This window comes from Cinclus cinclus, chromosome 9, assembly GCF_963662255.1.
Source record: "Cinclus cinclus chromosome 9, bCinCin1.1, whole genome shotgun sequence".
In the NCBI taxonomy this organism is placed as follows: Eukaryota; Metazoa; Chordata; class Aves; order Passeriformes; family Cinclidae; genus Cinclus; species Cinclus cinclus.
Genome location: NC_085054.1, coordinates 12,591,396 through 12,735,574, shown reverse-complemented (window position 1 = coordinate 12,735,574; position 144,179 = coordinate 12,591,396). Strand labels below are relative to the sequence as shown.

Sequence of the window (144,179 nt, the reverse complement as noted above, 5' to 3'; positions counted from 1 at the left end):
TTATCATATGTTACAAGACTTCCATTCTTTTTGCTCTTTCTGGGTTTTGGAGCGGGGGGGGGAAAGGAGTTTGATTGATTGATTGATTGATTGATTGACTGATTGTGTTTTTTGTATTCAAGATGTTAGCTTCTTTTTACCATTTGAAGTATAGAAACTAGGTACTTAAGACACGTCATTTGTGAAGAAATGAGTTAGCTTCTTATAAAATCCATGGTTTATAGTAAAACTTTTGTGTACTAATGATTATCTTTGTGCAAATATGCTAGGATTCAATGCTTTCTTGCTATTGCACCTCTTCCTGAAGAAGTTCCTGTCAGCATATACCCACAAATCTGACTTCACACTGAAGTCACCAACTTGTATCATGATGTGCATAGAAAGGTATCTGCAAATAACAAAAAAATTCTCTAAATGTCAGCATATAAAATGATAAGACAAAATGCTGCACTGAAGAGAAATTAGAAACTGACATGTAGATTTCTCTCTACAGAATAATTAATATTTAATAGATGAAACTATTGATGAGTGTAAAAGAAGTGTTTTCAAAAGCAGCTTAATCAGTCACCAAGAGATTGCACATAGCAGGCAAACTAATCACACAATGAATTTACACCTTCACCATATATCTTGTGAATCATTCTTGCTTGGACACTGATATACAGCACTGTGCTGATGGAATCTTTTGAGTAGTCTTCACTGGTGCAGGGCAAAAAGTCTTGAGCAAATCACAAAGCCTGATTTGATGATTTGCTGAAGGTTTCTCTGCTAGTACCAAAAGTACAGGTCAGATGATAGATAGCAATGATGGAGGAACTTGGTAAAAAATGCTTATTTTTGAGCAGGTCAGAAGATCAATGGCAAATAATGAACAGAATGTGCAGAATGTTTTCATTCTCTTGTGAATAAACCACAGAGCTTCCTTTCAAATTGTGCCCAGGTAAAGAAGTTGTCATCGTTGATACTGGTATACTGGGTATAGGCAAAGAGAGCAGAAAATGTAATAAGCTTCAAAACAGAGTATGGCACAAAACAGGGACTATACCCATCTGCTGCTGTTTATTACATTAAAGAGTTGGAAAAAAAAAGAAACCAGAGGAAGTGAAGAGGAATGGAGAACTTTTGTTTTACTTGTGAGGAAGTGGAATATATGCACATTTCTGTACACTAGAAATGTTCAGGATATATATATACTGGAAACCATAAAGCCATCAAGTCTGTGTTTGATCTGCAAGCAAACAGAAACCTAATTAGAGTCAGGTAATTCTTGGCTATTCTAATTGGAAGAAACATTTTAATGAGACAGTTAGAAACTATCATGGAAACAAATGGCACTAGATTGTACAAGGATCTGATAAACAGTGATGCTCTAAGCCAAGGTTCCTCTTTGGAGTGGCTGCAAATTTAAAAAAGGGCAAAGCAAAGGGCCAGCAAAGCATGAGAGAGTCATGTGCTAGACCTTAGAAGGGAGTCAAAGCATCTCCCTTGGGGAGCAAGAGTAACTGGAAAGTCAGACAGAGAAACTATTTAGCAAACTGTTGGTTGTTTATTCATAAAGTATGTTCTGGAAAAGGCTTTGTATTACCTGACCAGAAAGCAAAACAAAGAACTTCAAAACATTCTCAACCATTAATTAACTTCTTCATGTAATCATACAAGGTCTCAATAAACTGTCTGTCTGCTTGGGTCAGAGAGCAATAATAAAGCCTTTTGGTACGAACTACCTTGTTTTGAGAAGTTCAGAATACCAGTTCAAAGATTTTAAAAGAAAATTTTAATTTAAGACATTATCAATCTTGGTAATGTGAAACTCTCTATAAAGCACCTTAGCAAGTCCAAGGCTATCTTAGCTCTCATGAAAAATCACACAGATTGCTGCCAAAAGGAAAGAAAATAAACTGAGATTACAGGTATCTCTCTATCCATCTGTGGCTGGTGAAAAAGAGAAATGCAGAAAAGGAGACAACATAGACCAGGGTTGGTCATCTCTTCAGCAGAAGGTAAAATGTAACTCATTTAAAACCAAAATAAAACCTACTCTCTCTCCTTGCTAGCTCTGTTTTGTTAATATTAGGCCAAATCCCAAAATTAAATCAACTTGCTTCTACACCAGGCAAGTGACTGACTGAAAAATTTCAGGAGTTGAATCCATAGTTCAAAGAGCAAGTTATACCCAAGCTGATGCCCACCGAATAGTAGTAGTTTAGTTTATAGCCCTTGCCATCAATATTCCATGGAAAAGACTCAGTGTGAAAGCCAGCTGTCACGTGGAAATATTTTCAAAATAATTTTTGCAGGAATAAGTATGTCAGGAAGAAAATCAAGAGTCCAAATCTATTTATGAAAAGGCAATAAGAAAGACTTAAGAAAATTTATTGTCTAGATCACACCATCCTGTCTTTTTAGAAATTATACATTTGGAAATACCTCGTTCCTATTCTTTGGGCCGGAATACAGGTCTGTAGTTCATGAGATTATCCACCTTGCCTTTTCAGAAGATGGGCATAATATTTGTGTTTTTGCTAGTCACCAGGAATTTTCCTTAATAACCACAACTATTTAAAAGATTTTTTAGAGACACCTTACACTGAGGAAAACCAACCAACTGCCTTAGCAATACCAGATAAATTCTATGGTCTTAACACATGCTCAGTTTCTCAAGCTGATTCTGATTCACTTGTCTGTTGTGGACAATAACTTTCTCCCATGAACTTTGCTGCTGGGAACAGAGATCTGTGAGGCCTGAGAGCAGACCTTGCCTACAAAGACAGAAACAAAGGCATCCTCGGTGTCAGCCTACATCCTCAGTATTAGATTGTCTGCCCCATTCATCAAGGGGAACCATTGTCTGAGGTCTTCCATCTGCTACCAGCGTACCCACACAAGTTTGTTCAGCTTTTTTTGCTGCCCAGTTTCAGCTCTAGCTCTAGCTCTAGCTTTAGTCTTCCTAATTCCATCCTTGCATGCCCAAGCAATGCTTCCATATTCCTTTTTTATAGCCTGTCCATGTTCATGCCTACTGTACTCCATCTCTTTGTGCCTGAGTTGCCAAGAGGAAATTGTGAGAATGTGAATGGTAATTAAGTGACATTACAAATGACCAAGAGACAGTCCAAGTTTCAAGACTGTATTGATGCAAAATCTGATTAATCTGAGAATACCTTCCACAGATAAAATTTAAGTACTCTGCATTATTCCTTACACTTTAATAACTCTGGGTTTCCTCTAGTAGTTTGCTGCTGTCTCACTGGCCTAAGACAAAGTCTTGAAATCCATTATATAAGACAATTATTGGGAAAACAACAGACCTGAAATTTTGTGAGCAATCAAGAAGCACCATCTGTAATATTCTGTTAAAAGCATATTATAAGAAAAAAAAACTTTGAGGTAGTATGTCTAGTGGTTTGATATTCAAAAACATATGATGAACCCAAATGCCAAACTAGGTATTTAAAGCATCATGCTGTTTTATGACACACACACAAAAATAATGAAATTTAAGGTCATAAGAGGACAGCACTTTTAATAATTTCCAAAAACACCTTTTCTATTTAACAGCATTTCGAATCTTTTAGTGCTTTTGTACTTTCCAGCAGCCTATTTATATCCTTTCTATTATTCATGTAGACATTAGCTGAGACATGCTTACTAACAATGTATGCCTGCCTGCTCATCCTCAAGGATAAGCAAGAAAAAAAATTTAAAATTATAGGGAAATGGGACCTGAAGCACAGAGGAAAAATCCAAAAAGAACTGGATAAGCTTAAGGTAAATGTCATGTTTTCTAAATTAATCCCCCCCAAACCCCAAGTCAGTTTTTTTGCTAGAAGCCCTTTACTCAACCTTAGCCAAGCTAGTTGTTAGGCTTATTTTTAACATTACCCTACCACTAAACACACTTAGATGTCAAAATGAAATAGGGGTAGAGATAAGGAAGATAAAGAAATCTGATAAAATAAGTAAATTTGGGAAAATAAATAAATTTGGTAATACATTAATTGTATATTCATTACCCTTGCTGCCAGGCCAACATTTGTAGGGCTCTCAAATACGAAAAAACATAAATAGTTGTTTGCTTTGAAATAAATTCACTTTGAAAACTTACCATTTTAAACAAGAACAACAATTTGGTTCAAACCCCCATCTAGTACATTCTAAATGCTGAGTGGATTTAAAGGTTCAGTCTGAGCATTACACTGGATATTATGAAGGCAGTGAGATCAGACAGTGAAAAATTTGCACTACAAAGAAAAGACAAAGATGGCCAGAGAAGTAATGAGCACGATGCAGGCTAGAACCCAAGTCCTCTCTTTACTTTCTATCACTTCTAGAATCTGCTTCAACATATTCTCTTCTATTTTCCACAGTTCAGTGTCCTTTGTTATTTCAATTGTCAAGAGCAAGAGAGCATCTTAGCAAATAGAATTTGCCTTGTTACAACTGCAGCTACTCGTTAGAAAGAACTTAAAGCTGACAGCAATCACAGCTCGTTCAGGTTGCTGGTTGAAAAATGAGAGAAGTTGCAGTGGCTATACCATTGAAAGGCTGGGGGGGAGTCTGAGACACAAGAAGCAGAATAGGAAGGAGTGGCTGAGTTAGAGGGAGTTGGAGTCTGGGCAAAGACAGAGCAAACACTGAGAAACTCTTACAAGACATGCAGAAGCAGCAGAGGATGAAGACAGAAGGATCTAGAAGGAATGGAAGTGATCCTAAGGGGAAAACAGAAATACCAAAGCTTTACCTAGCATAGCCCTGCTTTGTTGTTAAAAAAATCCCTATATAGAACACCTTTCCTAAGATGCTTTGCATATTAATTGGTCACCAAAGGTAGGAATAGCAGTGAAAGCTGTATTTGTAATGTTACAAAATACTACTATTATAGATGAAATAACTGTTGTCTGACACCTCTCTATAATTAACCGTTTTTGTTATACTATATATGCATATTAACCTCTTGTCAACTATTTTTTCCTGTACTGAGATATTATCCTCGCATTTCTTTTAATGTAAAAGTGGCCAAGAGATTCATTATCACTGTTTATTATCATTATTCCTAATGATATTATGAAGTTTTACCCATGGCATTTTACTGCATGTCTGCTCAAGTAGACTGGGATTTGCAGCAAGGTCCTGTTTAGACACTGTATGAACCCAACAGTCATGTTTAATAAGTCTTACGTTCTGTCAGAAAAAGCAGCTTATTACTAATGAGATGTATTATGTTATTTAATACCCAAATAAAACTCTATTTCTCAAGTATGCATGCCTGGGGCACAAATCTGACAAACACTTACCGAAACAAAATGCTGTCCAAAGAGACAGTGATTAATAAAGACCAGTTGGGGGGGGTGTTGTTTCCATGTTCTAAAATACTGGCTTTGATATACTTATTTTTTGGAGTGACTCCAGTATGAGAAAACAGTGTAAGCATGCTAGGGAGAGCTTCAGGGAACTGAGGAATATTCAGTCTCTGCCTACTGGCTGAAATGCTAACATCTTACATGGTATGTTGCTGAAGAAAACAAGAAGAAAGCTTTGCTTAGCTACCAAAGTGATGCCTGGGTGTCTTCAGTTTCTTTAGCTGGAGTAGGAGCATAAATAAGAATTATGTTGAACTAGCATTGCATTTTGCATTTAATTTGTATAACATTTTTAGACAGGCTCCATATTATGGATATGGCCTTTACTCAAAGAGAATTTGTGTCATTCAATTAACACGAATTTTCACAAGCTACACTATGGAACAAAAACCACAATTGCTTTCATTCTCTGCTAGGTTAGTAATGGTGAAACCTAAAACCTGGTAAATACAATGAATGATCTTACCCAGCTTTCTCACACCTTGGAACAGTCACATCTACAGAACTGATTACCTTCAGTGGTTTTGTGATAAACATCGCATTTTCCTTTGCTTCCTTCCACAAAAGTAGAAGTCCCTGCACGGCAGAAATCCCTCATTGATTCAAAGATACCAACAACACCTAAGAATGGATGCATTCCTAGGAGTGCATTCCAAGAAGTGAGTTCTATGCACAGCAGACACCCTGAGTAGTTTATTTCACCTTTCCTACTTCTGCTCCATTTTATTTAAAGCTGACCTAAACACACCTGCCAGTTGTCCAGAAAACATAGTAAAGACCCCACCACAAAGAAGTCAGAATACAGGAGAAATATTTGGGTGAAATACTCAGTGGATATAATTACTGATAATAGTTTTTTTCAGATTACTTCCATGTAAAAGGAAAAACTCCTACAGAAACTAAAAGAAACAGATTATATATTCTATAGCAGTTACCAAAACATTAACAAAGACAGAAAAATTGTATAATCTACTTTAAAATTATATGAATATGCACAATTCTCTCCTATTTAATTCATCTACAGCAAATTCCACTTAAAATTGTACATGAAGGTTTGTAACTGTGGTTTTTTCCTGTTTCCTAGCTGTTTACAAACTATTCAAACATGTTTAGTTATATTTTTAGTTATTTTGAATACTGATGTGGTTTAGGTTTCTTCCTGAGACTGTACTTGTTTTTTGTTTTTTTTAAAGAATGATGAATTTTAACATTCATTTACTTTGTTATCTATAATCAGTATGATTGTATTGACTGATTTAAATATTTTTATTGACATTAAAATAATTTTTTAAATAAAATAATCAAACCATACATATATTTTTAAATGCCTGGCTTTTCTCTTGACACAATGGAAAAGAAACAGAATGATTATGTTTTCATAACACAGTTGTTGTAGTCAAACATTTGGGTTATGATTTACTACACAACACATTGTCTATAAGCGGCTTTATAGTGGAAATGGAGGTTTAATACTCAAGAAAGGGAATAAAATTATTCTTGATCCAGTCTAGTATTGCCCAAAACTAAGAGGGAGCTGACCTTTGGACTTGGGAAAGCAGAATGTGCATTGCATAAACTCTGAGGAAAGAGTAAGCAAGAGGTTGTACCTATCTTGCTGCTTTTCATTGTTCCCAAATGAATGAATATTAATTGAGAAGTGCTGTTACATATTTCATGACATTCTGAGTACACATTCTGAAATCCCATGAGGCCTTGTTTAAATACAAATTAATCCTAAACTACACTTAATTAGCACTGCTATAGTTGATTTTGCTTTTTCTGCTGTAAGGAAGAAGAAAACAATATCTCAGACTACTGCTTTTTTCAAATGTTAAAATATATGATGGAGGTGAAGAAGTGATTTCGGAGCTGAATGACTTCCTGGCAGGAGAGAATCTGACAGGATGGCATTTTACTAATTAAGAAGAGTGCTGGACTAACCAGATGGGAAAAATACATACTGAAACTTTTTTCTTTCATTAGTTCTTTTTTTTTTTTCCCACAATACAATGTAGAAATAATCAAGGACAATGAAGGGCACATGAAGAAGAACTGGCAAGTAAGGAAATTTGTAGCATAAAATAAGCCTACAGAAATCAGATAGCAACCAAATAACCCTGCTTTAATAAGATCAAAAAATTAAGCAGGAATCAGAAGCCACTGAGGTGAGCAAGATATTTCCATGCTTCAGACCCATCTCTAACATAAATGCACAGTGTGATTTCTGACAAGTCAGTCAGGACTTCATCTGCATGGACATTTTAGCTCATAAGTCTAGTATTTAGATATCATCATGATCCTTGAAAAAAATAAATAAAGGAGTTTAAGAGATTACCCATTTCCTTTGGAGAAAGAGGAGGCAACACAAACCACCCTAGTGTTAAGGACAAAGTAAGAAATACACTTCAAAAAATCCCAACATGCTGAATAACAATAAGAAGGCTTTTCTTTGTAAATTAAGCTCAATAAAGTTACCAATGAGCGCAAAAGAATGTAAAAAAAATGGCAGAATCAGAAAAGTCAAAATGGGAATAAATGGCAATGCAGAAAAAAGTATTTATTTCTGTAATACATTTGTAGCAAGAAAAAGACAAAGGAAAGGGAGATCTGCTACTCAGTGGAGAAAAAATGTTATTAGACATGATGTCAAAAATGTTGATACTTTTTTACTTTTCTTCACTAGAAGGGTCAGCCTCAATCAGCTGGCTAAAATAATTAGTCCTAGAGACAAGAAGAGGGAATACAGGGCAGAACAACAACTTAGGAAAAATGCTTTCAAACCAGCTGAGCTCGAAGAAATTCCTTGCAGGATACTTAGGGAACAGAATAAAGACATTTTGGAAAACAATCTTTGAGAAGTTGTGGAGAACAGATGAGCTTCTAAAAGAATGAAAAAGGACAGATGTCATGTTTATCTTTAAGAGCAGAGAACAGAAGAAATCAGGAAATTACATACTGTTCTATCTTTCTTCCTGAGAAAAATACTGGAGAAAATAATTGAACAAGTTTGCTTAAAAGCTGAAGTTTTTGTCCTGTTTTAAGAACATAAAACAGTATGTATTTGTTGAAAATTATGGTGGAAAGTCAGCTGGATCATGTTGTCCAGTTTGTTCATTGTACCTTGTGGAAAATGTGGTTCAACTGAAGAATAATTAGAGATTTAGAAAAAAAAAAATCTGTAAGAAAGAACAGAAGGTCCCTTGGGAGGCTGTGAAATCTTTATCACCAATATAGATCTTCAAAACAGGCAAACATATGTTAGAAATGGTTTAGGTAAAGCTGATGCTGCCTTTGGCAAGGATGGTATCTTCAGAGGGCTGTTCTAGGCACCAGTAAAGTAGAAAATCAGTCAGTAAAGCTGATTGTCAGAAGCAGAAAATTGGGAATGACCTACTGCCTGCTGTGCCAAAAACCAGTAAACATTGTCAAAAGGAGATTAGAACCCAAAGATTGTTGCAGCTAAGAGAGAAATACAGTCTCTGTGATCTGTCCCAGTTAGTCCATGCAAAATCTAATTCTCATCTCCAGGAGATGTGACTAGAAAGGATCCAGAACTACAGAGTATTACCCAGAGACAGCAGCTATACTTAAAACACTGCTTTTCAGCAAGCTCCTCATTCTGTGTAGCAAAGTTATGTACCAGAGGCTGTAGCAGCCTCTGTGAAGCCACTGGTACCATAACCCTAAATTCCTTTTCTGATTCTTGTCTTTAGCTACTCTGCCATCTGTCAACAAAGTTGACAACAAAGGAAGGGACAGGTTGGAAGATACAAATGTGTGAGGGGTGGGACTGATAGAACAATACTTTATCTGTCCATTGCCTTTGAAGAGTTTGGAGAAAAAACTTGAGAACTCTTCCTTAAGTTCCAGGCCATAGTGTAGGTCACATATTTTAAAAGAGAGATTTAGAGACAGCTGTCAGTTTGGCTGTACATGAGAGTATGGACAGAAAGCTAAGGCCAGGTGCCAGGGAAGGAGGTCCTCTGGTACTTCATTTTCTTGCTCCCAACTAACCTGACATGTATGATTTTATCCTTCCTTGCTTCATCCCTCATATTAAGAGCTGCCTTTCTTTAATGTTCTTTTTGCCTGACATCCTTTTGCAATCTAACATGCACTTGTTACTCACTGCTGCAGGAACTGATTTTTCAGTTCTGTGCAGAATTCTCCCATTTGATTTAATATACACAATAAACTGATTGCAGGGTAATTTAAGAGCACTGATAGGTATGTGATGACACTACATCAATGGCTAAAACCTGTTCAAAGAAGAGTATTTTCGAATTATACAAAGGCAGAAAATAATATGAGCAAAATTCCACATTGAACATGTCATTCTAGACCCTTGATGTATATCTAAAGAAGTAAATTGGTAATTAATAAATACAAATTAATGTATAATTGCTTTTATAAGACTGTTTTGAATTATCCCCTTCTAATTCAGATCTGTGCTACAAGCCAAAATTCTCTTATATCTTTTGCTTCCAGAAAGCCAACAATAAGTGGGTACAATGCTAGAAGAGCAGGTGTGTTTTCACTCAGAGGAAGCAGCTACAGATAGGAAAATGTCTTAGCAGCTGATGTATCAGAAGACTGAAGCTGTGCCAGACGAAGTGAGTGTGTGCGTGTGTGTGCGCACATGCGTTTTGCCACTAATTATGCAGAAAGGCCCAAACCCATTGATCATGTGTTTCTCTCCCTACTTCACCGGGAATAAATCTTCAAGTGTGACAGCTCTTCCACAAAGTCAGAGTCATTACCGGTGATGTAATTTCTGTATTAGAACTGACAACACACAATGAATAATACTTTTTCTTCTTTATGTTTTGTACATATATTCCTGTTTACTGCATTATAAAAACAAATATAATTTGCAAGAAGCTGGTCTGAACTTTTATTATTAACTCCTCTTAGCTTCACAGACAATGAGACTTTATTCAACCCAGCACAGTGTCAACACACAATGAGCTACACAGCACATGGCTTCAAGCTTTCTTTGCTTAAATTTGGGAAAGATTTACCACAAAATTCAGAAGGCACAGATGCTGATTTCTCTTTGGCGCATGCAGATACCAAGAAATTTTAGGTAAAACTACTTGAGCAGCCTGACTGCTCAATGACTGCTCAATATTATTTATTTTTTTTATTTAGTTTTGGGTTATGTTTGTTTGTTTTTTGTTTGGGGTTTTGTTTTTTTGGTTTTTATTTACTCAGTTATAGAACTTCACTGCAATGTTACATTTTAAGACTTACAGAAATATTCATCTCAGCATCTTATTTTGTCTTGCCACTCTAATTAGTCAAGCTTAGACCCACCAAACTCTCATAGGAAGACTAGGAGTGAGAATCAAGAAAAGTTCTTTGTTGAAGTCACAAAACCACCTTTTCATTTATAAAAAGATTTAAAAATTAAGACAAGGAGTTAGAACAACTATATCACAAAACAAAGATGACAGAGATGAATAATTTAAAAAAATTCACTATGCAGATAAACAGAACTATTTATTTTCAAATTCTACTACAATATACAATCACATGGTGTTGAAAGAAAGTATATCAATGCCATGTGTCAGGGAAATTATGGATATAGTTTCAGTTGCGCTATCATCTTGTAAAAATACTTAAGGAGGACTAGTGGTTTTGTCAAAAGGTTACACAGGGGAAGAAGGTCACCTTGCTGTGTTTTTACATACACATACCTTCTGTTGAGCCTTGTGAGCAGTTAGAATGATATGCAGGTGATGTGTTGGTCATCATAATTTAACTAGAAACACAGTCAAATTACACACAGCATCCTTAAGAAACCAGATAAAACTGATTATCTTTAATAAGCTTGCCCAAAGGTTCCATCTTTCAAATGGATATTCCGGAAATATTAAGAAATCATTCTGAATGGATTTTCCAAGATCTTTTGGATCTTTTGGAATAGCAATGTTCCCTATACTTCTACAGAATCTGGTCTTTTACAGGAGGTTGTTTAATATAGAGAAATTCCTACACATTTGTATCAGCATGAAGTCATTAACGTAAGAACATATGCCACATTGGTTCAGACCCATCTTCTCTTCAGCAGTGGCTACAAATCAATGCCCCAGGAAGAATGAGAACAGGGCAAGCATATGTAATACTTCCTCAGAGTCTTCTCCCAGCTGCCAGCTATTTTCAGGTCAGAGAACTTCCTGAGATTGATGCTGCCTGTCTCTTTAGTTTCCCTCAGTGAATCTCTCAAGTATTTACTTGTCCAATCTCCCCCTGAACACCAAAATTTTCATATCCTGAACAGTTCTGACAAGAAATTCCATAGGTATATTAACACAGGTGCATTAAAGTAATGACTTGGCATCAACAGCTTTCTCTTCCTTCTCCCTAAACTTTGCAATTCTATGACACTACAGAAACAAAAATAATACTGTGGAATGTGTGGTCTTGCTGTATGACACAGTTCCCCTTTTTGTAGAAGAGGAAAAGAGATTATAAGATTCCAGAAATGAAATGCTTCATTTCAAATACATCTTCCTTGACTTCTTCCACTCTTACTCTATGCTGAAAACCTAAACAGAGGCTTGGGATCAAAAAACAGTCAATAAATACTGCAAAGGTTCTGTTTACCAATCATGTTTTCTTAAATTAATACTGTATATAATGTAGTTCAATACAAATTGGCTGTCAAGATTTAATGAATTTTAATTTAAAGAGAAAATGCTGTTTTGTAATGTAGTTGATATAAAAATCTCTCACTTTTTCACATTGACAGATCTAAGGAATTAATAATTACATGTTTAATTTCCTGAATACGTGCTTCTATGGCAAAAAGGCACTCATGCTAGAACATGAATGTTTCAAGGTGTTTTCCCTACATTGTTCTACAGAACTCAGTTTCAGTAAAACTACTGAAGGGGAAGTGGGGGGAGACACAATTACAATAAAACAGCTCAAGGGTCTGTCTAATACTGTTTCTTTGGAGCTTAACTAACGATCAGTGGATTGGCTATTCTTCTCAAAGAAGTATTACACTGCTATCTTTTACTCCCTCTACATCTAACACAAGTTATATTCTACATAGAGGAATATTTTTTTCCAAAGCTGTTGCTACTTTCTTTTGGTGTCATTATCATCACGGGCTTTTTCTTTTCACAACATATTAGAAAGTATGTATTATATTTGGTACAACAGTTGCTCTGTATGTTAACTGCTCCCACGCATGCAGGGTTGCCTGTTCATGCACCGCTCCCTTTTCATGCAGGGTAACCTTTCTCCAGGATAGAGAGCTTCCAGAAATCATCTACATCACTTAGGGAAATAAGGAATGTGGCACTGGGTCCAAAACCAGTTTTCAGGCTGTTTCTGCTAAAGTCTCTGTTTCAGAGAATGACTGTCTGCACGCAGTTGCATTTAAAGGAAGTTCTTCGGTTGGGTATTTCTCAGTGGAAGTTCCCAGCTAATATTAGTCATAAGAAGCACAAAACCTCATTTCATAATCCTATTGATACTCCTCCAGGCAACATAAAGCTTTTCTATACTGTTACCAAAGAGATGATAAAAGAAAATGCACTTTTTGTTCCTATACTTTGTAAAGAAAGTGAGTAAATTACACGTATCAGCTTCAGCATTCAGATACATTGAAAAAGTATAAGACATTACTTTTATGTTGCTTAAAATGCTCCAAGTCTCCAAATCTGTATGTCTGTATTTTGACTAAATCTCCTTTAGCTTCTGGAACCTAGAAACTAACTTTGTCTGTTACAACCTATAGGCAAATTACATACTAAAGTTTACACAGGTTCATCAACCACTATTCTTGATGTTGGGGGAAAAAAATCAACTTCGCCTTCCTTCACACTGAGGAATGACAACATTTGGTCTAAATTAACCCACACTTCTCATTTTCTGACCAGGAAAAGCATTTATAGATCAAAACATGTTTTTCGTTTTGTTAAAGCAGCAAGAGATTAAAAGAACGGCGAAACATCCCAGAGCAGCAGAGACTCTTTCGGCATCCAGCACACTCCTTTGGGACCAGTCTCTCAGTTCTGGAAAAGGTTTAACATCTGACGTGAGCCACCTAGCGGCTGAACGAATGGCTACATTAACCGCTCGAGAGAAACATTTTAACCTCTTTCTAGTAGAAGTCAATTTGCATTCGTAGACTTAAGAGAATCATAAAAAGGAATCAGGTGAAACCTTGGATGAGCTACAGCCTTTTGCCAGCTGCTCCAGCAGCAGCTTCTCCTGAAAGCAGTGAGTTGCCCCCCAGACCTCAGGGCAGAGTAACAAACGAGCACACTGTGAACACATCAGCACCGACTACGGAAAATTCCTGTTAAGATACCATTTTGGAAGCAATGTGAAACAGTAAACTGCATATAGATGATGCAAGTATTTAAATATGCTGTTTGTTCCACTGAGGGCAAACTTCAATTTTCACTATGAAAAAAGTATCAACTTGCTAATTCCCAGTCACCAAGAAAAAACAAACAATCCAAAAACCCAAACAAAACCCCCTACTAACAACTACAAAAATACCTCCACTCTTCATTTTTTAAGCATAAGTAGTCCAAGGAGGATTTTCTCTGAACACAAAGTGAAATAAAATAGCAAAAACAAGAAGCCCTGAGCCACCACTCCCAAACCCCAGATAAATGGTTTGCAACTGTTTTTAAGATCAGTAGATTTCTAAAGCCCTAAATTATTTTCAAATACACTGATATATGCTTCTTCTTTTCAGATCTCTTGTGAGGACTACATACAAGAAAACAATCCTGCCTTGACAATGACATATAAGTGTGAAATATTAATGTGAGGTAGAAATACAGAAAGCTGTTCCTGGAATAGCAGTAGGGAAGGGAATACAGAGAGAGAAGAGGAAGAAGCAGAGAAACAAAGAAAAAGAAAGCAAGATGAGGAAGAAAAGGAGAAAAAGTAATTTAGTAAATAAATGACTGTAAAGCTGAAAGCATTCTAAAAACTCAGAGATCAAGTTAGCTAGGAAATACAGGCATTGTACTATTTTCATGAGTATTTTTCTTCTTTTTAATTTATTCAAAGGTTGGAGGTCTCTAGGACTATCAAGATGGGTTACTTTAAAGCTTGTAAAATACACCTTATTGTATTGGGGGAGGAAATGTAAACAAAGACACTAAACAGCTAAGATAGACGAAAAATCAGTTTCTCCCATGTTTTACTGTGGAAGAATATTACTGATAAAGCATTCATATATTAATGCATGTGATTTGAAAAAGTCATCTTTGCAGACAGTTGGCAGTTTTGAGTTGCTGAGTTTGAGACCTTTTCAGAAAATTAATTAATTTCATTAATTACTATACATTAAGTATATTCCTAGAATTTAAAAGCATTTTTCCCCCTAAAACAACTAACATGCAATGGTAGTGTTTCAGAGGTGGTATACATGTTATGGCTCTATTTGAATTCAGGTAGCCATAATCTTAGTTGAGGCATGCTTATCATCAGACAACACCCACTTGTACTTTTCTGCACATTATGCCTTTTTAAATATAGCATCAGTTCAATTATATTGCATCTATTAATCTAAATTTAATAAATGCAGGTTATATTTCACCTGAGATATCCATTATAATTTTAAGTGCATAACTACTTGCCAAAACTGACTGAAAATGTAACGTGGAATTAAAAGAGAAATAATAGCCATTTTTGTCTGCACCCTATTTTATTTTTAAGACCCCTGTTGAATGAAACCTTATCTTGGACATCTCAAACATTGTCTCTGGAAAAGGAAATTGAATCCCCCTTTCTTGGAAATGTGCTAAAACAGGAAACTCTCTCTCTGAATCTTAATATTTCATTACGATCTCACTTGAAGTTCTTAAAAATGGCTTAACAGGAAGTATATTTATGGGCTCATTAAGCTATCTGCCTGTAAGTCTCTTTAGGCTTGGTAGAGACCAAAAGAGTTGCTGAAGTCTTTGCAGGAAAGATAAATTATAATAGAAATAACCTTCAAAAGAGTGCAGAAAGCAACACCTGGCTACTTTTACTGTGGCTATGTTTGAGCTCAGACTTCCATGGGCAAGTGCCCAAGGTCCGTAGGTTGTGACAGCTGGAGTGCAAGTTCTGATCTGTGAGCGGGCAAAGTAAAAAGCTCTGCCCTAGAAGAAACACCACAGCTCGGCTGCATGGGTATGTTCACTGGAGCTCAGACACAGCCGAGATTAATTCAAAATGTATAGTCCTTCTCCGCCTCTGGCCCGGTGATGGTATTTTGGGCAAGTATGGAACAAACACCTCATGCTCTCCAATCAGCTTCTATCATCCTACACACCTTGGGGAAAAAAAAGTTGTACTTATACACGCGACCTAAAGAGAGAAGGGTTTGTAACAGTAGCAAAATTAAAACTCCTTTATATTTTTACCCATGGTATTCATTGCCTGCATGAAATAAACGCAGGTGGGGATATGCCTACAACAGACCCTTCAGAGAGGAACTACCCTGAGCATGAAAAGTACATTACAAATGTAACGACCGTCATTTACAAATCACTCAAAGTCACGGAAAGACAGAAATAGGAAAGGACTGTCGGGAGCAGCACAGAGGCTGTTGAGGTGCCTTTTGCAGCCAGACAGAAGAGGCACTGCCCGACAGCCGGAGGCGAGCGGTCAGGCTCCCATCCTTGCGCGGACCGGACGAGGAAGGCGCCGTCCTCGCACGAACCCGGCGGCTCCGGCGGCCTCTGCCCTGCCCCGGCCTGCCCTGCCCTGCCCTGCCCTGCCCCGACTCGGGGCCCCGTCACAGGGCGGGGAGAGGCACGGCAGGAAGTCGGTTCTGGTTCCTGGGTTAAGGCGCCCGGGCAGGAGCGAGCGCCCTGTGCCGGGAGCGGCCGCGGGCTCCGTCAGGCGCTCGTAAGTCTGAGCGGCTTTGGAAAGCACTCGCTGCCGCGGGAGCGGCGGGGCTCGGCCCGGGGCCGGAGTGCGGGCCGGGGGATCCCGAGCCGGGGCTCTCGGGCCGCGCTTCCGTCCCCGCCCCCGGGGGTGCCGCTTCCCGCTCGGCCCGGCTCGGGAGCGGGGCCGGGGGCGCGTCGTTCGCGTGCGGAGGCGCTTCGGGAGCCGGGAATCGGGGGACGGGATCGGCGGGCTCGCTGCCGGGAGGCGATGGCCCGGGCGGCCGAGAGCAGGAGCAGGAAGAGGCGGCTGCCCCCGCGGGAAGCGGCGGCGCGGCGGGGGGAGCGAGCCCCGGCGCTCCGGGAACCGCCGTGCCGAGCCCTGAGCGCACAGGGGCTGCCCAGCTCTAACGCTGGTGTGCCGTGCGGGGCTCCTGCTGTGTTAAGGACGCATCCCGCCGGCGGGCAAAGCAGGAATTGTGTCAAATCAGGAAAAAAAAAAAAAAAAAAAAAAAAGGAAAAAACAAAACACAAAAAAGTTCGATGAGCTGTCTCTCACAAATTATTACCTCAACAGGCTTCCAGTTTCCAAGATGATGGCAGTGTAACTTACAAAATATAACAACCATAAAATCTGTTTTGAAAGCAGAAATATGCAGAGAAGTGCTAGCAGTTGGATGGCACCTGTGTTCTCATCTCTCATGAAACTATGAGAGGTAGGAAAGCGTATTATGAATTAATGTGTATATACACATGATAAGCTAAAACCTTTCATAATTTAAGGTGGTTTTTGAGGCAATAGGAAAACTAGTATGAAAACTGTAGTGAGCTGTGGAGCTGGGACTGCAGCAGAAATATGTTGCTAATCTTTGTGCTTGAGCTTTTTTGTCATTTGACTAAGAAAATGCATATTACTATTTCTTTTTTTCCTGCCACCTATTTCAGCAAAAGGTTTCTGGTTTGAAGCAAGTATTTTAAGATAAGCTGCAGGTTTCATTTGGTGTATTTACTTAGAAGTTTGTCATACAACATTAGCTGTACCCAGTGGTTATCCAGTGTACAACTCTTTACTCAAATATGAAATTCCAGTTGTCATTGCCATAGCTGCAGCAGCACAGCACTCACAGGTATTCACACTTGCAGGATAACCTCTGTAACTAATCTCTCCTCTAATTCTGTCCCTGTTAGAATAAATATAGCATTTTGTAGTGCTGCATCTCTGCTGACTACGTATCGCTGTTAATGACTGTGAAAGTCTTTAGGATGTAATGAATATCCAGAGTGTAAGTTGCTGAAGATCAGGATTGTCAGCTTTGAGCTGAATTATGCTCCAGCTGCCATTTGGATACAGCATAACTAATCATAACTGATTAAAATAACAGGGATATTTGGGTTGGGGTTTTTTGGTTTGTTGGGTTTTGGTTTTTTTTTTTTTTTTAGAGCTGTTGGGAGGTAGTTTTTTCCTCCTCATTGAATGCAGAGAGAAGGGTAAATGACAAGGAACAGTTGGCAAATTCCCTGATAAATATTGATGCCTATGGAGGAGAAGCAGGAAAATGAGCCAGGTTCTCTAACTGCAAGGAGCTCTGGATATGAGACAGATAACATAAGAAGCAGTTATTTATTCCAGCAGCAGGCAATCCAGGGTGTGACTACAGAGTAGTTTAATCCAATCTAAATCTAGACTGCGGCAGTCCTGCCCACGGCTAGTCGCATGTTCCCACTGCCTCCTTGTGCTGGTAGTAGTGCTCCAGCAGCTTTGCAGTGAGCTAGCTCCAGTTTTAATTTCAAGGTTGGTTTTTTTAGGGGGTTTGTTGTTGCTTTTTTGAGGGAGTAGGGAGCTACTTTGGCATACTCAACTATGTAGCATAGAAGTACTGATAGCGGTACCAGTAAGCAGCAAAAATGCATGGCCAGAAATGGGGGAAGGCTGGCCTATCCTTCTCAGTGGCAATGCAGACTTGTGACACTGTTACATAACTGTGACTTCATTCTGTGCTGTTGAACAGAGGAGTTCTGTCTGTCTAGTGATGATTTCTGTCCCTGTGCAGGCTTCCTTGTGTTATAGTGCCATTTGAAGTGGTCTGTGGATCAGACCTGCATTAAAAGTAATGCAGCAAAAATGCATTTAGTATTTAGTTTTAAAGTGGATTGGTTTGCTGATACGGTTTACAGAAAGGTTGCTCATGCTGAAAGAAAGAAAAGGGTAACGTTGAAGAAGAATGTCTAGGGTATGGGGCGAATATAGGACCAATTCTTCTAGTTACAGTGCCATCTTAGGTGTCACTAGTAATGACTTTCATTAACCTTTTCTTACTTCATGGAGTCTGAAGTTTAGGGAGCTACAAGTAAGTTGTTTTCCGTATCAAGTAGAAAATCAGGCTACAGTTCTGCCTGTTGATACGATCAGTCCAGATGACAGCAGCACTCTTTGTTAATATTCCCAGTCACAATGAATAACTAAAAGGCTGGAAATTAGGTATAAGTTTTAAATACTGCTGTTCAAATGGAGGTTTGAGTTTGCATGAATGAAATCAAAACTTCCATTTTTTTGTGGACTGTGAGTCACATGGAGCTGAGCCCTATTCTCTCCATTAGAAGCTGAACATAGTTTCTTAAATTCCATTGCACTCATATCTTTAAGTTATCTCTTATATGTACAGGACATGCCATTTACTAGGTAAGTTGTTAACAGTGGAGGATTTCAGAAGAGTACAAAATCAATACTTATGCAAACTTCACAAGCTTTTGAAGATTGTGAGAACACACTTTCAGTCACTTTCAGCTATAACAATGTCCTCTGCAGTTTAGCTCCTGTCCCTGAAGTCAGATATAATATCTAATTTTATTCACTGAACTACATAGAACAGTCCTTCATTTGAAAAGGAAAGAAAGCCTACCATCTAGTTAAAGGTGTGCCCCAGATATATGCATGAATATTCCATTTAGTGAATATTGGGGGGGGGGGGGGGGGGGGGAAGGAAATGGATGAAGTAGCCTGTGTTACTAACAGTGCTTTGAGACAATATGCACTCTTGGAAATCATAAATTACTGAACTTGTGTTTAGGAAAACAAATCAAGACAAAACAAAGAAAGCCTTTCATGTGAAACAGTGTAGGCCTTTTATGCAAAACTTGTAAACTTGGATTTCAGTAATGTTTGTTATATCAAAGGATCCCTAAAAAATTCCAAGTTGTTAAAGAATTCACTTTGCTGCTAATAAAGTGCAGCCATGCCAGAGGTGAGATACAATTGCTTTTCTTGTAGGAACATATTGGTAAAATAAAATTTGCAGGACAAAAAAGTTTGATGTCCATACAGTACTCTGTTGAACCTTCTAGAAAAGTCAGACCACATTTCTGTATTCAAGCCCTACGATAGGGAAGATATTCAAAAGCAAGGAAACATGAACAAAATCTTCAAGCTGCAATATTCAGAATTTCAAGCAGTGTCCAAGGCAAGTTACCCTCATACTCTTCTTGCTGGGCTTATCCTCATGTGCTTTCTTTATAGTAGTATTTGTGGTTTATGCATAATCCTAGGAGACAGTGAGAAATAATAGTGGCACTGCTTTAAATATGAGGAGAGATGAAATTGCATTTTTTTTTCTTAATGCTGCTGGGTTTTTTATGAGGGACTGTGGGGTGGAGGTTAAGACTTCACTAACTTGTTGTCTACTGTACTTGTATTATGCTAAATTTTGATCTTAGTATCATATGTTGCTATAGAAGCAAATGACCTGTGTTTGCAAAGTTCTTGCAATTGGAGTCTGACATTTAATAGTGTTCTGGTCTTATGTGTTAAAGTTTGCAAGCTGTAGTTTTGGGAGTTGTTACTGAAATTGCACACCAAGTGTAAAAAGTTCATAATATTGCATGGAAAGGTCCAAGTCTTGATAATTTGTAGTGGTTGGTATCACTGATGTTCTCCCTTTTTCCTTCTGATTACTTTTCAGGTCTGTTAACTTGACCATCTTTCCAGTGATGAAACAACATTGGGAATTATGGACAAAAACATTGGAGAGCAGCTTAACAAAGCTTATGAGGCCTATCGACAAGCATGCATGGATAGGGACCATGCTGTGAAAGAACTACAGCAAAAAGTAGGTGTTGGAATCTGAATTCTATCTTTAAAGCCATCCTTCCCATGGAGGATGGTAGTACAAATAGATACCAGTTTCACTTTAGCTATGCACACTTTAGTGCATCTGTTAAAGCTGGAAAATTTACCTAACTTCAGCAAAGTACTTTTTGGGATTCAATTTGCATTCTTAAAAATTAATTTTTATATTATTAATATAAATAGCTTAAAGTAAACAATTTTTGTGCCAAATGTACCTGAAAGTTGCTAGAATAAGTATTCTTTTAAAAATAATAACCTGCACATTTATTCTTTAATGAAGTAACACAAAGTTTCTGGCGGCATTCTGACCAGTAAGAAGCACCTTTGAACTTTTAGTTAGTCTGTTGCAGAAAACACTAGTTCAGTCAAAACTCCTCTAGAACTTCTCAAGTAGGACAGCATATTTCAAAGCTATCAGGTTTGGGCTTTGTCACAGTCATTTTATCATGCATATTCTGCCCAGCAATGGAACCTCTGTTAAGGAAGGCTTGTGTGCTTTTGTTGCTACAGGACATTCTATTACTCAGTAGAACTGGTAGGCTGGGACTTTGTTCAGGGGCCGATGAACCGTATTCCGTGTCAAGTTATGGAGCAGTAGTAAAATTGGAAGCAGGGAAGGATCTAATAGAGAATATTTTGATATCTGGGCCTAATCTTGCCTTCTCCTTGCATGGCAAAAGAAACTAGCCAAGGCATCACAGAACACATTCCAAGTCAGTCATGTGTGCAATCATCCACCGTGCAGTTTGTCTCTATTCATAGTCTTGCAGCAGTGCTGGTGTAAATCTGTAGAGGTTTCTATACATAACAACCATAAGTAGTGTGATTTTTGTGCTGAAATTGCAACTAATTAACAAAAAGCAAGACATTTTATAATGTTTAGGGATCTTTTAAATTCTGTCTCTTAGGATGAACTATTAACTATTTGAAGGAAAGCCAGTTAATACTCCTGAATCATCTAAAAGTACTTGAAAGAATCTTCTGACAAAGAAACAAGGCATTGAGTACAAGATCAGATAGTCCTAAGATCTGTGGAAGAAAGCCAGGGAAGTGTGGGATCATCAGTGTTAAGTGAACTTAATGCTTCCAAGATTGCTCTCTGCATTTTCACTAGTTCAGAAATTTAAAATTTAAAGCTTTTGATAAAGGATTACTACCAGTTTAAATCTTTGTCCTAATCAAACTTTCAGTAGTTGAATTTTATGATTTCAAAAGAGAACAAAAGTATTTTTTCAAGAAGAGTTGATACTAAAATTACTTGGGTTTTTCTGTTTGTGTTGCTTTTTTTTTTTCACCAAACTCCTGTTTTTAATGACCTCTGTACAGTGCTTTACTCTAGTAACTTTCTCTGTTCATTGTGTGGCCTCCACACACTGTTGGATTGTCCACCATGCTGTTGTTAACAGTTTACTACTTAAGTTACCGTTAGGCCACTTGTTTTGCCAGTCTCTAGAGCTGGGAGCCATGTCAAGCACACAGAAGCCAGAGTCATCTCGGCCAGATGGTGTTTGATACAGATGGATGGTTGGTTGTCATGCAGATCTTCTAGTTGGTAACTTGTTGCTGCCATCTGACTCAAGGAATAATTTGTGCACACTGGCTGTCAAAAGCATCTTCTCTTCTGTCTGTTTTAGCTGTCATGTCTGTGCTCTGTACAGAAGTGTTGACAAGACATTGCTGTTGTACATTTTCAATTTGGTTCTCAGTGATTTTTCTGCTTCATGAGGTCTCTTATAGCTGCTGGAGTGTACTGCTCTTTGATCACTTTTCTCTCTTTTTTTTTTTTTAACCACAACAGAAAAATCTTATAGTACAACTACTACCTGGACTTCTAAAACCAATTTTGCTTGCAGATAGTTTTCCTGCCTGCTTTACAAATAAACACAGCGGACAGTAGGAGGGTATAGAATTTAAATGTGGCTGAGATTTCAGGATTAGATAGCACTGTGGATAAACTATGAATAGACGTGAAAAGAATTCTGAGTCTTGTCCCCGATGGTGACAGGTGATGACCTGTTCAGTAATAGACATACTCCTAATTTCAGAAAAATTCAGTGCATTCTCGAAAGTTTTCTTGTTGGGATTTCACAAGTTTTCTTGCTTGTTTTTAGCACTGCTATAACTGCAACATTAGGCATGTGTTAATGAAATAATAGTTTTGAATATTTGCATTTTCCTGCCACCTGGCCATCCATTCAATTAATGGACTATCTAGAAAAATTGCAGTATTATTAGAGGAGTCACTGTGGCCTGTTTATAGCATGACCTGTAGTACAAAGGATGGGGCTTTTTGCTTACCTTCCTCCCCAGCCCCATTATGTAGGTTAGGAAAACTAGTCCACTACATTCAAAGAAATGTACAAAACTGTGTTCATAGGTAGTCAAAATGGTTTACAGAGTATCTGTTGTATGAAATAAACAATGTTGTTTTCCATTTAAAATCTATCTTTTTAAAAGCCTATTTTCATATAATTTGTTAGAAAATACAGGGGGGAAATTACTTTTTCTATAGATAAACTAACTGACAAGCATTCTGAAGAATACTAACATTTTAATTTAAGCCTGATGTATTCTACATCTGTAAATGAAGAATCCTAATTTAAAAGTTACCCTTTACAACTGCCACAGCTGAAAGAGTTATTAAAAACTCAGAGGTTATTTCTTATCATTCCTTTCCTAATCAGTACAGTCCCAAAAAGATGGACTTGTCAAAGGTTTTTACACAGAGGACCGCAACTACAGTTACCTTCAAAAATCAGAGCTGCTTTTTATATGCCAAATAGGAGACCCCCTAGTCAGAATAAGATTAATGCTAATTAAATTATATTTGCAGACAGAAAACTACATGCAGCAAATATGTGAACAGCAGGAAAAGATAGAGCTTCAAAACAGCATTATTGCAAAACTGAAATCACAGTTGGCTGCTCTGAATGCTAATAGAGGTATGTACTCCAGTTTGCATATTATTGCTTTTTATGCTGTGTGGCACTGATGAATAGTTCTGACTTTGTTGCTTCAGTTTTTACAATATACATATTTCAAATGAATATCGTACTTTCCTGTGAATGTGAGAGTTAACACAAATGTGCTGTTTCAAGATCTATTTATAAAATTCAACACTTCTGGGGTCTCTCTTTATTCTCTTCAAGGAATGGTGAGATTTTCTATAGAGGTAGAATCTGCTTACACTGAAGCCAATAAAAGTTCTGAAAATATGTGTTCAAATCATTCACTACCATTTTTTTTAATTGTTACATAATTATTTTTACGCTCACCTGTTAATAAGTTTATCTCAGGTTGTTCTAGATATGAGTGCTATGATTATATGTCTTTTATGTTAGATTAGTCTTGGGATGCTAATCTTACTGGATAACTAGAACTTTATAAGCAGGTAATTCTATTTCAAATCAAATAGTCATTGATGGGTAATTTTTCACTGTTTGTCTGTATTATACAAATAAGAGAAAAGAGTCAAAGTAACCATGTGTTAATCTGCCATGCTCATTAAATATTTATTCACACTAGCCTAACACTCCTGGTTTTCATAAATACTAGCAAAGTGGCTGACTTTTATTTTTAAGAGTACGTGTACATTTCTTTACTGCTGATTTAGTCTTGCATTGTCTCTAAGCACAGAATTTAGCATCTCTTGCTTGTTTAATAGGAAGGCTTGCTCAAAGAACATGAAGAAGTTAATATAAGTAGCTTTTTAAATATTGCTTGTACATGGAAGCTGACTATGAAAAATGCAGTGATAGTTGCTTTTTTTTTTTTTAATTTAAGGCAATGCTCATCCTTACATTCTGATGCATGAAGACACTGAAACATCCAACTTACCTTTCAGCCATCTCTCTGAAAAACTGAACATAGCAAAGCAAAGAGAAAAACTCCTAAAGGTATGTCACCTGTAGTAAGTTCACTTTTGTGCTGTGATTATTCTGTGAGAACCTAAAAGATAAGTGAGATTTTTACTGGTGCCTATGAACTGCACATGAAGTGTGTGTGTGTGTGTTGTGCCACTGCAGCCTGTTTAGGTGAACTAAGCATTATCTTGGGTCCTTCCCAGTGAAATCTCTGTTTGACCATCAAGCTCTCTAGAACAGCTTTGATCACAAAGCAGGAACTGAGTTGCTTATTTATTTCTTAACTTACCAAAACCCAAAAAAGGGCATTTTCTTTCTTAAAAGAGCATTTCACATTGCAAACAGTCTCTGTATTCTTGCAATAAATGGAGAAGCTGCACTTAAAAAGTGATGGAGTGTGAAGTGAATGATCCATTGCTCTGGAGATGCTGATTTGTTTGGGTTTTTTAAATAGCCAGTGTTAAGATGATGTCTCTTCTGCCTCTCCTCACTGAAGTAACATTAAGATTTTTACTACAGCCTATTGAGTGTAACAGGAGTAAGAGTGCAGCATAGCTGGGGAATGCCTTGAATGGATTTTACATACTGAGAAAAGACAGTGACAGAGATGCACAAAGTTGCATTGTTCTTATTGTAAATCATCTCACTGTGGTTTTTGAGAACTGTTTTGTAACATAAAGTCTGTTATTTCTGAATGTGAGTCTCCACAGCTCCATGGCAGAGACTTTGTAAGGGTCGTGGAAAAACCCTTGTGAGAAATCAGACGTTAGAATTAAAAAGAATCAATTTCAGGATTTATTTCCTAAGATACAAACAAATTAATTGTGCTTAATTCACAGAAACACATTTTTGATCAGAAACGTAATTCCATTAGATCCAAAAAGTAATTTAATTGGATTACTGATGTTTGCTTAGTAATCTTGAAGGAATCTTATATGAGACTAAGCCTTTGCAAATGTTTTAAACATACTGTCAGCAAATATTTAAATACAATCCTTTTCTATTTAAAGGAAGTATTTTTATAATTTTTCTACAGCAGAATCTATAATTATAAGATGTGATTTCTTTCCTAATCTTTGCACTTACTTGGATTAAAACACAGCTGAAGGGTTAATTCTTTGATGGAACATCTTTGCATATTTTTGCAGTTTGCTGTCTTGAACTGGATAAAAATTATATCTTACGGTTGCACATGAAGATCTGACCAAGTCAGATACTTCTTTCTGAATGCTTACTAAAGAACAATACTTTTAAGCAACTTGGTTATATAATGAGTTAGGAATGAAAGGAAGCTGTGTTATCTGCTCTTCTTATTGGGAAACACTGAAATAATGTGATCTCTACAGGAGATTATAGGCAATGCATGAGAAGCTGGAATCATTATTTCTGGAGCTATTTTCCTAATGGAATGTAGGTTATTTTCTTTATCTTCATATTTGTTTTGTGTAGCCAGTTACTGCAGTTACCTCTCAGCAACAGGTATTTCTTCTGGATTTTGCTTCTATTCCATGAACATAAATATTTCTGAAATACCTCCATGCAGAATGAACTATGTAAGTCTGTCTGCATAGTGGTGCATTTAAACCCAGGCACATTGCTATTCAAACAAGGTCTTTTTAGGGGGGATGTGTGGAGATTTAAACCCATGCAAAGTTCAGTTGACCCAGGCTATTCTATGTTCCTGTTACTGGGAAAAAGCAAGGAAAGTATGTTTGACTGGACAAAGGCTGCCTTCTGCAGAGGCACATGGATATATTTGCACCATCCTTCCAGTGCAAGAAGGATCCTAATGTTTGGTATTGTGTCCAGTAAACTTGCACTGATCTGGCAAGAGTGATACAAAAATGTCAGCACAGCAGAGGCACACACACTTGTACTAGCTCTGGCTGGTCTTGGCCATGCAGTTCATGGCTATGAGTGAAGATATACAGCAGCGTCTCTACACAAGTTGTCATTTTATTGAATAAAAAAATCCCCACAGTAAGCCAGTGGAATTCTTGCTTCAAGGGAAAATTGGACAACTCCTTGGAAGACACATCTGTTGAGAGTTAATAAATAGATAGAAACCAAGAAGATCTGGGAATTTATTAATGGATATATCATTAATGTCTCCCGTTTTGTTTCTGTACTTTTTTTTCCCCAGATGTCATTTTCTTAAACTGAAAATCCACCATCCTGTCACTGACCCAGCATAGTTTTCTTGTACATAATTCAATAAAGTATTGGCTTTTTCAGGTATTGAAATTTGGAAGTTTGAATATTCTCTTTGAAAGCCTGTATTTTTCTAATCATATTCTGTCTGCATTCTGCTCTAAACCAAATAAATTATTCCTGCAGCCATTGTCCTCTACAGTGTCCTTGAAATTCAGAATCTCTCCCATGGAAGAAGATGCTTGGGTTTATTGATACCTTTTGAAACTGTCATTTGCTAAGTCCGCTGGGATTTTTCAGTGGACTGTATTCTGTCCTGCAGTAAAGTTAATAGAAATCCTGAATTGATTGCAATAGTTGCATGATTAGAGCTTAAGTTTCAGAGGTTTAAAATTAAGGGAGGAACTATCTTTTCTTTGTTTTCTAGTAGGTGGCCATACATGTGTATTTTATATGGTGTTGTCAAGGTCTGATGCCTGTGTGCTATAAAACACTTTAAGATTTTGTTTTTGTTCACATTTGTCTTCACTGAAAGAGGTGAGTGGGCCAGATCATCTTGGTGGTCAGTACCAAACTATATACAAGATTACCAGAATTTTTTAGCCCTCTGCTTGAGAAGACCAAAAGGGCCTATATTGCTGTCTAGTTTTGAGACCCTGGCTAAACTTCATTAAGTAGGAAGTATTGGGATCTAGCTACTGTCTCAGAGCCAAAGCTGCACAACAAACCAAAGACCTTAGAGATGAGATGTTGTCAAGCTTCTGCTTTTTAGAACAGACATCAGAATCCTTGAGAACTCAATGAGACTCGAAGCTAAAGTCAACCCCTGTGACAAGAAAACATGCTTATGATCCCATTTTTCTGTTTCAAGAATCTCAGTATTAAACACTGCCTGGAATTTGTTCGTCAAGAGTGTTTTGTGCCATGAAAAGGAGGAGGAAACTGTGTGTCAGGAAGGAATGATGCAAATGTTATACAAAACTCTTCATCCTGCAATAAATGTTTAGCTTTTCTTTTTTTGTGCAGAACATAAGCAGAGGAATGGCAGATATATAGTAGCCTTCTTTATATTCTAAATTATGAGGCTAAAATTGCTTACATAACTAAGAGCAGCTATTGCAGCAGTCTTGTGGAGTTCCATGCTCCACATGTTCCAATCCATACCAGCTTCACTAGTGTTACTTTATTTCCTATCTTTAATGCAAAGAAAGCTCCACTTGATTTTTGCTGGCTGATAATATGGTGCATTTCGATATTCTTTGCTGCTGGTATAATATATGCAGTAGGATTAGGCCCTAATAAAAGACATAAGAAATTCTGGTATTAATAGCCTTTTCTCCTATTGCTTCATCTGTTTAATCTATCTTTGCCCAATAATAGAGAAGAGTTTGTGGGGAAACTGTTAAAAGTCACAGCTAATACTCCTTGAGACCACTTAAAGTTCATCAGTTGACTTGTGTTTTTCCTTGAAACTACCTGACCATTTGCTTGTTTTAGGAAGCCACTGAAACAGGCCATTATAGCACACTTCAGGGAAAATAAAGGGCCCTGCCTTTGCTGCAGTACAGTCTGCAGGCTGACTGGCTGTGGAGCAGTTCTGCTGGAAAAGAGCTGGGATCTTGTTAGACAGCAAGCTGATCATGAGCCAGCAGCATGTCCTGACAGAAAAGAAGGGCAACAGCTCCCTGTTTTGTATTAACAGGAGCACAGCTAGCACACCCAGGGAAGTGAGTATCTCCCTCTATTCAGCATTCACTGGATTGCATCTAGAATACTACATCAGGCTTAGGGACCTCCAGTACAGTAAAAACATTGACAAACATTGACAAACTCAGTGAGTTCAGCAGAAGCCCCACTGAGGTAACTGGGGGCTGGAGTACATATCCCATGAGAAGATGCAGAAAGTGCTCTTGTCCATCCTGGAGGAAAGGTGGCTTCAGGGAAAGCTAATAGCATTCCAATAGCTACATTCAGGTTATCAGGCAGATGGAGCCAGGCTCGTAATGGTGGTGTACCGCAGAAGGATAAGAGACAATGGGCAGAGGAAACAGGAAAGGTTCAGACTGAACATAGGGGAAAACTTTTCACCATGAGGACAGCCAGGCATGGGAAAAGGTTGCCCAGAGAGTTGTGCAGTCTCAGTCCTTGGGAAATTGAAGACCAGACTGAGTAATCTGATCGGACATTGTAACTGATTCTGATTTGATTAGAAGCTAGAGAACCCTGGAAGTCCCTTCCAATTTCAGTTATTCTCTGATCCTGTAAAGCCTCTGCAAAAGAAAAGATACTGATCTGTTCATAATACAGATGTAACCACTTTGCTTGACAGTTAATACCAGTGTTCTTAAAGGATGCATTGTGTTGCCAAGTACTTAACTGAGCAGGTGTGACCTGCATGACATATTTATAAAATTTATAAAGCTTTTGAAGTTTATCAAGCATTAGCTTTGTAATCTTCAGCCAGTTTATAAGGGTTACCACAACATTGCAAACCACTCTTTGAAACACTTAAAATCATCGAGCTATGAAGGGTTGTATTATTGAAAGATCCCAAAAGGTGTAATTGTTTTCCAGTGTTTTTCTTGGTATCCTGATGGTCCACAGGAAGGATGATTTCCATCAGCATGTACTGATAATGTCTTCACTGTGATATGTTGCATGGCTGTTTGCATGTGGGTTTTTTCTCTTCTTGCTTAAATCTTGTCCTCACTTCCTGCAGATGTAGGAAAAAATTGAGAACTACTGGCCATTACTGCAGTGCCTTCAGTTATCTGAAGGCCTTTGAAAGCTCACATGTGTATTGGAGCTGTAATAATCTCAAAGAGATAAATTAAGAAGTATTGCAGCTCAGTGAATTATTTTACTTTCCTTAAGATACAATAGTTCCTCAAGGGCAAGAGTTATCTTCGATGAAAGCTTTTTCCTAGGTGTTTGGATTTCCAGCAAATAATGATGAAGAAAAACACAGGAGGAGCTGTATCCCCTTACCTTATTTAAATGGGAAATTGAATTTGACCTGTCAGAAATGCAAAGCATAGCCAAGAGTTAGGATTAAGGAGTTTTTTTGGGATTGAAACATACCATTTTTAGACAATGTTTTGAAGTCACTGAGCAGAAAAGGTTTCGTCTGGATCCTTAAGATACCACCCAAGTCTGGAGTTGCAATGAAGCTCTTACTGTAGATTTGCTATTCAAAGTGCAATTGAGGCTATAAACCAATGCCTTCAAAGCTATTTTTCTGCAGGTTTTTCTTTTTTATCCAGCTAGTGTAACTTTTTGAGGCTAAACAATTGTGTCAGCTGTATGTGCACACATCAGTGCTTAGCCAGCTGTTGTCTTGGTAAACCAGCTCTGGACCTATACCTGCATGGCTGTCTTTGTCTAGTAGGGTAGCCCCTACCTACCTCATCTCCAAATGCACAACCTCACCCTATGTAAATTCCATCTGAAAATAAAACAAAAGGTCCTGAGAAAGCACTTAGTTGCTTCTTTCCTCTTCCTCTTACCCTACCTGTCTACTGTTTAACTGCATTTCACTGGCATTCTTCTTTAAGAGTTAACCCTTTGAGCTTACTTCTCTTGCAGTGACAATCATGGGGCTTGGGGACACTTTTTGTGACACTTGATACACTTCCCCAGATTTCATAAACTAACAACTAAAAGGTTTTCATAGCAGCAGTTTTCAACTGTAGGTTGTCTTGAAAATTTTTGCAACTACTATTTGAGCATATTTTACAAAATGTTACTTTCTTCTTTATTCCACAAAAATCCCACATAGTTAAAAGTTCCATGGATTACTACACGGATCATCGAAGTGAGAGCAGCCAGGGCTTTTTATTCCACTAATCTTTATAGGACCGAAATATTTGCAATACAATCCTGGTTATGCATAAAGATTGGAGAATGAGAGGCTGGAGAGCAGCCCTGCAGAAAGAGACATGCAGTTTGGGTTGATGGCAAGTTGACAAGAGTCAGCAGTGTGCCTTGGCAGCCAAAAGGACCAGCTGTGTCCTGGGGGGCATCGGGCACAGCATCGCCAGCCGGGAAAGGGAGGGACTGTCCCGTTCTGCTCTGCAATGGAGTAGCCCCACCTCGAGTACTGTGTGCGGTTTTGAGCACCACAAAAAGAACATCAGAATATTAAAGCATGTCCAGAGAAGGGTGAGCAAGACGGTGAAAAGTTTTGAGAGCGAGAATTCGGAGGAGCAGCTGAGGTCACTTGTTTGTTGAGCCTGGAAAGGAGAAGGCTCAGGGGTGACCTCATTGCAGTTGACAGCGCCCTCAAGGGCAGCAGTGGATGGGGAGGTGCTGCTCTCTCTCTGGTGAGCAGCAACAGGACACGAGGCAACGGAGTGAAGTCCCATCGGGGGAAGCTCAGGATGAACAATAGGAAAGGGTCCTTCACTGAGATGGTTCTTGGTCACTGGAGCAGGCTCTCCAGGGAAGTCGTCATGGCACTGAGCCTCTCAGAATTCCAAGAATGTCTGGACAATGCTCTCAGTTCTGTGGTTTAGGTTTAGGTTTAGGTAGGGAGTTGGACTTGATGTGTATGGGTCCCTTCCAATTGTGTTCTTGGGTTTGCTCATTTTGCAGAATTATCACCATATTCAAAATGGTATAAGACTGAAATTATTTAAATACTATTTATGTATCATATATGCAAAATATTATACATAAAATGTTAATGTAAATTATACAGTAAGAGAACTGAGAAGGTGTCTTTATTTTGTATAAACACTAATATGACTTGCAGAAATTCAGAAGATAGAGTTGTTTTGAAGAGTTACAGCTATGTGTAGTGGAAGAAGGTCTTTACTGTCAATTGAAAATTATTCATGTAATAAACAAGACTGACCCTTACTCATGATGCAAAACCTGCATTTAGCGTATTATAGACTGCTGAATAGTAATATTCCACAAGCCTCAAATGTATTAATTGTACTGGTGTTTCTAAAATTATTTTTTAGGAACAGTTAGACAGTGAGAGCATGAAATTGAAGCAACTTGAGGACAAAAGCAATCAAAAGGAAAGGAAGCTTTTATCTATTATTTCCAATCAAGATGATAAAATAAGAAATCTGGAAAGTAAATTGCAAGAATTAAATGAAGCACAAAAGGCTATACAGATGCCAACGTATAAAAGGGAGGTAAGATAAGAAACTAAGTAGAGATAAAATAAAAAAGACAAACATTTGTAAATTATTACTTCTTTCAAAGATGAAACGTTTGGAATTTGTACTAATTATTTTAATAAACTTATTTTAAATTTCATCCTTCTATAATTACTTGGAAATTGTCAGATTATACAAAGGACATAGGGAACACCATTAAATACATATTGCTTAGTTGGTATGTTATTTTTTTCTGTATGTCTTGAAAATTTTCATATTTGTGAAAACTCCAGATTAGCATTTCTGGTTTATAATTTTCAGTTGTAAGTTTTCACCAAAACCGAGTTGATTTTTTGATCTTTTTGCCACCCTACTTTTGCATTTTGGATGTTACTCTGTCCTTGTGGGGCTAGAGTGCAATCATTGATGTGAATCTAACCATGTATGCATGGAAATTTAAAGTGAACACAGGAAAGCCTAGGAACACAGCAACACGGAACTTGTTGCTATTAGACTTCCTAAGCATTGCTTAGCTTACTGTGGCAAGGACTTGTATCCTGTGTTGCTGGATGTAAGGCAGCTCAAATGCATCTACAGGAGTTGCAGCCACATTTCAGCATTACAGGTAAGACACACCTGTGGTTATAGGCAATGGATCAGCTTATACAGATTTCTAAGCTTACCCATCTTTGAAATCAGCTGATTTGGCAGGCGTGCTCAAGTTCATGTCTGACTTGGAGCACATATGAACTACCCAGGCCATCTGGTAATGTAGCTCTAGTGGAACTGCAGCTTAGTGACTGGGTATGAAAACTTCCCTTAATGCCTGGCAGATGTAAAACTATGTAATACTGGAGTGAACCACATGGTGGTAGTAAAAGTTAATAACTTATTTTAAAAACTGCTAGAACTGGCAGATTAGCTTTCGATGTGTTCATTGAAATTTTCAGTGAATTTTAACAGGTAAAATAGCTGGGTAAGAAGCTTACACAAAAGACAGAATCTTACTTTATACATGACTGAAAACGAGTTACAATCAAGCAATATTCTTAGAACTAGTTCCCTTTCAAGTGAATATGAGCAGAGAAATGCCACACTGAGTTAATAAGTTAACCTAAAAGGAGCTAGGAATTTCACACAGACTGCTCTTGTCATTTTGACAATGCTTTGAGAGCTTTCAACAGGACTAGGAGAAGGACCCCATGACATTTTTATTCATATCAAGGTGAAGTGCAAAATTAATATGCTAACACGCTCAATATTTTCATATTTTACTTCAAGGTGAAAAGTATGAAAGTTGTTCCAGATAAGCCTGAAATATCTCTAGGGATCTCTGGTATTTCACCTGAAAGGTAAATACTTCTGCAGCATTTTTCAAATTAGATTTTGGCTTTTCCGCAATTAAGGCCAGCTATTGCCCTCTCTTCTACACACGGTACCTTAAGAACTGCCTGGGCAGGGAGGTGGGAGGAGGCAGAATCGAAGGTCAAGGAGCTAATGCTGATACTAGAGCTAACAACTATGTGAATCATAGCTGGGGCTTTACAGGTATGGAGGGCTAAGCTGGGAGGGAGAACATTAGCCACTTGGTTCAGCAGGAGGTGAAACTCTGGGAAACAGCTGTGGATGTTAATGCTGGGGCTTGGATAAGCCTTAACTGCCTCGCATTAACTCTTCTGGACAGGAATGTACAGCCATTATGGATTAACTGATGGCAGCACAGCACAGGAGCCTGCTGTGCTGCCAGGAAGGTCTGATAGGCAGCATGAAGAAATAATTCTTGGCCTGATCCATCCTAAATGAGATAGTTTGAAACCAAGTTTATCTGTAAGCTGAAGCCAGCAAGGCCCTGCTATGAACACGGGTCAAAAGCAGTAGATTTCCTCTTTCACCAGTGATTTCAGAAAAATATTGACCCTAATCTTAGGTTTGCATTTTTCATAGGATAGTCAGTAATGCCGCTTGTAACAACTTTGCTGGGGTCAAATAGAAGATCTCTAAGGTGAGGTTAGAGGAGTATTAAGGGAAAGTATCAAATTCTTGCTATCTTCTTATTCTCTTGCCCAGGTATCTGCTTTTGACCACTCCCATACATAAGCTAGGTGAACCACATAGATCTTAAGTCTGGTTTACTACTCTTCTATGATAAGAAAGAGAGGAAATAAGACTGTGAGAAAGACTTGTCTTTTTGATTTATATCTAAAAAAATTAAAAACCCTTACCTGTCTTCTGTCTCCCTGCTCTCACATAGCTTCCTTCCTTTACTGTTTTCTTGGAAAGAGGTATGTGACTGGTAAGATTACTGGTAATCTTACACTAGTACGATTATAGTATTACAAATGTCTAGCAAATTAAGACTGCTCATCTAATCATAGCTATATTTTTAAGTTCTGATTAGAAACTTCAATTTTTTTTTATTTCTTATTTATCAAAATATCTGGAAAATCACATCAGAATGTGTTAACAGTAGCAATTTTAACTACTTCTGTAGATCTTCTTTTCAAATGCAATACAAATGGATATTTGTGTCTTCAAAAAGAGAAACACAACAGAAGTAGGAACACAGTCTGATTGCTATATGAATAAGCAATAAAAAAGGAAAACAATTCACTAGATTAAAGAAAAATCCCTTTTGAGATCTTTTGATGTAGAGATGCAAAAGAGAACAAATCCAAGTTTACTTTTTCATCTTTGAAGCTCATTTTATAAAATTCGTTATATTGTGCTTGAAAATATAAATTACTCAGTGAGTTTATCAAAATGTCACAGTGGAATTTTATGGATGCATCAGTAACTAACAGTGCCTTTGGGCAAATAAACTCACATCAGCATGAACTATTTTTTCTTAGTACAGATAACCAAATATCTGATTCCCATATGATACTCTGGAAAAGATATAATAGAATAAGTCCCTTTGAATAAAAAGAAAAAGTCATATGATACTGTGTGAAACCAGAGAGGATGAGTTCACAAACTCCTCCCCAAAATGCCAGGTAGACAGAGAAGGAAAGAGCCGTAACAAATGTTTGTGTGTTCCTTCTTCTGCAGTCTGAAGTGCACTGGCAGCAAGAGAAAACAATTATTGCTCATAGTGGCAGCGTCTTATTTTCCCCAGAACTGAGGTGGAAGCAGTACCCTTGGGAAAGATAAACTCTTCCACAGAATACCTGAAAGACTGAAAGGGCTGAAAGAGCTGAAAGGCTGGATTTTTGGAGTGGTCCTTGCAGGCTCAGTTCCTATGTTCAAATATATATGTGTATGATATGACTAAACAACTCTTTGACAACATTTCCTTTTTCTTTTTCTGCTTGCTTTTACTGAGAACAAAAATATGTGTACATATGTTGAGGAACAAGATATCCAAGAAAAGTAGCTTATACTATTGTTTTTCTCTGTTTTGTGGGTGTGATTAGATTAAAGGTCACAACAAGCTGAATTGGTTGACTCTTTAATTTACAATTTTCATCTTCCAGAGAGAATCTGGAGACCATTTTCCAGGACATGAAAGAAGAGTGTCATCGAATATGCATGCTAGCCAGAGAACAAACAGACCAACTGAGTATATTTAAGATAAAGCCAGAACCTGAAACTGGTAATATCATACTTAAGCTCTTATTGTGATTCAACTGTTTGAAAGCTTTGCTTTATATTTGAAAATACTGCAAATTACACATACATAGAAGTACTTGCACTGTTTACCATCTGCCTTTTTCAAGTCTGTTCACATGGTGCTCAGTATTTCACCAAGAAAACGCACCGCCAGTTTTGGCATTCTATGACGAATGCTCCAAATCACATGCTATAAAAGACAGTCATCACATCAATGGCTCTTGTAATTGTTTTGTCCCTTGGAGTGAGAGGCAGGCACTTACTACATGTGATATCCCATCATACTGTGTGAATGACAGCATTTGCTTGCTTTTAATTTAGCTGTCAGTTCAAAAGATGTCTGCTATGAATGCCTCTAGCCCCATATCTGTTAGAGGAAAACTGCAGGACTGAGGAGACTCAGAGGACTTATTTTCTAGACTTTCTTGTGCAGACTTTTAAATACTGTTTTCTTATACGGGACACGAGCTTAATCCAACACTTCCTGAAAACAAAGGGAAGGCTTGATTTTTGTTGAAACTGTGAGAGAGCCTGAATGTCCAGTTCTGCTGATGCTTCTCTTTTATACAATGTAACCTACTTATGGGTATTCTCTACTAACCTTCCTTAGTAGTAGGATCAGACTCTTAAGTGATTTCAGTGAACACCTGCCAAATGCACACAGTTGACGCAAAATATGCTGATTTCAGCACTTGATTTTAATTTAGGTCATCCATTACTGAAGTTTTGTTACATGAAGTGCTGACATATATCTTGTTGCTTCAAATTGCTCTGTCTGAACTGTATTGTGATAGTCTAACTGTATGCTAATAAATTCATTATTTGGGGGTGGGAATTTTGGAGGAAGTGTGTTTGGCAACTTACTTTACAATAATGGTTTTGATTTCCCAACAAAGTGCCTAACTCAACTGTGTGAAAAGCCATACATGATGTAAATGATATAGATGATAAAAGAAGTGCTTAAGTCAACTGTGTGTAAAGGTATAGATGACAAAAGCTATATAGTTTTAATGTTTGATTTGTTACTTCTGTGTTCCACTGTCAGAAGGCTGCCATACAATCAGTTTACACTGAAGTTATTCTCTCACCTGGTTAGGAATAACCGTTACCATTTTTATTAATACAGTGCCAAAAATGAAGGGTGAATTCTTGAAACAAAGGGGAAACATGGTCCCATTTCTGAATAGTTAATCAGTTTAAATATTTAACTAATTTGGAAACCAGTGGGAGTTGGATACCTGAATACCTTCTAAAATCATGCTCATGGTGCCTAGCATGTTCTTGGCACTGTGTAAAGTGGTTTGGGTTCCAGCTTCTATTTCTGCCAGAACACTTCAGTAAATATGCAAGTATGTGTTAAGAGCATGGGACAACATAATATTCAATAAAATGAAAATGTTTATAGCCATAAATCAAAGATAAATATAATTACTAGCAGAGAGTTATTTCCTTTTATTTCTGTTCTGATAGTTTTTGGGTCAGAACTAATATTTGTGAAGTAGAAATACACCTCAATCTGATTTTAAAGAGAAAATAAATAGTTTTTAAAAAAGCAGGGAAGGAAACAAAAAATAGCTCAACGCTACATTTTTAATAACTATATTTCAATTGACTATTTAATATTTTCTTCATTCTTTCTTCACAGAAATACAGTTTTCCATGCCGATACAGTGCACTGATAAAACTGATGAACAAGCAGAAGAGCTTTTTAAGCCTCGGGTTATAAAGGATATAAATAGAGGTGCATCATGCATCACATCTATCACACCAAGAGGAGTGGGCCAAGATGAGGACAACAACTCTGTAGAATCACTTTCTAAATTTAATGTCAAGTTTCCACCTACAGACAATGACTCTGCTTTCTTGCAGAGCACTCAGGAAAAACCAACAGTTCCTTGTACTGGTATATCTGAAAACATGCTTCAAGATCATCATTTTAACCTGGAGCACAGAGACCGTGCTGTTAACCTCAGTAAATTGGAACCTAACTCATTTGAAGCTCATGGCATTGATCTCATGACCTCAGCTTTACAAAGCTTAACTACTGTTGACAAAACAAACCCCTCAGATCATGCAAAGATGCCCATAGAAAATATCTGTGACAAATCATGTTTAAAAACAACAGACAGTGGTTTCACATTTGTACCTAAGCACACAAACCACGATGTACCTGAAGTAGTTTTTTCTTTAGAAGCTGCTGGAACAACCATCAGAGGTCCTCATCAGGTATCTTTCTATAAATATTCTACATTTCAAAAAATGGTAATGATTCAGACATACATTTTGCAAAGATCTTTGAGACTGGATTAATATATTATCTGAGAAACCTCATCAGTCTTTTTTAAAGACAACATCTCTTGTAATTTATTCTTCCTAATACTACAGAATGTGTGCCAGATGCCTTTCCAGTGAAACGTCAGGAATATAAGCAGACATAAGCACTGGATGCTTTTACAAATTTCAGTTCATCTAGATATTAATTGCTTCTATATCTATTTCAAAGCTGTCATTAATCCTAAATTGCCCCCTAGATTGCTTTCTTTCTACCCTTGATCTCTGTTGTATAGGGCACACATTTTTTAAAATTGTTTTTCATGTACAGCAGAGAATAAGAATAATGAAGCAATTAAAAAGCTAAACAGATAAATACTTCCACTATGAAAAAACAGCTACTTTTTGTCTCAATCTGAGGTATCAACAACACCATATTCCTCTGCTCTAAGAAACTTAAATTTTTGTCATTGTAGGAAAAAAAAACCATAAATATTTTTTCGAATGAAGGAAAGTTTGCTAAAATACTTTATTCTATGTATGTAATTTGGGCTTAAATTTTAGTTACAGCCTGAAGTCCATGGAAGCTTCTGAAAACAAGGTCCAATAGCTGTAATGCAGAAAATTGTACTGGCATGTTCTGACACTCACGTCTCTGAATACTTTGCTTCTTTTGTGTAACATCCTGTCTCAGCTGAAAGCTGGCAAAATTATGGAGCTTTATAGACTGATGTTGTGTTTGTCGGGTTTTTTATTTCTGTGGCTTTTCTGGTACCTTGTGGAAGGACAGATTTTCAAGAATAAGCAAATAGTGGTAATTAGAAATTCTCTGAGGGTGAAATTCATATATTTTTACTATTTACATGTATTAAATTTTATGTTTTTTCCTAATTACAAGGTACCTGCAGCAGATGAGCTTAATCTCTCCATTTGGTCACTGCAAGACCTGAAAAATCAGCATTTGGAAAGTCTTGTAGGACATGATAGCTTTGATGTTTTCGTTTCCTAAAGTTTACCCAGTCTACTTTAATTTTCTATTGCAAACCACTTTTGAGTGAAAATCTTAAAGCATTGAAAGATTGCTGTGTTGAAAGGTTTTTCAAAAGCTATTTTAAATATCTATTTGTAATGTAGGAGATCTCAGTTCTTTACCAATTTATTAATTACAGTTTTCATTGTATTTTTCTTTGGGTCCTCAGTTGTGACTAAGTTAAACAAATTAGCACATTTATTTTACTGCTAGTAGAATTCCTGTGGAACTGTGAAGAATTCACTCCATTGCTTGTTACTATCCTCTTTTTTTTGCATTCCCTCTCCAGCCTGTTCTTTTACTAGTTAGTGTGTGTATTCATTTTTCAATAGATGGCACCCTGCATTGTACATTACAGCAAGTGAAACAGCTGCTATGTGGTTATAAATTGATAGGGGAGTATGCAGCTTAAAAAGTACAGAAGAGTGTCTGAATAGCAATAAGCCTTTGACCACTGGTATTTCTGCAAAATAAGGAAATTAATTTGGAGCCAGCATTTAGAATGTGAATGGTCTGTTTCGTGGAGGAAAATGTACTAATGCTAGCACTCGGAGAAAAAGAAAGCTAATGGTGAAGTGTTTGTTAATTGAAAGTCATATCTATAATAGCACTGCACTGATTGAAATCTTATTTCTTATTCACAAGTTTGTTTGAAACAAGCCAGTATTAGTTTAGAATCCATTAAACATATATCTGTGTATATCAGTATATTTAAATATCCATCACCTTTATTCAGCTGCTTTCAAAATAGGTTTTTAGGTATTTTTCCCAATTAATTGGACTCAGCTCTAGAGGCTTTTTCTGACTGTAACTTGTACTAAAGATTTGGTCATAGATAATAGATATGTAGATTAAAATTGTAATTTTTTAAAAGTTACTTGTATACATGCCCTTTTCACTGTGTTAACCTTAGCAAAATTTAGGCATAAGCTTGTTCTTAGTATTTTTACCACTTTTCTAGGGGGTGGTTATGCTGCTTACAGCTTCTATCATCCCTTATAAAAATGAAGGAAAAGCCAAGAAGGAGAGAATTATATACCTCTTTTTTTTTTCCTAGTGTAGATAAAACTTTCAAGTATTTACTACATATGTTAACTTATAAAATGGAAAACCCCATAAATGCAATAGATTTGGCAACAGCAAGTTCTTGGAACTGCTCTCAGTTGGTGTAATAAATTTAGCTCTTTCCTTCTATGTGGATACTAAATCTAAAACCTCCGTACTGTTTTCTTAGAATGTAACTTAAAAAAAAAAACGTGACTGAAAAGAGCAGTAGATTAAAATAAACGTGGATATTAGTGAACCTAGGATTTTACACACTGCATTTAGCTGAGACTTTCATATAGATGCACGTTTATTGGTATTTGCAGTTTGAGGGAGTTGTTTCCATCAAAAATACTTCTAAGTATGTTCATGATTTTAAAAGCAAATCAGTAGTCTATTAATCTCAATATTAATGTTTTTGAAATTGAATGTCTGCCTAAATAGATCCCTGTTCTGACAAGGATATTAAGCACAAGCTTAGCACTCAAGGAATGGAAGTTAAGTGCCTCTGTGTGTGGGTTGCTGGATGGGTATCTCCTCCTGTTATGTTTCCAAGATGACAAATAGTTTTTACAATACTATATTTTCAAACTGTGCTTTACATAATATCAGAAACAAATAATTCTAAACACATTTATGTAGTGTGTTTAAGTGTGTTAACTTGTTTAAGTGTGTCAGTGTCTAGATAGATTTAATATGCAATTTACACCAGCAACATACAATAAGTAGACTCTTTGAGCTGAAAAAAGTGGTGTGATTGCACTTAATTGCTAATTAGTCAATTTAATTATATGGATTGCTGACCATAATGAAAGACAGTAAATCTGCTATTGCTATGTGATAAGCTAAACAGTCTTTAAATACAGAATGGGCAGGATATTGACTCCGAAGAAGTTCAGGGTGGTTTAAAAAGAAGGTTTAACCACTGTGAAAGCCAGCTTAGTTGTACAGTGGGTTGCTGTGGGAGAAACAAACAATAGATTTTAACTATTTGTCATGATGAAATTTAAAGAAGACCTGAAAAATAAAAATCCTGGGTATCAGTAGCAAGAAATTTAAAACTTCTAAAGAAATTACTTTGTAAACTATTCTTCCTTGCCTTCCCATGTGTGAGTGAAGCAAGAGGAAAAAACTGAGCCAAAAAAACCCCTGTAGGGCACTCTCTCTTCTAAATTCTATCCCCACACAGAGCTCATACCAGCTTGCTGCCATTCTTTCTACTTTGTAGTCACAACAGGATGCATTTGGTTTTCAATTGGCTCAAAACCTGATTGTCCTGGCCATATAATGTAACTGTTTGATCTTGTGTTGCTAATACTAAAGTTATGAAACTTAAGTTTTAACTTTACTTTGAAAACTGATAGAAGATCTTTTGATTCCTAGTTAGTACAATTCTAAATAGTGTACACTTAGACTCTAGGCTTAAGTGCCTTAAATTTCCAGTGCTGAATAAACAGACTTGCTGCCTTGAAACTAACTGGCTCAGGGACCAAGAGCAATGCAGCTGCTGAACCAAATACAATGTAGTTTATAGAACTGCCTGAATGCATGGACAGATATTCAGATGGTTCCAGTCAGTGAGTTTGATGCTGGTGTGGCAGGAGAAATCCCAAACAAGATTATTGTAACACATTTATACTAAAAGGCAGCCAGAGCAAGTAAGTACCTCGAGCCATGACATGAATGTAGTAATTTTGGAAGTAAACTGAAAACTAGTTATATGTCAATCAGAATGAAAATAAAATATTAGTAATGTTAACTCTGTACAAGAAACATTTTGTTCTAAGGTAAAAATGTATTCTCTCATTTCTGCTAAATGGCTATTGTGTACTATGGCTTCTACAGTAAATACTGAAATGCAAAGCTAAAAAAAAAAGCTTTAGTATGTATCAGAGATATTACAGACTTCTGCTCATAGCAGTATTTATTGTTAACAGATACCAAGGTATTTTAAAATATTTGCAAGGATAGTGTGTTTATAGAACTTTAAAAAAAAAAAATGAAGTCCTATCTTGCTTTTCTTAAACAAGAAATCTCTAGTTAACATCTCTGGCCAGGCAGGTGTAAAGGAATCCTAATTTAAAGAGGCAGGTATTCTTTTTAATATAAATATGAACTACAGCATAATGTAAACCACATTGTAAATCTCAGCAATAATAATTTTCTATTTCTTTTAGCCCATTTGGCAGCCTCAAGACAATGATTTGCTGGCACAAGCATATGCAGACTCTGAACTGAATCAGTGTGGAATATGTGAATTCTGTCGAGAAGTTTTCCCACCATCTCTAACATCTAAGGAAGATTTTCTTCGGCATCTCAATTCCCACTTTAAAGTACAGTCTTAATGTATGAGACTTCAATGGTTCGCTGGTTTTGCGTACATTTGTACATTTTTTTATTCAATACATAAAAGCTTAAGAATTAAGACTTCTTGTAACAAGGATTCATGACTGAAATTGTTTGTCAGATAAGCACATTTTAGTTGTCTTTTGACAAGGCAAAATGAAACTAAGTCAGTACTGTAATTCACATTATTGCTTGTTATGCTTCACTATTAACTTTGAGAGTGATGTCAAATGCTATTTTTTTCCAACTGATCTTTGCCTGAATAGGCCTGAAGTTGTGACTGTATTTATGAATGCAGACTTGCAGGGTTAATGCTTTAATCTAGCTGGCAAAAATTGGTAAAGATAGGATTTTTTTTTTACAATATCCAGTGATGTGATTATGTTCTCCCTGAAGTAGACAGCAGGAGAAGTAGACCCTTATTTTTCATTTATATTATATAATTTCCAAATTTAACTTACAATAGTGAACGTCTTAATTCAGATTCTTCTACAATTATCATAATTGCTGAATCCAGGTGTTCCAGAATTAGGATAGGCTTGTTCACTAGTAACATAAACAAATAGTTGACTTTCCCAGATGAATTTTTTACTAAAGCGAGTAATCAAAAGTAACACATAAATGACCTTTTTGCCAAAATGGAACAGTAGTGATTTTATTAATACCTGTTACATATTATTAAAAACTAATTCTCTTTCTCATGTACCTTTGTAGCATTAATACTTACTAAAAATGTTTTCAGGGAACAGGTTATATTAATATAAAGTATAGAAAAGGTTAAACTTTCCCCAAAATTAACAATACCAAAGATTACTTGCCATCCCTTCTGGTCTGATATGATGGATTGCCCAAGTCTGGTACAGACTAGAAAGGAAAGGGAAAAACCTGATCACCCAAATCTCAGTGACTTTATTTTTAACCTGAATACGCTTAGTGGCTTTCTCAATGCAATTAAAATTTGTGTTCATTTGAAACATTGAAGTCCGATAAAGTTTGCACATTGTCCAGATTTACTGATATAAAATTTAAAAATAGGGGTGTTGCCTAGTATTTTAAATTAATGACAAAGGGTGCTTGCTTTTTGCATTTGAACTGAATATAGAGTTTAGCCCCGACATTGATATTTAGCATTAATATTTTCATAGCAGCAAAGCACAACACTTTTTCTTTTTAAAGATTTGTTTGCAGGTGACAAATTTCTGGAAGAATTAACACCTGCGTAATTTTTAGAAATGGAATTTTCTGCAATTATTTTCTCTATTTTAAAGATGTCATGTTTGTGACGGGCTGTCAACAGAGTGTACTGTAATGAACAGCAGAGTACAGCGCACGTCTGCTACATGACCTGGAGGAAGAGTTTGTTGCTCGGAGCTGGAAGCGCTGCCGGTCCGCAGCGCTCAGGAGGCGGTGTTGGTTCGTGCGGAGTGTGAAGCGCCTCCCCGGAGAGCGCGGCTGGGGGTGGTGCCCGGGAGAGGCACAGGTTGGTTCCAGCCTTGGGAGGAAAGAAGGGGATTCGCACGTCTCCAGCCAGCCCGACGCACGGCACCGACTCGTCCTCTCAACCCTGAAATCCGAGCTCAGAAGCTCGCGTTATTAAGAGACGCACAAACTGCGAATCACCTTTGAAGAAAATAAAGTCATCTGGTTTTTCCCCCCGCCCCCACGCGTGGATGCGTTTTCCCCAGGAGCCCTCGAGCTGGCAGAGCCGGCAGCCCTGCTCCGAGCCCGAGTCCCGGCGCGGGGACGAGGCTCTTTGTTGCTGGAGGCAGCCTGGGGTCCCCCGCAGCCAGGGCACAGCGGGGAGGGCGGCAGCAGGTGGGGGGAACACGGCTGACCGAAGTCTCGTCGACCACCGGAACCCATCAGTCTCCCACCGTGAGGGCTCCTGCCCAGTGCAACGTTTTAGGAAACTCTTTAATCCCGCGTGCGTAAAACTGTTGCTGCCTGAGGGCATCCAGATAGGCTCAGCGATCAGACCACTGCGAGGAGCGCCAGTTTAGTTTTTAAATAAATAAATAATTAATAAATAAATTTCACGCTGACCAGTTGTGAGCGACTCGAAGTGGGAGGCGAGTGCGGTCCCTGAATGGGCCCCCCTGACACAGCTTTCCTGGAGGCGGCTGCTGCTGCCAGCAGGGACATCTGCTTTATTACACTCACCAGAGGAGGCTCAGTATTCCTCCCCTTCCCTCCCTCTTCCACACAACCCGGCAGAGGAGCTTGAATCCAAATGGGAAGTAGAATGTCATTAAAAATAATAAATACGGTGGAAGAAACTCGAGAGGACAGGAAGAGCAGCAAACTCGTCCGCCAGGGCCAGCGGAGCCCTCGCCGCGGCAGCCCCGGGGCTGGAGCGGTTTCAGGGCCCCGTACGAGCTCATGGTCACCCCGCCCCGCGCTGACGGGGCGCGACGCGTGAGCCCCCCGCGCTCACAGCCAGCGCTCGCAAGGAAACAAACTGCTCCTGATTCCTATCGGGAGCTCTCTTGAGTGCAATTCCTGTCGGGAGCTCTCTGAGGGACACTGCCTGCTGCGAGGGCTCCGTGCCGGCGGCCGGGTAGAACACATGTAGCTCCTCTGTCTCTCTGGCTAACTCGACAGCTGCTCGTAGCTCCATTAATTAGACTGTCACTGCCTGTTAGAGGAGAGGAAACCGCTCCTATGACAGATTCCACGAATCCTCTGTTTTTTAAAATCTCGCAGAAATCACCAGAGTATTAACTGAGATTTCTTATTTATCTAGAATCAGAAGAAAAGAAGTTCCCTCTCCCATCTCGTACTCCAATCAGATCTCTCTTGCGACTCGCACGAAACAGTGAATCCGCTCTAAGCGGCTGAGGAAGTTACCTGCCTTCCCCTGCCTACCCGGGAGGAAGAGGGAGCTTCCCGGCCTTGTGAACTTGCTTTTGAAATCCCTTCCCTGTACGGCTGTATCTAACCAGATAGTAGAAATGCAGTCTTTTCTCCATTAACTGAGCGGAGGAGTCGTTCAACAACGATCCTTCCCCATTCGAGATAATACTAATTCAGAGGATGCCCAGGAGAGGCTGTTCCCCTTTGCGAACAAAAGCACTGGAGGATCAAGCCGAGATGCTTCTTCCCCCACCCATGGTTCACTCAGCAGATGAGACTCAGAGGAGGCGATTTCTTCCCCTCCCTGCCGTACATTCCCCTTTCCCCCGCAATCATACAAGGTTAACTCAACAGAGGAGTCTCAATCCAAATGGCAACTGGGATTGCATTAAAAAAAAAAAAGGAAAAAAGAAAAATAAAAAAATAAGGAAGGGGGAGAAAAAATCAGAAATAGGGAAAGAAAAGAGAAAAAGCAGCAGGCTGATTACGAGGTGTCAAAACTGCCAGGAGCAAGAAGGTGATAGCAATCAGGGGTGAGAAGAGTGCGCCATTCGTGCGGGGCAGCTAATTATCCGTCTCATTTGAGAAGAGCAGCATTCGAGGCAGCAGCGTTCGCCTGCTGAACGGTGACAGATTGGCGCGGAGGAGAGGGGAGGTGTTAAAACAATGGAGCCGGGCTTGCGAGCGCTGCTGCATGCTAATCAGCCCGGCCTCCTTCCTTCCTTCCTTCCCTCCGCCTGCCTGCCTGCCGCGATCCCTCCTTCTCGCTGGCCGCGCGGCAAGCCCAGCGCTCCCCGGCCCCTCCGCAGCAGGCGGCACCGCACCCGGCATAGGTGGTAACCCAGAGGGAGCTCCAGCGGGACTGCGCGGCGGGGCTGGCGGCACCCGGGGCACCTGGCGGGCTGCTGGGTATCAGTGGTAGATTTCAGACTCGCCCTTGGCGCCCGGGCTGGCAGGAGCCCGTCAGGGCGCTCCCCTCTAGGGGCAGCGGCGAGGAGCTCTTGGTGCGAGCCCCGCGGGTGCTCCGGGCTGCACAGTGCGAGACAATCTAGTGCCGCATCCCAGACCAGGCCGCCGAGGGCAGGGAAATGCAGAGCTGTGCCAGTTACTGATGGACTCCAGGGGCTCCGCTGCCCTCTCAGCTCTGCACAGGAACTAGAGACCCGAACGCTGGAACTTAGAATAAGCAAGTGGTAGGGCCTCTCTTCCCCACTGCCTTTTGCTTCCCGGATTGCCTGGCCTTGCAAGCCTGAGTGATTCTGCATGTACACAGCGTGTGCCTTGTGAGGAGGTCCTCAAAGGTCTGTCCCTCTCTCAGACCAGGAACAACCATTCCCTTTCACAAACAGTGCAACAGGGTCTGCAGAGACAGCAGAAATGCTTTCTGAGGGATCTCTTCGGCCCTAGCTCTCCCAGGAAGCCCATGCTCCGCAGGGCTCACAGGGCAAACCCCGGGGCTGGAGAATTAACAGCCCAGCTACAGTAAGTGCTCCGTTCTGCCAGGGAGAAGCAGAGGAATGAGCGTTGGAATGTTTACTCTCCAATATTTCTCAGTTTCCATTCCATCCTGCCCTGAAAGATTTTTGATTACTATACACTTCAAAATAGTATTTATTACAGATTTACATAATCTGTATGTTTTATGTTAAGGCAATAACACATTGATGCTGTACTACTGAAAGGAGTTAATCTAAACTATGTAGTGTCTGTTATAACAGAGTTCCAACTAAAACATATCCTTGCTTTCTGGCACTGACGAGAAACACATATCCAGAAGGACATTGCCCAGCACATTAGGTAAACTGCCAGGTGAAGCCGTTGCTCGACTCCTGAACCTTCACTGGGTTATGGATCAGCGCTTGGCCAAATTAAATGATCTGAGTCTGTGTGTAACCTCACATTTAATTAAACAAATGTTATTTCAAGTAGCATGTGCCTGGTTTACAGCAGGATTATGAGGGTAAGAAAACACTGAAAGGGAATAAACTAGTTTAGGCCTAAGGTTAGCAGCATGATAACTCAGGTTGAATGCTATTTAAAATAAAACTGAGTGCATGTACAGCTAGGCGGTAGTAATAGCGTTTAAATTTTGTTATTCTAAGTCTGTCGTTGAGTGTACTTGATGAGATTGTCCATGAGCATACAGATGGTGAGATTTTCATGCTTCTGTGGCATACTGACATCTCAGGCTGTAAAAATAAATTCCCAGATCACAGTAATACCTAAGAAATAGAAAAATACAGTCGACCTTAATGCTCTATATTTGAGCCCTTTATGTTTTAAGAGATTTTATATACTAGATACACGAGTTTGTGCATATTAGGAAGACATTTACAGTAGAAAGCAAAATTCAAGATAAACTCCGCACCCTTTTTATGTGCTTCTGAATTTGGAGATATGGGGGATGGAGATAAAAACTTGCCTTTGCTACTATCTGTATTTTTTTTAACTGCTGCCACGGTTTGTTTGTGGCATAAGGATAAAAGGCAGAAACAAGTTTTCATTAGGTCAAGTTTACTTTTCATTAAAAGATACTTGGATTTTTTTTTCTTGATTTCATATAACTTTTCAAGCTGGAAACAAACCATTATATTATTTTGACGATTTACACTGCACGAAAAAGGTATTTGGATCATAGATGAATGCTGAGATATCTTCTCTAATATAATAAGTTTTTTCCTGCCTAAGAAGCCATAGTGTGGAGCAGTCCATGCATCAGCCTGTTCAGCCTGGAAGCCAACACTGATATTGCTCATAAATATCCAGGGTAGGGCATCCCTATTGGTTACTTCCTGGCTGCAGACAAGGTGCTGTGCTTATCCAGGTTTCTGAACTGACCGAATTAAAATTTTAAATAAAAATATATAGCAGGGTGACATGGTGCAAATGAGCTAAAAGAATAACGTTTTGCAGAGACAAGTACATAGTTTAAAAAGGTTTAAAATATTCAATTGGTGTAAAAAATAACTACTTGTAAAAACGTGTGTATTTTCATTATGCTTAATTTGCCATTCAAAACAAGTTTTTCTTAATAAGCTCTATTGTTTCTATCTGTTTTGTGAAATGTAATACGTGTGAGACAGAAAGCAGACTCGGAATGTGAATGAGTCTTGTTTTCTCTTCCTCTCTTTCTTTCGTTTTTTAAATACAACTTTATTCATATTCACAGGGATCCTTAAGTTGAGAAAAGGATTAATGGAAGTGGCATGACACTCCTGAGGTCATGATCTGAAAAGCTGAAACATGAAATTCTATCTGCTAGTCTTTTCCTATATCTTATTTGCGTGCAATAGAAAAGTCTCCATAAGCAAAACACTCTGTAGTTAATAGTTATGTTTTCGCTCTCAGCAATGACACAAGCTTTGTCAGGTTCTCGCTGTTTGTATAGTTCATTAAAATACTTTAATAAATGACTCGTTGTTTTAAAAAATCACCACACTATCACCCGAGCAAAAACATCTATATCCTCCCAATTTCTGCAGTGTCAAAAGTACAGTCTCTGAGGGCGAGAGGTTATGGAGCCTTCATAAAGGTTTCCCATCTGTCATCAAGCACAACATCGAGCCCTCTAGGTGCTGTGAAAATGATTTTCTCCGGAATTCTCCAGCCCAAAGATGCCATCCTCTTAATTACAAGCTTTTGAGATAAGGAACGCCACTGAATTCCCTGGAGATCCACAGAAAATATGCAAAAATAATCTCTTCTCTTGCTTGCCTGCCAGGGCTTCTGTACCTGCCCACAAGCTAGTCGGCTCATTTGCTAGGTAATGATGGATGAACCCAGGCAGTACATCTGCACTCCTGCCCCTCCTATCCTTGCTGACATGCAGTCTTTCCAAGTTTCTTCTTTATTATTGACTGCCAGTGAAGGAGTGACAAATAATGGTTGGGGTTTGTTTTTTGGTTTGGGCTTTTTTTGGGGGGGAGGGGGGAAGTGGTGTAGTTTGTTGTGAGTTTTTGTTTGTTTGTTCGTTTGTTTTTAATTGATCAACTGCCCTTCTCACCATCACAAGCCTCCTGTACGTGAGTTACTCCACATACACAGGATAACAGAATGAAACAAGTCCTGGAGTTCATGGACTGTAAGATGTTCTAACAAGAACATCTGCTTATAACAGTTGCCCTGAAAAAAACCAGAAACTATTCCTGAGGTCAGTGCGCATGCAAAAGAGTACACAGACAGGGTGTGGAGCAGAGGCTTTGTGTGACAAGCCCATGCCTGCACAGCAGAAACTGAGCCTCTGGTCAGGTGACAATCCTATCTACAAATGTCCATTAGCACTTTACCAGCGGTGACAACCAGGTGAAAGGCCATCTGACCTACCAATTTATCGACAGTGAGTGTTGGAGGTTTCTGTGGGGTTAAAGGGGTTGCAGTAATTGTAGGAGGAGGTACAGAACATGAAGTGAGCAGGAAAAAAAATTAACAGTGTAGTTTTATGCAAGTTCTCTGCCAGTATAGAACAGTCCAGAGGAACTAGCTGGCTGGAATGGTATGGTTTGGAGTGCACATAGACCTGGTGATGGATATATCTGGAGAGACTTAACATTGTAAATCTGAGCAGTGTAGACTGCATTTTTAATATGTGGAAACATGTACATAACTCTGGACATAAGGGTGGGGGCGTAGAAAAAGCCACGTCCAAGCTCAATAGGATCACGGGAGAGAAACCTCGGGCTCCATGCCATCCGAGATGCGAAAGCCCACAGAGACTCAGCAGCCAAAATCGCATACACTGATTTTTTAATAGAGTTCTTATCCATGTGTCCATTTAACTGCAGTTAATACAAATCAAATAAGCTTGTTACTTATAGACTCCCAGTTGCCTCAAGTGATACAAGACAGCAGCAACAGGAATATCCCTAATTAGAAAGGATTCATCTGATTTCTTTATTCAGGGAGTTTAGTGTCCCTGAGTATTCAAAGAACGATAAAAATCTTCTAGAATAAAGCTGATAGGTTTAGACCTCCTTCTGCCCAGGAAAGAGGAATAGCAGTTTTACTCCTACCTTTAATTTACTTCTTCCATACTTCTAACATACTACCTCTCATTCCTATGTATCATTTCTGAAATCTCTTTCAGCACACTCCTCCTTGCATTTTCCCAGAGTTTTTATTCTGTATAATTCTGTGTACGCACACAGCCATTTCAGGCAAGTAATACTGAGAAGAATATGGAGCTGGAAAGTAATATGAAATATTATATCAGTTGGTTATGAAATATCTTCCTACACCTTAGCAAGAAATTAAGAGTCATAATTTTAAAATTTACTTTGTGTAGCAGTAACCTGGCATTATATGCCGTGACTGCAAGTGCAACTCTTTGAAGACGTGTAATAACCTGTGAATGCCTCTTCTAAGAGACGAAAATGTTGTATTCTTTACAATTTCTTTTAAAGTTAGTTTAGTTCTACTTGTTAGATTTTATTATTCAAGCATGTGCACGTTGCTCCTTTATGTCTCTCACTGACCTACCCACGGAAGAGACCACCTCAGCAATATTCTCGCAGACAATCCGATACTGTGTGCCTTGAGCACCCGATGTTCCACACAGAGCTCTGTCATGGTGAGTGTGTGGGGAGATTGACGGTCAAGTGTGCAAAAAAACCAACATAGATGTCATTGGCAGAGAGCCCGCAGTCATGAATGCAAGCTCACAAGCCCACTGAAACACGACAGGTGTAACTGCAGTAACAGTTCATAAGTTAGCCTTGTTTTCTCGTTTATGGAGAATAGCAGGAATGCCAAGAAATGCCTGTTGAACACTACAAACACAGAAAGAAAAGGCAGTCCCCTCAGCCTTTTTTGACCTCACCATCCAGTGGAAAATGGATGCAAGACCTGGAAAGTGATGTGATTCTTAGACCTGTCAGATCTCTTATGGGCTTCAAAGGAATCACATGGCCACCAAGTCCAGCTTCACTTTGATTTAGTAGCCCATCATAGAGATGACCAGAAAAGGCTATCACTAGAATGGCAGAACAGCAATTTCCTAGCCTTTGCGTGAGGGTAGTAAGATGATAGGATTATAAGACTCCCACAGCATTTCAGAAGGTCTGTATTTCCCACGGGGCCTAAGTGACTTTTCTATTAAAATGGTTATTATAAGAAAATGTGGTGAAGAAAATGTTACTGTGTAACAGGCTGGTTGCGCCTTTTTGATGAAGACTTTGGAGGAAATAACACAGAGAGTGGACTTGCCAGCTTGCTTTCCTCAAAACTGGTACCTTTCCTTTCTGAAACGAAGCTAAGAGGGCATTAGTTTTCTTTTAAAAAAATATGTGTTGCATGTGTGGGTGTATTTGTGCTGGGAGGGAAAAGTTTCTTTCTTTAAAAATAAAAGTGTTCATTGGTTATTTTTATTTTTTTAGCCTAGGCTAAAGGGACACATCCCTTTCTTTGTCTTCAGACAAAATGGCAGAACGTTTGAATCTTCATGCTTTCTTCTTCCCAAAATAAATGCCTTATTAAGATCAGATATGTGATACCCTAAAAAAAAAAAATAAACAACAACTTCCAGGTCCAAGCATGCACAAAAAAAACCCCAAAACAAACCTTGTTCAAAATATTTTTGAAGAAACAGACTAATCTCAACCTTTATATTTACAATTGCAAAGCTGCAGTGAAATTCCATTCAATTGGGTTCTGAAAGTTTTACTCGGTGGCATTTTCTGAGGTTAACTGTTCATGGTGAGGAGATGCTGTGAGCAATAATGCAACTCCCAGAGGGACCCATGCCTGAGAGCACTGGTGAATAGTTGAACTGCCAGGTCTGCTGTATCAGAGGCTGGGATGTATGCTGGTCTGATTTTACTATCTTATTTAAATGTGATGGTTTTCTCATTTGTTGCATTGTTTGTATTAATACGAATATCTTGTTATGTTTGTTTTGTCTCCTGGGAGCCAATAAAGCTGTGAAGTTTTTCTTTACACCAAATGCAGCTCTACGGGCGATCAATCAATGGGTAGTTTTTGGATAATCTGTGAGAGTGAGAAATCTAATAAAGCAAGCAACTAAAAAAGGAAAACAAAGTCTATTTTCTGTTAGGTTAGCTACGTCAGGAGTCAGGCTTTCCACCATGCCTTTGTAAGATATCTAAGAAGCTACATTTAACTATCAGGGTAGCACCTCACTAAATTAACTTTCTGACATATAAAGGGAAAAGTTTAGACATCATGACCTCGGCATCAATGTGGGTTACTTACTTGTACAATTAAATTTACTTTGACACTTGTATTTCTCCCCACCTCCTCCTCCGCAGTGGTATATGAAAACACATTAATGAGAAATAAAGACCAATCATGAAGTGAGAAAACAAATAACTGACATTTTAAAATTGCTATTGCTTTGCTATACGAGGCATAATGTTAAGAAATAGGTAGACAAAGATTATATAGTTAGTTTCTAGGTCGCAACAAGGTCCATAGGAAACATGCCACTTAATTTCAAGGCAGCAGTTCTCTTATCACAACAAAATGAGTTATCAACAGATCAAAATAACAATCTGAATTATCTAGCATTAGTGGCTGAACTGAACAGCCCCAGATTACGTGATGAATTGTTAAATTGTGGTAGCATTATTTTGGAATTGCTAATTAAAAAATAAGTAAACCCCCATGACTCTGGATATGACAACTGAAAATATCCACAAATTATTTAATAAATGAAGCGTCTAACAACTCTAACACTTCCTGCTCTCCTTGTTAATAAATGTAATTTGAGGTAGATTTATAAAATCTCCCATCTAAACAGTGAATTCATTATGCGATGTTCAGATCTCCAGATGCCTATGGACTCCTCGGAATTAGGTGTTAAATAGACAAAAGTGAACCAAACTGCCTTTAAAAGCACAGCATGACCATGTAATTCTTTTTCCAGTTTGTGGTAAAAAATGATGAAACTTCTTTCCAAGTAGCTATCACCCAGATTTAGTGTGAAAAGTAGTGTAATTGTAATTCACGCCATCAGGGTCTATCACTGATAGACTATCAGCTGTTCTGTAGTTAGGAAGGCTTTCTTTTCAAATAGGAAAGCTGCCAAGTGCTCTGTGATACCTCCAGCAAGCTTATCGGATGGAAGATCGGAGCCAAAACAGCAGCTGCACACATATGCAAATTGGCAATTAATAGTATAACATTCTGGGGAGGGTTGGTTTTTTTTTTTGTTTTGTTGTTTTTTGTTTTTTTTTTTTTAATATGGGAAAGTATAGCAGAGCTACCTTAATATTAACCTTAAGAGTGACAGGGAACTTCTTGCCTTGAGCGGCCAAAGAATAATTACCCTCTGGAGAGACTTAGAGACTTTCACTCTATTACTTCCTTTCTTCACACAAAGATCAAAGCTTTGTTGTCCTGCCGAGTTTTTCTCCATCATGAAAGTTAACTTCAGGGGATTTAAAAAGAAAAGGGGGATACCTTGTAGCTGCAACTCTCGAAAGCAGGGAATCGTGTCGATTCGCGCTTCCCTCCGCCCCCCGCCAAATGTCCAAAAAGTCCTCCCAAAAAGTTAGGTCATTTTGGTTTTTGTTTAGGACGCTTGTCCCGTTCCCTGCAAAGATCTTCCGTGCTACATGGGACTTTTACATTTGTTACGGATACTCTTATCAGCGACAAAGTAATCGAAGGATTAGTTTTATATATTTTCCCCAGGCTGCCGCAGCAAAGCAGCTTGCTTTATTTAGCCCGGCATGTATGAATACAAGACTCCCAATTAATGCAGTTGCTTCCTTAAGTCAGAACATTGCCTTTCAAAGGATCCTCACATGATCCCTTTCTTGTAATAGCAGGCTGGAGCTGGAAAGACTTTGCAGGGCTGCTGCATTTCACACCAGCCCGTCCCCAGCGCTTTCCCCAACGTCTGTCTGTCTCTTCTAGGACAGGCGTGGGGTGATTAACTGATGTTTTCGATAATCTGTGAATTCTTAATAGTCTTATTTTCACGATTAAATATCACATCGTCTCTAGGATTAGGATTCCCCAGGAAGGCAGGCCAGAAAGTTTGCTCCTCTCTAGAGGCAGGCGCCTCAGGAAGGGATTTTCGTGGCGCGGTTCGTGCGGCGCCTGCCGTGCGGCGGGAGCCTCCCTTCGACCACCGCCACTTCTACCGTCCTTCCCCGCGGCCACGAGCGCTGCCGTGCAGATCCCTCTCCATTCCCCGGCTCAGGAATTCCCGTGGCAGCGGGAACTCGCCGCTCCGCTCCGCCGGCTCCCAGCGCTGGCTCGGCGGGCGCTGCCGACGGACCCGCAACCGGCGCCGCTCGAGCCGCGCGCGGAGCCCGGCGCCAGGAGCGCGCCCGGCCGCGCCTCCCTGCCTTCCTCCATCCCTCCATCCCTCCATCCCTCCATCCCTCCATCCCTCCTTTTCCCCAGCCAGCTCCTCCGCCGCTCTCCAAGCAACGCCCGGGCATTCCGACAAAGAATATACGTTTAGATTTAGACACAAATTCTTCACCGTTCTGTTCCATTATCAAATCAACACCGCACACATCTTAGAGGAAAGCGGGGATATAGAAAGATCCATACGTTTTGGTTTTCAGAAGGAACTGGAAAATACACCCATTTATATTCACAGATCCTTAAAAAGTCAGATCTCCGAGAAGGACAATTTGCCCTGAAATATCAGGGTTCCAAAGGAAAAACGATACAAATCCTCACCTGAAGTTGACTACAGCAAAAGGAAGACTAGCTTGACTAAAATATCAATTCAATCGGGCGCAGAGAGGAAAATCTGTTTCTAGGATATTCATTAAGCAGTTTTTGCATTCAGATGGGTTACCATCTTCCTGCTTGTTTGGGTTATCATTTGTGATGCCTCTTTCCAGACTGCAACACTTTTGTCAATTCACTCCTTTATTTTTTCTCCAGTGTCTCACAAACACATAGAACATAGTCATCCTTCAAAAGTCCTTCAGCTTCCTACTATTAACCCACACCAATACGCCAAAGTTTGTATAAAACTTAATAGGACCTAATAGTTTCTCCCATTAAATCATTTGCTTTTCAAGTTTTAGTTGAACAAAGAATGGCCTCCAACTTTTCTCATTAATATATATGTTTGTGTATATATAAATACAATATTTTGCCTTCACACAAATCCTTTGCTTCTTTTGTTTTAATGATAGCATAAATCTCATTTATAAGCTAAATTCAAAGAACAAGGCATAGATAATATTGAACACATAATTCCAAACCATGTAAGCCATAAGCTATTCAAAATAATTCTGATATTTACAGTGCCATATTAATCTACTGCATCCAGGAAATTCAGAACAAAAATAATGTGGTTGTTTACATTATTAAATAAAAGAGGGTTTGGACCTTCATCCTGAGTTCACTTAACTAAAACAGCATACTGGAAAACATGTATGCACATGTGCACTGCATGCACAGCTTTGAGAGTTTGGTGACATCTGGACTTGCAGACCACAACCTCTCTCTTTCAACTTTGGGTATGGTTTCCACATAACTGGTACCTAGGAACACTTGCATCAGAGATACACACACAATTGTGCAAACAGCAATTAAAAAAAAATTCTCAGTACTCTTCTCATACACTTTTATGTGTCCATTTATCTCACTTAAGATGAGAAGACAATGTAGTGGGTTTTTTTAATTCTCATCTCCAGATAAAAAAAGAAAAAATGGGTTTATGGCCTACTGCCTAATAATTTTTAAATTAGTTAGCGAAGTTCAAGCAATTTGACTGAAAAATACACATTAAGGTACTGATTTTTAATATTTTTTCATTTTTATAAATAAGAACAAACTTTGTTACTACTATGTGAAAGGTATAAAGAAGTCAACCCTAATTAGGCAGCAGTTGGTTGATCAAAAAACTTACATAAGCTCCTGGACCTGTTTCACCACGTGATGTCTCTTACCTAGCTAGCAGGACAGATTTCAAAACTAGAGGTTAAGGGAAAAGTCATAAACATTCTGGGATGTTCCATTAAAGGACTACAGAGCATGTCTTGGAGGTCTGAAGATGTAGAACTAACCTAAGGATAACTTGGGATACTGAAGAGATGGGAGTAAGTGAGGCCACATAGGAAACAGAACTATAACGAATCAGTGTAAATTTTAATTGAACAACTTTTCACTTTAAGTATTCTAACATTTCATTATTGGACTGTTTTCCATGGTCCTGAGACAACAGGTAAGAAAAAAATTCACAGTGAATTTCAGAACTCTGTCCATCAAATCAGTATCAATTTTTGTGCTGCAGAAAGCCATCCTTCAACTTTTACAGCAGTTCATTGGGGCAGAAGAAAATTGGATGCACTTTTACAAGTACATTACTAAAGAGAAGCCGTGAACAGCAAAGATTGAAGAAGAAAATAAGTCCATTAAAAGTGATGGTAAAAGAAGAGTCACAAAGCCAGCAGGCTCCTATGTTGGCTATTTCTGTTCAATCTGAGACACCAATGCAAAAGTCTTTGTTTTCTTCCTTTTGTTTTTTGTAATATATTCTTCAAATGTTAAAAGGTGATGCTATATTGTTGCACTTGAAGGATGTGATTTGAGCACGGTAGACTAAATTGTTTATTAAGGTTAAAACAAAAGAAAAAATACAGGAGGATGCTCTGAAAGGCAAAATTGCTCTCCAGTGAGACAGAGTAATCTTCAGCATTGGATTTTTCTTGAGAGAAAGAAGGAAGGAAAGAAGGAAGGAAAGAAGGAAGGAAAGAAGGAAGGAAGGAAGGAAGGAAGGAAGGAAGGAAGGAAGGAAGGAAGAAAGAAAGAAAGAAGGAAGGAAGGAAGGAAGGAAGGAAGGAAGGAAGGAAGGAAGGAAGGAAGGAAGGAAGGAAGGAAGGAAGGAAAGAAAGAAAGAAAGAAAGAAAGAAAGAAAGAAAGAAAGAAAGAAAGAAAGAAAGAAAGAAAAAGAAAGAAAGAGAAAGAAAGAAAGAAAGAAAGAAAGAAGGAAAGAAAGAAAGAAAGAAAGAAAGAAAGAAAGAAAGAAAGAAAGAAAGAAAGAAAGAAAGAAAGAAAGCTAACTGTACAGGAAGGTAATTAAGGTGGGACAGAACCAACATTTCTAAATAATATTTGCAAAATTAACCCTGGCTAACCTGGGGCTATTGCAGCAACTGTAGCCATTTCACTCAAGATGTTTTTGCAGAAAGTGAAGACATTGCAGTGGAGATTGTTAACTTCCATATCTGAGAGATGAAGAAAGCAGTGTGCCTATAGATATAAACCACTACAGGGGGAAAAAAAGTCCTCAGAATACTAAGCAAATTAGATAATATAATATTAAAACATTAAAATTAATTCACTTGGTTTGTGTAAGCAATTTGCAGTATTATTCACTCATACAGAACATTTTCAGCAATAATTCTAAGAAAAATTTGAATGCGCAATTCAATATATAAACCAACATCATCCATACATAACTGACAATGAATCAACCCTCCAAGAATAAGTAATGGGAAATTAGGTAAAGACATAATACAACATATAGTTCTCAGTCACTGAAAAACAAGAACAATATTGTAATAGTTGTAGGACTGCTACTGTTTGTCTCTGTCAGATTTAAAGGGACGGTTCCATAGATGGTATGAGAAAAAAGGTATCATAAACATTTCATCTCAGAGAGACCTTAACAGATCGGGAGAGGTCACAGCAGGAAAAATCCACTTTTGTATGATCTGAATACTGGAGCTGGTCAGATGTTCACAATATATTGCTCACCAAGAAACTGAGCCCAAGAACTATTAAGTTTTTTGGTGAATAACTTTGAATAATTAATCCTTCTGAGAAAATCACAATCTGTTCACCAAGAGTTCATGAAAAAAACAAGGTGAATAATTCATTATGAATTATTTGACCAGTTTTAGCAATGAGATTCTAAATCTGTCTTCTTATGGATATTAACCTCCTCTGATACTATTTAGATACAATGCTTAAGGATAATTTAAATGATGAAATACTGCACATCTAGTAGGATACAGTTTAAGCTAGTGATTTTCTTTTCTATTTCTTGTAAATACTTTGGAAATAAGTCTTTATTTATTAAATTTTTAAAAGGCTGTGTGTGTCACTTTAGAAGCACTGCAAGTCTTGGAACAATTGATGCAATAATAGGACATTCTTATATAAGAAGAGAGCTTTGATGGAAGACAGATCTAAATGTTTAAAATCTGAGGGGGTAATACTGCTCTAACATAGAGTTAGGCATCTATAGTAAGATGCAGTCACTCATGAGTTTTAGGGAATTTGTGAGTATGTCTAATCCTGCTCTGGGAAACAGAACTTCCATGAATTTGAAGGAAAACAGGTTCAGATTCCCATTCTTAAATATTTACAAAACATTAATTATAATAATAGCAATTATTGTACCATAATTTAAAAACTGAATAATGTTACGACTGATTTCAAATTCTTTTAATGTGCCATCCTAAATTAACAGATTTAAACATTACTACACTATTTCTGCTTAATTATAAACATGATTTTGTTTTAAATTAAAAGCTAACATATCCTGAGCAACACGTAACCAACTACACAATTTCATTAGGCAAAGCTGCAGTTTCATGACACTTTGAACTGCTCTGCATTGGAGCTGCCACTGTACTTTGTGCCAAGTGTTTCTGCCTTCTCTCTTGCATCAGAGTATGGAGGCCACTGTCCCCCCACTGCCCTCCCACAGAGTTGAGTTGTTTTATGGCAGAATCCTATTCAGGGTGAAGCCTGAAAATACAACTAGGCTGCTCTAAAATCAATCCCCTATAAAAAGAAATTACCCAGCTTCTCTTTTGTTCCCAAACCTGGCTCCATCCTCCCTGGCATAGGTAATGAGCTGACCCCACAGGGAGGTCAAAGAGACATTTTAAAAAATCTTATAAAATATACTTCTCTACACTGGAAGAAGGCCCCTGAGCTACAAGACATTCAGTTTAAAGTCAGATGAATGAAGGTGCCAGTGAAAATGCTGGAGAAGAGCACAGCAAAGAGAGCTCAAGGGAAAGCGGTGGTAACATATGGCCAAAAGTAGGGTTTGCAGCAATCAACATTTAGATTGGCTTCAGCTTCAGTGGAACCACAGGCTTGGATTTACTGTAAATAAGATCTAATTCTGAAGGAACTTCCTCAAAACAAACATAAGGCGAGTCATTTCATACTCCTCCTCCAAGGAAAAGAAACCCAACAAGCACATCAATTACAGTGATAGTAATAGTAATAGTAACTTACTTCATATAATGTATTTTCAGCCACTTGGCATACAACATGTGAGTCTACTAGTTGATTATACTTGAAGCTGAACTGAGTTTTACCTATGCAAGATTTAATCTGACCCTTCAAAGAATATTTTAAAAACATTTAAATGTAAATGCAAAGCTATGCATTTTAAAAGTTTTTTACTCTTTATTATGTGCAAAAATGTAACACATTACTTTGAAATGTCTGTAAAAGCCTCTTAAAAGAATAGCTCTCTCTGGAATAAATTTTCCATTTAAACAATTCTGAAAGTAATCCTCTATTGGGTGGTATGATGTTAAAATTAATTTACACATTATGAAACTATTTACTATATACTATTTCTATACTTCATTAGTAATTTTGGTACTGCTGTTTAATTTTAATATAAAATTGAAATTATGTAAAGAGATAAAACTTTAAAGCAATTTTCTTCTTTACATTGCATCAGAATTTATGCCACACAAATATATATAATAAATATCAAAAACAATCCACTGTTTTACACTTAAAAATTAGGCTAATTTTTTTTTTAATAAATAAAGTAAAAATGTCATAGTAGGTTGTTGGAAGAAGGTAAAACTGTAAAGGTGGGATTTGGCTACATTGTTCCTATTTACACCAATCATTCAATTGCATATCAGTTCTAGGAATTTTCTTCTTATTAGCTGATTATTACGGTTATTTATGTCTGTGCATTTTAAACTGGAATTAAAGAGTGACTGATCTCTGCCAGTTTCCTCAGATGTGGCATTCAGAAATGGAATCTTCCCAATTTAATTTTTTTATCCTCTGTATTGAAACAGAACTATTACAAGACAGGACTGCAACTATTTAATACAAATGGTTATGCAGTTATAGTTACTATTTCAGCTGTACTAATGTTATAGTCTAATGTTCATTCCTATGGCACCATAATAATTTAGGAATTTTGAAAGAAAAAAAATATTAATTAATAAATCAGAAGATTATGGATTGGGTTGACAAGATTGGATCAACACTTCTTGCTAACTAGTTTTCTCATAAGGTTTGGGAAAAACACTGAGCTGATCTCTCATAACTACACTGCAGTACTGATCCTTGCAGTACTGATGGGTTGCCTGACGGAGCTCTATTGCTCTGCCAGACCAAAGAACCAACTTTTAATCTTTGAGGATATGTAGGTCTTTCGAAATGCTAATTCTTTCTTGCTGTTGGATGAGTTTCCTGGCCATGAATAGAGAGTGAGATGAAAGATCCACAGAAATAAGTATCAAGTCTAGATGAGTATATCTTATTGCTTTTCAGCAGGAAAGAAAGGGGATCTAAATGTCAAAACCAAAACCAAACAAATAAACAAACAAACAAAAAAAAACCCTGGCTAAAACAGGAGATTATCATCAATTTATTTAGGTAAGAGTGTGAGATGAGACCTCCCACCACCGACCGAGTCATTCCATTTCAGCTTTAGTTCACTAAGCTATTGGCTGTTGGCTAACCCTCATGATTTTACTGAATATTTCTCAATATTGTGTGATGGATTTCAATGAGAATCTCAGCTTCCACTACATCAAATCAAAACATATTTTTTCACACAAATAACTTAAAGCTTACCTTTAAAAAAATTCAGAGAAAAAATCAGAGATTTAATAGCACAAATGTGACAGCAATAAGAATGAAAATGTATCCCTTTTTGTCTCTTTCTCTAATCTCTCTGTGATAGTCTGTGAACTATCTAAAGGGGTAGACAAAAATATTTCCATTTCAGACTTACTTAATTGCATTAATCAGACTGATTCTTAATTTTTTTCCAAAGCTTTGTGTATCTTTCCAGATCTTGTGGTTGAATTACAGTCTTCTGAATATTATTGTTCTGAAATGACCATGTTGGTTAAAAGGATAAGCAATTACTATATTTAGTCTCCCCCAGTTAGTAATTTCAAATGCTCAAAATATATACATACCAAATTTCAGAAAGTTCTTTAAATGCAGGTACACAGTCTTCTTCCACTCTATATAACCAGACTTGTACTAAAATGTTATGTAATTTCCATAAAGTGTAGACAGTTCACAACAAAGCCTATGGTATGTTTTTTTTTCAGTACTGTGCTGTTCCCTCTTACATACTTTTTTTTTTAAGGATCAGATAAATATGAGCATTATGTGCAAAGTAATCAAACTTGCTGCTAAAAGATGTATTTATGGCTTTTGAGATATTATTGATAATATGTATGCATTTTACTATTTTTAAGGTTTAAAATTTCAATTAATTTATAAAGAAACTATTTTAGTATCTTTATTAGTATTAGATTAGTAGTATTTAGTATTAGATTTAATTAGTAGTGCTTTAGACTGTTTACTATGGAGGAAAGAGCAACACACAGCATGTAAAGAAGTGAGCTCAGAAATGCTGTTGTTAAAACAACATGCTAATACGAGAGCAGGACTGAAAATTAGGCCATGCTGTTTTCACACTGGGAGAAGCTATTGAACTGTTTAGATTTTAGAAGGAGATTATTTTCCTTCTGAAGACAACAGTCTCCCTTTTGTTCTTGTCTCTCTTCTATTCCTAAAGGCCATGACTTGTTCCTGTATTCCAGCATCCTGTTTCTTCAAAACAGCAATCTAACTCTTTTTTCAGCAACACTCTTCGTTTAGGAGGAGCAGACAAGAGAAAGTGGCTGCAAATGGCCAGTAAGGAAGACCCATCAACTTGAGATAGCCACAAATACCAGATTTCCATAAAGATTAATGGCAACAGCTGATCTGTAAGCAGCAAAACCAAGTCTTCTCCGGATAAAAGCTTTGTTCTAGCACTCTAGCTTTAATTAAATAATACCACTTCATTGATTAAAAAAAAAAAAGTTTAGGGACTTACTTGCAGGCATATTTGAATTAAGCAACAGATAACATGAAGAAGTTCTGAGAGATAATTAATTGAGATTTTAGTCTCCTCAGCTTACCCATCAAATGCTCTGTATTTTAAGAGTTTATATTCAAATATGTATCTTAGATTCTGCAAATTTAAAGATAGTCACTTTGGTCTCATCACATTATTTTTAACAAAGTCTTTAGCGTTTAGTTTAATATTAAGCAAGATGATTCACTAGCTAGTTCAGCAAAGAACTCCATAAATGGTAATAACTGTGAGATCATTCTTGCCCACCCTCCACTCAGGCAGTCAGGGCTCCCTGTAATACAGTTTGTAAGTCGCTGTCCAGTTTAAATCTGTCATGCATTAGCACTTTCATCCATCATCTTTCAAGTCTGAATGCGTAGTTTAGAATTAATGAAACTAGGCCTTAGTCTCATAAAACGACCGAACATTTCATTTTGAAAAGCAGATACATTTTGCAAGCAGCCTGACTTAAAAATACAAGGAAATTCTGGATCCATAATTCACCCTCCACCTTCTGACCCCACCAAGCGCCATATTAGTGTGCCCCCACCAAAATACCAGCTTGTGTTTACAGTTTTGTTCCTCCTGATGGTGGATGGGCGCGTGTACACGCACTCGCTCTATGTGCACTCAATAGGATCATGATCTGGAGAGCTGAAAATGTAAACACAAGCTGGTATTGTGGTGTGACTAGCGGTTTGTGGTTTCTTTGTTTGAATATTTCAAAAATGGCACACTGGCCAGAACTTAAGAACAGAAAAGCAGAACTGCTACTTATACAAAAATTTGATGGTTCCAATGCTCAGATTTCAGATAGATATAGCGGGCTGCACAGTACTTTATTTTTTACATAGTTGACTAGACTTGAGGGCAGGAATTTTGTTTCAGGGATAGATAAAATACACTTTTGCCCTCCATTTCACATAAGGAGGAAAACCTGGCTTGTTCAAGTGCCTATCAAGTGATTTCTTTAGATTAGGAATGCTCTATTCATCCAAAGCTGTCTGTACTTATGTGACTGAAGTAGAAAATATGGTTGAGCATTCACAGGATTAGCATATTTTAGGTGAGTACAGCTCATTTTCTTTTAATAAAAAAATTATTGCTTCATTGAGATTGCCATTTTCTATTATTTAAGCTCAAACATGGATCCAAAAGTGGACCCCATGGAGAACCCGAAAATCACATACCTATAGAGTTACCAGAGCACAACTTAAATTTGTGTAATTTCAGAAATTTTCTTCTTTTGCTTCACTGAAAGTAAATAAAGCAGAATTACTTTATGAAATCATCATGAGTCCAACAGCTCCTGTATTTCTTTCTAAGTATATCAGCCAGTCTCAATAAAACCTCATAATATCATTTTGCTACTGTTCTGAACATAGAGGGGAGGAAGAAGGGAGGACTAAAACTCATAAAATACTGAATTATATTCAGCTACATGATATTATTTTATTTTTATACATAAAAATTAATAAGCTTATCAGAAGTAGATATTCGAAGTAATTTTTCCCCCAGTAATTTATTTTCATCAGTTGCAGACTGGTTATAATACCTATTACACATACTATAGAAACTCATCACCGAAAATTTAAACAACAACTGAAAGCAAGATTTAAGAAAACATGGAAAAAAGCAGGGTGGTCTTCTCAAAATAGTGGGAAAATCTAGAAATTTCACCAGTACTAATGCAACAACTCTTTATTCAAGAGAGGAGCAGTTCTAACATCTATGTTCTCTATAAGAATGGTGGTGTTATTCTTGTAGTACTCACAACTCATGAAAAGAGCATCTAGTTTATAAATACCTATCAGTTCATTTGATTGGAACATATCTGTCCCATTAAAAGCAGGAAATTCTTTCTTAAAGTATGAAGTATTACATTATACACAAGACCATATAAGAATACTAATCAATTTTCCTCTTCAAATACTTTTCATGTGTATTTTAGAAAGACTTGATTACTTTACACAAACTGCACAACTGCAATGCCATCATAAGGTAGAACATCTTGACTCTTTTTAATACATTACTCTATATAAGCACCCTCACAAAGACAGCTTGTGAGCTTTTCACAAATTATAATAATGGAACCACCTACATGTATATCAGTGCTGACAGATCTGGATCATCTTATTTTCACCTGCAGTAAGTTCAGAGTCAGCTAAAAACGAAATTATACAATGAACAGCTTTGTTGTAGGAATATGCATGGCCTTATTTTCCACCAACATTTGCAGAACAAACGCATACAGCTAGCATAGATATTTAATGTAAATGGTAATAAATACTAGTGAATTTCCAATCTTTTTTTTTTCATCCAAATTGAAGATAAAGTCCATTGCTTAGGGGGTTTTACATGCTGTTCTATAGATGGATGGTTTTGTCTATACAGATGCACACCTGTCCAACAGCCATTATCTGCAATAGTTTAATGTACAAAAAGGAAAATGTATCCAAAAATATCTTCTTGCTGTTAATTGAAATGAGTATAACAAAATAATGAATTAGAAGAAGAATTAACTAAAGCAGAATTTTGTGTTCATTTACTACACAAAATGCCATAAAATTTTGATGACTATTTGAAGTCAAGACCTTTACTATGTGCTCTTCTGAAAGGCAGTGGCACTTCTGGTCTAAAATAAGAGAACTGCCAGCCAAGATGATAGTGGAGCTCTGGAACACCTAGGTTTCAAAACCAGTAGTGACCAAATATAGGCCAATAAGACCAAACACTGGTCTCATGTTATGCCAAGGAAGGTTTAGACTGGGTATTAGGAAAATAGGAAAAATGTTGTCATTGAAAGTGTGGCCAAGCACTGAAATAGGATGCCCAGGGCATTAGTGGAATGACTGATCAAAAATCATGTTGATGTAGCACTTGAGGACATGGTTTAGGGGTGAAGGTGTTAGGTTAACTGTTGGACTCAATACCAGAGGTCTTCTCCAACGTAAATGATTCTATGATTGATTCTATGATTCTATGATTCTACGATTCCTGTTTCTTGGGCATTGTAGTATGGTTTATGCAAGGATGGCTTAAGTCACATAGAACACTTTTGTAATTCAGAAGGGAAAGACAGCATTATTCATAGTGTTTCCTTGTGTTTGAAGATGTACCTCAACTATTTTTTTCCAATGAAATAGAAATAAAAATAGAAATAGAAATAGATACTTAATGAAAACATGAAATAAATTTGTGTGTAATACTGCATAATAATACATGCTTTCCTCTCTTACTGGCATCAGTCAATGTAAAATAAAATAAAACTATAGTTCTTCAGAAAGCTCTGTGAAAGAGTATATAGCGTATATTTAGCACTCTTAGCTTCTGGGGGAAAAAAACCCCACCCTCTTTCTTCAACTACTAAAATGACAAAGACCTCAAGAGGCAGAATACCTAAATGTCCAAATTTAGGTAGAATGCGTCTTCCTCCATAAAAATACCACTTCATTCAAAATATAAGAGATAGTTCCTTTTTCTGTCACAAGAAAGACTATTTGTGTCATAAAAATGCTAGAAACAAAACTCAACTACATCATAACACATAATTATAACAACATACGAGTAAAAAAAACCTTACACTATTTTATTGATGACATGAATATAATCCACATCAGCCCAGTATATCTGAAACCAAGTTTTAATTACAAGAGAAGTATCTAAACTAGCTAGAACTCTACTGGTAAGCAGTGAGGAAAGTTTAACAAATGTTCAGGAAATGAAGACTTGAAAGAAACACCACAAAATAACACCATGTTAATGATGTACATAGCTCACCAGATTTAAGTATTATGGTTGTTTGAAAACTAACTGCAATATCAACAGTATTTTCAAATAATTCAAACCACAATTACTTTTCACACAGTGGGCAGCCTATTCTCATGCTTCAAGACAGTTAGGATGACTTGCATTTATAAAATTATTCCCTAAATATTTGTGTGCATAACAATATCAGTCACATAAAAGTACAGATCTAGACTGGACAATTTCCATATTGTCAGCAAAATAAAAAAGTTACAACAGCTTCAAACTGTTTTCTCAAAAATTAAAAGTAGGAAACATTTCCTTAAAGATCATGTCCCACACAGGTGGTCAGAAGAAATGGTTTAAAACACCTGGGCTTTAGACTCAATTTTTATGCTTATTTGAACACATTATTTGATAGTCTACATGCCATGATCACTACTGGTAATTATTTTTCTCTTACTTGAGAAATAAAAACATAAAAGCTTGAAGAAAATTCGAGTGAACTGGATTTGAATGTTTTTCATAAGGATGGAGATCTTAAAAGTTTACTGCTTATGTACACCATTAACAGTATATTTTGCTGTCTTCCATTACAAAGGGACAGAGCTGGTTTACCTACCACTTATTTAAACAGTATTAACTATTTGGTGTACTACTCCTACTACAAAATCCCAGATCTATTACCAAGAACAAAGCCAATGGGTAAAGTGGAGCACAACATTGGACCTTTAAAAATATTTGTAAAGTTTTCCTGTTTTTTAGAAGGAGAGAGATATTTTGCTGAGTAGTTAATGAATTCAGACACTGACCATTTGACCTGGGTTTTTGAAAGTAATTAGCAGCTCCGATTACCTGAAAGATGGAGCTAAGATGAGCAGGCAGTTTTAAATCAGCACATTTCTAATTAAAAATGATGTTATTTACAGTCACTCGATAGACGTTGTAAGCATCTGTGCTCATAAAGAAATATGCAACAAAGGATTGATGATATTTTTAGAGACTATCCACAGTTACTGAAAACAACAAGTGAAGGATGTTGAATATAAAAGGTAATTGTTAGTGAGAGGAGATTATGACTCTTGCTTAAACATATTTTTCAAGTAAACTGGAAATGTGTAATTTAATTAATTTTTATATCCCAGTTTTGTGGAGAAAGGAAAAGTTCTTAATAATGAGTATAAAATTAAGCTGAATTGAGCAAATAATTGTTTTGGCTTGTTGAAATAATACTGAGAAGGGTATCACGAAGGACAACAGTCTAAGATTTAAGTGTACAAACACTACTCAAAAACTCAAAGCTCCTAAAATACACAAAAATAGTATAAAGTTCTGTGGCATGAAGAAGTTACTAGGAAGTATAATTGCTGTTAGAAGGTTATCAACATCAACACCATTGCATCTATTCCACCCCAAATCCCCTATTGCAAATATGCCATATGAATAATCATATTATATTTCAGATATATTAAACATATATATGAAAACTAGTCAAATACTCCAAAGGACTTTTAAAGTGCTGACATTAACTTTGTGACCTGTGGACTACGGTAAAAAAGTGTCTGTGGAGCATTCTTTGTCCTCAAGCTATGTTTCCAAAGCAATTCCTTGTCCACTGAAATTTTTATGACTTCCCAACTCAAAAGACATTGAAAACTACTGCCATACATAGTTGGAAATAAAACAAAAGCCAAACATTAAGGTTTGAGTATCAAGTAGTAGCAATATCAAGTTTGAATATGACCAATACTAGGTAGCAGATACTGAAGTACTTTCCTGGACTTCACTAACTGGCCATTTAAGTTATTGCATTAAGTTATCTGGGGTATTAAACCAGTCACATTTACTTAATCAAGTATGCAGAAAAATCAGTGGTCTCAAGACAATTTACTTCTCTACTATAATATCTCAAATCCACTTTCTTCAGAAGACTTCATACTGGAATTGAAGAATGTGTATTGTGTTGCATTTTAATAATCTAGCAACTTAACTGCCAGCAATACAACAGTTTATAAGACCTAATGAACATTCCTTTTTCATTATTTGGTTTCAGTATTTTTATTTAATTACAAAAAGCTTTTGTATTTACTTTTGCCTTCAATATTCTTCTTTAGGATTTAGACTTATTTTTATCCATGAAACAACATATATTAACTTAGTGTTGTGGAGATTAATATTTAAGCAGCAAGAATAAACAAGGGAATTATATTTACTCTTTTTAGCTGAGTAACTAAATATGAAATAAGATAGTAAAATAAAGTTTAAATTTAATTAAAATAATTTAAGTAATAAAGTATTCAAAGGACAAATCAATGATGCCTTAAGCACCTGATACTGCGAGTTGCCTCATTTGTTCTCAGGAATGAAAAAAAAAAAATTTCAAATCACTTTATAAAAAAATAACGTGTGCAAGTGCAGTATTTGCATCCACCTTTTCTGCACGGATAAAATGTCTCACTCTTTGATGATCTTAGCAAAAAATATCTGGAATGCATTGCATTTTCCACATCCTACCTTTGCAGAGAAAAGCCTTAGGTTCAATTGGTGCTTGAAATGATTTCTGGACCTGGAATAAGACAGGAAAAAAAACCAGTGTTTAGTAGCCAAACTAAAAGAATCATGATCCACTAAATAAATAAAATGTCTGGAGGCTTATAAATTAGAAAAAAAAAAAAAGCAGTTGAAATTAGAAATCTGAACAGTGCTAAAAGCTTGTGAAGATCCCTTCTACAATGGAGACTAAAACTGCCACCACATGGACCCAAATATTTAGGTCTCCAAATACCAACTGTTACAACATATAATTAAAGTCAGTTTATAGCCTTTAATCAACTGAACCAAGTAAACTAGTGAGATTAGATAAATTGCAACTGTATTTATTTATGGCACATGGCCAATGTAGCTAAAATAAGGATATAGCCTTACCTGAATAGTTTCTTGGTAACTGCAAGTACTGTGCCTATCTAAATTGCATTTCTCTCTCTTTTTGCAAGACCTTTGTCAATTCAGTGCAATAAAGTCAGGAAGAATTACATTTCTGAAAATTTGGGAACTACAAGAATGAAACTAACCTTTTCTATGCACTTATAGTACTTTTTCTGAGATCAACGCAGAGAACAAGGCATGATCACAACTCCACAGATTGTGCGTGCACAGTCAAAAAATAATTATATGTTATTTTCCTTTTCCTTCTACCAGTGCCTCATGTTCTAAAAAGCTGAACTGACTGAAGTATGACATATATATTTAATCAATAAAATAGTTATTTTTCTAAACCAACCAAAAAGGAGAAATATCTAGTTTATCTTAGCTAGCTATTATTAATTTGTATTATCTCAGAAAAATTCCAAATACAACTGGGCTCCATGATGATTTAGTGTTTATAAGGACAGTAGAGAATTCTACGAAGGATGATGGAAAAAAAGAGCCAGGGCAATGAAGAGGAAAAAATGCCATGATATGTATCTTGAAGGGGTGCAAGAACTGAAACCATCCTAAAGAGGAGAGTCCATATATCTAATTGATAACTTTCATAACTCTGAACACTGTGTAGAAGTCACAAATTTAATGCCTAAGATACTTTATTTTGTATTTACCTCCAGTTTCTATTTAAAGAGAGAGTACAGGTTCCTCACACCCTGAGTAACAGCGTAAATTGCAAATTATGAACACACCTGGTTTTATAGAGGCACTAAGATGGCAAATACTGTATTCTCTGCTATATTTCTCTGATTAGCAGAGCAACGCAATCTCTATAGAATTATTTCATTTATGTAGAACTCTGTGGAATAAACCTATTTAGGAATTCTTCATTACTTTTGTGTCATCAGAGAATTTTCAAAATCTGCAAATTGCAATCCTGTTCATGAGGTAATTTCAAAGGTAAATGTCCTGGCCCAGCAGAAAATCTGATTTTACAGAATAGTATCATCCTTACCATCCTTTTAATTAGCCATTGTAATCACCACTGTCATCCATTAAGTCCTTCAGCAGCGCAGTCACAGATAGCTTTTCTTAGGCAGATCTTTACAAGTTGAGTTGAAAACAATTTAATTTCAGCAAAATGGCTGCTTTCATTGTATACAGGACACCGAACCTCTTGTGTAGGACCTTTTCACCATGTTGTGATTGATTTTACATCTATTGAAAACAAGTCTGGTCTCTGCCATTTGTTTACCCTTGTATTTTCTCTTTATGCTTTGGTATGCATTTTTAATTAGATACACTCCAGTTCTTTCACCACTAGCTAACACTTTTATTTGGGAAGCAGTCTTTACTAGCCCTGCAAATATCCGCTGTTCTTTGCAATGTCAAGTCCTTTTCTCACCTTGCTTTGACTTGGTTATCACTTATATCACAAGTAATTCATCCATCTGTTAACTGCTCCAATTCACATTACTTGGCTTTATTTTAAAGATCTTAACAATGGTCAATGGTCTCATCTGGCAGCTGGTTTCTTGTAAAAAATGTGCCTTTCCCAAGTGACATTCTTGTGAGGATCAAAATATTCACTGAATGGGTTTTTATCTTGCAGTTTACAGGTCCCTCAGGCTCTCCATAGAACATATTGTATATACCCAGTGCTTTGGGCATGCCATGTGTAGCAATGTGGAGGACTTCACCTTCTTCAATTTTATTTCACTCTTCTCCAGCTTTCTGCCATGTTATCTTTACACACTGTTGGTTAATTAAAAAAAAAAATATATATATCATGCATCTACATGATTGTTTTTGCATCCAGAGTGTGCCTTTAAAGCAAAACTCTCAAAGCAGTTTGGTGCTGTGGTTTGCTCCATGAACCAAACCAAAGTTTGGGAGTACTGGAAGTAGATTCTCTCATTGAAAAATGGCAGAGCAGAAACATGCTTCATACAATTTGGTTGCAAACAGGTATTCACCCATGGGACATTAGTAGAGCTATCCAAAGCAGAAAATGCAAACAGAAATGTTAACACACCTATTTAGCCCCACACATTTACTCCTTCTAGTCTGTACTACTCCCTAACAGACCTAACCACAGAAACAATTGAAATTGTCTTTGTTGGTTGGCTCTCACTACCCGAGATTGGTGAAAAGCATCATACCAATTACACAGCACCTCTATAAAAGTAATGTTTTTGCCCAATCAGAAATATCTTAAGTACTAAAGGAAATATAAAATTATTTTTACTGTGTCACAAATAAGGGGAAATCTCCCACTGAATAAATGGGGAGAGAAAGAGCTGTAGTATTGTTCCATCCCACAGCAATCCAGAAAAAACCCACAGTATGTCCACTTTACATACCACCTTTCTCTTAATTTACAGTTTTCAATTTACAGTCTTCTACACAGTTATTTAAATAAACTGTCTCTCACAGAGTAGCACCTTTGCAATTGCCAGGGACACAAACCCACTTCTCTGTTTTCTCATAAAAATTTTCCATAGACACCCCCAACACAAGCATTTCCAGCAAGACTGATTTTTTTCTTGGCCTTATCTTCTCCAGATGGTTTGTAGATAGTTCTCACAACTCAGCCATCACTTTAAATAGACTTAAAAAGACAAAAGTCCAGTTTCCTTTAGGACTGCATGTGAAACTTGTGGTTGGTGAAATTTCCAATATAAACAAGATCTTTTGGCACCAATTGGAGCGGGGCCGGGGCTGTGCTTATGGTTCGCTGTAAGGAATGTTTGCGCTCTTAACATCCTCTCCCTTCTTAACTGGGATGAATTATATCCAAACACGTTGTTACCATTCTTCTCACTCAAACTGACTTTATACTTGTCATACTTTAATGGGCAGGTCTGTGCTCTGAATAGGATGCAAATAGTTTTGTTTGCAGGTTTTCAATAATCATATGTTTCATGATTAATGAAGCCTCTTTAAAGCCTCTAACAGCCTTCTGCAGCTGATTGTAGAATTGTTGAGGAGTCTAAAAAAAGTAATCTCACTCATATACTATCTTTAACTAAGCCTGTAAAATTTTATTCATTGTTTGTGACAAGACTTGCTATTACTCTGCATGCAGCAAGGAGTTGATCAAGCATTGTACAAGCTGTTGGGGATGTCACAGAGGTCACCAGCAGCATTTCTAACCGAGTGAGTGCTTGCCAAGGATAACAGAAGAAACCATTTTCCCATTTACAGGTTTGCCAAGACAGACTTCCAGTCCCTTCCCAGGGTGAAAGGCTGCAGCTTAAAACACTATTAGTCCTACATTACTTTTTCAGTGTATAACTACCAAATATAATTCTAAATCAATCAATCAATCAATCAACCAATCAATAAAATAGTGTGATTCTGGCTCTATTCCCCTTTCACAAAGATGATGTCAGCTCTTGTACTCCTTGATGTATATTCTTTCCCCATGCTCTGTTCTACATGTTTAAACATAGAAAAGAAAAATATCCACAACTCCAATGTTTTGTTCAACCTACAGTGCACCGGGTATTCCAACACCAGGCTTTCTGAAACTGTATCTTCTGCTTGGTTTGTTTGAGAGTTTTGGTGTTGATGATTTTTTTCTTTTTTTTAGTGTTATTACTCAGTCCTGAAGAATTCCTTCTGTCCTAGCACAAACAGCACTCTGCATTATCATTTGCCAGAAAATTGTGTCCAGTCTCTCAGTGCATTCTTCATCTTCTACACACCACCCTTAAATTTTGCCACTTAGCCATGTAAAATTGAACAATAATTTACAGAGCTTCAGCAATATTGCTGCTGTAATCCAATCACAAACAGATTTGAAGGGAAAAGTATATACCAAGAGTCAGGAAAAAATAATGCGATGTCTTAGCAAGTCTGATCTGTGCTGGTCACTTCACTACAAACAAGGATAGGTTAGCATGGGAAAACCAGGAAAAATATAAGGGTTCAATCAAAGCTAGTTTTTTGCCACTTACAAGATCCATCCAAGCAATAAAAAGAGAATAAACCTTGAACATTTTCTTGCACTGCATTATTGCAAATCAATAAATAAAATCTTCTATAGATTAGCACTGGTTAGACCAAAACAATGAGGGATTCAGTAGCATGCAAGAGAGTGCCCTTCAGATTAAATGACAATTTGGAAGTGTTTAACAACATATGGTCTCTTTTCTTTGACATATACGATTAAGAATATATCTCTTTTATATAAAAATATAAAATACCATCTGTCATAAGTTCCAACCATGATACTGCCTCTATCTAACCAATTAATTCACTACACTTTCTAGTGTAAATATTTCTCTTATTTTCTCATTTTTTATTTTTCTGTAACTATATTTATTTATAAAATTTCAATAAATGTATATATTTAAGAAGTCAATACTATGACATGAAATGTAATTAGGAATAACAATGAAAGTCTGTTTCTCGTTGTATTTCGAAGAAGGGCCAAATCTTCAAATGGTTTGAAATGCTATTGCTCATTTAAGCCAGTGGGTACAGGCATGTTATAGATTTAACTACGTTGTTTTTCCTTATTATATGCATTAACCCAGAGAAATGCTCGGTTTTCACAAATAAATATGTGTGTTTCTTTCTTTTTTCAGAAATGCAGGGTACCTTAAAGACACATGACTGCAGAGTGAGAACCTTGAATATGAATAAGTATTTCTCCTTAAGATGTCAGAATTCCAGTGAACATGGAGGAATAAACGGATGTACCATGTACCAAAATCATGGTACAAACCAGCAAAATACACAATGCATTTCAATTCACTGAATTAATATTCCATCTCATTAATTTAATCCAAAAGAAAATTCTTTGGCCACATTATTATAATGACTTCTAAGTGCATTAAAACAGGAAGGACCATAAGAGCCTGTTTGAAGTAGGGTGCAAGATTTCTTCTGTTTAAGCTAAACACACCCAGACACAAACAGGTTTTACTCTTTGTTTCTGAGTAATTTGGCTATGGGTGCACCAATAAATTACACTAATAGGTTTTGCATTAGTAATGTGAGAAAGAGTTTACTGACCCACAATTTAAACTACATTTTAAACCTTTAGCTTTTTAAGAATCTTTTGGAAATTCTAATTCTGAGATTCCCTCAGTCTAGCAAATATCTGAAAACAAAATGGAAAATTATTTTGCTTTTCAAAAATTTCGCCCGTCTTACAAAGCAGAGTACCATATAATGGTAATTTCCTTTCTCTTCCTTTGGAATAATTTTATACTTCATGGTATAAAAAACTAGGAACTTCTGTGTCTGCTGAAGTGTTGTGGAAGTGGTGGCTATACCTGTCATCTTATACCCATGTAATTTATAACTTAGTACCTTTTCACATGCTTCCATGTAGTTGGTCTGTGAGCAGAAAATGCTGTTCATCTTCTATTATTAAATTCTCAGTCTTTAAAGGAGCTTTCAAATAAACCATGAGGCTCTTCTTTGTCACTCATGGCAGAAACTCCATACAGAGTCCTAATAAATTACTTGTTTTGGTTCTTAAGCTGTCCCAATACTTTCTAAAATATTTGCAGTTTTTCAGTGACTACATATAAATCAACTTCTAAAAAATTTTATTCTGTTAGCTATAATAAGTTCTTAAGGGGCACTGAGATCCACAACTTGCTCTCATGCTGTCTGATAATGTACTCCATAATTTACAACAGAGTTTTTGCTCCAGAGTTAACGTAATAGAAATTCCAATTTGCTTCTCTGTTTGCATCAGAAAAGTTTGCATCATTCGCCAGCATGTATGCTTTCATGCGATTATCTCCCTAGTATCTTTGTTCAGCCAGAATTTTCACGCTTTCCCATTTCTGCTTGTGCTGGTTTTATGTATACGGTCACTCATATTTCTCTTCTCTAAATCCTCGTATTTTCTGTAACACTGTTTTAGAGAGGAGTGCATACGATAGTGTTCCCATTACAGTAATCATTCTTTTATTGATTTGATGACCCGTTTGGTGGTTCTTCCGCCATCCTATCGTGTCGTTGTTTCAGCACCGGAGACATTTCGGCGGCAAGGGGACAAAGTCACCCCACACACACTGCACAGCGGAGCGGACGGGGCGCTTCCCTGGGGCCCGTTCCGCTCGCAGGCCGCTCCCCTCCGCAGCTCGGCGCTCTCAGAAGCTCCTCCCCGCCGGCCGCGGGGCCGGAAGCCGCTGCCGGGTGCCCTGTGAACCGGGAAGGGCTCGGTTTGAATGAGATCCGGCTGATTCACCGCGGCCCCGGCGGCTCCGGCCCAGGTGAGGGCCCGGCCGCCTCCGCGCCGGGGCTCCGAGGGGCCCCGCGGCGGCGGGAACGCGGCCCGGGGAGTCGGCCCGAGCGCCGGGAGGGCCGCGGCGGGGCGGGCGGGAGCGGCACGGGGCGGGTCTGGCGGGCGGCAGCGGCCCGGGCGGGGAGCGCGCCGGGCCCCTGGGCTTTACGCTGGGAATTCCCGGCGCTTCGGGACAGCGGGGGCAGCTGCGAACGGGCTGGGGGGAGGCGGCGGGAAGGGCCGGGGAGCGGCGCGGGGCGGGGGTCCGGCCGCCGGAGCCGGACGGGCCTCGGCGCCGCACGGGCCACAGGGCCCGGCCGCCTCCGCCCGGCCCGCGGCGGCCGCGCTGGTTCGGCAGCACCGGCGCCCTGTGCCCCGTCGCGGGCACCTCGCGGACGGCAGCGCCGCTGCTCCCGGAGTGCAGCATTGCCGAGAACCCCGGCAGTGCCGCTGAAGTTAGAGGGGCACGGAGGGAAGTGAAGGCAAAGCGCTGGCTGGGATACCTGAAAGGGAAGGAAGCAGAATTAAGTAGAAAAGGAGCGATAATCAAAAATTAACGGCGCTATTTCTAGTATGCAGCTGACTTAAGCAATGTTTCTGTAACAAATTTGCGTCCTATACTTGGATACTTGTAAACAGTGTGCTGGCATCATGTCTTAAAGTTGCAGTTGTTTTCGGTGTACTGTGGAAAAACAGAAAACCAATAGGGTTGAGATTTAAATTGAGATCTACTTTTTAAAAAGAAGTTTTATGTAAATGTACTTCAATGCCATATATAACTAAAACTGTTATTAAGGCAAGCTGAAAAGTCTGACAGATTTGTGTTCATCTTAAAGCTGTCAGCCCTGGGAGTACAAGGTGTCCTGTATGCTTCAGGTTGGGAGGAAACTTGGAAGAAGATTCTGTGGAGCAGAGCATTCATTTGCTGTCCGTGACCTTATTGAGACAATGAAAAATGTCTGGTTTTAAAAGGTTCAGAAACTGGCTTACATATGAATCGCTTCTGAATCACTTAGTGTGACTTTGAGCAACAGGGTTTAGCCTGTAGCTTAATGGGAAATGTTGTGTTCCATTATCTGTTGTAACATGTCATTTCAGTTATATTCATTTGGAAACTTATTTAGAACATTTTAAGACAGAGAATACTTTAAAAATAGTGTTAAATAATACCAGTCTATAAATTAGTTTGTCAACTTTCTTGGAAGTGATTCACTCCTGACAGAAATTATGGAGTATGAACTAATAGTACCTGTAACTTCATTGTAACATCTAGGATGATGGGAAAGGGCAGGTGTTAAGGACACCTTGAATAATAGAGAACTGGTATGAGGAGTACTTGCTGGACTACTGCATAGTTCCACGATAGTTGTGTGTCTGCTTGCCTTTCTGCAGGTTTCAGAGAAGGCCATCACTTCATATATTACATTAAATTAATTCTACTGGTTTCGGTGGTGGTGCAATGAATCTTGTTAATGAATCTTTGCTTATCTATAAGTTTTATGTGAATGTACTTCGGTAGCTTTAAAGCAGTCTGTGTGAATCTGTGTTACTGAAGCAACTTCAGCTCAGCAATGAATGTAGTAGAATTAGGTTTGCTGTACTTCTGGAAGTCAGGAAGCAGAGTCTGGGAAGCTGACTTGCAAACCCCCTAGTCCAGCTTGGATTTACTGTGATTCAGGTCTTTGTGATCCAGAAACAGGGTCTGGGTTTACAGAACTGAACATACTATGGAAGCAAGAGTCACATAACTCTGGACTTCCACTACTGAGACTGCATTCATGTGTGGCGTGATTCAACTCTAGATTTAATGAGTAGATTACTTAGAATTGATGGTATCATGTATATTTTTTTCATCTTTTCGTACGAAATGTATAAGACAGACAGACTAGCCCCACCCACACACACACCTTTTCACATGTGAAGTCTCTGTTCAGGTTTGATGACTTTAACTGCAGTGAGTTTTTTGTTCCTTGGTGAAATAGTGTTTTTCTGCAATACACAGTTTCTCAGCTGATTTACCTTTGCAGCTGTTTATCATCCCTAGTGAAGTTGAAGTGGTTGCGGTTGCACAAAAAACCTTGAGCCATTTTGAGCACTGTTAGTGAAATTGTTGATCATCTGCTGCCTGTAACTCCTCAACAGGAGATCTGGAAGTGCTTGTACAAAGCTTGTTATGTAGTCTCAGGTGGAGAAATGGAGTTACTGAAGATGAAATGATTTGCATCAAGTCACTCAATGTACAAACTGGGAAGTAAATTGCTGTCACCTGTGTGTAGCCTGATACTCCCTCCACTAATAGGGCAGTTTAGTAGCCATTGTTTTCTCTGTATGTCAAAGCTGATTTTGATATTTATTTCTCTACTAACTCAAAAGTTGCCAAACCAGGCGAACCCTTTTTCATTGAGGGATCACATCGTGGAGTGTTAATGCTAGATAAAAATAGTGCACTGTAGTGTGAAACTCATGTGTCTCATGCAAGGAGATAGAGTAATTTAAGACCATTTCAAGTTGATTTCGAAATACATGCTGAAACATGCCAAGTTATAAACACAGTAGCTATTGGTTTATACCTATATGTGTATACACATTTCTGCATAATCCTTTTATATAACTTAATCCCTTAGAAAAAATGTTTTCATTATTGAAAGTCAGAATGTAAGTGGCTTGAAAATACCAATGAGCAACTGAGAGGTAAACCAGAGCTATCCAAATGGACAACTCTTTCCAGTTATTACAGTTGCCTAACAGTAGTATTAGGAGCAAGTATTTGACATAGCTTTTAAAATTTCTGTTTTAAGATCAGTTTTGAGATGCTCTTTGAGTACTCTTACTGCATTATTGATATCATTTTTTTTCCCTTTTGAGGTAAGGACAATTAAAAGAAAATTGCAGTAATGGAAGTTTGGATTTTTGAATTACATACTATGACCAAGCTTATCTTAGTTATGGTGTTTCCAGTCTTGGAGGTAAATACACTATACACTAAAATACACTAAGAGATAAATACACTGGAGAAGCTATTTAATTCTTTATTTTTTTTAAGCCATTAGTGACCGTATTGATTTCAGTGACGAGTGCATGTTATCCAAATCCTGCAGTGCACCAAAAAGCAAGTTTATTACGATAACTGTCCTTCTGTATTTTTTTCTGATACAGAACTATTTGCTACATTTACTTCCTTAAAGTTTTGATTTAAACAGAGACTGTTAACTCTTCCTTGCAGACAGAAGAGAATAATCAAAATACCTTTTGCCAGCTTTGGAAGGAAAAGAGGTGAGACTTACTGTGAACTGTTTGTTTACTTTTCTGTCTTTTATTTATATGTATATATAATGTAAGTATGTGAATGTGTGCACGAATATAGGGGAAAACCAACAGAGAAGTTGCTAATCAATCCATCTTTTTGCACTTTGTAGCAGAGGTAAGATTCTCAGCTGTAAGTTACTGTGTGTGCCTCCCTGGGAAACAGAACAAAATCTTAGAGATTTGTTTCTTTCATATCTTTGTAGTAAGTGGGGAAGGGAGTGCCAGATCACTGGGTGATCAAGTGGCTAAAGGTGAATAATTCAAGCCCTGTTGAAGTGGCTGCAGTTCTGTTGTAGCCTGTATTACTGGCTCTTATGGTGTCTCCTGGATCATTTTCTTCTGCAAAGCTGGCAGAAGGATAGTAACTTTCCATTCAGCTTGTTAGTGATTTCCACCTCAGCCTGTCAGCACTGAGAAACTCTGACTTGTTCTTTCTCTTCCAACTTTCTGGGAAGGTGAATACATCTTCCTTTTCTCTTGTACTACTTTGAGATAAGCTTCAAAAGGGTCTCTGTTAAGTAACTGTTGCCTCAGTTACTAAAAAAACAAAACACTCCCCCACCCCCCCCACCCATCCAAACAAAAACCTGAAACCAGCCCCCAAAACCCACAGATATTCTCCGAGCAGCTTTAGCTTAAAGCATGATTTGACAGAAATGTCTTCTGGAGCCTGTATTAGTGTTACAAGCAATCAGCTTTTCCAAGACCTCTTTTTCTGTTATGCCAAGACAACTGTTTCTGGGATGTAGCATGAAGCTTCTCAGAGAAGTGAACAGGGTTAAACCCAGCATTTTTGATAGCCTCTCAGTTTGCTGCAGGGCTGCACAAATGGCTGTCCTGGCAGTACTGAGAAAGCAGCATCAAGTTGGTGAGCAGCAGCAGCTTCCTCATTGCTCCTTATGTTAACACTGACATTGAAAAAAACATCTATCAAATCACGGCCACAGATCATTTCACAGATCTGTTTTAAAACACTGCTCTACAGATGATTGATTGGATGCAATTAATGGGCAGTGTTCTCAGGAAGGAGGATAACATGAATTTTATCTCCTAAATTGAATGTGAAGCAGCCTTTCTCTACCTGAATTCAGGAAAACCTGAAGATCTTTGTGACTTTTCCAGTCACACCAACCACTCTTGCAGAAATAAGCAGGAAAGCTTTCTGTACCTGCAGACTGCTCTTACCCTTGGTGCTAAGGGCATCTTAGCTATAGCAAGAGCTTCTAAAATAGTAAAAGAGCGTGGTTTCAGTTTCTAACAGAATTTAAAATGTTCAGTTAGCTTTAAATCGCTTAAATGAATTTTAAAAATATTTTTGCATGTAGTTTTGAGAAAATTGGAAGCTTCTTGCAGTATTATGGATACTTAAGCAAGACACGGCATGTACCACTTCAAGGAATTGTATGGTAAAAGCTGAAAAAAACCCAGTAAACATTCTTTGGGTTATTCTTCAATGGTGCCTTGTCCTTTTGCAGCTTATCAGTGTAACATTTCTTTTTACATGTGCCATGTATTCTAAATTTTACTGGGTTTCTGCCTTTCTCCTTTCTATTTCCTTTGACAGGAGAGAGACCTACTGTTGTCATCTTTAAAGTCAAAAAGTGGGAGCTGCTGCCGCGTTTGTTCTGTGAGCACTTCTTACTGAGCACCAGGTTAGAAATGTATAGTTGCTTTATTTGTAAAAGCTAAAGCTATCTTCATTAATGTCTAATTTTTTTGCTTAAGCTGTTTTAAGGTTTACAAAAGTATTATTTGAGAAATGGAATTCATGGCTGAAATAATATTTAGATGGACTAACAAAAATTAAAGTCTGCTTTGGTGAATGTGGTTCGCTAACCTAAATTTTTCAGATGTTTATGCACCTCAGTAAACAAATGTGTTTAGGTCCATATAGACTATAGCCTACCAAAACAAATTCAGTCACAAATAGGCAAGTAAAGCATTAGTTGCCAAAACTCTAACCAGAATCGAGTCAGGGAGCTAGTGAAATAATTTGCAATGCGTCCAGATCGGGATTTTGGAGATTTTCTGTCTGTGCTGCTGTCTTGAAAATCTGAATATCTCAGTTCAGTGATTAGTCTGTGGGAGATCCCTCCAGTTCTGTAAGACAGGGAGATTTTGTGTTAAAGTTATGCTGATAAATAATCAGTTTGTTTAACACATTAGTCTAATCCAACTCTAATATGGCAAAATATATTACTTATTTATAAATGATGTACTATACTGTTTTAGAAACTGGAATAAACTGTGTAAGTAGAATATTGATTAGTACGAGCTATTGCTGTTCACTTGTATTATTTATTTATTATTTCTTACATGTACATAGGTAATGTACCTCATCAGTTTATGGAAGTTGCTGTGGTTGTCAGAACTACGAGTTTTAGGGTTGGCAGTTGTAGAGACTAAAAGTTTCTTAAAATAAACAAACAACCACGATGGATTAAAATAATAGTTTTAGTAGCTTAAATATACTTCTCAGTTACTCTTCAGCCCTCTTTAGTGTCAGGGAAGATGAATCATTGTGGGTTTCAATGGAGGAGTATCTACCACAGAGGGGTATAATGAACTGTGGTTGGCGTTAATTTGTGGTAACATTATGACTGTTTTACTGAAGCCATTTAACATATGCTTACATAATATCTTTAAACAGCAACTTAACCTTTCCAAGGAAATCCTCCAACTTGGTTTGGAATTTATTGTAGTTCAGGATAGAAAAACATATACACTGTGTGCAGCTTTTGCTTCTAGAAAGAGGCTTGGTGTCAATGATTTACTGAAAAAGTGAAGCATAACCACTGACCCATTAATAAACTCCTTTTTAATTTATATGGTGCCAGCGGAGCTTTAAGAAAGTACTTAATGCTAGGTAAGGCTGTGCTTGTTGGATTTGCAGGTTCTACAAAATCAAGAGAGTGAATAATATTAAACTAATAGCACAATAGTTCATTGAATTGGGAAAGTGAACTTAGCAAGCAGAGCAGGTATTTCTTATTAATGTATCTTGGATATCGTTATTAAGTTATTAAAGTAGGAAGTAAAATGCTGCTTCTTTGTGTGTTTAGAAGCTTAAACAATTTGTTTTGAACTTACACTGAAATAAAGTTTGCAAATTTTTAACCAGTGAAAATTCTAGCAAATATCAGAAGAAATTATGAAAATGATGGTGATGTTCACCTTCATCATGAAGATTTTTTTCATATACAAAGTAAATATACTTTTCAAGTTCTTTTACATAATTACTTTCAAAAGAAGGGTATTGAATTAGTATTGTTAATGTAATCTGAAATCATGTACATAATTCTCTTATGTGTAATGTAACATCCACTTGGAGGTTGAATGTATTTTGGAAATCATACCTGGTGCTCTCAATTGCTTTCGTATCACCTAAACAGGCTTTGTTGTGTTGTATTAAAACTTGTCCAAATAAGACCATAATTTTCAATGCTGTACTTTGTATCTTCTATTTCACAAATAAAATAAGCCAGTAAAATTTTCTGGTTTCTATAAGCCTTGGAAATTGCTTGATTTCCTGAAAACAGCTGTTTAAAAATTAATATTAGTAGGTTTTTTCTTTTTTTCCGTAAGTTTTGTTGTATAGAGCTAGGAAATTGCAAAAGCCAAGTAAGCGTGGTAAGGTTCTGTTACAGCTGGTGCAGAACCTGTACTTAGGTATCCACCATGAAACTGTAGATGTCTTTTCAACAACAGAAAGTGGAGAAAATGTAGAGAAAGAAATAGCAGTGTAATTTTTTTGTTTGGGCACCTTAACAGCCTTTGTTCCTGGGGATCACCCCTTTGAAAGTTATAAGACACAAAAACTGATGTTTTTAGGAAAATCATGTTTTCCCACATGCAACTCTGGGAATGTATTAAATGACTGTACTGTCACTAGTCTTCTAACTATATACACATTAAATGTTTACTTTACAGTATTTCTTTTGGTATAATGAGTTCATTAAAAAAAGGCTTTTGATGCTAATTCCTAGATCCATAATCTGCTTAGTGTCTTTCACATGTAGTTTTGATGATAACTGACAAGCTGTAAGTTAATTAGCGCAGAACTTACTAATGAGGATGCTAAAATCTTACATTAAGGTTTTTATTGATGATTTCTAAGCAAACTAAAGGATATTCAATTGTATATCTAATACGTTTTAGGAACTTTCTGGCTGTAGGTGCTGATCATAAGCAACAAAAATCCCCCAATTAATTGAATGATGGGAAAGTTTTGAGAAGTTTGACAAGAGTGTTCATCTTCAGAAATGGGGATAACCCAAAACCAAAGCAATAAAACATAGTCTGTTAATTAGCATGGAAGACAGCTTCTTGAATTAATATGTGGTGTTAATTAACAGGAAGTCTGATGTTGTGTTGTAATTACCACCAATATTTTTGACATACTGAGTGACTGAAGGTGAATTATATAGATAACAATTTAGTAAACATTTCGAGCTTGGGAACATTTTTCCTTTGTTTCTGTTTTTCTAGAAATATGGATAGACTTCTGCGACTGGGAGGAGGTATGCCTGGGCTGGGACAGGTTAGTATGTAGCTTGTCAATCTTTTTAATCAGTTCTGGAGTATTCCTTCTATTATACTGTTATATTTTAAAACAGCATCAAAAAACAAAGTTCATAGTGATAATGTTTGACCCAAGATACTTCATATGTGTATTCAAGTAATTTTTTTTTTTTGTAAATATGAGTACCTGTGTTGGCACTAAGCTTACAGAATGTTTATAAACCTTTTGTTTTGTGTCTGAGCATTTTAAAATTTGTGTTGAAAAATACTTCTTTTAAAAAACAGTTTCCAATAATACAGAATTTCAGAACATGAAGGGTATTCTAAATGGCCAAGAACATCCATTGCTCTTTCATGAATTATATATTTCAGTTCTTGGATCACACTGTGAATGGGGCATTGTAAGATACTCAAGTATATGTAAAATTCAGGAGGTAATTTGAATTTAATTTATTACTTATGGGTAGTTGTAGCTACCTGTATGTGTGTTTTATTGTGTCTCCTCTTGCTGATTGTCTTCACTTCTGTAACTACTCACAGCAAAAAGGCCTCCCTGGCAGCTCTCCTGTTCCAGTGAGAGACCTGTTCACATTGTATGGCTTCTCCTACCTCTACAGCAAGTCCTTGTGCTTTTTTCCTTGCAACTGGCATGGCCGGCAGTCTTCAAAAATAAAATCAAGCTGATTTTGTTACATTGTGATGATTACCGTGGATACAGGGGGAAAAATAATTAGGAACTTCTTTGTTTGAGGTCTGTAGGAAGAATTATTTCCTTAAGGAATGGGCTGCAGTGTAATTTCCTTTGTAGTCCTTTCCTTTGGTTGGCTGCAGTAGCTGGCCTTTCTCTGTTTCCTCATCTGCCTCCTGGTCTCTTTCTAAATCAAGAATTCAGATTCATGTTCTTCTGGAGAAATCAGTTCTGTATGTCTTGGGCTTCAGGATGTGTGTTCAGGGTTTCTTCTGGGATGGTTGAAATTGCTAAACCTTCTAAAGCTTCTTTTGGTTGTGTGTAGTGTGTTTGTGTCCAGTGTAACTGCAGGAGTAGTTTAATGCCGAAGCATTTGATGAAATATTCTAGGCTGATTACAGACTCTAGATGTTTTACCAAATAAGCTGTAACTTTTGGTGCATAATTTTTTTCCCCTTTTACATAGCTAAAATTCTATTCACGTTCTCTTAGTGAATCTTCAAGCCGCCCTCAGTTATTTTTAGTTTCACTTTCTTAAACAGTTATTGCTCTTGTTCCTCTGAGCTGCCAGCCTGCTTCATGACTCTTCATTTTTTTAACATCTGTGCAGTCTAATCTCTCAAGCTTTCACTTCTTAGTCCTCTCTGAACTTGACGCATATCAAAGCTGTTTTTCGAATTTATGGTTAACTCTCTGCTGTTTTCTGAATTTTTCATCTTTAACTTAAGGCTTGCTAGAAAATTGTGACAGACAATAGAACATGGCATGCAGAGGAAGCTCGCTGAACTCCTTTGGTAGCTTTGGCCTGCAAGGCTGCTCTGTGTTTGTTTAAATATGGAATTGTCTCTTAGATGAGTTGATGAGTATGTGTTGGATTAAAAAAAAAAGAGGCATAAACCTGAATTGCTCCTTACTCAGGTTGCTGCTTGCACTGGATGTCTTGACTACATTTGTAGTCTTTTGGTTTATTGAATCAGCAGGAAGGCTTTTCAAATAGAATATTTTTATGTCCTTAAAATACTGTGTTTCAAAGACCTTGAAAGGTCATTTATATTCTGAGTATCAGTTGATGGTAATTGAGATTGAGAGATAATTCAGAGTGAATCAGATGTTTTTGAGTGAGAAGAGAGGAGGAAGGTATTTCTTGGATGTATTTTGTAATGCTAGAAAGCAAAATTATTACCATTTGTTTGGACTGGAGTGTTCTAAACAGCAGTACAAAGCTTTTTGTTCTTATTGCTGTGTCACAGTCGTTCTAAAAGTTGAACATCATAAAAACATCTGACTGAACCATTCTTGCAGGATAAAAATCATCTGTGTATATAATCTGGTAGAAAAAGAGGCATTTTCAAAGTAATTTTATCACATAGTTTGGAGATTTCTTTTTCTTGCAGCTTGGGGTCTGCTTAGCAAAAGGACTGCATCACATCAAGTCTGCTAAGAGTCTATTTGATTTGCTTTGTAACTGATGTTAAAGTAGCAGCAGATGCTTGGTCAGCACAGTTCCTGTTCAATCTCTGCCAAGGCATTCTTTCTCAGTGACTTGGTTTAGCTTCTTCAGCAGCAGTTTCTTGGCTCTTTCCCCTTGGCAAAATTACCTCTTCTGATTATTACCACATTTAGGTTTTCTCGGTCCTCTTAATTTCCAAACTCAGGTTTGTTGTCCCAAATGCACTTTAGATTCATGTGTTTACAATATGCTTTTTGAGCCTTTTGGTGTACTGTATTACACTTGAGGACTGCTGTCACTGAGTTTATGATTCTGTTTCCTTCCTTGCTCCTTCAGGATGCTGTTGAGTGGCCTTCAGGTGTCCAGAGGTGGTCAGTGCTAAATTCCCACCTATCCTATGCCTGTCTTCAAATGGTTAATAAATAAATCTTTAAGGAAGTAATCTTAAACTGTTGCTTCAACAATAAACTTTCCTTCCAATGACATGTGGCTTAGAAATCTTGAGGCATTTATTCTCTTTTAATCATCAGTGGACAAAGGGCTGTCTTAGTAGGGCAGGAGGTGGACAAGAGAGGAGAAGGGAAGAGAAGCTTACAACTTCTGGCATCACATAAACCATCCACAGTATTTTCTCACAGTGTGCTTGGTCATTAAATCTGTGTTCTTTTTATGACGAGGTACCTGTGTTTAGTTTTGAAGTTGATGCCAGAAGTATGACCTCCTTTGGAACACTGCTTCATGCTGAAATTTTTTTGTGTTGTACATGACTGGTGTTGTAAACCTGCTCCATAAATTTGTTTCGTCTTGAATTTATGTTCTAGTGATAAATGCCTAAGATGAATGGATGAATGATTGAAGCCTTTTAGAAAAGATGTAAAAGACTGGATGTGTTGTGATGTCTCAAAGAAAATCTTACTACTTCAATTTCCCTCCTGCAGTTCATGGGAATTAAGATTTTGGCAGTGCCCGTGTTCTTCACGGGTATGGTCTCCTTTCTCTCTCCTTCTGCCCCGTACCATGTTGGGTTTTTCTACTCATCTTCTCTTTCCTGATTCATTCTTTTCTGTCTGTCCCTGTTTGTCCCTGTGGAATGCTGCCTACCACAGAATTTCACTAGTGGTTTGGTACTTTGATTTGCATTGTACATTTGCTGCAGTCAAGTGAACAGGTTTGTGGGGTACGTAAAAGCATTCTGCTTATGTAGCAGGTGGGAATTTGGAGCAACACTCCTCTTCATTTTATATGCTGAACTATTGTTTGCTGGTGAAATCAGTTCCACATATGTCTCTATTAGGCAATCCCACTGCAAAGGGTGTGAACAAATTAAGTGCATTTGTAGCCAAGCTTTCTCTCCCTTTCACTTACAGAACGGTAATTCAAGTTAAGTAACTTCTTGTCCATATTAGCATATGCTGTCTATTTTTCTGAATCCAGATGTGATAGGAAGCAGTGAAATAATGACACTTTTAAAAGAGGCTTTTGAAGTAATTTTTCATTGCTTGATAGATTTTTGAAAATATTCATTTACACTGCTCTGTTAGTGCAGACAACTGTTCTAGTACAATAGATGAAAAATAAAACTGATTCTGTATTTTTGAATTACTGTATTTGATGACAGAGAGGAAGGGGAAGAATTCCAGTTGGAAGGGAGGGGGAGACAGAGAACTGACCTGTGTCTTATAAGGACTCTTTACACCTTGACGTGGAATACAGAAAAAGAAGTGCAGATAGCTATTTTATTTGAATCATGGACTTGCCAATTAGCCATCAAGTGCTTCCATCTGTGAAATAGTTGATCAGATGGGTTAGCTGGGATATTTCCAGATTAGGGCATTGTAAATGGCACTTGAAAACTGTCACTTTGATTAGGAGGTTTCAAATACTGCACTGCTTGGTGCTGTGGAACCTTTTTCTCCTCATAGGATCTTGGGTTTTTTAGAACATGCTTATCCTGTTTAGTAAATGTGTGGCACCATGGGAGCTCGGGAGATGTGTTGCTGATCTGAAGTTCTGTTTCATGTGCTAATCTAGTCAGGGTGGTTATTGGAGGACAGCACAGTGCACTCCTGTGGGGCTTCCAAAGAGGAGTTGATGGTATGGCAGACAGAGGTGGGTCAGGCTCAGCGTAGATCATTTCCAATTAACAATTAGATGCAAATTTCCTTGACTTACTTCATTAAGCTGATGTGTCATTTGAAGTACATGACTTTTTCTTGCATCTCACATCTTCCATATGTAAACAAAAGCATCCACCAACAATAAAAAAACCTCAAACCCAAAACAAACCCAGACACCCCCATCCCTCCTCTCCAGAAAACAAAAAAAGCAAACCAAAAAACAACCCAAAAACACCCAAATAACCCAAACAGGAAAAACTGCAACACCTTAACATCTTACTGAAAATTATCTTGGTTCATTGATTCTTGAAACAGTTTGTGTTTTAATTTGAAGGGTGCAAATGTGTTGTCTTTAATTAAGTACCTTTTACATTGTAAAACTGTAGAGTATTCTGATGTCTCAGTATCTGTTTAGCTGTATGACTTTGTGCTTTCTGTGTCTCCTGGGTATGTGTCCTTTAGGTGGTTTGAATTATGGTGATGCACTATTGTCTGTTTCTCATATGTGTTTGAAGCTTCATATACAGCTTTTGAGAATATTTTGCCAGGGGAATAAATCTGAATTATAGCACTTAAAGTTGTGCATCATTTCTGTGCCATTGCTTCTGCAAAGTTCTTAAGTACAAGGAATGGTACTATTTCTAGAACTCAAATGTAATTCCCAGTAGATGAGATGGTATACAATTTGGGTGGGTTATTCCAGTTCTACTTTTTTTTTTCCCTGGAAGCTGTCAACCCATCTAAGGAATGAAAAAATTTTCTCAGTGACAAACATTTTTCATCCGTTAAAAATATCCAACATGCAATCCCATAAAAAGTTCAGAAGACTTAATTGCCTTCATTATCTTCTGTGGAAAGTCTCAGCATCAGTTTTTATATATACAAAATACATTATTTTGTTTTTAGGAGGAAAAAAACCACCTTAGAGTTGGTAAACTGTACTGTTTTACTTCCACTGTCTGGGATGAATGTTTTACTGCATTGATTAATGTTTTAGCACAGGGCTGTTCAATGAAAGCTTCATATCAAATGTATGGTCCAGGTGTGGCCTGGGTCTGGTTTTGCTGGAGATGGTAACTCCACGAGTCACGTTAGGCTTGTTTGAAAGTTGCAGGGGGTGGCAAAGGCAGACTCTAGTTCTCATACATCTGAAGTACAGTTGAGTCATTGTAATGTGATTTGTCTTCTAAGGAGCTAATTGGGAGCGGGAAAGAAACCTGCTAGAATTGGTTTAGGAGCAGTCATATAATTTCACTTAAACCCCGTGTATAATTTGTGTTATAAAGGCTGTTTTAAAGTAGGATGGCTGCACTACAGGCATGTCTTACATATCAAACAAACATAAAACTAAAACTAAAAAAGCTAGTGGATTGTGTCTGAGCATTACAGTTTCTTCTGATCTGCCTGTTACTCTCTGGAGAACATTTTTAGTTTCTTCTTTGTGGCCTCAGATCTTAAACTTCTGTATTTCTAATAATTAGGCAATTAGATTCTCTCTCCTCAATTTAATTGCCAGTGTAGTCCAGCTGACTTTTGACTTTCCCCAGAAGAGACAAAGGAGCTTGGACAAGGAAATGAGTGTAGCCATAATGAGAAAGAACATGGGGAAAAAGGAGTAAAGAAGAGATGTCTTTGTGCATTTTGCATTACACCTATTCACTTGCAATGTTCCTTTCTGCAAGCAGGAAACAGCTGCCTTACAGTGATTGGTTTAATTTATTTCTCTTGGAAATTTTATCTTCTTTCTGAAATCCCATGCAATAGAATATTAAGTTGCAATGCTGCCATGCAGCACATTTGAAGAAGCATTTATCTTTTCTTCCTGCTGTGTCGAAGAGTCCTCTTTAAGTTTTTCTATGAGGTTTGAAGTGGTTTTGAGTTATAGTGGTGTGGTCTGGGGAGGGCAGTGGGTGTTGACTGATTGGTTGTTTTTCTAAATGCTCCAAACAAGTGATCTTGCTGCTTATTGCCATTGAGTGTCCCAGTTGACCTGCTTGTGTCCAGAGGGCCAGCTCTTCACACCAGTGATCCTGCAGGCATGTAGAACCCAGTGCATTCTTCAGAAGAAGAGGAGATTGAGGAGCTATCTTTAACTTCTTTGCCTCACAAGGTGTACTTTAGGATGAGCTTAGGCAGAACCTGCTGAGGGCTATCCTGCCTTCTTGGCAGAACTGTGTCTAGAATAAGGTTATTAAGAATGTACATTGGAGGAAGACTACTGGAGGCAGGTGAAATTGCAGGTGCTGACTCATCACCTGCCTTGAGGCTCTCAGTTCTAAAACCCAATACCTCCTTTAATGCTGATGGGACTAGCTAACAGATTAGTCCTGGCTTTATTCTGAAATGTGGAATGAAACTGACCTCTCTATTTTCTTTTTATTTCCAGTAGATTGTGGCTGTGAAAAACAATAGTTATTTTCAAAAAGATGTACAGTGTTACTGAGAATTTGTTTTACGTCCCTAGTCTTAGGGCTTTTTGCCAACCATAGCATTGTCATAGAATCATAGAATGGTTTGTGTTGGAAGGGACATTTAAAGGTCATTTAGTCCAAATTGTCCTTATGCTTGATAAGGAATATTAACTGTGGTAATACTGTACACTACCCTTTTGGGCTATTTGTCTCAATGAATGTGTAGATTAATTGGGGTAAAGATAGAAGAAACAGTGACCCAGGGAAGAGTACACTTAGCAGACATTTAATGTAACATTTCATGTGTTGGGAACGTCACAGGAAGCCTGACTATTGCAGATTGCATCAAGGTGATACATGTAAGTAATTTTATATCATGGATGCATGTTAATATTGAGTAGGAAACATTTATTTCTAATAATAATGTTGTCTGAGTGTCCCATTAAACCATTTTTGTTTGAAGTTCAGTTTAGTTAAAAACAATCAAATAACAAAAAGAAACCAACCAAAAAAATAAAACAAAAAACCCGCAAAAAAACCCAACCAACCAGAAAACGAGAAATGCCCCCCTGCCCCCTCACCAAAAAACTCTAGCAAAAAACCAAGCAAAAACTCACCCCACACACACTAAAAAAGAAGACCATGGAACCGCCCCACAGAAACTAAAATCCTAAATAAGCAGAAAAGCTAAGCAGTAAAATTCTGGCTCTGCACCAAAGAGGTGTTGGCAAATTTATGATCCCAACCCGTTTAACCAACTGCTCAAAGCTATACAAAGTTCTGTGTTTTGTAATTTTGGTTTTGAAGAGGAAGGGAGATGGGAAATGTTATATATTTCAAGTCCATCTATATTGCTGTTCGTGGAGTTCTGTTGTAAATGTGAAGCTGGGTAAACTTTTTTTAGGAGACAGAATTTTGTAAAACATACTGAGACAGGTTTTATCTAGCCTGTTAAGGTAGGGGTTTTTTCAGAGATTTTTCATCTTAAGCAGTTGATGCCACAATACTTGCTTAGTACCCCTACTCCATTTTGGATTCTCTGAGACTTATTACTACAATTTTTATTTCATCTGACATATGGTGCAACAAGACAATATGATCCTTTGAGAAATCTAGGCTGTTTGTTGAGGCTTACGGTATTTTGTGGTCCGTTATGCATGCTTAATTATAATTGGTATAAAAATGGACCTAAACATACAAACTGTTTAGACATAATGGTAGCTTCAAAATCTAATCGTGTTGATGTGGAACTAACTACAAAATTGTGTGTGTAATAGCTTGAAAATAGCAATAAAATTTTGAATTGCATCTAATTTTAGTGTGTGATTCACAGTGCAAAGTAATATATTTTTCCCTATTTTATTGAGCTCACTGATTTTTAAATTTTTTTACATGACCTCAGTAATTTTCTGTGTCACAACTGATCATGTTAACTTCCTGTACTGCAGAAAATGTAATACATGGCTTCTGGTGCTTGTCATGACAAAGTTGTTAGAACCATTGAGATCCCAGAATATGCCTTGCTCCCTTTGCCATTTCTGCTGATGGAACATGAGGTGGTAATTTCTATAAGTGTATTGTCTCAGTACAGGAAGAAAATGGTTCCACAATCCCAACTCTACTTAGATTTTTAGGTTTAGCAATGTGTAAAAAACACTGTACTGATCTAAGAAATTTCTTATTCTTTATATTAATATATTATCAGTAGGTTATACCACTTACTGGCAAAAAGTAGAGAAGAGCAGTGGTACTCTGGTGAACTTTTAAGGCTTTACTGTCATTTATACCTCTACCTCCTCTGCACACTTCTCTCTGCAGCTAGTATTTTGTAATGTTTTTTTTCCCTTGTACCAAGTTATACACAAAACTGAATTTACCTCTACAAAATAGTAGCTTTAAGATCACTTTGAGTGGCTCATCCTTGTATGCATCTTTTAATATGATGAATTATTATTTTATAATGATTGTCATTGCATTTATACCTCAGTTGTCTTTCTCCCGCTTACCTACATAATGAAATGTCATCTTTACCTGTAACACGTGTTCTGGAGGAGACAGAGAATGATAGTGAAGAAAAATTGTGAGGTGAATAAATTCAAAAGTAATCCAAGGGGGGGATTTTGTCTTTTTTTTTTTTTTTTAGCTAATCTTTCTCAATTGTCTTTGGATATAACAGCTGAAAATATGTAGTGAAAGGGTTAAGTCGGCATGAAAGAATTCATTTCCACTTTAATGACCTAGCCTTGCTGGGTTAGGACGATGGGGAACATGCTTCTGACTTGTACTCCTATTGCCAATTAACACCTCCTATAACAGGTTGCCTCAGCTAGTCATTGAAGCAGAGGCAGTAGAAATAGTTTACATGCAGCTTGTTTTTCACACTAGTTGTTTAATACTCACAAAATTAAACTATTAAAAGGTTCTTTCTTAGCTTACTGGGAAAGAAATAAAACATGATAGCAGTCATTATTTGCTTATGTGTCCTATGTTTGTGCTTAAATTGTTCCAGTTACAAAAACAAATAGAAGTAGTAATCATTCTTTTCTTTTATTCAGTAATATGTTGTTTGGTGCATTAAGGCTGAGATGTGCATTGCAGCACTTAAGTTCACTGCCTTTGGATTTTTATTACAGTTGCCCCTGCAAAACTGAGTTTCTTTGAAACAGCTATGATGTATTTCAAAATCATCTTTTGTGTTATTAGCATGAAACCAGAGCAGTATTTAAAATCCATTTAAAGAATGGAAAATGTATCCATTTGTGAAATATTTCTCAGTTCCTTGTGTAATTAATCAAGTCCACTTTCTATGCCTATTTGAATAAATCTAAAATAGTACAAATAAAGAGCAGTGCTCTAAAATGACACTTTAGTTCACATTTAATAATAAAACTGGCTAAATAATTTATATCGGTTCACACTAAGAGAAAGGTGAAGTAATATACCTAAAAGTGTTAACAAATTTGCTAAAAGGCCTGAGTAGGTAACACTTCGAGGCGTTAGTTTTTATCCTGTAAGAATGGCAAATGCCTTTAACACTTCATCAGCAAGGGCTACCCAAGTTAAGGACTGCTTTTTATATTGGATCATCTCTAACTATTTGAGACAAAAATAGTAACATGCATAATTAATATTGCAATGTAATTTTCTGTCCATAATTTGCATGTCATTCTTTTTCCATTACAAGTTGTACTAAAATATATATATATATATATTTGAGTTATGGTAACTTAATTTTATCAATTATTATTGAACTTGGAATTCTGCCATTCTAAACATAAACAATCCTAAAGCTTGGTTGGGTTTTATGAGGTGACCATCAGGCAGCTCATTTCAGTGACTGGAAACATAGAGTTGATTCAGAAAAAAGCATCAATTTTTCAGTAACACACAACTATTTTTTACAGCAGTTCTTTAATAATTACTGTATCCAGCTTATACATGCATCGTTGGGAAACAGAATGTTCAGTATTCCTTGCAGTTTCCAAATCTAATTTTTCTCCAGTTCTCCAAGAAATAATCCAGGAAAGCTGTAGGTACACGATATTTGCTGTTTTGCAGTGGGATGGACAGTCTGTGCAATGACAGAGCTGTTCTTTGGATACGATAATGTAACCAAAAATACCAGCAGCTCTTTTGCATTGCAGACACAAACACTTTCTTGTCTGGGTTCCTGATACCAGTTAATTTAATTTGGTGCTCTGCTTTGTAAGGATGGTGCTTCTTTGTTAAAGTTGGCAGGCAGTGAAGTTTATGAACAGTGGTAATAGCACATGCTGTGGAGGGTCAGTGAAAAATATTTGCCTCCATGTAGAGATCAGCTAATAAAATCTTTCTTCTTCTTTGCTTGATGAAAGAAATTCATAAACTTTTGTGAAAGACTACTAGAAACAGGCCAAAGAGAGCTCAAAACATGTAACTCGTAGCTGGCTCCCACATACTGTGTAACTAACACGCAGAAGCTGGGGCTGTCACTCCAGGGCTGTGTTAGATTATCAGCCATTTGTGGAAAAGGAGGTGATCAGTGATGGAAGAAATTGGTTCCAGTTTCCAAATGTGTCTGTTTTCAGATCACCTAAAGTCAAGTAAACTACTTGGGAGACCCAAGTTCCATTTGGCTTTATATATTAAATCTTCAAAGATTTTATGTTAAGAATTTGAGAAACTTTGGTTTAGACTATGTGTGCTTATAGTATTTTATGTGGCAGTTTGTCTTTGGTAGAAAAATAATGTGAAACTTTACCTATGGATCATTTCCTCCTAATTCCTGAATTTCAGTACTCTTTTGAGCAGTTCATTGTAATTGATATTCAAAACAAAGAAAGGAGTATTAACATGAAAATTAATACGCATAATTGGTACGGTGCAACGGAGACTTTACTAGTCTAGCTAGTAATTATAATCTATAAGAAGAGCTGAACAGATGGAAAGGAGATAGTGAGGTCACACAAAGAGGCATCAATGACCAAGGAAATACTTGGTATGTGCTGTCTATTTATAAGATGACTGAGAATTAACAAACCTGCCTTGTGTACTACCATTAGCTAATTTTTACGAGTTCAGGTAAATTGTTTGAACTGCATGGTAAGAGTGGAAACTCATGTTCGATATTTTTGCTCTGTCTTGCATGTACTTAAAATGAAGTGGTGAAGTATGCAGTTGATACTTCCTAATCCTTAATGTAGTAATTCTTACATACATATTTAAACACGTTTAGTATGTAAAATCCTTCACAGTGAATACTTTGGCTTTAAAAAAAAATAGCAAAAGTTAAGCAAGGTGGTTTACACCAATGAAGAATTCCTTGATGAATTAGCAGGATTTCCCTGTGCTGAAAATAAATTGCTGACTATGGGTGCTGGCAACAGGAATTCAACATAAGTTTTGAAAAAAACCCTATTTTATCTCATAGAATCCCTAAAGATTTGATGAAGTATCATATTAAGTGTCTCCTCTTCTGCACCATCATCAAGGTAAATGAGCATTTGGATCCAAGGAATATAAGAAATCATAAGGAAATATTAGGAATACCCTGCTTTAGTTCCTACCTTCATTTAAGCCAAAGGTGATTCATTTGCCTTGTTACAGAACAAAATGTATAAATGTTTGTCTTTGTTTCCTCCCTGTAAGTGGTGAATCTACTGACTGATCCTAAAATGAGAAAGGCTTTTGAAGAATAAGTTTTTATAAGTTGAGGGCACAGGCATCCATATAGAGGACAGAGCTATGATTAATGCCTCAGCTGCAGGACAGGTGTCAGTGTGGTTTTAACAGACGCTAGAAATTCCACAGAGGACAGCTCATCCAAGAGCCATAGTCCACAGAGTGAGCTTCACTTCAAGCTCCTGATTTTTGATAAGCTAATGTCAGTCAAACAGCAAGATTAGCCTTCCAGAAATCATGGAACTATTTGTGCTAATCTGGGGGAGATTTTTATTACACTATTCTTTATTTTAAAAATTACTGAATGGTGTAATGGGATGGTTGCTTTCAGTGGAATGTTATACAAAATCTGGAACAAATGTAGAATGCATTTGGTGATCACAGCATGGGTATCATGGTTCTCCCTAAAGCGCAAGGTTTTATTTTTCATTCAGACCTTCTCTGGTCTAGAATTGGTGGAAAACAGAGAGAGCATTATGTATGAAAAAAAGGGTTGTGTTAACAAACTAGTAAGTTACTTTTAAAATTAAAACTCAACATACCTGGGCTTTTTTCTTTGCTTTGATTAAGTGAAAACATGAGTCTGTGCTTTCCAAATTCTAAATAAATAGACTTAAAGCAGGAGAGATGCAGTTTAAAAAGTAAACGGACATGTTTATGGAAAAAAAACCATGGGAACAGCATTTAAAAAATGATTGGGCATTTGAAACTTTGCGAGTCAAACAATTTAATTGCAGAAAATTTGGGATAAGTAATGCAGGTGCTCTGCCCATCTGGTTTGGGAAATGTTCTGAAGAACTGCTTGTAAAGTTTTTCAGTATGAGTGATAGAGGAGCACTTTTTCACTGGAGCATCTCACTGCTGGGCTAGGGCTAGGCCAGGGAAATACTTGATGAAGGGGTGAGGTTTATGAAAAATGGACCTTTGGTGAGAATACTATGGAAGGTGAAAAGCAGGGAAACCTGCTGGAAAATTGCTGATGAACATGCCAAAGTGGCAGAAGGACCAGGAGTGAGAAGTAAGAAGTAAGGAAGGGCAAATATTGAGAAATGATGGTCAGCAGTATCCAAGTTGGAAATAGAGATTTGAAGCTCTTAGGAAGTGTGTATGGTTGACAGATCCATGTATATGTGTGAGTTTCAAAATACAAAGATTGGATTCATAATATAAAGATTGGATTTAAAACTCATAGATTCATTGGCATTGGGGGGGGAAAGCCCACAGCTGAATTTTCTTACTGTCTTTAAAGCTTTATTCTGGACTGATGTTTTCTGTGTGTGCGAAAATCAAAGTATGCAGAAAGGCTAATTCCTGTCCAAATGTAATGTCTTGATTACTTAAGTATGCAGTTTTATCCTCAGGAGGTAATGCTTGTGTTGATTGCTGTGTCTTATTTGATGTCATATGTGTGCAGTTTGTGTTGAATTTTTTCACTTAAAGTGAAAAATAAAGAATTTATTCAACACTTTTCCCCCCACATTTTGCTTATAACTATGCAATTCTAAGTCTATAAAGTGTTTGTATAAAGGCATCATTTTTCCTCTTTTAGCTTGATGTGGAGTATCTCTTTTTACCCCCATAGTTGTTTTATTGCACTTCTAAGTTTACATCACTTCATGCAGAAGTAAGCTGTGTCTTTTCAGTGGAAATTTGGTAATAAAGTAATGAATGTGCTGTTAATTGGCTGTAATGAGGTACACTGATAGGGAATTCTGTATATAACAGCAATATTTCTCTTGTTCCTCCAGAAAGGGACATTTAAACTGCTGCCTCCTGTGTTTTTCAATTTCAACAGTACACAAAACCTGTTTCAACCAATCATTCACACCTGGGACAGTTGTGCTAATTTTTGAATAACTACTCATAAGGCAAAGAGCAAAGTATTTTGTTCACAGCTTTTCCACCTAGGGATCAGAGGTCCATTTTTTCTCTCACTGTACCAGTGTATCTGCAAAGTACTCCCATAGCCTTTATCTGCAAGTCCTCTTTAGCTGAAAGCTGATGAAGCAAAGGGAAATTGCTGTTTGTGTTGGTGCCAGTTAATCATGCTAGCCCAGCAGCATTTACATTCACACCACTGTAAGAAACACATAGTTAATTGGAGAACTGGCCATATTTTACAGCTGACGAAGATTAGAATTGCAGCAAGGCTGACTAATGGAAACTTATCTGACTCTTAGCCTGAATGGCTTGTAACAGGTTTGTATCCAGTGTAACCCTTGCCTGCTTTATATTTGACTGGCTCTGATGAGATTGCTCTTTAGACTGTGTTGTTTGGGGTGGGGGGCGACAGGATGGTGACTGGGTGACCTATTACAGAATAATGTTAGCGATAGAAGGTGCTGTAAAGAAGGGTTTGGGGATTGGGTGTGTGATTTTTGTTTTGTTTGTAACAGCTACATCTAACCCATGAAGTCACAATTGCATATGCATTTTTCTGTAAGTTTTGTAACATGCAAAGCAAAAGAAAATATTTAGAAGCTGCAGAATAACAATAATGGTGAAAATAATTGTTTATTGTTTTTATAGGGGCCTCCAACAGATGCTCCTGCGGTTGATACAGCGGAACAGGTTTATATCTCTTCCCTTGCACTGCTAAAAGTAAGTGTTCTGTGTACATACTATATCTGAATATAATGCTGGAGTTGGAGCACCTGGCAGCAGTCCACAGTTAATGGACTCAGGTTTCCTGAGTGCTGGCCAGACTTATTTTAAAAATAAATCAATACTGATTGGAACCCTCAGATACTTATTTTAATTAGTTATCTTTTGTTGGCTTTGTTTTTATTATTTTATAGTTTGTTACATTTTCCAAAAGTGCTACAAGTTGCAAATTAGCTAGATATCAACAAAGGCTGAAAAACCTACCTCAAACCCAACTTGAAGCTTCTGTTAAACATATGGTGTCATTTGGTCTTAATTCCAGATGTTGAAGCATGGTCGTGCTGGTGTCCCTATGGAAGTTATGGGTCTGATGCTTGGGGAATTTGTTGATGATTATACTGTGAGAGTGATTGATGTTTTTGCAATGCCACAGTCTGGAACGGTGAGTTCTTCACATTGATAATTTTATTTGCTTGTTTTTTTTTTTTTCCTTAGGGTAATTTTTTTTAAATCTTTTTGTGCTTTATCTCATTGAAGCAGTCTGAAGGTATAAGCTGTGAATTTTAATACAAATAAGTCTAATGGTTAAAGGGTTTCAGTAAAAAAAAATGTAGTCAAAACTTCTTATTTAGCAGAGGCTAGTACTTAAGTGTGTATATCAATATACGTAGATATTATGTCCTTTTCTATGTATACATATAGTGGTAGAACATTACTTATAAGACTTACAGATTGTTAACTTTCAGAATTCATACTATGAGCCAGCAGGAAGATGGAAAATGTAAAAGGTTTGATTAGAAGTGTATCATGCCCTTAAATGTGATGGTGCTATATACTTCGGACTTGCTTTTTGACTGATCTTAGTTGCATGTCTCTTAAATGATACTTCTGTGATTTGAAAAAAAAAAGGTATTTAAATTTTGAGTAACAATATCCATTTTATTAACAGATTAAAGAGACGAAGAGTCAAGGGGCATCATAGGAATTTATGATGCTTTATTTTGTGTAACTAGAATGAAATGTTCTTAAAACAAGCATGGGATGATTTCTTTGTAACTCAGAGCTGCACTCCATGACATATTCAAATTCTTTTGTCCTGAGTTTATTCTAAACATGTGTGTAATACAAAAATCTGCAAAAAGACAATATATTATATTTGTCTTGAATAAAACACATAGAGCTGAACTTGGGACAAACAACAGGCCACTGTTTGCAAACCAAACAGAGGAGAAAAAGGTGAATTCCTATGCCTATTTAATCATGTTTACTCGTAGTAAAGATTGCTTAAATGGCAATTCAGAATAATCATTTAGCATTTTAAAAATCACATTGAAATACATTTCTAAAAATTATATTTTGCGTTTAAGGGTGTTCTGTCATGTTATACTAAAGTATTCAGGTTGCCTTTTTAAACAGATGCTTATGAATATTTTTGTTTGTGTGAAGTTACAAGTTAAAAGATAATATTGCTTCATGCACAGCTACTATGATTTTTGTCTGTCTTTTAAATCAGGGTGTCAGTGTGGAGGCAGTTGATCCCGTATTTCAAGCAAAAATGTTGGATATGCTGAAACAGACGGGAAGGTAAGTCACTGTAAAGAGGGCTGACAGTAACAAGTACTCCCTCCACGGTTTGTAGAGAAACGGCTGGCTTTCTGCAAAACTAGTGATCTCAGGGCCATTAATAATGTTTAAATATAAATAATTGCCCCAGAAATTAGGTGAGTAGCATAGCCTGTAATTCAGTCCCCCTCATGCATTTCAATTGTCAGGAGATTGTCACTCCTGTTAAACCTACAGCTTTGATTATCATCCAGAAAGATTACAATGCTGCTCAGTTTAGCATAGGCGATTGCTACGCAGCATCTGCTTAAAAGATTGATTTTTTTTTTTAATTTAACCATTTAAAGAAAACTTTTAACATTGAAGTTATAGGTTATTCATGAGCAATTTTAATGAAAAAAGGGAAAATAATTTTTCAAAAGATCCTAGTATTTAAACAAATTTTTATTTCATTCCTGCCTCTCAACAGTTGTCGTCTGCTTGCTCAAATTCTTTTACTGTGGGAAAAACTTCAAAATTAATGTTAGCAAAAGGCTCAGCAGCTGAACAGAACAGTGTAAATTGCTTTTTGACTGAGTTCCTAGTTCTACTGCTGGTTTAATTGATATTTAATCCTTTCCCACCATTGGTTCCCGTTGTCCATGTCTGAAATGGACTTTCTGCCGTGAAAATTCAACCTTCGATGCCAAGGAGTTAGAGAGTAGATATTTACTCAAGTGCTGAAAGGGTAAAAACTGGTTCAGGGAAGGTGTGGTAACAGAGTGAAAAACTGAAAGCATGATCTACCACTGCTAATGTGTATACCTTAATGATAGCCCTCTTTTGTCACATTTATTCATGTCCATGTTTTCACCATACTGTGGTGAGTAATTTAAATGTTACTAATGGTGTTTTTTTCGCAGCTCATCCTTATTCATACCCTGATATGTTCCTATTTCTTCTTGTGATAAGTGTTTATATTTTTAAAAATCTCAAATGTCCTCTTTGTTTCAGACCCGAGATGGTAGTTGGTTGGTATCATAGTCATCCTGGCTTTGGCTGTTGGTTGTCTGGTGTAGATATCAATACTCAGCAGAGCTTTGAAGCCTTATCAGAAAGAGCTGTTGCTGTGGTGGTGGATCCCATTCAGAGTGTAAAAGGAAAGGTATAGTAGGCTTGCTTTTTATTTTTAAGGTACTTCACTAAGATTTAATACAGAATCACTGTAAGTATGTGTAAGTACTTGATTTTTGGAGGCACATACTGTATTTTAAAAAAATCAAACAACAACCAATATCTCATTGTAAATGAATAGTTCACTTCCAGTTTGTTCTGCATCTTGCATATGTAGTCCTTAAACAGGGTGGACGTCTTTGATATTGTGTCAGTACACATAACCAGTCATAATCCTCTCTTAATATTTTGCTATTCAGGTGTCACTCAACAGGTTTACAACTAGTAATCCAAGCATACATTGTTTTACATATTACATTTTAGCTACAAAATCTTTAGATCAATTACTAACAGATTGGAATAGGTTCAGCCCCTTAACATGGGTACTAAGAATGCACTGATTTGCAGGCGTTGTGTATGATAATTTTTATTAAAACTTCAATTCCAAATGTTTTGGGCAATAAAACTTTGCAGAGAAGTTGATATCAAGCATTTGAATTTTTGAGAAGTGTGCAGATAAATTATTAAGTAGGTTAAATTATGAAAAGAGATTAACTTGCAAAGCATATTGGGTTGTAGTTGTCCTTTGTTGAAATCTCTTTTGTTCTTGTTTAGTTCTCTTTTTATTTCTTTCTAGCCCCATATGCCATTTTCCTATTTCCTGCCTCATGACAGCAGGGAGCAGCTCTATTATCACCTTCACAGAGCTGTCTGCAAATGTGAGAGGCAATTCGATTTTGCTCAACCACAGGGAGAGTGGATTAGAAAAACTACAGAACGTACAGAAATTGGCTAGGTGGTTTACTGTTTTAAAATACTGCTGAGGTGTTTTGTTTGAGCATGCACTCCCATTGTATTGTAGAATAATTATTGAAATGCGTCATGGTATATATATGGATGATATTAATGTAAATTTATAAATATTTTAAAAATGCTCATCTTCTATAAAACTGTAGTATCGTATTTCCTGTGTGGCAGATCTTATTAAAGAGACCAAACACTATGGGTTCTCTTAATTTCATAGCAGAATGTTCTGAAACTACAGTTGCATTTTCAGTTGGATTGTTTTTTTTTTTTTTCAGTTCTGAATTTTACAGCAAATACATTTATGTAATAAGCAATTGAAAAATTATTAGCTTCTGGTTGTTTGGAAGGTGTTAGACATCTGTATAAATTTTATTCCTTTTAAAATTGCTTAATGAGTAGAAGAAAATACAGGTGCTCTTGGGGGGAGGGAAAGATGAAGTAGAACATTTAATTATTCCTAACTTATTTTTCCTAGAACTTCTGTTTTCCCACTCCAGTAGAAATATTGAAATAGGATTCTTTTTGTTTTGTCAAAATATAGTTATCAAGACTATTACTAGTAATTAATCTAGACCTCACTAGCTATTAAATCCATTAAGAAGAAAAGCTTCCCAATAAGTCACACTGCTGTTATAGCACACTTGCTCACTACATGCTTATTTTTAAAATAATTTTATTGCCACTGTTGTTTGACATAGATGTCTGTCTTTGAGATCTTTGCGATCTTCGATAAAGTAATCTTTGGCATATTTATTTTGAATGTGAATAAATTTTTGTCCATCTAAGCATTTCTCAGTTACAGCTGCTCTTATGGCATTGCTGCCAGTACTTAAGATTACTGGAAGTCTTGTAATGTTTGTTTTTCATACACATTTTTAGCTGCTACAGTCAGATTAAATTATGTTCTCAGGTTTCACGTTAAAAAAATTTACATCTGTCATGTTTCTGGCAAGTGCATCTTTTAAAGCTTAGAAATAAAAAGAATCTCCCAAATTATGAATACTACTTGTAATTAACTTCTTGATTTGGAAGATGTGGAATGTGTTTGAGTTTTATGATCCTGTTTGGCAAGATCACTTAGAGTAAAAAGTGTTTGGATTTTAGACGAACTGAGAGAATAACAGATATATTGGAGTTCAAGGGGGTTTCTTAGGTCAGGTTTCAGTGCTTCATGTGCCTGGCTAACTTACCATGGCAGCCAGAGCCTCTTCGTGTGCTGCAGAGCTCGAGCTGAGCCTATTTCAGGAAAGTATCTGCATTTGCCAGCACCAGCAAATGAAGAACCACTTGCAGAGGTAATTTTTGCAGTGTAGTAACCACGATAGTGGTGGGCTTTAGCTATGTGAGTCCAATATCATTGCTCATTATACCTTATACTAGCAGGACTTCTGGCAAAAAGAAAATAGTGAACATGTGGCATAGAAGATTTTAATATGGCATGTTTTGTCTGAGATTAGATGTATTTAAAAGCAAAGCCCAAAATAACACATTAGCTAATTTTAAAGCTGCCTCAGGGCAGGTCCATGCCCATATAAATTGCCATAGTTTATGGTCAGTGAAGCAGTCATGGTTGTGCTAGTGAAGAATAACTGGGGCAGAGGTTATTTTCATGTGTCAGGAAGTTGCATTGAATTCTGATGAGGAACCTCAAGTTCACCCTGACTATCTAAGACATTAAAAAGCAGTTTGCCCTGTTACTGTAGAAAATGAAAACTTGTTCTTTGTTAGCTGTCTTGTCTCCGTACATGTTTCCTACATAGAACAGGGATGTATGATTGCAGTTTAAAAATAAGAACACCTGTAATTCTCATCAGTTAAAAAATATAAACCAGTCATTTTATATCTTAAAGCTAATGAGCAAAAATAAAAAGTCATATAAAATCCTTATATAAAAATAAACCCCTCATATAGATCTGTGGATAAAATACCAACTGCTTTAATGACCATTTTAGGACTGGGATATTTTTGCATTAATAAAGCAGGACACATGAAGGACAAGTAATTCCAAATAGTTTTCTTACTACTCTACATACATATGCTTGCACACGAAGTATGTTTTTTCATGACTGTGTGCCATATTTTGCAATATTTAGGCTAAGAGGGCTCTAGCTGCCTGTAAAATAAACTCACAGCAGAGCAGTGAGTTTTAACTGAAGGTCAGCAGTCTCAGAACACAGGAAAAGCTTTGTTTTGACTTTTTTTTTTTAGCTTGACTTCTTTGAATGAAATCAAAGTAAACATGCTGAAATATGGCCAGTGGGGCAACCTGGGTAGCTGGTTTTTTTCATTTTATACTTACTAATAAACTTATATCCCCTCCAGTTTTCCAATCTCTGCAATGGAAGCTGTAATACATATTTAGAATATTCCACAGAAGCAGTACTTTCATTAAAGATCTGGAATAAAGCTAAATATTGACATTTCATATTTATTTCCAACATACACTTTGAAATGTCTGTACAGAGAACCATAAACCTTTGCCAAATGTTAAAAATAAATGTGTTTTTTTGGACCTTAACTTAGCAGCTGTTCATCACCTCTTAAGGAAAATATAACTACACTAAACCCACTGTAACATAGTATGTTTAAAAGCATTAACTTACTGCATTACACTTACTGTGTTGTTAATAAAAAAAAGTGGTGTTTTCTTTTATGAAGTGTTTTAACATTTGAATCTTTACTATAACAAAGTCACCAGTTAAAATTATTTGTTCTTCTGAGAGAGTTAACTGGTTTCCCTTGATTAAAAATTGCTTGCATAAGGGTCGATAAAATACCCAAAATTATCCAAATTTGTACATCTGAGAAGCTTGTTGGCAGTTGTGGTGTTTAGCAGGATCGGTAGCAAAACCCCTCTCTCATACAACAAACTTTCATTTCTGTTAGGCTATAGTTTTTCCTAGCAAGGCACTGTCAGAAGTATTTGTAGGAAGACCTGTTGGTTTATGGCAAATTTTTTTAAAGTTGTTTGCTGAGGAAAATAGTTGTCTTTGCAATAACTATTTTATAAATTCTGTTTCAGTCACCTCAGACAGATAAAAACAAATATACTATGTATCTTAATCTTGTGCTTAAACCAGATCCTGCCACAATCATAAGAGGATTTTGCTGTGGTACTCTATCCTTATCTTAAACTCATTCAGATGGTAAAAGAAAATAAATACATACGTTTGGGTAGCCTGGTAAATCAAAGTAATTCTAGTTGAGAATGTTCTCTGTAGATCATCTAGCCAAACTTCGTGCTGAGCAAAGTTTCAACATTAAGTTCAGATCAGCTCACTTAGTGTTTTGTCCACTTGAGTCTTGAGATTCAACAGCTTCATGGCAATTCCTGTTCCATTTTTTTTTTTCTTGCAGTTGTTTTTTTTCCCTTTGTATGCATATGGTCAGCAGCTCCTCTTTTCAGTTTATTACCACTGTCTCCTGCCACATGCATCACTGAAGAACCTTGTTCTGTGGTCCAAGCAGCCTCTTCTGGAATTGGAACATTTTTTACTTCAAAGAGTCACAATGTAGTCTGAAACCATTTTGTGCATGCAGTTTCTTTACATTGGTAGTTGTAAATGGCTTTTTTTTTGTTCAGCTTGTGAGATCTTTAGAATTTTATTCTAAAGAGAGTAAAAAATGTGATGAACTTCATAATTTGATATTATCGTAATTTTTGAAGTATGAAAAAAATTACTCTTATCATACTTGAGGGAGAGAAAGGTACATGCTGGTTTTATCCTCCTTATACAAATGAAGACCCTGAGAAGAGCTGGAGGACTTGTTTTAGCAACGTCTTTCCCCTTTTTTGTCCACTGGTACTTGTAAATCTAAGTGATACCTGTGTGTAATTAGTGATGTATATGAGCATTATGGGTTTGTAAGAGTAATAGATGGTCAGAGTAATAGATGGTCATTTTGTTGAGTGCTGACCATAAAAATGGTGATTTGCAGGTCGTGATTTGCAAGTAGTTTTGATCTCTTTCACTACTTTTATGTACCAGTTTAGATTAAATGGCCTGTGCATTACCCTGTTTCAGATTGGTGAGTTCTGTTCTTGTGCTGCAAATCTTCCCAGTTTATCAAGACAAATATATGTGTGAATGGTTTAATAATTTGGTAATTACATGTTAGTCTAAAACACTGAAACCAATAGCAAACAGCAATTTAACAATTAATTTCCTGAATATTGGAATTGCTATCTAGCATCAAGATTTCTTCCAGCTGAGCATGTTTTACACCAGTTTTTTGATAGATTGCATGGTTTTAAACCTCCACTCTTTTATGAAAGTGCTATTATTTTCCTTTGAACTAGTCTTTTTCCATTCTTTGTTTGAATTAACCACGTGATTTAAAGAGACTTTGTTTTTTAAGAAGGCACAAAAAGACCAATCCTTTTTGTGGAGATTTATGGAGGTACCAGTGTAATGCCTGAAATTTAAAATAGCCCACTAAGAGTTAAGTCTGTGAGAAGTGTAAGAAGATTTGAGACACCTAACAAGACATTTTTAATATACCCAACTGCTCCTCCCCACTTCATGTGCTTGTCTTGATCTTTGCATTAGTAGGTCTTCCCTAGACACAAGTGAATTCAACAGTCTCTAGGGTACAGTTAAAAATAAGTAACACAGTTGGAATTAGTAATTAAAAGCAATTAACAAAATTCTAAATAGTAAATTGACTGCATTGTCACCATTTTGGTGACGTATCTATTTATTACAAATTATTACACAGATAGCATTTAGAAAAAAATGTATTTTAAAACATGATGCCTACAATTTTGTCAGAAACTTCTATACCTGGAACAACTTCCATTGTTAGAACTAGATTTGTTAATACTTTTCTGTTGTAACTGGAAAAATTCTAAAATGGGTAATGTAACTTTGCAGTATGTAATTTTGATTGATCTGTCAAGAGTACATTTCTGAACATTATGCACAGTGTATAGTACCTTTGGGTACTCTCACAGTACTATGCTATTTCTTGCCATTGTCTGGACAGAAACATTGTGGTTTGATTTAGGCATGAACCAAGTTTCAGTAGGAGCCTGGTTTGGAGAGTAAGGAAGTTGTGTGTTTGTGCTGGGTGTGATCACTGTTGATTCAGTAGAGATTGATGTTCTTTTGCCTGGAGAATCATATTTGTAGATGAATTGTGTCTGCATCACAGTGTGGGCTATTTGGCGTTTTCAGTTCAGGCTGTGTAAACCTAGGCATGAACTACATTGTTTTATTACTGCCAGTGCATCACTGTTTTGTCACATTTTCTAGAGTGGCTGTACGTACCCAGTTTAACATATTTTGCATATTTTACCTCCTATTTTTAATGGAGTGTTGAAATTGTTAGTAGCAATCCTAATGTTCGAAAAGTTGTTATGTCATGACCTTTGGACTTCTGATTTAATTAAGAAATGTATGTTTGCCTACTAAACCATTTACATAGGTTACTTGAGTTCATGCCCTTCCCTAAAACAGAAAGTTCCAAGACTTTGTTGGAAAGTATTAAATGTTTAATTTCCTTTTGCTGTGGTGGATGTAGAATAGTCCATTTATCTTCATTAAGGCATATAGCTTTAAAACTTGTGGCTCAGCTACATGGGAGTTATGGATGCATGCCCTCACTTGTCAAGATAAATGTATTATGCTGTAGTTCTCTTCCCCTTCCAATATGGATATTGAAGTTGTACTGCAGATTTGACCACAAGTAAATAATTCTCCAAGGATAGAGAAGGAAAATGCACGTACTCCTAGGAATATGTTTTCCAGAGCTAAAATTGACATTTTATAAATAATTTCCATGTTGCAAACTTCAAACTCACAATCACAGCAATTCAGTGATATGCATTTGGCATGAGTCAGTTTCAGTTCTTAGTGCTTTTCATTGGAAATGGCATAAAAAGTATGATTTCTTTGAATTTTTTATGTTGTGGGCTTGCAGGGGACAGAAGATGTTCTTCACTTGTAGTTGTCTAACAGTGCATGGCAGCATAAATAACGAAACGGTCATAAACCTGAGCTGCACTTCTCTGGTCACATGTTCCATTTCATTTTTAAAGAATCCAGAAACAAACTAAGCAGTTGATAACAGGTCAGTTGCAGGTGATAAAAGAGATTTTAGATGGGACATTACTTCTTTTTCCACACCTGGCATAACCACGCTCTATCCTTTGCAGTTGTCTTTAAGCACTGGTATGTTTGTTCATAAACATACAGCATAAACAATATATCGCTGTTTGAATTCCAAGGACACAATGCATTTTTAAAGACAGTCACCATATGCCATAGATTCTTCACTGGAAAAATATTGATGTTAGATTTTTTTTTTAATTTAAACAATAAAGGCTGACTTATGCCTAACTGAAGTTTACCACTAAAATATAGTGGGACTTGAAAAACAGAACTATTTCATTCAATATTGTTCAGAAATTTAATGTTGGAGGGATTTAAGAATCAAGTGTGTAAAGTAGTCCTGATTTATTTTTTTTAATACCCCACAAAGTTATAAAGACTGTTTTAGAAAAACCAATAATATTCGGTTATTACCAGTGTCTGATAGTAAGAATCTAAAGAATGCTAGCATTCACACTGTCAGGATAAGCTAAAAGAAGTCTACCCTAGACTTCTTAAATACCCTGTATTTTAATCAAGCCATTATTTTTAATAACTGTGTGGAGACTGTAAGAGGCCAGATTTTTGTCTAGCTAGCAGTTGAGTGTTCATCTTAGATTGTGAGTAAATTTTAATCATATTAATTATAGCTGTCCTGAAATTTACACAGGACATAATTGTAAATTTTCTTTCTAAAAATACTATGGACTTCATTCTATATACATTCTATGGACTCTAGTGTGGGCTGTTGACCCCAGGCAAATGCTAAAAAAATGCTGTATAGTTATTGTTTTTTAGATTATTATGCATTTTGAAGCTAAGACAGATGTACAAAAAGATGCAGTTTTTATTTTGTATTGGCAGCTTCCAAATATTTAGTATCTATTTCCAAGAACTGCAATTAGTAAAGCATCCATGGTACTGAAATCCACACATCCCACAAGCTAATTATATTTGCAAGGTCAGATTGAATACATATTTTCAGAAAAATAAAGGGTTATATAAATGTGTCTTCTACTTGGCTGTTATATCACAGTTTGTTGATCTGGAGTATAATGTGTACAATTCACAAATTTGTCTGATAACAGAAAGTGGTGTGTGATTGTGTTTATTTTACTAACCAGTATATTCACAGCAATCACTTCCAAATATCTCTCCAGTAAAGATGTGTTAATTACAAAACAGACAAGGTCTTCTATTATATTAAAGCTACTAACAAGAAGACAGCAGGAATCACACATGTAAATAGCATCATCAACCCCTATTTTAGTCCTCTGTTTTGATCTGTGAGTTGCGCATAGACCAAAGGTGCTATTAAAGACTCAGTATATGAAATAGGCAGCATTATATGAACAAAATTTATTCAACAAGAAAACAGACCTTTAACATGAATTTAACAAGCCTGAGAAATTATAAACTCTCATATGCTGCAGATTCATGCAGTGATAATAAACAAAAAAGGAAAGTAAGAGGTTTCCTTAAGCTAGCCAAACTGCTAATGGTTTTGTTATAAGCTGTCTGCTGTTGAAATGACCTCTGAAAAGTCTGGAGACACTTACACAAGGAAAAATTAAATGGTCAGAGTGGTGAAAGAGTTGCACTATGGAAGTGCATTTAAAAAATAATTACCTTCGAATTTCTGGAAAACATCCTAATAGCATAGACTTCTGGTTAACTTTTTAATGTCTTTTAGAAGAGGGGTTTAGCATGAAGCTTAGAAACAAATTTTAGCTAAAAGAGTACGTGGTAAATTAAGTACAATGAAAGCCTAAAATTTTTTGTTGTGAAATACTGTCTCTTTGCAACAAAATTCTAAGCAACTGAGTGGTGGTTTGTGCTGAGTTTAATTAAACCTTAGAATTTCTTTGTTAAAAACACTGTGTCTTAAGTTTCCATCATAGAATGAGGAGTGACCATGTTTCGGTTACCAGCCTGCATCATTCTGGACTTGGAAATACATAAGCACAGGGGGAGACTTCAACTTGTACATATCTCCAAGTGCTCACTGGGCCTTTTTTCTTGGATCTTAACTGTGGCATAATTAACAGCTACTTCACCCATTGCTCATTAGTACACTGGACATTAATGGGTCTCTTTATTTTTATGTAATCTTCTGAAGGTGGGACTGATTTATGCTCGCTATGAAAAAAGTAACTACATTTTCTACATTTTGTAGAAATGAATATGTAGGATTTATTGTTGTATTTGTTTTTATTGTGTATTAGGTCTAAATTTAGCCTCCAGGTTGCTGAGCATGTTAGTTTCTTTAAGATGGTTGCTATAGTGATAGCAGCAAATTCCTTTAATCTTAGTGTAGTTAAAGCATGTAGTTACCATTGGTCATCAGAGTGCAACTAAAACAGAAAATAGCATTTGCACATGTAGTTTTTCTACTCCTCTGAGATTGTAGGAATTGTAAATTAATCCCTTTTGAAAGCATAGTATTTGGTGTTTGTGATTTCAGTTTTTCATACTGCTTTCTCTTAGATTTATATTTGTTCTTCTTAGGAAATACTTGCATGTCATTCCTTCAGGAGGACAGCTATAGGGTGCTGTGTACTTACTTCCATGCAGCTTATATCCAGAGCACAATCAAAGTTACTTTCTGGTCAGAATTAAGATGTTTGAGCGATATTCGCTATCACTCATAAATAACTCAGGAACTAGTTCTCATATTTTAATGTGAAATTTAACTAATACGGAAACTCTTAACCAAAATGTTGAATTTTCTCATCAAAAGAAGTTCTATTTTTTTGTTTTGTTTTGTTTTTTGTTTGTTTGTGGGGTTTTTTGTTTGTTTATATGGCTCAAGCCTCAAAACAAAGCCATACTGGACAATGCCATTCTTTTTGGATAAGCTCAATGTTGTCTAGTCAAGTTCTCAGTTAAATTAGGTTTAGAAGTGGGGCTGTTAGTAAGATGTAAAGCAACTCCTTGTCATTCTAGTATACTGCCATGTTCATGTTTCTTGCTCCTCAGGGTAAGTTTTTTCTTGCTTAGGTTTTTTTCCATTATCTAGCTAGTCTCTGGAGAACTGGTGGTGTGCTTTTTTTTTTTTTTTCCCCTTGCTTTACTTGACTTTTTAATTTATACTGACTGTTATGGTTGGGCATTTCCAGGTGTTGATAAATTAGAGCATCTGGTTAAAATGGAATACAAAGATAGTTACAAAGGCTTGGTACAAGTGTTCTAAGATAGAGAAAAATAGTTAAAAAGTAAAAAAGAACTCAATTGCTTCTTACGTTATGCGAAAGAATGTAGAGATATATAGTAACTGTTTTAGATATTTTTGAGAATTCTTCTAAATGTATTTATTTTTTTTGTAGCATTGGTATCAGGTATCATAGTTCTGCTGCATTCTAAATGTGAATTGTGGTCCTTTTATTGTTCAGAAAAGAAAATACCACTGGTAGCTCACTCTAATTGGGTCACAACTGAACATTTTTAATAAAGAAGATCCTTTTTGGAGAGTTTTCTGCATGCAATTTGAAAACATGGCATATGCAGTTGGATCTGGCCAGAGGCTGAGAGACCAAGCAATAGCCCTTAGTGCCACTCAGTCAGTCAACACCCCTGTCTCACTTGGGTCTCAGAAGTAAATCACAACAGGTGATAAATTTGTGAGTTTTTTCTGTTTACACCTGATGATATTTTTTGTTATAAATACTTGCCAATTAATTTCATTTCCAGATGAAGTGCTTCAATATTTTTTCTTGTAATCCTAAAAACTGCACATTATTTAGTTATTAATGTTTGTGTAAATGGAGAGGAAAATACTGGAACAAAGTGGGAGACTCAGTGTCACTTTCTCTGCACACTTTCAGTGACAGTGGTTGATTTCTTGTTTGTTTAAAGTAAACAAGAATGGAGTCTTATTCCTCAAAATATTCAGCCAGCCATGTAAATGCATCTGTTGTTGTCCAACCCGTAGGACAGAGAAGAAAAGAATAAAAATTATTATAGGAAATCTGTTAAAAGGAGATTTAAGTTAGTAACTCTTCAAACATATGCAGGCAAGATGCCTGCAAAGTCTGCCTGGTGCTTTTTTAGTGGATGTGCAAGGCTGTACCTGCACTGGTCCAGTTAAAAGACTGGACCCTAAACAAGAATTCTTCTTGCAGTTATGAACCTGTGCTGCTCAGGACACAGTGAGAGTGGCTTTGAGTGTGTTGTTAGTGCTTTCTTAGGTCTGTTTCAGCTCCTGTAGGTTTTGGATTGGGGTGGGGATTTTATTGCATGGGACCATGAATTTCTCTTTCCAAAAAATTTTCATAGACTAATTTAGCACAGGACAGAGTAAGATTCAATGATGGGTTGCAATTATTTATTGCTATAAAATAGCACTGAATACTGCCTACTGTGTACCTTTAAATCATAAATGACCTTGGTTTTCTTTTACTCTATTTTTTACTCCTGAGCATGACACTGACAAGGACTTTTTAATCCATCAGACAGTTTATAGACCCTTTCGTAGTCACAAGAAGCAAAAAGCATCTGACTAGAAGGGAATACATGGGGCAAGTTCCTTGCTGGCTATAATTTTGTTGTCATTTCAAGTATTGTGGTAGTATAATTGATGTGACAGGACTGGGCTTTAGACTTGGTCCCTTAGCTTGTGCTCACTTTCAGTTTTAGTCTCTCTCTGTCATTCATTTTGATTGGATAAGATTTAGGTGACAAACATATGCATAGTTTTGAGGTTTAGAGTAAGTGTAACATAAAATTCAACGTTATATGGTGATACAATGTATATAAAACTTACAGTTCCATGGAAAAGGTAATAATTGGTGTCACCTTACAATACAAGGTAGTGTAGTGTGCTGATCACATAGCCAGCAGGAGGTTCTTTTTTATTAATATTATAATTAAATGATTTTCTGGATAAAGGCCAAAAACAGATGAGAGTTGATTGTGCCTTGTCCACTGTTGCTTGGCTCTATTAGTTGCATTTTCTAAAAAGAATTGACTTGACATCTTGTTTTTACAGGTTGTTATTGATGCCTTCAGATTGATCAATGCTAATATGATGGTCTTAGGACATGAACCAAGACAAACAACTTCAAATCTGGGTCACTTAAACAAGCCATCTATCCAGGTAAACCTAGTGCTGATAGTCCTGTAAATTGCAACTTTTATTCATCAATTTTTGGGAAAGGTACTTAAAACAGTAGGTTACAAATTATTTATTGTTCTCTCTATTGCATTTTTCCACATGCATTTGTAGTGATTCATCAATGGACATGTATATGTGAGGGGTTTAAAACTGAGCCCTAAATTACCTACCTACATGCGAATGCATGTATTTAATGTGTACAGCAAAGACTCAAGTATAAATTTATGGAAATGCAAACTTCTGACAGTGACCATTGGTGACATAATGTGATGCAAGACAGGTGCTGTTTTCAGTCCTGCTGAAAAACTGCTGCTTATCAACATCTCTGCTTTCTTCAAGATTAGTTACTCACAAGTAAATTACAGGAAAAGTTCTCTCTTTCCTTTTTACTCTAAGTTTATAGAGGTTCCTGCTTATTATGTAATCTAGATTAAACCTTGTGTCTTACATAAAAATCAGAGATTAACTATTTAATGCAGCAGTTTGATGAAAAAAAGGTGGAGGAAGATATTCAATGGATAAAATGGATGCCTGATTGGCTTCTACTGCAATGTTGCTTTTGAATACACATTTGTGAAACTGAAATATTCAAAGTTTGATTTCTGAAGTTGACTTTCACTGAAAAGACAAAAGTTTTGGTCATCACTGAAGCAAGCCTTTATTTTGAGAAATAGCTTCTGTCCTGAAATAAGTATCCTCTGGAGTGATTAATGCTTTTATCCCTGCCATCCTTCTGACTCAGTGGTTTTTCCTTTAATAAAATGTTCTCCCTTACTATGTATTCTACAGGCACGTGTCCTTGAAACCATGAAGCTCAGTTCCTGCATTTTGTTCCATTACTTGAACAATAGAAGTAATATTTTGCTAGGTTAAATCGAAGAAAGAGACCATCCACTGGTCAGAGCAGAACTGAGATAATGGCTGAATTTGTGCTGTAAGAGACCTCTCCTGTGGGAGGTCCTAGACCACCATATCCCTGTCTTGCAAAAGTTGGGTTTTTGTTACCAATGCATTTTAAGTCTTTGCTGTTGATAAAAATGCTAGCAAAAAAGGGTCTTAAAATTAAAGAGTGTCTGCTTCAGGAGGCTGTGTTTTACTTTGGATTTTTGAATTGGTCAAAACTGCAAACAATAATGAGTATGAAATAAGCAGCTAATACTCTTGATAGATGTAGGAAAGACTATGCTTGCATGTTTCAGGGCTTTTCTAACTGGGCTTTTCTACACCATGTGTAATGCTTTCCATTGGAAACCCCTGCAGTATTGTTCAGCTTCATTATTTTAAGATCACTGTCACTACAGCGTGGCATATTTTGGCCATGGGATTTTTGGGTTTCTGTCGTTAAAATGGGTAGTTTTTGTTTGTGTTGATTTTTTGCAAGCTGGCAATGAGCTGTTGCAAATGTCACTGTTAAGATGAAAATCATAATTTTAAATTATATTCTGTTCCTAAAGCTGCAAGAGCTCTTGCAGCGTTATTTTGCTTTTATTTTAAGCCATGAATAAAATTGTGACCCAGTTGAGGACAGAAGCAAACTAAATACTGACTTCAGCTGGTCTAGAAGCAGAACACTGTAAGACATTACTTAAAGTCTCAGGAAGAAGAATAGAATAATACATGCCTTGGCTTCATTCCATTTTTGTGTGTGTGTTTTTTTTCCTTGTGTTCCCTTACCAACAGTTTTTTTTTTACAGTTGTTAACCTTTTACATTTGCCCTCTATTTTAAAGAGTAGTTTTTGGGAGGGGGGAAGAGAGAAGATAGCGCAAGAAGGCAAACGTGTTTGTCAAAATTTAAGAACTTGAGAAAACTTCTTTAATATCTACACCTCAGTTTATACACAAACACCAAAACCTCATATTGCAGTCATTTTGAGTGAGATGAGAAAATGGCAGTGGAAATTACTGCTAATAGTTTCAACTATAAATTCCTTTATTGATGATAAACCCTGTATTTTACAAGTTTGCAAGTAATGGTTTTCTGTAAATGCTAATTCTCATAACTTTCCAAGTAGTTTTTTATCTTTGTATATGTGTTTGCAATAGAAATTTGTTTAAAATGTATAGTTTAAAACATTTCCAGCTTTCATACAGATAATTTTGTAATGCTGAAATATTGAGTTGCATAAAATGCAAATACACATTCATTTTGTATAGCTTTAAATATATATTTAAACATAAATAGCTGTAATGCTTGAAACAGAATAAGTATCACTTTAAAGCATATTTTATATATGCTTTATTGTATCTTGTTCGTAAATGTATACTTCATATGTGAAATTTTATTTGAAAGTATACTATATTAGTTGTGATGAGGTTTGATCATAGAATTTTACTTCCCCAAATACTAATGCAACTCACCTTTAAGTCATAAATCTAAAAGGAAATGTCCAATATGTGTGAGCAAAATAGAAAATACATGCATACAGCTATCACTAGTACTAATCTCAGTTGATCAGATTGTATTTGCAGAGGGCATAATTATGGTGAAGAAGGTGGTTTGTTTTTTTCTTAATTTACAGTTAAAAAATAAAATTAGTTTTAATATCCAAGTTTAATTTGATGCACATTTTCTAACTGAGGTTTTTGCTTCAGTTAACCCCTCTTCGTGTTGTACCCTGGAGAATGAACTTGGGAATGTTGACTGGTTATAAATAAATAGATAGCAAATAGTCTTTTGTTTGTAGCAGAACATTTTAATAGGAGTGATAACAAATGTATTGAGAGAGGAAGGATTTGAGAGAAATATGTTTGTGCATATGTATCGGTCAAATGTTTGAAGGCAGTTGCCATTTTTTCTTATTATAGTTGCTACTGTGTGAAAAAATCTGTGGTTTAGAAATAGAAAGCATAACTGTCAGTTAATGAACACAAAAAAAGAAATAGAACCAGGTATATTTACTTAATATCTCCTTATAGTCTCTGTAATTTTTTCTGCATTTATTTTCTTTTATCTGAGTGATGTTTAAAGATGTTTATATTGAAATTAGCTTTCTCCTTCTGATATTGCTTGGTTTCAGTGGTGGATGATTTAATTCAGTTTCTCCCCTAAATTTTGCAGGCGTTAATCCATGGACTAAACAGACATTACTATTCCATCACCATCAACTACAGGAAGAATGAACTAGAACAGAAGGTAATTGTCTCAGCTTTAATTCAGAGTACCAGGAACATTATGCAAACTATTTAAAATTTGTGGCAATGTTCAGATTTCAACGGCTGTTACTCTCAGTAATTGTTTTAACTCCTGGAATAGGTGGCTTCTCTTCCAGAAAGCACTTGAATGTACAGTCACAGTGATGAAACTTTCCAAAAACACATTCTAATGACCATATGAATAGTTTGACAGCATTTTTGGACTTTATGGAAGGTTGTCACGCTGTTCTCTGAGCCTAAGTTTGTCCAAAGTTTTAAGTGTTCAGTGTTGAAGCTGGAAGACATAATAACTGCCTTCAGTTTTCCCAGGCTGGAATTCCTGAAGCTTGGAGAGTTTTTAACTGTTCTCTCCAAAATGGAATGTGTAACCAAGGGATGTTGGGTTTTTATTTGCTGTAAAGGTACTTCCAGTTGTTACGATTGGAACTTCCCAAGACTTCACTGAATATCAGGAAGTAGTGATGTCCTGCATTTACAGAAGAAATATTATGGAGTTACTGACAACAAATGTTTTTTCTTACTTTCGCATCAAACTTCTTCAAGTTATATGCAAAATCTAGCTTTTCAAACCAGGAAAACAAAAAGGATGAAAAAAAGCTTACGTATCATCTACAGAAGTTAATTTTTGAAAAGCTAGATTCTACCCTCCATGTATGTTTTCTGATATGTCTGTGTGTTTTCATGGCCTTGTTAGGGATATAAATGGATCTCAAAGCTTATGATGAAATAGTCAATATTTTTTTCACAAAATTCAGACTTTTTGAGTTACAAGTAATAAGGAAAAAAAAATCCAGTTTCAAATAGTGGAGGAGTATGTGTGCAAATTAAGGAGCTGGAAAGAATGTGTGAAATGCACAACCATTTTTAGTGCAGTATCAGACTTTCAAGACCTCACTGTTACTGAAAAGAGTAACTGATGCCACAAAACCTGCTCTCTCAGGAAATTTCCGTGAGGCTTCCAGAGGGTTATTGTTTCCAGTCAAATGCAATAATTTGGCAAATCCAGTCTTGTCTGAAGTTTCAAGTGTGTATTTTTTGTCAGTGGCTTTACATGAGTTATTACCTTTGCCAGTAAAAGAATAATCTTGACCAAGTTAGGAAAACTTTAATCTGTGAGGCAACAACTCTCTCACATCTTTCATGAGGCAGCTTCGTACATATCTCAAACCCCCCTCGTGGTGGTGGTGATCTGTTATCTCCATCTGTAGTAAGAAGAGTACATGCTTCATGTATTAGATTAGGAGCTCATCACACCAAACCTTAATTTTAAAATCAAGATAGCCTAGCTAAGCTGTCCATATGCAGTTTGCCTACGACTCCTTCTGTCAGTAGCTAAGATCTTGCTAACACAAATTATGACACAAACTTTCAACTCAGTTCACATGTTCCAAAGACAGGTTTCTTTGGAAGCTCTACATAGGATGAAACAGGTACTTTTATTCAGGTGATAGCAATTACAGGGATTACCAGTTCTCAAAAGTGTCTAGTAAATGTTCACAAATTGAAGGCAATCTGAAACTGTTTGCTGAAAGGGTCCTCCCTACAGTCACCAAGTGTGCAGAAGGTCCACAAAATGCACTGCCTTTATTCATTAAAACAAAGAAATTGCTGTTGTAGCTATTCCTTTGCTTTTTCAAGATGTCATGAAAGTCAAGTCAAAGTAAAACCTTTGTAATAGTTGCCTGCATTTATCACTATCAAATCTTTGCACATTTTGTCTGATGATATTTATGTTTGTTTGTTCTGTATGAGGCAAAGACACTCAAGTCATGCTTTGGTCACTTTTGAATTCTATTTGATCATAACTGCCAGCTGCTTGCATACAGAACAGATAAATCAGTGAAGCCTATGCAGAATTTAATTGAACTATTAAAATAGTTTTAAACTTCATCAGAGGCCAAAAACTTCAACTGTTCCTCATAAAGCAGCTAAAATATTCATTTTTCTCTTAGCCCTACTACAGGGCAATTGTGCATTCTCAACCTGCAGCAAAAGTAACAAATCACAGAAAACGAATCTACATATTCCTGTCAAAGTAAATGTGACCCATGTTTTCATGCCTCATTTTCATATTTAGGATTTGAGAAGTTCAATCTTTAATAAGTATGCAAATCTGTCTTCTATCTAGCAGAATAGTTGATCATTGTATTTCCATTATTTAAACACTGACATTGCGAGATCAATATTTTTTTATATTCTTACTACAAATCGGTTGCCTATCAAAGAGATCATAATATTCTGAAAGTATTTTCTGGTGAATGCTCTAAAGAGGTTTTGTCTTGCAGATGCTGCTAAATTTGCATAAGAAGAGTTGGATGGAAGGTTTGACACTTCAGGACTACAGTGAACACTGCAAACTCAATGAAACAGTAGTGAAGGAGATGTTAGAACTAGCTAAGAATTACAACAAGGTATTCCTATCCCATAATGATAGTATAACTGTAGTATAAACTGTGTTTACGGTTTATGAAGTGAAGGAATTAGTTGCTTAATTTCAGAAGGAATTGATTATCACAAGCTTTGTTCAGGATGACTGTAGCTCGTACTAATCCCTTACGTGCGCTTTCTGTATGAAGTTGCCAGATTAGCTCCTCAGGCAGTGCCACCACACTTTTTGCCCTAAACTTTTGTCAAAGTGTTTAGTTACATGCTTTGCTCTGAAATGTGAGTGATCATATCGATTTTGTATTTTTACTTAGTGACTATAAGATTATAAGATTTCTGTAGCTCAAAATGAGCAGTTAGTAATATTTTTCAATCCTTCAGTCAAGGACTGTTTGATCACTGTAGCAGAGTAAAGGTTATCTATTTGTATCAGTCTAGTAGATAGGCTAGAAGTATTTAGAACACATTCCAGAGCTCAGCTCAATGTTCTGTTTATAAAGAAATTTGTTACTGGTGTTGTAAGAGGAATCACAGCTGCTTGTACTCTTTTAATACTGATGCGCTTAGAAATATTTCTTACAAATATTAGATCTCAACAAGCATTCTATGAATAGCAATCATGTCAGTATTTCATAACAAGTGTTATTTTTTTAACTCCTTTTGGAAGTCCTTAAAACCAAAATTCAGTATTACATTCACTAGTTAAGTTAGTGGATGAACTTTATGAAAACACTGTATTTGAAGGCAACATAACAGTAGTAAAATAAATTACTTTAAACAGTACAAAGATTTATTGATCAAATCTCCAGTAGTTGAAACAGTACAAAAAATGTTTGGTTTGATTCAGTTTTACTATTTTAACCATTTTCAACTATCTTTAAATATTGATACCGCTCATTTAAGGTTTTTGCTTAATAACATTTTGGTGAATATCTGACAATAAAACCATTCATAAGTATTTAAGTATTTTCCTTGATCTTTTGCACTAACACTCAGTAATTAAAACCACGTCTGCTGAAAAGCTGAAGTACCTTTCCTTTTGACTTTCTGAAATGTGTTGCTGTTTGATTTTTTTTTTTTAAGGAACTGAATTGTATTTTGAGAATCTGTGGCTTGGGGGAAAAGTAAACGAAATCTGAAACACTGACCTTTTCTGTGTTTCTTTCACAGGCTGTTGAAGAAGAAGATAAGATGACACCTGAACAGCTGGCAATAAAAAATGTTGGCAAGCAGGTGAGGTGTGATGAATTAGAGTGAGGTGGAATGATATGCTTCGTTCATTCTACATACTAATTTTTTACATGTGCATAGGTGATTTTAGTTCTACGTGCATGATATTCTCAATGCTTCAAATAATAAATTTACTTTTATTGGAGGTTGTGCAAGGAACAGGGCCTTTGACTGTAGGCAATTGACAGAATATCTGCAGGCTGTGTTCTGCATGTGTTTTTATTACATGCTGAGGGAGCAGTGTTGAAATTTACTGTTCCCTTTTCCTTACTCATTTGTTTTAACTTCTTCTAAGAGACATAAAGATATCCAAGTCAGTGTCAGAGAGACCCAAACTGGAGACACTTAAAAAATGGTGATCATGGAAACAGAGGTGAGGAAGGGTGTGTTTGTACATTATCATGGCTAAAGAGCCAGCTCACCCCTGTCTTCAGTTCATGAACACACTGTCAGTGCTTAGCTCTCAGACACACTTGGCAGGTAGGCTGAGTTCCTTTGTATTGGTGTTTGAGGAAAACTGTTTAGGACCACAGCTGAAACTGAAAATACCCACTCAATTCATTCCATCCCTTTGCAATGTTAGGATATAATGTCTTTTTAAAGACTCAACAAAAAACTATTTCTGTATTTGATTGCAACAGTTCTTGGGAGCAAGAGCTTGTGTTCAAGAAGGGCAGTGGAAACAAGAAATAGCTTTTAAAATATCTAGTGTGTCCTTAAAGAACCAGTACTTGTTGTATTGCTAGTAGCAGTAGAAGAATTTAAAAGATTCTGGATTGCTCTTATGTGTCAGCTTCTAGCAGCAATGTCATAACACATCTGCACTATTGTTCAGTCACTCATGTATTTCTGTAGCATTCAGAACAATGGAGTTTATGCACACCTACACATACATAAATATATACATATAAAATATGTAAGAAGGGTTGTATTTTAAGGGTTATGATGTCATCTCAAACAGACCTTGAGCTTCACTAGTTGTTACGCATACGTGACAAAAACTCTATTTTGATACAGTTCTTCAAAAAGAAAATAATTATTTTCCTGATAAATTTTAAAATTTTCTTTAAATTAAAAAATGGTTCAGTGAAGCAATTGTCAAGTGGGGTTTTTTTTATGCAACTTAGATAAAAAGCTTTGTAAACAAGCAGCCACTCACAATAGAGATACTATGTTATTAGCTGTATAATTTGTTAGGAACAGAAAGAATACTGGAGAACTGTCTGATCTTTGAAAAGGAGTTATTTAAGAAGGGCAGCATACACTGATTCAGTAGCACTCTTCTATGTAAATTTAGATGGATTCATTACATTTTGACATAATTCCATATTTTAAAGAAGTTACCATTCCCATGCATGATTGTCTTCCATATTTTCATTTCTTTATACACAAGAATTACTACAATAATACTATAATAAAGTTTAGACATCTTTTTGAGGTATGCCTGGTATTTTTGCAGTATTTGGTGCTTAATTATTTCTTACCAGTGGTGGAACTGAAGAAGTGCATGGGTATGATTTTCAACCAGAAATAATCTTATTGTTGCATGCAGATGCCCACAAATGCCTACATAAATTGAGTAATAGTGTGTGGGGATATGTATTTTCAGAAAACTGCTCAGGCTTAACATTCAATTCCTGAGAGCATTTGAACAAGGCATTGTTCATGTTTCATGTTTTTATGGGTATAGATACACTCATTTTCTTGCAGTCAGTACAACTATATTCAAAGACTCTGTTAGATGATGCTTGAATATTTGCAGGTTTAGAACACATTTGTGCAAAGATCTGAAGACAAATTGCAATCTACCAGAACTAAGATTAAAATACTGGCCTTAGTTAGACGTATAGTAAAATTCACATGTTGAGTGTTGTCCTTAAAACTAACTCACAGCTGCCAGTTACTGTTGATATGCTGGATAGAAATTTACTTCCTAAACCTACCCTCAACGTAACTGTTAGCATGAATTAATAAAATTTTGTTTGTGGAAATTCAGTCATTTGCTAGGTCTTCCTAGTATGGAAAATTTAGGAGCATTACTGGCCTGTGTTCACTTAACTCACAGACATCTTAAATAGACTTGAAGTAAATAAAATCTTTCAGAGATGTGTTTCACTCATTCCTCTCACGGCATCCTTTGTATTTCAGGACCCTAAACGTCATTTAGAAGAGCATGTGGATGTGCTGATGACCTCAAACATTGTCCAGTGTTTGGCTGCTATGTTGGATACAGTTGTATTTAAATAACCGAGTTACCGTTTGTGATACTTCCTGTGTATATTTGTTTATTGTTTCTAATACTCACAAAACAGAGACTGTTGAGGCTCTGTTTGGTTAAATGGAGACATCTGACTTCATTTGCAAAGTAAGTGCAGCACTGTAACACCTCTCAGTCTCTAATTGTGCATTTGCTTCAATTTCTTTATGTCAGGGTTCTCACAGATTCCAAAGCATTCAAGAACACAATGTGGGAAAAAAATGTAGTACATTTTCATTTAATATTTGGGGGGATGGGGGGGTGGAAATCAGTAGTACATATATATTTTGATTGTTGCAACATAATAAAAATACATTTACAAATCTGTCTCAAGTTCTGGACAGTGTTTTTTGATAAAGGACAGCGGGAATTAACAAAGTAGAAAAAGTGTTAGTAAACATTTGTTTCTCCCCACTGTAAAACTACTGAGATACTAATTACTAGGAAAGCAAAATTTCTCTATTGGAATTTGGCTCCCATTGATTAGCAGTTGCTCTCATGGAGATTAAAACAAAAAAATCATACTGCTGAATCCTGAGGATGTACAAAACCAAAATTGCTGAAAATTCCTCTGTCAGCTCCCTTTGAATATTATTCAAACCCTAATATCTACAGAAGACAACTGACCTTAAGGAAATTAATTCAGCTGCTGATAACTGAATCACAGAACTCTCGCAAGTGGTGTCATAAATAGCAGTATTCTGAGAATAAACATTGAAGTGACAGAGGCTGTTCTAGGTTACATGAACCCACCCTCCTGTGAGAGAATGTACATGAGATGTCCATATATGTAAATATATGGAAAGAGTCCCAACTAGAATATGACATTTAAAACCATTTCCACTGACTGAAGAGGGAAACGTTTGCAGGAAGGCAGGTGGTTTAACTGCTTGGTTTGAAGCAGACATAGCCAAATACCTGGGTTTAGGGAGCAATTCTGGGTTTTGGGCAGACCCTGATTGGAAGCTCTCGTTAGGGTTCTTTTTCTCAAGTGTTGGATGTTGCTTAGGCTTGATTTGATTCTTTTGTTTGGGCAGTTTTCTTTTTCCTGTTGGTTTGGGTTTTTTTTTAATAAACAGCAGCAGTACTGGCAGGAAAATATTTCAAAACTATCTACATCTCTTGTTGAAGATAATTTTTTTAAAATTGACTTCTTATTAGCGTACTAAGGAAATAACCCATAAAACTGTCTTATTTTCTGACTTATGCCCATATTTACTTACGCTTTACCATTCAAAAAATTTTCTTTTGTTTGAAATTTCTTATTGAGGCCTTTTAATTTACTATTTTAGACTAACTCTCTCTCAAAGTATATTTAGCATGCACTTACTTCAGAGGGAAACATGCAGATTTTTGCAGCTGCCCTCCTTATGGCCTTCCCTCTGCCCCCACAGTAGGCAGTGGAATATCAGACTGGGAAAATGGAGACATACCAAACCACATTTGCCTGCGTGTAGTTAAATGGAAGTTCTTTCTTGAGGTTCCCACTGCAAGCCTGCGGGTGCTTGAGGAGGGCTGCATTCGGGCCTCGCTGTTGCCGGATGCGCACGCCTGGGGTGAGATGGGGCAGGAGCTGATTGAGGGACCTGCCCTGGGGCTCGTCTGCCAGGGGGGATCTGCATCCCTGCCGCTCTCTACTCCCACACACACGTGTAACACCACGAGGGAGACAGAGTTTGGCAGGTCGTGGGTAACATGGCACTGCAGAACAGGAGAGGAGCTAGCGCAGTGCTGCAGTGTATACATGCGTGAGAGGCTGGTGTAAGCAGGGAGACAAACCAGTGAGTCTTACATATTCTAAATTAATTTTGACAAATGTACATCTTGCAGAGGGTAGCTGAAGGGAGTCTGTTGGAGATGCAGATCTCCCATACTATAAGCTCGTGCTGTGGTACCCTGCTTTCTATTCACTCATCGGTTTAACTTGGAGGCACAATTTTCCATTTACCAAGATGTTACATGAATAATAAAAAGGCAGGTTTTTGGGGCATCCTTCCTTATTTTAGTCCAGTGCTTTTAGGAGCTACACGGAGGATTTGGTAGAATTGTGTGTGTGCCATAACCTGAAAAGCAGCAGCCCATATACGATGTTGGAGGAAGAAAGAGATTTTTCAAGCAGCCACCTTCTGAGCCTCCAGCCGCAGTGGAGCAGACCTTCATTAGCAGCATGACCCCTTGTCACCTGTCAGTGCGAAGGACGGGCATATTGTATTAGCAAACCTCACTCCATTCTATGACGATTCTGTAACACCACCTGCCATTGCATATCCCCCCTATTATACCAGTTTAGGAGTTGTGCACTGAAAATTTTTGGCATATATTAGCACTTCCATGTGATTGGCAGTATACCACTGAATTCATTGCAGCTCTGCATCTATATGGCTGTAGCTCTGTAATTCAGGACAGCGTTTCCGAGGGTTTATCTGCATTTCAGTCCATCTCCTGCCTATGTAACTCCATTACCGTTCTGTTGTTGCAGACAGGGAAAGGGAAGGGTGAGCGCCGGTGAAACAAGTGTCGGAAACATTAGTTAGAACTGATAATAATGAAACTGTTTTCTTAACACTGAAAGAAGGTGGTGTATGGAAAGTTGCTTGCGCTGAACATCTCGAGTAGAACAGTGAACTGCTTGCTTTTTGCTTCATAAATTGTCTTACTAGAATAATTTCCTTGCAGAGAGTGTGTGTATGTCAGCATCTATGAAATACCAAATAACCGAAGTAGCTCACGGTTAGGCTACAGAAAAATAAATGGCCACGGGATTTGAGAGCATTGAAATACACATTCTGACAAGTCATCCTGGTTCTGGTCTTCTCTGGATTTGAGTTTGCAAAGTTTCAGTCTGGCTTCAAGCAGTTACGCGGTGGTTTGGTTTTATTATGTGGTGGTTCATGCTGCATTATCTGTCAGTGAAATTTGAAGCGGGCTGCTGATGTCACCTGGGAAGAGATGTGGTCTGTAAAATACCTGGTCCAAATCACTAAGGGGGCAACACTAAGAAAAATGGAACAGGAGAGCTCCCGCCCGGTCAAAAAAACCCAAACCCACCAAAAAAAAAGCCCAAAACAAACAAAAAACAAACCCCGTGCTTTTAAACTCCCAAGCAGGTTTCCCTAGGAAGAGAAATTGAGACCGGTGCTTGGCAAAGGCGGCGTGGCGAGCGGGCCCCCTGACCTCTTCGGGCGCATCTTCGCGCCTTGGAGGGTCCCTCTTTCAATATCCCGAGCTCGGGCGGCGCAGCGCTGGACCCGCCGCCCGGTCCCTCCGGGCACCCGGAGTCCTCGCAGCCCCCGCCCGCCCGGGAGCGCAGCCCGGGCCGCGGCTGCCGCGGACACCTCCCCGGCACAGGGCGCCGGCGGCTCCTGCCGCAGCACCAGCGTGGTTTGGGTTTCTCAGCTCCGGTCGACCCCGCGGCCGCGGCCCCTAGCAAGGGTGCTACCAAAAATCTGCCCCTCCCGAGAGCCGCCCGCGGGACTGAGTCGCGGAGGGAAAGCAGGAACCGAGAGGAAAGAAATCCGGAGACGGATGGGGAGGTGGACGCCTTCCACGCTGTTTTGCTGATAATCTCCTGCATTACGGCTCACAGATAAAATATTTATTTACTAAAGAACCCGTAAACATCGCGGCAAATACATTAGGGCACTTCGGCAGCCGGGCTTATGATTATTTCAGAAGTTAAAAGAGATGATACGCGGCCGCTGTCAGCGGGGACGGAGGGTGGATTTTCCCCCGCGGAACAGGCAGGGGTGGGAAGGGTGGGGGCGATGCGCCGGGGATCGCTCAGAAGAGCTGGGGGAGAGGGACTGCGCCCCGCTGGGGACAAACCGCGGGGGTGAGCCGAGGGCAGCGGCGCCCAGCCCCGCTCTCCCTCGCAATCGCTCCCCACAGCGCCCAGGACCCGCTCTCCTCCCTGACGCACAAAGGTGGGGTACACGCACGCAATATTTGGGGAATCGCAGGGTTCGGATTTCTTTTCCAGCCGTAGTCCAAAAAAAAAAAAAAAAAAAAAAAAAAAAAGCTAGAAAGGTCACATAATAATGAGCTCTCACAGCAAACACACTCTTCCCTTCCCCCTTTTCCTTCCTTCTATCTCACAATAAAATCATCTCCTTCAATTTGCCATGATCGTCGCGACCAGGAGCCAGGTGATTATCCTAATTAATGTCTATCTAATTAAATTACTGTCAGCGGTTAACCAATGGCAGAAGCCGTTTCATCCTCTCCACAAGCAGCAAGATCAAAAGTGAGTCTTTCCTGATTGCTGCATAGTGTCAATTGGCCAATCTCTTCTCCCTGGGAAGGGAGGAAAAAAAAAAAAAAAAAAAAAAAAAAAAAAAAAAAAAAAAAAGTAAATCAAACGTTTGGGAAGCATTTGGTAGATGAAGTGCTTTCTGCCTAGTGTGGGTCCCAGGATGTCTAGCTTCTGATACTAGGAAGCCCTTTCAGATCCAGGGACTGAAGGGTTATTACTGTGGTGCTAGAGCTATGCAGCTGGAGCATTGTCTTTCTCCCTCTATCATGCTCTCCAAGAAATTTCTCAATGTGAGCAGCAGTTACCCACATGCAGGCGGATCTGAGCTTGCCTTGCATGATCATCCCATTATCTCGACCACTGACAACCTGGAGAGAAGTTCACCTTTGAAAAAAATTACCAGGGGGATGACGAATCAGTCAGATACAGACAATTTTCCTGACTCCAAGGACACACCAGGGGACGTCCAGAGAAATAAACTCTCTCCCGTCTTGGACGGGGTCTCTGAGCTTCGTCACAGTTTCGATGGATCTGCTGCAGATCGCTATCTGCTCTCTCAGTCCAGCCAGCCCCAGTCTGCTGCCTCTGCTCCTAGTACCATGTTCCCTTATCCCAGCCAGCATGGACCTGCTCACCCAGCCTTCTCCATCGCCAGCCCCAGCCGCTACATGGCTCATCATCCTGTGATCACCAACGGAGCTTATAACAGCCTCCTGTCCAACTCTTCTCCGCAAGGCTACCCCACGGCGGGCTACCCGTACCCCCAGCAGTATGGCCATTCCTACCAAGGGGCGCCTTTCTACCAGTTCTCCTCCACCCAGCCGGGGCTGGTTCCCGGCAAAGCTCAGGTCTACCTGTGCAACAGGCCACTCTGGCTGAAATTTCACCGGCACCAGACGGAGATGATCATCACGAAGCAGGGAAGGTAAGCCACCGCGCGGACCTTTCCGGGTGTCGGGGCTGAGCCGCAGACTTCGCCGGGGGAGCCGCCCGGAGCCGCCACCGCCCCGGCGGAGCCGTCCCCCCGTCACCGGGGCCCCTGCCCTGGTCGCCGGGAGCTCCGGTGCGGGTCCCCGTCAGAGTCGGTCCCCGTCGGAGCCGGTCCCCACCGGGGCAGCCCTCTCTGCTTCCCCGCAAGTTCCCGCGCCCGCTGCCCTCATCCCTTCCCCGCGGAAAGATCGGAGCTCCGGGGAGGGGGTTTCTTTTGATTTTTATTTCCCGGTCGCTATCGGGAGCTGTGAAGATAAAGCACAACGGCTGGTTGTTCCGCGTGTGCCTGTCGCTGCCGGTGGCGTGCTTTCCGTCTTCCCTTCGTTTTTCTTTTTTTTCCCCTTTTCTTTTTTTTCCTTTTTTTTTTTTTTTTTTTTATAGGCGCATGTTCCCTTTCCTAAGCTTTAATATTTCTGGTCTCGACCCTACGGCTCACTACAATATTTTTGTGGACGTAATTTTGGCGGATCCCAATCACTGGAGATTTCAGGGAGGCAAATGGGTTCCTTGCGGCAAGGCGGACACCAATGTACAAGGCAAGTTCCTCCAATTAACACTTTTCCCGACACATATGTAGGTGAGAATGATTAATTAATGCCTTTGCGGACAGGCTCTGGCGACTTCTTAAACGCAAATGATCCAACGATTTTTTAAAAAAAAAAAAAAGCAAAAAAGAAAAAAAGGAGGGTGGAGGAGAAATTAAAAGGTGTTCGGGAAAAGCTGCTTTAGTCCTTTTCGTTTAAAATTAAGGGAGTTTTGGCAGTAAAATACTGGCCACTTAACAGGGTCCTTCACCCTCATATGCGGCTGCAGCGGCAGAACCGGGGTACAGGCGAGAACTGTGATGTGGTTGTGTTTTTTGTTGTTTCGCTTAGGAAACCGGGTGTATATGCATCCCGACTCCCCCAACACGGGAGCTCACTGGATGCGTCAGGAAATCTCCTTTGGGAAACTAAAACTTACAAACAATAAAGGAGCATCAAACAACAACGGGCAGGTCAGTGGGGGAACGCAGACGCTGCCAGAATTATTTTTATTTCTTCAGTTGAAATCCTACCTTTGCGAAAGGAGTGTATTTTTTTTTAGATCCTGTCATTAAGTGAAAATAAAAGGGGGGTGGTGGTGAGAAAGTCCTCCCATTTTATTTTGCCACGGGCCTCATCGGCCCTGAGCGCGTTGCCCAAGCTGACACCGCTGTCCGGTGCGGCCGGGGAAGTCCCGGGGAGGCGGTGGCCAGCGGGCATCGCTCTCCTCGTCCTTCTCGCTCTAATTTTTCTTTTCTCCCCGCGTCCCTCTCCCTCCTTTTGCCATGCCTGACAGATGGTGGTTTTGCAGTCCCTCCACAAGTACCAACCTCGCTTGCATGTGGTGGAGGTGAACGAAGACGGGACGGAGGATACCAACCAGCCGGGCAGAGTGCAGACATTCACGTTCCCCGAGACACAGTTCATTGCCGTCACCGCCTACCAAAACACCGATGTAAAGAGCTCCCTAGTTTATTCCCCTCGCGGTCCCCCCCGCTCCCCGCAAGGCAGCTCCACCAGGGCCGGCCCGGCTGCTGCACACCCTCCCCCGGGTCTCCGGCGCCGGGAGATGGGGCTCCCTCTTTCCCACATTGCGCCGTCCTTCCCTGGCCGTCCCGAGGGCGGCCGCAGCCGCTCGGGTCGCCTTCGCCTCAGGAGCCTCCTCCGAGCGCCCGCAGCGGCATCGCCCTCCCTGCCAGGACGGGCGCGATCCTGCCCCTCCGCCCGGGGCTGGGCGCTGGCCCGCGGCGTTTATCTCCCAGTCGGAAACAGCTTAGTTAGGCGTTAAGCTGTTAGCTTAAGCTTTGAATCTGCAAAGATCAATTAACATCCTCATTGATCGCGCCGGGGGTGACGGAGCAACTTCCTCAAATTAAAAGCTCGTTAATGCCTGGATGCGTTTCGGAGTGGTCTGGCTTTGCTACAGACTGGTGCCCCCTTTTCAAATGACATATGTTCAGTCCACATTCTCGCTTTAATTATTTTGCTCGATGCAAATGCAAACTCCTAGTTACCGTTCTGCGGTACGTTTTGCCTAATTTCTGGATTTCAGTATCTTCATACCCATGCTCTGGGAATGCTGAACACGTCTCAAAATATGGGGTTAAATGTTGATTTTTTTCGTACTTATTACAACGATGCAAATCTTAAAATTAACCTGTGATGTCCATAAGCATGCCAGAGTTTATTTTTCACGGTTTAAAGGCAGTATGATTGAGTAGAGCAGTGTAAAGCTTGGTCCTTTAAAAACGTGTTGGCTGCAGTGGGGTTTATTTTTCAGGCTTTCACAACGTGTGCTCTGCTCCTCTCTTTCCCTAGATCACACAGCTGAAAATAGATCACAACCCTTTCGCAAAAGGATTCCGAGACAATTATGACACGTAAGTAAACCGGATTTTTACTACCCTTCTGCCGGCTGCACACACATGTCAAAAGGGGGAGATTTAGGATGAGGGCTGGCTCATTTCACATCGAGATGTGTAATGTCAGGCTTTTCCAGAACCCTCCGGGAGGGAAGCGCACTCCCGCTCCTGCACAGGGGCTGTCCCTGCAGCAAGGCCCCGCGCAGTCCTGGGGCCGCTCCCGCGTCTGGGGCCGCGCTGCCCGCACCTGAGTCCGCATCTCGCTTTGGCGCTTGCGGCGGTTTTGTTGTTGGTTTTTCCTGGCACGTATCTTGGCGCCTCTTTCCAAGCGTCCGTTTCACTTGCATGTAAAGGCTCCGAAAGAAGCACCCGAGCAGCGGGGGCTCAGTCCCCGGCTATCCGCCAGGTCTGCATCGTTGCGCGGTCCGCAGAGCTAGGGTCTGGGTGGAAATATCTTCGTCTCATTTTATTCTTCGCCGGGGTTGATTTTTTTTCCCCCCCTTCTCCCTTCTGGGTGGAGCTAAAGCCTCTGAGGTTTTAATCGCGTTTTGTGCCCCTGTCCATCCGCCTCCGAGGCGCTCCCAGCGGTCTGACCCCCGGCCGTGACCTCCGCCCTGGCGCTCCTCCGACTGCGGCTCCGGGGCGGCATCGACACTCGGCCCCCGCTGCCGCCATTCGCGGCCCTTGGGACAAACATTTGGCTATCCTGGCCTGCAGGCCCTGCGGGCAGGCTTTCCCTCGCCAGGGGTACGACCAGCCCGGCATCCCCCTGCCCAGCTCGGGGCAGCGGGAGGTGGCGGCCTCAGCGCTGCCCATACACCCGGAGGAGCAGACGACAACGATGTCGCCTGTCCCGCTGCAAGTTCTGGTCTATGGGACGGGCCCCCGGCTTTGAGGACCAAACTTTTTCCTCTCTCAGCTGTGCGGGGAGCGGCCTCACTTGGCCTCGAGCGCCTCATCCTGTGCGTATCTTAAGCGCCTGCTTCAGCCTCTCCGCTGGACCGCGATCCGGCAGCCCCTGCAGCAGGCTTTCAGGGCAAGGGCGGGAACCATGCCGGGAGCTGAACTGGTGAGAGAGGGGCCCGGGGCCGAGCTCCAGCTCTCCCCAGGGAGAAGCTTGTGGTGCGGTCGCTCTCCCCCAGGGGCGGAGGTCGCCGAGCCTGTGGCGGGGAGCGGGTCCGCCCCTGGGAGGGCAGCGGCGGTCCTTGGTGCCACGGAGGGCGGCAGCCGAGCCTGCCCTCTCTCTGCGAGCTCTGCGAGACTACGGGCGGCCTTGGGAAGGGCTGCGTGGCCTTCGGCCCCAGGCAAAAGCGCTTTTCTCTTTTTGATAGAAAAAAACTTTATAGGGCGTCACTTGAAAGGAGACGGGGGGAGGGGGAAGCTTCAATGTTGTCTAGCACATTGGATTTGTTTAAGGGCCAAGTTTATTTTGGATAAGAAATTCCAGGAGGCGTGGAGGGTTAATTAAAGCACAGTTTTAGCCTGAATTAAATACAGATAGTAGTTATTCATCCATTAAAGTTTTTATAATCGCAAATTGCATCCCAGCATGAGAGAATTATATATAGGCCAAGTGGGGAACACTGGAAGTGTCTGGCTTTACATTTCCTACAGTAGGTGTTTAAAGATTAGCTTAATTTAAACTCAGTAAAATGTTGATGGTTCGTCTGTGACTCCCAATAATAAGTGTTAAACAGCCGATAGAATTCCGTAGTCTGCCACTCATGCTGAGGCAAATGACCGGGCTGCCTGTTGCGCTTGTGGTGGCACCGGTCAGCGTGTCACCGAGTGGGATTCCACGCTTTTGGGTTGTGGGCTCGGATCGGGGAAAGGGATCTCAGGCCCGTCAGAGTGGCCAACCGGTTCAGAAAGATTTGTTCTCCATGCTTGCCCCCGTTCTCCATGCTTGCCTCCGTCTTTCCTCTTCCCCGTTCGAGGCCCTCGGCGCTGCTGATGCCGGAGGCCAAGCCCGGAGAAGAGCGCAGGCTCCCGGGCCGGGCCGGAGCGCGCTGGGACGGCGCCGTCCCGTCCGTCCCCCGAGGGCCGCGTTCGGCCGGGTGCCGCGCCGAGGAGGGCGCCGGGCTGCGGCGGACACCCAGCTCTCTCCCCTTCTCTTGGGCAGGATCTACACGGGCTGCGACATGGACCGGCTGACGCCTTCCCCCAACGACTCGCCCCGCTCTCAGATCGTGCCCGGGGCCCGCTACGCCATGGCCGGCTCCTTTCTCCAGGACCAGTTCGTGAGTAACTACGCCAAGTCCCGCTTCCACCCCGGGGCAGGAGCCGGCCCGGGGCCCGGCGCCGACCGCAGCGTGCCCCACACCAACGGGCTGCTCTCCCCACAGCAAGCCGAGGACCCGGGGGCCCCCTCGCCGCAGCGCTGGTTCGTCGCCCCCGCCAACAACCGCCTCGACTTCGCCGCCTCCGCCTACGACACGGCCACCGACTTCGCCGGCAACGCGGCCACGCTGCTGTCCTACGCGGCCGCGGGCGTCAAGGCGCTCCCGCTGCAGGCGGCCGGCTGCGCCGGGCGGCCGCTGGGCTACTATGCCGACCCCTCGGGCTGGGGGGCACGCAGCCCCCCGCAGTACTGCAGCAAGTCGGGCTCCGTGCTCTCCTGCTGGCCCAACAGCGCGGCGGCGGCGCGCATGGCCGCCGGCAACCCCTACCTGGGGGAGGAGGCGGAGAGCCTGGCCCCCGAGCGGTCCCCCTTGCCGGGAGCCGAGGACTCCAAGCCCAAAGATTTGTCCGACTCCAGCTGGATCGAGACGCCGTCGTCTATTAAATCCATCGACTCCTCCGATTCTGGGATTTACGAGCAGGCCAAAAGGAGGCGGATCTCCCCCTCGGACACCCCGGTGTCGGAGAGCTCCTCGCCCCTCAAGAGCGAGGTGCTTACCCAGCGGGACTGCGAAAAGACCTGCGCCAAGGACATCGGCTATTACGGCTTCTACTCGCACAGCTAGGCGCGGCTGCCGGCCCGCCGTCCTTTTGCACAATAACTCCTCCGCGTTAGCGCACTGACCCCCGCCCCTAGCTGCCCCATCCGTGCTCCGGCCCGGCCCGGCCCGGCCCGGCCCGGCCCGGCCCGGCAGGGAGGCAGGCAGGCTGAACCGCGGCCGCCGCCGCCTCCCCGCCCCGCTCCCCGCCCGGCCCAGTCCGGCGGCGCCCCGGGGGCGCGGGGGGCACTGCCGCACCGAAACCCACTGATCAGTAGGATGCTTAGACTCTCAAACCGTACAGCGCTTCCTTCCTCTTACCACGGATGGATTCTAGGGGAAAGAGTAATAGTGGGGAAAGCAGCCTGTGAAATGCCTGTACATAGTATTTATTTTATTGTAACAGATTACTTTTCTTTGGCTCAGTTTATTTATTATTTGTTTGGATTTTTTTGGTTTTGTTTTCATTGTTAAGTCACAAAACTTAGATCCAGTTTAAATTTCTTTACCCCATTCCCTGCTCTTTGCTCCCTCTTCCTCATGCCCCTCCCCAGGTAAACACTCTTCCTAAATGCCTCTGGAAATGTCAGTGGTCCATAGCTGTAGCAGCGAGTAATGGGTTTCTCACTTTCTCTCCAGTTCCTCGCATGAAATAATTACGTGGTGCCCTGGGCTAACACAGCTAAGGAATGGCTCAGCTTTCCCTTCAAAAGAACAGAAATACGTCTCATAGGAAAGTCGATTAAAGGAGCATAACGCCTTCTGGAACCAAAATTAACTGCCTCTTACTTTTCTTTGAAAGGAATAGCTCGAGATCAGCAATATTATTATTTTTGTGGAATCCCCCTTCCCTTGCCCCCAAGTGCCAAATCCATTACTGGTCCCCGCAGGTGCCAAATATGCTAACAAACTATTTTAAAATTTCTTTGCAGTTGCCCCCTCTTTCTTTACATTGCTGTAAATCTTTGTAATGAACAATCTAAAAAAAAAAAAAAAAAAAGAAAAAAGAAAAAAAAAAGATATAGACGACTGAATTGTTGGTAACAATAGTGTAGTCCAGTGAAGATGAGTTGTGAGTTGTATATTTTACTGCACTTAGTTTTGGAATTGACTTTTTCATAAAGTAGCTAACCGAGATCTGACTTCCTGGGGAATCAAATGCACATCGAAAGTAAGAGTGATCATTCTTGTAAACCTCTTATTATACTAGTGAAGGAGAAGTAATATCTCTCCAGGACTCCCCCCCGGCGAAGCAGAATAATAAGTCTTCGAATTTTGAGTAGCAAATCTATACAATTAACGCATTTTTATATGGAAGTAAAAAAAAAAACGATTACGAACTGAAATATGCATCGGGCTAAATATTCAGTCTAGATTACACTCGACGGGGAAATCTCCTAATAGAAATTCAGGGTCATAAACGTGTGTATATTTTTGACTCTTCTGTAAATCGAATGTTGTGATTTTTATATTTGTTCTGTTACGTCTGTGGAACTGAATAATTTATACCAGTACATGCTCCATTGAGAAATGTTTCGGTTTTTGCCCGTTTGTATCGTCTGTGTATAACAAGTAAAATAAACCTGGCAAAATGTTGAGGTGGTGTTGGAAAAAGCACTTCGCCGATTTGCAACTAAGGGATCGGGTGGGACCAGGGGGAAGAGGCTGGCGGACTCGCCCGCTCCCGGCCGGCCGCGGGGCTCTGGAGCGGGAGTCCCGCCGCTGCTCTCCCTGACGGAGCTGGCCCGCTTGCCCCGCGTTTGTCCTTTTTCTGGGGGGGGGGGGGGGGGGAGGTGGAGGAGCGTAGGGGACAGTGCTTAGACCGCGGGGCCAAGCGTGGAGGTTTTGCAGTCGGCGAAAGAGGGAGATGAAACCCCGTCGGTTTTGTGAGGTTTATAATTATCCCTGCGTTTGACGCTTAAAAACCCTGACAGCACTTCGCAGGCGGGAGAGGTGCCTGGCGCGGGGCGGGGGTGCCATCGCTGGCGGAGCAGAGGCGAGGGAAGCAGCGCTGCCCGCCCGCAGCCTCCCCTCGCCTTCCCAGCGCGGGCGCTGCCCTGGCGGAGCCCCGCAGTGCCCCCAAGGCGGGCGCCCTTCCAGGCGAGCGGAGCCCCCGCTCCTGCCGCACCACCTCTCCCTCTGCCACCTTCCCGGGACTCTGCCCCCTTTCGAGACAACCACCTGTGGGTTTTAGCACAGGCACCTGCGCGGGCCGAGTCTGCGGGGGCTGGCGGAGAGCAGGCCGGGCTTGCTCTTGGTCCCGCGGTGACGCGGTAAGCGCGGTGCGGAGCCGTCGGAGGTGCTCTGTCCTGCCGCTGTACCGACGGCGGGCACCTGAGCACCCCAAGTGCGTTCCGTGCCCTCCGCCCCGGCCAAGGTGCGGGGCCCGAGCTGGTCCCTGCGTACCCAGCACCTCCGCCGCCCTCGTGGGGCAGCGCGGCCGCCGACCTGAGCCGGCTGCGGGGAGCGGTGCCCGCCCCGCGGTGCCGTCGGGCTCGGGGCCCTGCCCCGGGACCCCCGCACCCGGAGAGGGGTCGTGGGAGCAGCGCCCCCCGCCACCGCCCCTCAGAGAAGCGCGGGCGGTGCGCGCCTTTCCCCGGCCGCCTGTCCCCGAGCGGCGGGGGCCGGGGAGCCGCACGCGTCCCCCTCCTCAGCGCCCTCGCCTCTCCGCCTCCGGCGGGCATCGCTGTCCCGGTGCCCTCCCCGGGGCTTCCCGCACCCTAAATAACCCACGGCACGTTCCCGGCCCTCCTTCCCCGCTCTCGGCCGGCAAAAGCCGCCCCCCCCTGCCCCCGGCGCTGCCAGTCCCGCTGCGCTGCCCCCCGAGAGGGGAAAGGGAGCGGCCCGAGTCCCGCGGCGCTCCCCGCCCGCCTCCCCTCTGCCAGCGCCGTGTCGGGGCTGCTGCCCGCCGGGCAGGCACCCCGGGCACACCGCTCCTCCGCGAGGTTCCGCCAGGTTTTATTTAGCGGGGGTTAGCCAGCGGGTCTGCAATAAATGCGTAACGTGTGACAGGTCTGAACAAAATTCTTTCCTGTGCGTGAGTGGTTGATGTTATTCCGTAACTATTTCGACAGGATAATTCCATAACTATTTGTGCAAGAGACTGGAAGAGATAAGGGCTGCAGAAGTTAAACAGGCTATTTCCTGTCGGTAGGTCACTTTATTGCTATTATCATTTTTTTTAGAATATTGTATTTAGAGGTGCACCTGTGTATCTGCTAAACATGTTTACCAACCCTTTAAATTGTTTGCGTTCACCGAGGAGCCAATGTGCAGGTTTTGACACGGTGTGTTTAAATTGAAGCCCGTGCAGTTTAGTTGAAGCAAACCCCTGTGTATAAATTTGTTAGAGCAACAATTAATTGCATGAATTTGATGTGTAGTTTGTTCTAGGCATGCTGAATGGGTTTTAATTTAATTATTGTGTAAAATAATCTATTAAATTGCCGTTCCTCTATTTAATATAACACAAAATCAAGTTTCAATCTTTAGAACGTAATTCAAAGTTCCTGTTGGTAATACTTTCTATGATGTTTCAGATTAATACTATATCAAATGTAATACAGTGATTTATGCTCTACAGATTTTGCACGAGTACGCTATGCATATTTGATGACACATTGCATATTTTAACAAGGTTTTTAATGACTGATTGAAATGTTTGCTAAGATATTTTTTAAGAGCTGGAGGAGAAATGGTTGTGGAAAATGTGTGTAATAGAATAGTGATAAGGATGGGAGGGTTTTGATTGACAGTATGAGGAAGCAGATGGATGACTAGGTAGGTCAGAGGTAAAGATGACTTTGACAGGTTTTTAAGTTCCTTTGGCCATTTTGGTCCAATGAATCATGCAAAACATGTGTACATTACCAAACTGATGTCTCTGCATCGTTTACTGTTGGAATCCTCATCTTTTCAAACCCACCCTAACCTTCTTTCATCACCACTTGACGTGCTATGTCTAAACTAGATTGCAAGATCCTAAGAAGGCTAGAATCTGTCTTGTATTACTTGTCAGCATAAAAAAAAAAAGAAAAAAAAAGAAAAAATTAGGGAAAAAAATCATGTAAACCTATGGAGCTAGAAGAACAACTGCGACAGATTGGCAGAATAGGCGTAAGGTGGGACATGTTCTTCTTAATTTTCACTGTCTGGTCATCACTCCCCTCCCCTAGGTAGTGCTCAAGGGAGACGTGGTGAACAATTATTTTTCTTTTTTTATTCCCCCAAATGGCATAATCTGAATTTTTATAAGTCTGATAAGAGACCTAATTGCATAATTTTCCTTTTAACACTATGCAGTGAGTGCTGTTGCAGTAGTTAAAATGGTTTTCATTGCAGTCTGTTTTTTCAGGTGCTTTGCATGTCCCTTGCAAATTACTTTGTCAACTGGAAATGCTCTGATTTTTCCCTGTAAAAAGGGTTTACTGTTTTTGGAAATCTTATTTAAATTGCATAGGACAATTTAAAAATCTCTGTGATACAAAAAAAGAACGTGTGTGTATTGGGAAAAGCAGAACGAAAGGATTTTGCTGAAAGTACACTTTCCAGGTACTTTCTGTGCAGAATGGACACAGGTTTTCATTCCAAGTATTAAAACTTGTCATAAACATGGTTTTCAGTAGAGATTGTGTCACTTGCTAAGATATGGGGGCAAAGTCAAAGAAAGAAATATTGAAACAGCAGAGTGATAAGTAGAGGGAAGGCAGCAGACTGTTTGCATTCAGTACCCAGCTTTTTCCAGATAATATATTTGTGGTGGGTCTAGAGAGCCACACAGCTTACTGGTAACATTTCATGCTTTTATCAGAACGTGTATTAATCTGGAAATGCAAACAAAAGCATCTCTTATTTCAGAGCATGGTCTCTTGAAGCCCATTTGTTCAAATATTTATGTCTGAAAAAAACAGATATTGTTTGAAATATATATATACATATGTATATATAACTCTTACATTTTTGAGCATAAGTAATATTTTACTTCTTGGATGTAGAATAAATATGAATCCATTGGAATCCAAGGCTGCCGTTGCTGATTAGATGTAACTTTTGACCTTATAAAATATATTACACAATAAAAGCTGTGATGTTTTATCCATGCTATCACTGTGATTTGTCATAGTTGGAGTGTTTCTAATTCTAAGGGGCTGATATTAGTATGAATGATCTTCTTGGTCTTAAGACGACTTTTTAGGCCTTTTTTTTTAAACCAAAGGCAGAAAGGATTAAAAACTTCAGATACTTCTGTGTAAAACTGTCTATACTCTTACACGGATATTAAGCTTTAAATAAGAAACAGCTGGTAAATGACTTTGAATGTGTTTTAAGAGACATTTTAGGTAAAATGTTGATAGCTTGTAAATGTGTATTTCTGCCTCAGTCTCTGATCGTGCATACAAGTTCATATGTGTGAACAACGTAAAGTAAGAGGTCAGTCCTACAAAGAGTATTCACTTGTCTAAAAATTCACAGATATAAATGTTTTCAGGATCAAGGCCTTTTTCAATAATTGTGATAGTCGTGTACCTTGAAGTGACTGACTGATTTAGGATACACTTAATAATTTGATTTTTTTTTAATATAGCAGAAACATTGATGAATTACCAAAGCACATCATCCAAGCTTCCACTTTAGTCATTTGAAATATAATTTTTTGGCTTGTTTGGGTATTTTTTTTTTTAAACTGATGGCACTGACATATAAATTAAACTTTCTAGTCATGTCAGTTTCTGTGGGCCAGGCTAGGAATTCAGTTTTGTAAGTAAGCTTATTTCTTTATCCATATATAGTTACACATTGGCTGCTTTTGTTTATCCAGAAAGCAGATAATGGTCTGGGACTGAATGGTGAAAGAGCAACATGGATATTTTGAGTTGAGAGAAATTTTATGCTGCTGAAAGATGTCCTAGTTTAGATGAAGACACCCACCCACTAAGAATTAAACTGAAATCATAAACGTAAGTTAAAAAAAATGTATTTTATGATTGATCAATGCCCTGATTAAAGCTTATATCCCTTCGTGGAAATGTTTGCCGTCAGATTTTTGGCTTCCAACTCAAAATATCGGTGTTGCTCTTTCACCCTTCAGTCCCAGACCTCCTGCTGGAGGCACTGCAGAAATACGGTGGCTGCTCTCTGGCCCTGGGGACAGCTGTGGCTCATCCTGCATTTTCTGGAAGTGCACTCGAGGGCCTGGCAGGGGCACCTCCTGCCCTGCCTCTTGCTCTGCCATCCATCGGTGTCTGCACGTCCCTAACTGCGACCTGTGGGGCCACAGTGTCACAGAAAGGACCGCTCCTCACCCTGCATCCCCGCCCGAGGCATCTCCCCTCTCCCCACATTCCCACTGCTGTCCCACTGTACTTCTAGAGCATGAGGGGTTGGGACATAGGTGTTGCTTTAAGCTTTGTGTAAGCTCTCTCCTGGAAGCCCAGGTTGCTCTTACATCAGGAGAAGGAGCCTTTCCCTTGAATTAGATGCAGGGTGTTGAGGAAGAGGTAAAGGGCTTTGTTTTCTATTGTCAGTTCCTGACTTTCCTATGGAACCTATCGTGCATCAGCGATGAGGGTAGGGACATTTTGCAAAAATCTCCAAGGAGTTCAGTCACCTGTGTTTAGAAATGATGAAAATCTCACTGAAAAATCTCCAGTGCTTATGGCTCTAAACTACTTTCACACTTTTTGCGGTTTTATTCTTGGGCACATCATCGAGCAGTTATTTCAGTCACGCATTGAGGATGGCATTTGTCACAGAGTTAGGGTCAGAATAGCATGGATTAAATCCTCAGCCGGTGTACAGTTATGTCATTTCATGGGTTTCAGAGATTCAATGCTGCTTTGTATTGAAACAATCTGATTGTTTCCTCTTGGTTTAGATGCTATCCAAAGCAGGTGCTGCTCGATGGAAAGAATAGGACCAAGCACTAATTGAAACACAAATGGATATACAAATTTGTTTTTCCAGTAGTAAAATAACTATTAAAATATCAACAGATATCTTACATTTTTGTTTTTCACTGTTTAGATTGTAAGAATAATTGAAACTTCCTTTCTGCTTATTGTCAAGCTTATTTTCAATGATTTAATTGTTTTAATGATTGAATCTAAAGCAATTTGTTTGGTGTGTGTAATACAAGAACTTGTCCCCTTCTGGGGACAATGTTTAGGTCAGCTATATTCTTTTAATATAAAAGTGTTGTTCAGAAATTGAATGGAAAGGAGTTAACTAGGTATTGCAATTCTTCTTATAAGTGTTTAGGATTTTGCAATGCCCAAATCCTTTTTACCTTCTTTGAAGTGTTATCTAGTGTAGCTCATTTTTCCTTTGTGTTAAATATTAAAAAACCCTCTGATGTTAGCATTTAGTATTGCATTTTTAGATATTTCAGTGTTTTAGTTGTTGTATTTCCATATACTGTTCACTTATAACTTCTTTCTCATCACTATATAAACAAAAATTATTTTTAAATAAAGTTTTTTTTTAAATCACAAATGCATTCATTTGTATAAGCAGCTATAAACTAAAGTAATGTGAAATGTAATGGCAGAAATAAAATATGGGCCTATAAAAATGAATGTAATTTATATAAGTGGTATGTGAAGGTATGATTTCTTCAGGACTATATTGCCTCATAGGCTATTCAGTCAGATGTAACCTAAAAGGCCAAACCCTGAAGTAGTCTGCTACTGGTATATATATTTATTTTTCAAATCCACTGTAACTGGAGAAACAGCACAAATTGTTGTCCTGTAACAGCATAAAGTTTAGTGTATATGTGCATATAAGTCTTTGTAGGATCAGGGCCCAAGTCTCTTCTGCTTTGCAGTGCTCTCTGTTGTGGGTTTTGGGGCGGATTTTTTCCTTCTGGTAATTAAAATGCAGTTCTGTCATTGCGGTCACATTTCCCAGTTACAGAGGGACAAGGGCAATGCCTGTGCTAAATACACAATGTGCTAAACGGTAGCTATATTTAATTTTGACTTTGTTTTAATATCTACAGTTGCCTCAGGATAAGGATCTAGGAGATTGGAAGTGTGGTTCTGTGTACTCAACCCTTTTCACGAGGGTTGTTTTGCTGTCAGCTCAGCTCTCTGAAGTCACTTGGATGGTGATGGTGCTATTGCATGGGAAAGGCTGCCAGGCTGGTGGGTGCAAGGGCAGGACAGCGGGAAGCTGGTGATCCCTTTCACAGGCAGGTAGGAGATGGGCTTGTCTCCAGCCCAAAGGCTGCTCTCTCGGAGCTGTTTAGGATAGCGCACGCGATCGCTGAATTCCTGGGTGGTGGAGCAGCAGAGCTCCAAGATGATGCACGTACACCAGTAGCCCCAGGTAGTGGCTGCTCTCTTCCCCTGCTAGATGTCCAAAGCTTCCCGGGACCTCCAGACCCGGCCTTTGTCTCCACCATCCTTTTCTTTAGTGGGGGCACTTCGCTGGCTCTTCCAAGGTGTGTTGTGTTTAGAACCAGAGCAGGCAGACGAGTGCTTTCTCCTGCAACTCCTTCTGTGAAGGATGCTTAAACCAGGAAAGCTCAGGCTTAGTGAAGAGGAGGGAAAGTCTATGAAAGGCTGCTTTCTTTTGTACCCAAACTTCTACATTTACATTTTCATTTACGTACATTTTCTTGTGATTGTTAAGGGTTTACGTCACATAAAACATTTAACATTACATGTTTCATAAGAATCTATAATGTAAAACATTTTTAGTATTTGTAGTTGTATAATCAGTGTCCACTTCTGACTTTTTTCTTTAGCAGCAACTAACAGGTGAAGTCTTATTTATTTCAATTTATGGGGCCTCTGCTGATCTAACTTTGATCTGTAATAGCTTTTTGACTAAAAAAAATCAGAATTTTAGTACCATTTTCAAAAAGGTTACTGACAAGAGGATATCTTGAAAAAACCTACTTACATTTATTTTATAAAAATGTTTAAACATGTAAAAAATTGTCATCCACTGTAATTGCAAAAAGTGTGTCATGGTAAACCAATAACTAATCTATAGGATTAAATATCGTCTCAAATAATATTATTTCTGAATGATAGAAGAACATTCTATAACTGTTATGCATATTTTTTGGACTATACATATGTGCTGTTTTGCCTGAGAAAAACTGAGGTTTATGGTTTTTGGTTCAGTTTTTTTTTTTTTTTCTCCCTAGAAAATAGTGTAATGCAGCTTTTTCTTCCATGTTTTTCTCCATCTTGGTGTCCTCTTATTATTCATCAGAGATTTAGGAGCAACTCAGCTAGTGCTTTTATTCCACGCCATCATATTTTTCTTCCTTTTTATTTTGTGTAAGATTAGGTTGTTATTATTATATTTGCAACATCCTTTGCAAAGTGTAATCTTGTAATACAATGCCTGCAGTGACAAACCACAGCTAGTCTGAGACTGGGAATATTTTTCTTGAGTGTCTCCACCATCAGTCTATGGTGTGTGTATGTCAGTTTTACCGAAAGCTTGGATAGGGTATCAGCTGTCAGTGAATCTTGTCTAGATTTATATTCTAGCTGTAAACCTCACAACTGTGTGAAGACTAGCCTCTGCAATCTAGGCGATGAAACTTCGAAATTCTTCCTCGCGGCTGTTACTAGTGGCTTTGTTTCTGACAGCTTCTAATTTTCTGTACATAATAAAATCAATTATTTTGCATGTATATGCTAAAGCTAGAGGCTGTTTTTTGACTGTGCATGCTACAATTAGTTATGTAAATAGCAGCATATGCTACAAGTTTTCAGTGCTCACCCTGTCTTTACAGAAGTGTTGGCTCAGGCTCTGCTTTGAAGTTAGTTGGCAGAGGTGTTTGGTTCTCCATGGCTCAGGCTTTGAAGACATTGCTTTCTTCGGCAGCTCCCTCTCATGTTTAGTGTTTCACTCTATAGTACCTGTGTGTACACCAAAGCCAATGCATGCCTTGAATGCATGGGGGATTTTGGTAGTCAGAGTTTTAAATTTCTCCGTATTTTTCTTGACTCGTAATAGAGGTATGCTGGTAATTGTGTGCTACTGAACAACTCCTGTTAGTGTACATCCATCTTCTACTTATCACACTTAGACTATTTCTTCAAGTTTGAACTTATGTTTCTGCTTAATGATTTCTAAACCAGACCTTTCCAGAGATTCTAGGGTATTTAATGGAATTAAATTCTAATTTATTCCCATATGGAACCCTTATTATTGCTGTCTTTTCAATAGCATCAAAAATTTTTGTTTATTTTTGCAAAATACTTCCTCTGCAGAGTACAATCCAAAAGGTAGGTTCTCTCTACAACTGCCTGAAAGGAGGTGGTAGTGAGGTGGGGTTTGGTCTCTCTTGCCATGTCTCAAAGCAAAAGGCTGAGCCTTTTTGCTCAAATGGCCTTACTTTGCACCGGGCGAAGTTTGGATTAGATAGTAGGAAAAAAAAATCACTGAAAGAGTGGTTAGGCATTGTAATGAGTTTCCCAGGGAGGTGGTAGAGTTCTTTTTGAAATATTCAAGGGGAGTCTGGGTGTGGCACTTGGGGATATGGTTTAGGGGTGATTATGATGGTGCTGGGTTGAAGGTTGCAGCGGATGATCTTGAAGGTTTCTTAAAACCTTGATGGTTCTGTGATTCTGTAAAGCAGGACGTTCCCAGTGGTGTTTTAAACCTGTCCACATGCAATTGGCTTTCCCTGGAAGATTCTCCTGGAACACTGATAAAATACCCGGTGTGGAGCAGGTTTTGACATCTAAATCTTAAATTACAGACTTTCCTAGTATGAGTCAGAAAACCAGACAGGTTTGTTAAAGTCTGTTTTCTATCACTTTTCTGCTAGCTCCTTATATAGAGGTGATATTTTAAGATAATTTTGGTTAAGAGTTTATGTTGTGGCACCTACTAATAGAAGATATTTGTTAGATATGCACATTCCTCCAGAATTCATTAATAAGGTCAGCTTAACTCTTAAGTTAGCTGTGCGCTAGTACTTTGGAGAATCAGGTATCTTCTGTGTTTATGTGGTAACACCTTACTGCAGAGGGCAAATGACACTAAAGCCACAATGCAGTTGTGAGCAGGAGCTTCATGGCTGGTGCCAGACTGAATTTAGGTGCTGTGAAAAACCTCTGAAAAGAACAATCCAACAAGAAGTGTGAGAAGCCAGGCTCCTATAGTGGGTTGACCAAAGAAGTAATTAGATATTTTGAAGACTAGCTGATATGCTGATACCCAAGGAGTAAATAATTCAGAGTCTGCTGGGGCATAAGACGGAAAATATGTTGAGTCAATACATTCCTCACTTTATAGCTGAGGAAAGATCCTAAATCTAACACAGCAAAATAATAAAATAATTTTTCTAAAAGAAGGAGCTGGTATAGTCTGAAATGTGAGAAAGGAAATCTATAGCGCAGGATAATTGATGAACTGGGTTGGTAGAAATAGAATTACAAAAGGAGAGACCACTCATAACTAGCAGAAGCCACAGTCTTCCATCAAAATCCTTTGTCTGTTGTCTTCTACCAGGATTATTAGCTAGTGATTACATGCATGGGACCTTGTATTTTAGAGAAAGATAAGGGTTGCTCTTTGAGCTGAAGATTTTAATTCCTGCATACTGCTAAACACTTGTATTTCTCTCTTCTTTGAGAGAGGGCTTGTTAGCACACACACCTTCTGCTTTGTCATACATAAAAGTATTCACATCTTCCTATTTCTGGATGTGTATGGTGGGTCTTGAAAGAGGAAATTCCAGTGACAAAATGACCTGTTGGTCTAATAGCAGCTGCTTAGGAATCACAGAATCATAGAATATCCTCAGTTGGAGGGGATCCACAATGACCATTGAGCCCAAATTCTGAGTCTCCACAAGACAACCCCAAAACACACATCATTTAACCAAGATGTTGCTAAGTATACTTCCTAAAATTCTTGTTTTAGCCTTTTATCCAACTTAAACTTATCTTTTAAAACCCATACCTTAAAACATGTGCAACATCTGTGCATATGGAAATACTTAGAAACCGGCTATAATGATGTTGGTTGTATTACTGATAAGGTAAATTATAAATGTAGATGTCATTACATTAATTTGGCCTGATTAACAGCTTAAAATGCTGCTTTTGTAAGTATTTTTTTTTCTTTGAAAGTAAACCAATTCTCCAAATGTATTTAAAATGTTAATAAACTATTAAATGAACAAGTAACACTATATTCAACATTTTTACACCATTTCTACAGTGGGTAAAATTGTAGTATAAAGTTGGTGTATACTTGATAACAATTTACATGTTTATTTTACCATCTGGTAAATGTGTAAACGATATTTTGAGAAGCACATTTCAAATTCACTTTAACAACTTATCCCCGACAATATGTATCCTATCTCATGTACTGACTGGAAGGATTTTGAAAACCTCTCAGAGAGAAATGCAGTAACAAAACATTTATTTTTTTAGTGATGAGTAAGATCAAGCTTAGCATCTAGTTGGAGGTCTTTCAATATTTAGGAAGGATTTTGGTGCATTACTGGTGTCAAAGAGAGATTTCAGACTGTTTTACACACTATGGTATAAAGATATCATATCATCTTCCCTAAAGAAACCATAGGGTGCATAGGTAGTAATAACAAAACAAATACAGTTTGCTATGTTGTTGTATAACTGTATTGTATCCTTTCCAGGGGGTTTGAATTTGCTATCTCTTGTGTCTAAATATGGGAAGCTCATTATTAGAAGTGTTACAGTGAACCCCAAGTGAATTGCTTTTCTCATGTACTTTAACAGCACTTTGACACTGCAGCCTTCTGCCTTTTTATTTTAGTCTTCTGTTTATTGGTCTCTCTGGATTAAATTGCAAGCACTTTCTTAAATACACCAAACTAGAGAATATTCTGTTGTAACTCAGCTTATATTCACCCTTTCCTAGCTGTTACTAATCTTAACTGAAAAACAAAAACCCAACAACACTCTCCCCCAAATTAAAAAAAAAATAATAATCCAAACCCCGAAAAAGATTTCCTTTTCTGCTTCCCC

The 144,179-nt window shown here is 38.6% G+C and overlaps 3 protein-coding genes across 5 annotated transcripts; all 3 read left to right on the top strand.

The window, feature by feature from the left end:
• The first annotated feature begins 16,195 nt into the window (after positions 1–16,195).
• On the top strand, positions 16,196–43,112 carry TANK (TRAF family member associated NFKB activator). Of its 3 annotated transcripts, XM_062498144.1 has the most exons (10): positions 16,812–16,929; positions 20,170–20,316; positions 23,170–23,278; positions 24,120–24,232; positions 31,318–31,497; positions 32,743–32,813; positions 34,935–35,053; positions 36,716–37,296; positions 41,593–41,761; positions 43,030–43,112. In XM_062498144.1, the coding sequence occupies exons 2-9, from the start codon at positions 20,218–20,220 to the stop codon at positions 41,758–41,760; spliced, it is 1,440 nt and encodes a 479-aa protein (XP_062354128.1). In that variant the 5' UTR covers positions 16,812–16,929; positions 20,170–20,217; the 3' UTR covers position 41,761; positions 43,030–43,112. The 3 variants fall into 3 exon arrangements, with proteins under 3 accessions (XP_062354130.1, XP_062354128.1, XP_062354127.1); XM_062498146.1 differs by lacking the exons at positions 16,812–16,929; positions 43,030–43,112 and adding an exon at positions 16,196–16,235 and having other exon boundaries at positions 41,593–42,908; XM_062498143.1 differs by lacking the exon at positions 43,030–43,112 and having other exon boundaries at positions 41,593–42,908.
• A 31,458-nt stretch (positions 43,113–74,570) lies between these two features.
• Positions 74,571–120,911, top strand: PSMD14 (proteasome 26S subunit, non-ATPase 14). Its single transcript, XM_062498261.1, has 13 exons — positions 74,571–74,599; positions 77,834–77,883; positions 79,481–79,568; positions 82,405–82,456; positions 96,793–96,864; positions 97,190–97,309; positions 98,381–98,451; positions 99,424–99,574; positions 111,469–111,576; positions 114,654–114,728; positions 117,034–117,159; positions 118,304–118,366; positions 120,512–120,911. Exons 4-13 carry the CDS (start codon positions 82,409–82,411, stop codon positions 120,608–120,610), a joined length of 933 nt encoding a protein of 310 aa, XP_062354245.1. The 5' UTR covers positions 74,571–74,599; positions 77,834–77,883; positions 79,481–79,568; positions 82,405–82,408; the 3' UTR covers positions 120,611–120,911.
• Positions 120,912–125,078: 4,167 nt separating this feature from the next.
• TBR1 (T-box brain transcription factor 1) lies at positions 125,079–131,214 on the top strand. The gene is made up of 6 exons (XM_062498381.1): positions 125,079–125,797; positions 126,244–126,398; positions 126,738–126,859; positions 127,183–127,341; positions 128,205–128,266; positions 130,371–131,214. The coding sequence occupies exons 1-6, from the start codon at positions 125,106–125,108 to the stop codon at positions 131,212–131,214; spliced, it is 2,034 nt and encodes a 677-aa protein (XP_062354365.1). The 5' UTR covers positions 125,079–125,105.
• Positions 131,215–144,179: the final 12,965 nt, after the last annotated feature.

Excerpts from the sequence above, each read along its gene's own strand:
- TBR1 (XM_062498381.1), top strand. The coding sequence starts at position 125,106 with ATGCAGCTGGAGCATTGTCTTTCTCCCTCTATCATGCTCTCCAAGAAA. Across the intron at positions 126,399-126,737 it reads GGCGGACACCAATGTACAAG|GAAACCGGGTGTATATGCAT; the intron begins GCAAGTTCCTCC and ends TGTTTCGCTTAG. Across the intron at positions 126,860-127,182 it reads CATCAAACAACAACGGGCAG|ATGGTGGTTTTGCAGTCCCT; the intron begins GTCAGTGGGGGA and ends CATGCCTGACAG.
- PSMD14 (XM_062498261.1), top strand. The coding sequence starts at position 82,409 with ATGGATAGACTTCTGCGACTGGGAGGAGGTATGCCTGGGCTGGGACAG. Across the intron at positions 111,577-114,653 it reads TAAACAAGCCATCTATCCAG|GCGTTAATCCATGGACTAAA; the intron begins GTAAACCTAGTG and ends TAAATTTTGCAG. Across the intron at positions 118,367-120,511 it reads TAAAAAATGTTGGCAAGCAG|GACCCTAAACGTCATTTAGA; the intron begins GTGAGGTGTGAT and ends TTTGTATTTCAG.
- TANK (XM_062498144.1), top strand. The coding sequence starts at position 20,218 with ATGGACAAAAACATTGGAGAGCAGCTTAACAAAGCTTATGAGGCCTAT. Across the intron at positions 20,317-23,169 it reads TGAAAGAACTACAGCAAAAA|ACAGAAAACTACATGCAGCA; the intron begins GTAGGTGTTGGA and ends TTATATTTGCAG. Across the intron at positions 24,233-31,317 it reads AAAGAGAAAAACTCCTAAAG|GAACAGTTAGACAGTGAGAG; the intron begins GTATGTCACCTG and ends ATTATTTTTTAG.